Below are 136,847 nucleotides of genomic sequence, written 5' to 3'. Positions count from 1 at the left end.
CTATTGTGGTGAAGATCATGATTTTGATAATTGCCCTGGAAATCCAGCCTCAGTAAATTATGTGGGTAACTTCAATCGACAACCTCAGAACAACCCATATTCAAATACTTACAACCCAGGCTGGAAACAACACCCAAATTTCTCATGGAGCAATCAGAATCGAAATGCTCTAGCATTGAATGGACTAAGTAAAAACACACAACCACAACCACCTGGTTTTCATCAACAAAGTCAAGGGCAAAAGCATATCAATCAGGATCCAATCACTTCATTGGAAGTATTAATCAAGGAGTACATTGCAATGAATGAAGCAATTGTGCAGAGTCAAGCTGTGTCCTTGAGAAACCTTGAGAACCAAATGGGACAATTAGCTACAGCAATGAGCAGCAGAACTCAAGGAAGCTTACCTACCAACACAGAAGATCATAGGAGAGAGAGCAAAGAACACTGTAAAGTGATTAGTCTGAAATCTGGAAAGCATGTTGATATCCCAGTTGAGGTGACCAAAAATGGGATGGAAGGCATTTCAGCTCAAAAACCAACTCAAAAGGAAAGCATGTTACAGCAAACTCCCCATCAAGACACTGATGCAAGGGACCCAGTTACAGTAACTACAAAAGAAAATCAACCAGATCTTGCTGAAAAAGAAGTTACAACACCAGTAGCCATAACCTGCACCAACTTAAACAAACAGAGTTTGGAATCTCCTGAATCTAACCAGCAGTTTAGACATCCACCACCCTTCCCTCAAAGGTTCCAGAAACAAAAACACAAGACAAGCAGTTCAGCAAATTCCTGGAAGTGTTGAAGTAATTGCACATAAACATACCTTTTGTGGAAGCTTTGGAGCAAATGCCAAATTATGTAAAATTTCTAAAAGATATCTTGGCACGAAAAAGAAGGCTGGGAGAGTTTGAAACTGTTGCTCTAACACAGGAAAGCAACCATATGCTTCAGAGTAAAATTCCAACAAAATTGAAAGATCCAGGGAGTTTTACAATATCGTGCTCTATAGGGAATAGGTATGCTGGCAGAGCACTTTGTGATTTGGGAGCTAGTATCAACTTGATGCCATTATCTGTATTTAAGCAGCTTGGAGTAGGGGAGTGCAGACCAACAACTGACACTTTGCAATTAGATGACAGATCCCATGCATATCCTGAAGGAAAGATTGAGGATGTACTGGTGAAGGTTGACAAATTCATTTTTCCAGTGGATTTCATTGTGCTGGACTTTGAAGCTGACAAAGAAGTACCCATTATACTTGGCAGACATTTTCTAGCAACTGGAAAGACTTTGATAGATGTGCAGAAAGGAGAGCTGACCATGAGAGTGAATGATCAGCAAGTCACATTCAATGTACTAGAGGCTATGAGAAACCCTGATGAAATAGAAGATTACAATTTCCTAAGTGTAGTGGATCTTGTTGTAGCAGACAGACTGGACAGATGCTGCAGTAATATACTTAACAAAGTCACCACCTTTGAGGAGGTTGAAGAGGAAGATGTTGCAGCAAATCAAATAGATTGGATGGACAAACAGCAATCTAATGGGAACAACAGGGTTATTGAACACCTGAATCTTTCAGACAGGGAAGTAAAAATAACTTTACCATCTATTGAATCACCCCCTAGTTTTGAATTAAAATTGTTACCTTCACATTTAAAGTATGCTTATCTTGGTCAAAACAACACACTCCTTGTAATCATTTCTTCTACTTTGGATGCAGGTCAAGAACAAAGCCTAGTAGATTTGCTGGGAAAATGCAGAAGAGCAATTGGATGGACCATGGCAGATATAAAGGGTATCAGCCCATCAATATGTATGCATAAGATCCTTTTAGAAGACTGTTCCAGTAATTCGGTGGAGCACCAGAGAAGGCTGAATCCTATTATGAAAGAAGTGGTGAAGAAGGAAATCATCAAATGGTTAGATGCTGGAATCATATACCCAATATAAGACAGTTCATGGGTAAGCCCAGTTTAGTGTGTTCCAAAGAAATGAGGGATAACAGTAATGGCTAATGAGAAAAATGAACTTATTCCTACAAGGACAGTGACTGGATGGAGAGTGTGTATGGATTACAGGAAGCTCAACAAAGCAACAAGGAAAGACCATTTCCCACTTCCATTCATAGATCAGATGCTGGACAGACTTGCTGGAAAACAATACTACTGTTTCTTAGATGGGTATTCAGGCTACAACCATATTGCTATAGCACTAGAGGATCAAGAGAATACTACATTTACTTGTCCTTATGGAACATTTGCCTTCAGAAGAATGTCATTTGGGTTATGCAATGCTCCAGCAACTTTTCAGAGATGCATGATGTCTATATTTTCTGATATGGTATAGCAGACCTTGGAAATTTTCATGGATGATTTTTCAGTTTTTGGAGAGATATGGTAATTGTTTACACAACTTGGAAGAAGTTCTTAAAAGATGTGAGATGACCAACTTAGTACTTAATTGGGAGAAGTGTCATTTCATGGTGCAAGAAGGAATAGTGCTGGGTCACAAGATATTCAAGGATGATATTGAGGTAGATAAAGCCAAGATAGAGGTAATAGATAAATTGCCACCCCCAACCTCAGTAAAGGGTATTAGGAGTTTTCTGGGTCATGCTGGATTATACAGAAGATTCATCAAGTATTTTTCCAGAGTAACCAAGCCTCTATGTTCATTGCTGGAGCATGATAAACCATTTCACTTTGACAAAGAATGCCTTCAAGCATTTAGAGAATTAAAGAAAGCCTTGATCACTGCTCCAGTAGTTATATCTCCAGATTGGAATTTACCATTTAAATTGATGTGTGATGCTAGTGATCATTTTTGAAATGCAAGTTATGCAACCCAAGAGGGGGGGTGAATTGTGATATAAAAAATTTATGCAATACAATTCGCACAACAATTTAATCTATTGCCTTAATCAAATCAAAACAATAAATTCATTCAAGCACAATATTAAAAGAGTAAGGGAAGAGAAAACAAACACAAGGATTTTTACGTGGTTCGGCTATCCCCGCCTATGTCCACGCCTCCAAGCCAACCGAGCTCGAGGATTTCACTATCCAAGCCTCCCAAGGCTTCAAATGTTTATAATTGACTTTCAAGGTGTCAATGAACCTTTACAACAAGAGATTATATCCCCAATCTCTTCACCCCAAGTGTTTCCCACACTTACACACTCACAAATTGATAAGAGATGAAAATTACAACAAAAACTCTCTATAAGAGTGGATATGCAATTAATAGCTCAACAATGATTCAATCAATGATGATTTACGTTTTGGAAGCTCAATATATGTTGTATGATCTTATATTTTCGTGCAAGGGTCCTTAGAAAGAAGTTTGAGTTGAGTTTTTATAGTGAAAGCCCAAAAACTAGCCGTTATAGCCAAAAACCCGTGCTCAAGCGGTTAGCCAATTGATTAACCGGCTAGCCGCTCAGGAACAGTAATGTTACCGTTATTTTTGAATTTTGCTACAGTAATACTGTTCACTAAAATTACAGTTTGATCCAAAACTTTCTATAATTATTCTATGGCCCAAACCGTCAGAAAATTTTACAAATAGGTCCAATTTCAGAACTTCCTACGAATAGTTGTCTTTTTTAAACTTTCTGAAATTATGATATGACCCCAAAGATTTTATTGTTTCGCACAAAGGTCCTTTTCAACATAATACCTATATTTTTCAAAGTTCTCAAAACCTTTCACTTTAGTCCAAAATATTCATAAATTATAGTATGGCCCAAAACATTTAAAATATTTGTAAATACATCCAACTCTGAAATTTAATACTTATTAAAATCAAATATTTCAAATCTTAGCATTTAAATCCAAATTACTTAAATTCACAAAATACTTTTCTTTATAAAAACAAAAACTTTTAGTTTATGAAAAGTATTTAATTAAATTAATTTCTTGAGCTTCTTAAATGCTAAATCAAACATCAATTAAATCATACCGGCTTTACAAGAATTTATTGCACTAATTTGTTCGTTGAACTCTAGACTGTTCTTGATGTCGCCGTTGTCCGTTGAGTGTCTTCAATCTTGATTTCACTTGATTCACTTGCATAAATATTATCCTTAAAAAACTAGTGAAAATGTGAAATACAATATTTATTAAATCACTCAATACATATGTTTGTTATCATCAAAATTACATTATGTATAGCCTTTTAGGCTAACAATCTCCCCCTTTTTGATGATGACAAACATCTCATGTATTTTGACATTTGTACTCCCCCTTAATACATGGCATATATAATTAAACATATAAATCAAATTCAAAACAAAAACTCCCCCTGAATATTTGATTTATGATAATTTGTAAGCTCCCCCTTAATATTTCAAAACCATGCATAAATACTTGAAATACAAAATATGTATTACATGTCTTCATATTCAAAATACATGACTTCTCCTCCTTCATCATCAAAATTACTAGAAATTCATGCTGAGACCGATAATATGTCAATGGTTAATCAAGAAACATATAATTACCAAACATCCAATTAACCATTAAATGATCATGAACCATCATGCCATCAAAAGAATGCCAAAATGCATATTATCCAAAAACATATTATATGCTCCCCCTAAATATATGGCCAATTAAAAAATTTAACCAAAATGATATTATCCAAAAACATATCATATTTATCTCCCCCTAAATAAGAAAATAGATAGATGTAATCGAAACAAGAGCATAAAAAATAATTTGATAAGGATATTACCAATTTTGTGCGAGGAAAAATTTTCAGCAGAGTCTCTCCTTAAAATGCACAAATCCTTAAATACACAATGTGATTAATAACACTTCCATATAAGCTTAAACAATTATAACAAACCAACAACTCCATTAATTTTTCAAGCGACACATATCAAATTCAATATGAATCCATGTTTATACCAAAAAGAACATCTCAATGATTAATCAAGAACCATATAAAAATAAAGCACGCAATTAATCCAAAGAGTCATATTCATTCTAAGAATTCAAAAAATATCATCCAAAAATAAATTATCCAGATATTAAACAACCATCATCCGTAATCCACAATTAAAACAATTATGCATATGAAAATATAGGTGCATAATATAATAAGGAACCATGGTAATTTAAAATACCCAAAATACACAAATTTGGTTTTGTAAAATAATGAGTGAAATGGATTATTTTAAACTGATTATATTTATCCAAGAGATGATTTAAGATAATGGATGGTGTTGATATGAACTCCGTATTATCTCCATACTTGTCCTTACATCTCTTGGCAACTTGTTTGCTCATGATTTATTACCATCCACCATTGTTGGAACAAAAACAAGCTTAAAGATCCAATTTCGGGTTTACAAAAATTGAGTGAAATGGATTTGTTTGAGCCAAGAAAATTGATCTTAGAGATGAATGAAGCTAATAGATGATGTAGATTGGATAAAAAATGGGCTAAAGAAGCTTGAAAATGTAGAGAGAGAAACGGGTAGAGTTAGGTTTTTGATTTTGGGTTTTATGTGGAGAGTTGATGAAATGAAGTTTTGAGAACGAAAATTGAAGGAGTAATGGATGAATAATGATTTGGATGATTGATTTTAACAAGAAAATGAGTGAAAGATGAAGAATTTTGAGAGAGAAATGGAGAGGTACTGTTCACACGTGAGAGATGATGATGAAATGATGAAAAATAAGTGAAGAAATCATGATGGAGAAGTGTTTAATGAAGATGAAATGCATGGGTATTAGTTTGAATGGTTGATTTGGGCATGAAAATGGATGAAAAAGGAAGAAAATGGAGGTGAAAATGGAGAGGATGTTCACGGTTTTGGTGAGAGAAGAGAAACATGTGCAGAAAAATCACGAAGAAAGAAGAACAAGCAAAAAAAAATTTCCCAACCAGTGACCAAGCGGCTAGCCGCTTGCTCTCGGGTTTGGGACAGTTTTCCAAGCGGCTAGCCGCCTGGTTGCTGTCCACCTGCACTCTACTTGCTTTTCGGCTTGTTTCGATCAATTCCGTGATCATTTTGTGATCCCGAAACATCTCAAAAGCCAATTTAATGCATGATTCATGATTTTAAACATCCAAAAGATAATTAATTCAAACAAATAATCCATCCAACAAGCATACAATCATGAAGCATCTAAGCATTCAAAACTTAAGAAAATACAGAAAGGTCAACTTCGAAATAAAAACTGTATTGATTGAGCCAGAATTAACATTCAAGCTATATACCGTTGGAAAGATAATTAAGTTAGCTTTCCAATAAATTTACAGAGCTGGATTTTGAGTTCTCTAGAAGGAGTTATGACCAATTCATTACAGCTTGTGCAAACTTGGGATTTTCACAATAATTAAACATATAAGCATTCAAAAGTTAATAAATCAAACACACCACTTAACTATCATGCTTAAACACTTCATAAGCATTAACATCAAACGAATCCATCATGATGAGTTGATAAACTATCATCATTTATATATAACCTTGCATCATGATAAAACACTCAATGTTAAACATAATGATAATTCAATCATGTAAACATACAAGCATATTTTCGCAAATTCATTTATCATAATTCATTCAACAAAATTAATATGGCAAGAATTATTACCAAAACAATTAAATCATCTTGCCTCATCTTTTTCTCCTAGATCATGCTCAAATGATTATCCTCACAAGCTTTCATCAAGGAACTTCTCCACAATTCCTTGATTGTGGTACCTACAAAAAATTGTTCAAGTTGTGTATTTTGGTACCCAAATATTCTTGGGTCATTGAGTGTTAGCAATGGTTCCTTTTGGAACCCAAATACATTTTGCTCCATAATATGCATTTCTTTTCACTGAACATCTAAAACTCATATGACCATTTTGATTGCAATAATGACAAACAATTTTATGATCACTTGTGGAGGTAGCCTTAACAAAATAATTCTTATAATATTTTTGTTTCAAATAAGGCTTATACCCAAGTCCTCCTTTATCAAATACACATTTTTGAGTGCTTAGTAATTTTTTTAAGTTCTTTTAACCATTTGTGAATTTTAACACAATTTCATTGAGCTCATTACTCTTTTTCTTAAGCACTTCATTTTCTTTCATCAACTTATCAACATGTGATTTTTCATGCTCATATGAAATACTTTGTTTACCTTTAAATGATACAATTCTATCATGCAACATTTTATTATCTAATTCTAGTCCTTTAATCTTTTCATTTAATGAATCATTGCATTTTTGCAAAGCATCCTTTTCATTTTTCAAGTCTTCTACATATGATTCTAGATGCTCATGTGAAGTGCTAGGTTTCTCATTCGATAATGCAACTTTATCATGCAATGTTTTATTCTCTAATTCTAGGCATGTAATCTTTGCACTTAGAGATTCATTCTCATTTGTGAGCTTTACCATTTTCTTTTTAAGACATGCATTCTTTCTACCAATTTTTATCCAATTATCATGCAATTCTTTAAAAGCATCATATAATTCATTATAAGTAGAAATATCATTTACCTCATCAAGTTCATCATTCGATTCATCTCCAATTGTCATGAGAGCTAGATTTGTCATTTCTTGATGTTCTTCGCCATCACTTGTTTCCTCATCGCTATCATCCCATGTGGCTACCATTGCTCTCTTCTTGAGCTTATTGAGAAGAGGGCATTCCGTTCTTATATGACCGGGCTTCTTGCACTCATAACATTTGATTACTTCCTTCTTCTCCTTTCGGTTCTTGAGGTCTTTAGATTTTCTTCGCTCACCGGATTTCTTAAAAAGTTTTCTAAGCCTCCTAGCCAGCATATCCATCTCCTCCTCATCCAGCTCGCTTTCCTCATCACTTTCATGTTTCATGGGTTTAAGAGCAATGCTTTTCTTCTTCTCCTCATTGCCTCTTTCGGCTGCCAAATCTTCCTCATAAGAAATAAGAGAACCAATTAAATCGTCAATAGATAAAATATTTAAATATTTGGCTTCCTCAATGGCAGTCCTTTTTGGTCTCCATTCCTTAGGTAACGACCTAATGATTTTCTTAACTTTCTCACTATTTGAAAAGGTCTTTCCTAGGGCTCCTAGAGTGTTCACTATGTCCGTAAATCTAGTATACATAGAATACACACTCTCATTTTGTTCCATTTGAAACAATTCATTTTGTCGAGTGTACCTACTAATTTTAGACTCTTTCACTTGATTCGTGCCTTCATAAACAACTTCAAGTTTGTGCCAAATTTCATTAGCACTTTCACAACTAGATACTCTATGAAACTCTTTCTTATCTAGTGAACAAAACAAGGCATTCATAGCTTTGGAGTTTAGAGAAGCTTTTCTCTTTTCCAATTCATTCCATTCCCTTGAAGGTTTTGAAATATCTTCCCCAACTTCGTTTTTAGTCAAAGGCATAAATGGACCATCACAAACAATTTCCCAAATTTCATAATCTAAAGCTTGCAAATAAATTCTCATCCTAGTTTTCCAATATGGGTTGTCATTACCGTCAAAGAACGGTGGTCTAATTGTAGATTGTCCTTCCCTAAAGGTTGAGTCACTATGGGTTGCCATGGATGTTTAACTCTAGATGATTAAGTCTACACAAGAGCACCTTGCTCTGATACCAAATGAAATGCAAGTTATGCAACCCAAGAGGGGGGGTGAATTGGGGTATAAAAAATTTATGCAATACAATTCACACAACAATTTAATCTATTGCCTTAATCAAATCAAAACAATAAATTCATTCAAGCACAATATTAAAAGAGTAAGGGAAGAGAAAACAAACACAACGATTTTTACGTGGTTCGGCTATCCCCGCCTACGTCCACGCCTCCAAGCCAACCGAGCTCGAGGATTTCACTATCCAAGCCTCCCAAGGCTTCAAATATTTATAATTGACTTTCAAGGTGTCAATGAACCTTTACAACAAGAGATTATATCCCCAATCTCTTCACCCCAAGTGTTTCCCACACTTACACACTCACAAATTGATAAGAGATGAAAATTACAACAAAAACTCTCTATAAGAGTGGATATGCAATTAATAGCTCAACAATGATTCAATCAATGATGATTTGCATTTTAGAAGCTCAATATCTGTTGTATGATCTTATATTTTCGTGCAAGGGTCCTTAGAAAGAAGTTTGAGTTGAGTTTTTATAGTGAAAGCCCAAAAACTAGCTGTTATAGCCAAAAATCCGTGCTCAAGTGGTTAGCAGCTTGATTAACCGGCTAGCCGCTCAGGAACAGTAATGTTACCGTTATTTTTGAATTTTGCTACAGTAACACTGTTCACTAAAATTACAGTTTGACCCAAAACTTTCTATAATTATTCTATGGCCCAAACTGTCAGAAAATTTTGCAAATAGGTCTAATTTCAGAACTTCCTACGAATAGTTGTCTTTTTCAAACTTTCTGAAATTATGATGTGACCCCAAAGATTTTATTGTTTCGCACAAAGGTCCTTTTCAACATAATACCTATATTTTTCAAAGTTCTCAAAACCTTTCACTTTAGTCCAAAATATTCATAAATTATAGTATGGCCCAAAACATTTAAAATATTTGTAAATACATCCAACTCTGAAATTTAATACTTATTAAAATCAAATATTTCAAATCTTGGCATTTAAATCCAAATTACTTAAATTCACAAAATACTTTTCTTTATAAAAACAAAAACTTTTAGTTTATGAAAAGTATTTAATTAAATTAATTTCTTGAGCTTCTCAAATGCTAAATCAAATATCAATTAAATCATACCGGCTTTACAAGAATTTATTGCACTAATTTGTTCGTTGAACTCTAGACTATTCTTGATGTCTCCGTTGTCCATTGAGTGTCTTCAATCTTGATTTCACTTGATTCACTTGCATAAATATTATCCTTCAAAAACTAGTGAAAATGTGAAATACAATATTTATTAAATCACTCAATACATATATTTGTTATCATCAAAATTACATTATGTATAGCCCTTTAGGCTAACAATTTTGTGGGAGCAGTATTAGGGCAAAGAAAAGATAAATTTTTTCATTCCATGTATTATGCAAGCAAAACTCTTACTCCAACTCAAATCAATTACATCACTACAGAGAAGGAGTTGCTGGCAGTAGTTTTTGCTTTTGACAAATTCAGAGCTTACCTGGTAGGTACTAAAGTAACTGTTTATACAGACCATGCAGCCATCAAATATTTAATTTCATAGAAGGATGCCAAATTAAGACTAATCAGATGGATCTTATTACTTCAAGAATTTGATCTGAAAATTAAAGATAGAAATGGGACTGAGAATCAAGTGGCAGACCACTTGTCACGGTTGGAAGCAGACACTAGTACATTGACAAGGAAGGGCATCACTGAAACTTTTCCTAATGAACAGTTGTTGGCAGTACAGCAAGCACAGATGCTGCAGCAGTCAGAATCTCCATGGTATGCAGACTTTGCTAACTATCTAGTAAGTGGGTTACTACCACCTGAGCTGAAGTTTCAAGAGAAAAAGAAATTTCTTCATGATGTTAGAAGCTACCAGTGGGATGACCCACATTTATATAAGCTATGCTCAGATAAAGTAATAAGACGATGTGTTGCAGCAAAAGAAATACCTCATATATTAGAGTCATGTTATGCTGCAGCATATGGAGGACATTTTGGTGGTCACAGAACAGTTGCCAAAGTTATGCAATCAGGTTATTATTGGCCCATTATTTTTAAAGATGCTTATGAATTTGTTAAATGTTATTGCCCCCATCCTTTGGAAACTTATATATCCTTGTTGCTGTAGACTATGTCTCCAAGTGGGTGGAAGCTACAGCATTACCTACCAATGATGCTAAAACCGCGGTGACTTTTCTTCAAAAAAATGTTTTCTCTAGGTTTGGTACTCCTAGACTAATTATTAGTGATGAAGGCGCACATTTTTGCAACAAAATCTTTACTGCAGCAAAGATTAAATATGGAGTCAGACACAAGATAGCAACAACATATCACCCACAATCCAATGGTCAGACTAAAGTGTCCAACAGAGAGATTAAAAAGATCTTAGAAAAAGTAGTGAACCCAACAAGGAAGGACAGGTCTTTACATTTGCATGACTCTTTATGGGCCTACAGAACAGCATACAAAACCCCACTCGGCATGTCTCCTTACCGAATTATTTATGACAAGGCTTGTCATTTGCCCCTAGAGCTAGAGCATAAAGCACACTGGGCACTGAATAAACTAAATTGGGACATGCATGCTTCAGCAGAACAAAGGAAGCTTTAACTTTGTGAGCTTGATGAATTAGGGCTGTTTTCATATGAAAATGCAAAAATTTATAAAGAGAGAACCAAACATTGGCATGACAAGCATATTCAACACAGGAAGTTCATCCCTGGTCAATTAGTGTTGCTCCACAATACAAGACTAAGGTTGTTTCTGGGAAAGCTCAAGTCACGATGGTCTGGCTCGTTTATGCTATTAAAATCTTACCCTCATGGAGCTATTGATCTTTTAGATGAACAAACGGGTCACGAATTCAAGGTTAATGGGCACATGGTTAAGCATTACATACACCCAGCAGCAGAAGGGTCAAAGGAGGTGTTATCCCTTCAAGAACCCCACTATTGAGCAAAGACAGAAGGTCAGGCTGAAAGACCTTAAATCAAGTGCTTTATGGGAGGCAACCCATTGAGGAAACAACCACATCAAACCAATTTCGATGCCCTTTGGTTTTATGGACATCTATTCCTCTTTACCATTTTATTTAATCTTGTTTTGCCATGTTAACCATTTATTGTTATCTTTTTACATTATTGCATTCCTTCTTTTAGATTTACTTTACTCCACCTTATTTTAATAATTTTAAACTTAATTTTAGTTTGAAATAAATGTGACAATTGAATTTCATATTGACAAGTGCAAGTATCTGGTGGCAGAATTCAGAGGACAATAACCACGTGTCAGACGCTTTAGTATGGATTCTGTACCCGTTGTTGGAATGAGCAAATGGGGGCTGTAGCAATAAATTTTCCCGTTACAGTAATTTAGAGGCTGGAGCCTTCACTTGCCGTTGGAGATGAAATCGTGATAGATGGACGCTCGGATATGGATAGAAATTATGGAAACAAATCTCCGAAATCACAGCTTTAATTTCAATGACCGATAATTTTGGGATATGCACATTTAATTCAAATATTTTATTCCCTCAATTATCTCTAATTACTGTAGTTATCTTCAAATTACAGTCCACTATAAAAAGGAGTCACTGTGCTTAATGTCCAAGCCTCTATTCCTCATCTCCTTCGTAAGTCCAACTCTCCTAATTTTTTAACACTTCTTCTCTTTTGGCTCTCAGGAACAGTAGCCTAACTTTGTTACTGCTACAGCAATGCCGCAATATAAGAAAACAGTGAGCCGCCTCAAAGATCCATCACGATTCCAGAGTTACCATGCCAAAGAAAAATACGAAGAATTCATAGAGCCACACAGGACTCTGGAAGAAAAAGGGTTTCAATTTCCAGACCAACTCACTGGAATTGTGAAGACAATTCATATTCCGAATGCATGTGTGTTATGTATGTGTTTATGTTTGTGTTGTGTGAAGCTCTATTATTTGTTATTTGTGTATGGATTTGAAAACCTAATGAAGATAAATTGAGTGCTATTAAGTATTTATGAGAATGCCAAGTAGAGATAGTTATAGATAGAAGTGAAATTTTGTCCCAACACTTAGCCCGTGATTGAGTTGTATGAGACTGCTAAAGCAAAACCAAAAGAATAGAAAATGTCTTAAGATTTGAAGGGAGAAGCATGTTGATTGACTGTGATATTTATGAAATAAAACTCTGCTCCAATGGCTTAAGTTGCTGAGTAACCAGATCTGAGTATGCATCCCATATGCAGAAATGTGTAAAAAAGTAATGAGAGTTATGAGCAGTGCTGTAGCATATATAAAAAAAAAGAAGAAAAAGTCTTCTGTCTAAGGCATTGAGTAGTCAGGTCTGTTCATGACCACTATGTTCAGCCTTGAGTCAAAGATACCTCGAGATAAGATTATACTACAGATATTGCTGCAGCAACTCTGATTTGGGCATGACTTGAGTAATTGGGTATCATCATAACAAGTGATTAACATTCACATAAAAAATAAATGTTACAGTGAAGAGGTTGATTATCCCCCAGGTTATCAATATTAAAGCTGTCACAGTTTAAATATGTGAAATTTATGTTACCCCTTGTAAGAATGAAGTATATCACTGCAGAAATTTCTGCAGCCCTTTGGTAATGTTATAACATATCTGGAATTCAATCACAAAGGCATCACACACACAATATGGATAGAAAGAAGCTTAAGTCTAGAACTGATTTGCTATGGGCATTGTGTATGATTGGGATTATGATCTGAAGGTAGAAGAATCTTTGCAAATTTGAAAAAAGAGCTGAAGTTGTGTGCATGTTTGTTTGCGGGAAATGTTAGTGTGCATCATTGCTTGAGGACAAGCAATAGTTTAAGTTTGAGGGTGTGATAACTCTAGGAAATGAGAGTTATTACATCTATTCTATACGTGAATAAAGGCCATTTAGAAAGCAAATAATGTATTTTGATTACATTTTGGTGAACTTTTGCATAAACATTCAATTTAGTAGAGTCTTAACAAGTTTTGCTTGAAGCATAGTAATTTGTGCTAAAAACGGGTTTTAATTTGTAGGTTTTAAATTCATAAAAGGATACGGAGACATTAGATGAGAAAGAGGAGGAAAGATGATGATCACAAAAGAAGGAAAGCACAATCGGAAATGACACAAGTGCTGTTGCAGATGTTAGAGCAACCAATGATGCAACAATCTGGGAGAAACGCGGGAGAAAATATAAGCGCAGGTCAGCAATTAAATTACAATCTGCATGTTTTCTAATTAAAACACAGGCACGCGCATGGGCGTTGGGTTGGAAAACCTAATTTGCAAATATATAAAGAAGGCATGCACCACATAGAAGCGGCGGTGGAATTAACATTCAAAAACAATTAAAAAGGCAAGAAGAAGATCAAGGTTAAGGAGGGCTATTCGGCATCATTGAAGCACCGATGAGGATCCTTAGACTTTCATCGTGCTCAACTCATATTATCTTTCTTCCTTTGATTGATTGGATGTATTGTACGATCAGTATATTTATGTTTATTTTTTTCTCATTCAGAATATGAACTGAATTTACTTGTAGTTGAGTGACAAATAACCCAATGGGTTCTTGACTGTTCTTATATGATGTTATGATAATGCTGTAGCATTATACTCTAATAATTTTTATGATATAATTGTTATTTCGGTTGACCACTCATTTAATAGTTTCAGTTAAGATAGAGCAGCAAAAAGGCATGTCTTAGCAGACATTATTAGAGTATTACTTGTTCTTAAATTAAGTTTCGTGGATTAGGTTATCTTAAATCCCATAAGGGCAATGCTTGAAATTAAGATTTGTGATATCCTAGACATAGGTGTTCACCTTGTAGGGTAGAGAGATTAAAGATCATAAAGCCATACATTAAATTTATTAGCAACTGGTCATTGTTAGTAGATTTAAAGGTATGAGATTTCCAACATGCGATAGCTGCGGATGCAGATTTGTTCTATCCAGTACTGCAGCACTTATCATAACAACCAGTGCTAATTCGGTAATCAACAGTCACCCCATTAGGAGAGTTTGATCATTCAACTACTATATTCTCAATTGAACCTTGGACACATTTAATTAAGTTTATTTTATTTCGATATTGCTTTAATTCCCATTTCTCACAATTATTATTTACGATAGAATTATTCGGCAATTGTTTGTTTCGGTCTTTAGTGAACGTGCATTATTGTGATTGCTTTAGCATTTTGAGTAACATCAATCCCTGTGGAGACGATCTTGAACACTCATCACTTTATTACTTGTTGTGTATACTTGCACATTGGCATTGATAATAATTGATTATATAAATCAACCAACAGTAGTCATCCCCAAGGGTATCATCACATTGACCGTTACTGATTGACAGTAAAAAATATACATTTAATAAGGATAAAATTATTAATTTTTCACTTACAGTGTTGATTTATATGCTCACAACTCATAAATTATCTTAACGCTCCCCAAATATATTTTTATGTTAAATTAATTTTTAGTGTGTTAATTTTATTTTAATTTTATATTATAGATATATTTTAAGAATAAAGAGGAGTTGGAACTGGAAGCGAGAAACAAAGAAAAAGTGAGCAAAAATGCTCGTGATGGTCAGGTGGCCATTTTGCCAATTGACCATCACACTTCTTTATGTACATAGATAATAAAATAAATAAATATTAAAAAAATAAAGAAGATGTGTTCCTTGCCTTGAGGAAGAATGGAGGGGGGAGGAGTGCAGAGAAGGGAGGAAGCTGAGATTGAGGCTTAGGGAAATTTCTTATTTTGTTCAATTCATTCTCTTGTAATATATTTAAAAAGTTTGTTAAATAAAATGAGTGTTTTATTTTTCAATATAAGTGGCTAATTTTATAAGCTGAGGTGAAATGTGAAGCTCAAAGATTTAAATTATTGATTAATTACTCTCTCAACTAAGTCTTAAATTTTATTTTATTTGTTGTGTTTTCTATTTTCCAATTTCTTTTGTCATATTAATTTATAGATCTATATCTCTTTAGATTTATATAGTATTTTGACTTAATGTCAACACTTTAATATAGTTGTGGCACATTAGGAACTTGGTCGATATTTATTGCACTAATGGTTAGTTAAGAATTAAATGGCATAATAATTAACTAGAAAAATAAATGCAAAATACAAATATGAAAGAGTGTTATAACCATAATTTGAAATCGGAGAGTGGATCACATAACCTTAGTATATTTTTAGATTGATTCCTATTAATTTCTTTTCCCAAATTTTATTTTCTTTGTTTAATAAATTGAATACTAGATTTAATTTTCTTTGTTCTATTATAAGTAGACACTCTTTTGAGAAAGCCATTCCTGGTGTCAACTAAAGCGGCGATATCCATGCATTACCTCGCCATGAAGATTCCAACCGCTAGGGAAGTGATGACCACCAAGGGGGATTAACAGTCAGCCTGAGGATGTTATTTTGTTGCCTTTAAGTTGAGTTATCAAATTGGTTCTCATACTTTGCTGCAGGGTTATCACACTAGCATGAGGCCATTAGTTCACTTAACTAGACGGGCACTTGTTAATGACAAAATGCTGTGCACAGGAGAACTTTATGAACAATCGGTGGATCAAAAGAACATGTAACCTCACCGATAGAGGTGAATGCAGTGACGCAAAGTGCACATGGGATACCCCATGACACTAGGACAGAATCAAACGAGGAAATAGGGGTACCCTTGGATCCCTGGGTACCGATAGAATAAAAATGAGGCACTCCAGGTGAAGATCTCATTTTTGTTTCAATCTGCAATGATGACCTGACTAAGATGATCAAAGTCGGTTCCAACCTCTTCATACAACACCGGAGCAGCCTGTCAACTTTTTAAAGGAAAATCACGATGTACTCGCCTAGTCTTATGCAGATATGCGAAGTATCCCATCATCTACTTCCTGCCATAAGCTCAATGTTAATCCACATAACAAGCCTATCAAGCAAAAGCACCAAACTTTCATCCAAGAATGGTATGATGTAATTGAGTAAAAGGTGGATCGCTTAATGGCAACCAGATTCATTAGGGAGGCAGTGTACTCTGACTAGGTGTCGAATAATGTCCTAGTCAATAAATCCAATAGGAAGTGGCATATGTGTATGGACTTCACAAACTTGAACAATAATTACCCTAAGGATAACTTCCCCTTTATTTGGTAGACCAGCTAGTTGATGACAATGTGAGATATGTGTTAGCCTATATGGCTATAGATATTGATTTTGATGATAACAAACCACATGTGTTGATTAAATAAAGATTTATGTGTTATTCTTTTTAATAAGAAAATGATTTTATGGAATTAAGTTGTTGTGGACGAAAATGAAAGAATTTTATAATCTTTGATATTGTTTAAATTTCGGATTTGGACCTATTTAAAAATATTTAAATATTTTGGGTCATTCTATAATTTCACATATTTTGGGTCATATCATAATTTCATAAAGTTTTGGGATTGATAAAGTATTATTTAGAAATTCTGAAATTGGACTTATTTGAAAACTTTTATAACGTTTTGGGACATACTATAGTTTTTTAAAGTTTTGGGGTAAAACTATAATTTTAGAAAATAGTTCACTGTAGCAGTTACTGTAGCAAGCAACTATTCGGATCCTGACAAATGGCAGACCGCATTTGGGCAGAAAGCTTCTGGAACATAAACGGCTATCCGAATTTCACAAGCGGCATACCAGATGTTCAGAAATTCAAATTTTGGCTGTAACGGTAACATTAAGCGGCTAACCGGATGTCCAAAAATGGTAAGCCGGTTATCACCAAAACGTGTATAATGGCTAGGTTTTGAGTGCAAACTATATAAACTCAAATCCAATTCATTTTCACTCTCTCTTGCAAGCAAAATAAAAAAGCACACAACATTCATTGAGCTCTCATTTCGCAAATCATAAAACTTTGAATCATCTTTTGTTCTTCAATTTGTATATCTACTCTTTAAGAGAGTTTTTATTGTAATCTTCAATTCCTCATCTTAATTGTGAGTGTTTGAGTGTGTGAGACACTTGAGTGAAGAGATTGAGAAATAATCTCTTTGTTGTAAAGGTTCATTGACACCTTGAAGTCAATTGTAACCATTTGAAGCCTTGGAAGGCTTGCATAGTGAAAACCTCAAGCTTGGATTGCTTGGAGGCGTGGACGTAGGCGGGGATTGCCGAACCACGTAAAAATTGGTGTGTTTGTTTCTCTTCTCTCTTACTTATTTGTTATTGTGCTTTTATTGAACTTATTGCTTTTGAATTTATTAAGGCGTTAGATTGGATTGTTGTATGGTTTTGTTACGATAATTTTTAAAAATACCAATTCACCCCCCTCTTGGGTTGCACACTTGTATTTCATTTGGTATTAAAGCCAGGTGCTCTTGTTTAGACTTAACCATCTAGAGCTAAAGATCAATGGCAACTCAAAATGATTCCACATTTAGGAAAGGACAGTCCACCACTAGACCGCCATATTTTGATGGAAACGATTACTCGTATTGGAAAACTAGGATGAGAATTTACTTGCAAGCTTTAGATTACGAAATTTGGAAAATCGTTAATGATGGTCATTTCATGCCTTTGACTAAAAATGAAGTCGGGGAAGATATTCTAAAACCTTCACGAGAATGGAATGAATTGGAAAAGAGAAAAGCTTCTCTAAATTCCAAAGCTATGAATGCTTTGTTTTGTGCACTAGATAAGAAAGAGTTTCATAGAGTGTCTAGTTGCGAAAGTGCTAATGAAATTTGACACAAACTTGAAGCTGTTTGTGAAGGCACGAATCAAGTGAAAGAATGTAAAATAAGCAGGTACACTCAACAATATGAATTGTTCCAAATGGAACAAAATGAGAGTGTATATTCTATGTATACTAGATTTACGGACATAGTAAACACTCTAGGAGCCCTAGGAAAAACTTTTCTAATAGCGAGAAAGTTAAGAAAATCATTAGGTCGCTACCTAAGGAATAGAGACAAAAAAAGACTGCCATTGAGGAAGCCAAAGATTTAAATGTATTACATATTGATGATTTAATTGGTTCTCTTATTTCATATGAAAAAGTTTTGACAGTAGAAAAAGGGCATGAGGAAAAGAAGAAAAGCATTGCTCTCAAAGCCACAAAACATGAGAGTGACGAGGAAAGCGAGATGGATAATGAAGAGTTGGCTATGTTGGCTAGAAAATTCAGAAAATTTTACAAGAAGAATAACGAGCAGAGAAAGTTTAGAAGTCACAAAAATAAAAAGGAGAAGAAAGAGCCAATCACTTGCTATAAATGCAAGAACCCCGGACACATACGACCGGAGTGTCCTCTCCTCAACAAATTCAAGAAGAAAGCTATGGTGGTCAAGTAGGATGGCAGTGATGAGGAAACAAGCAATGATGAAGAGCAACAAGAGATGACTAATTTAGCTCTCATGACCTTTGGGGAAGAATCATGTAATGAACTTGATGAGGTAAATGTTCTTCCTACATATGATGAATTACATGATGCCTTTAAGGATTTGCATGATGAATTGATGAAGATTGTTAAAAAGAATCTATGTCTTAAAAAGAAAATGATAGAGCTTAAAAATGAAAATGAATCATATAGTGCAAAGATTACATGCCTAGAATTAGAGAATAAAACATTGTATGATAGAGTTGCATTATTTGAGAATTCTAGTACTTCACATGAGCACTTAGAGTCACACGTGAATGACTTGAAAAATAAAAATGAAATATTTAGAAAGAAGAGCAATGAACTAAATGAGATTGTGCTAAAATTCACAAATGGGCAAAAGATGTTGGATAACTTGCTAAACTCACAAAAATGTGTATTTGACAAAGAAGGCATTGGTTATAAGCCAAATTTGAAACAAAAGTATTACAAGAGTTATTTTGTGAAGAATACATCTATTAACAATTAAATTGTATGTCATTATTGTAATCAAGATGGTCATATGAAAAATAGATGTCCAGTGAAGAGAAATGCATATTATGGTGTGAAATGTATTTGGGTTCCGAAAGGAACCATTGCTAACTCTCAAGGACCTAAAAAGGTTTGAGTACCTAAAACTTGAGATTTTCTCTACAGGGCTTGAAGAAGAAGAATAATAAGTGGTACTTGGACAGTGGTTGTTCAAGACACATGACAGAGAATTATTCTTGGTTTTCAAGTTTTACCAACATCGAAAATGGTGGAGATTTATCGTTTGGAGATAATTCAAAAGGAAAAATCATTGGCATTGGCAATGTCAGTAATGTATCATCAACTCTCATTGAAAATGTGTGTTTGGTTGAAAACTTAAAACACAATTTGCTTAGTATTAGTCAATTATGTGATAAAGGATATAGAGTTATCTTTGATGAATCAAAATGTGTTATTGAGAATGCATGTGATGGGAAAGTTTTGTTTGTAGGAAATAGATGTGTTAATGTCTATACCATTAATATAGATTGTGCACCTACAAATGGTAAATGTTTCTCTGCATTGCATGATGATGGTTGGTTGTGGCATAGAAGATTAGGTCATACAAGTATGGATTTGATTTCAAAAATCATGAAAAATAATTTGGTTAAAGGTTTTTCAAAAATCAGTTTTCAAATAGATAGAATTTGTAAAGCTTGCTAATTTGGAAAACAAATCAAAACTTCTTTCAAAAGCAAGAAAAACATTTCTACTTCAAACCCACTTCAACTACTTCACATAGACTTGTTTGGACCTTCTAGATATGCTAGTTTGAATAGAAAATATTATGCGTTTGTAATTGTGGATGATTATTCTAGATACACATGGGCATTATTCTTAGCTAATAAGGTGATGCCTTTGATGCTTTTAAAGTTTTCTACAAAAAGGTTCAAAATGAAAAGGGATGTAGTATTTCTTGTATTAGAAGTGATCATGGTGGAGAATTTGAAAATTATGCTTTTGAGAACTTTTGTAATGATTTTGGCATTGATCATTAATTTTCATCACCTAAGACTCCTCAACAAAATGGAGTTATATAGAAAAAGAATAGGTCTATTCAAGAAATGGCTAGGACCATGTTGAATGAAAATTCTTTGCCTAAGTATTTTTGGGCCGAAGCCGTCAACACCGCTTGTTATGTTTTGAATCGTGTGTTGATTAGACATAATCTTAATAAAACTCCATATGAGTTTTGGAAAGATAGAAAACCCAATATTGGCTATTTTAAGGTCTTTGGATGCAAATGTTTTGTTTTGAACACAAAAGATAATCTTAGTAAATTTTATCCAAAATCTGATGTTGGTATTTTTCTTAGTTATTCAAACTCAAGCAAAACTTATAGAGTTTATAATAAAAGAACTTTGGTTGTGGAAGAATCTATACATGTTACATTTGATGAGTCTAACCCCTCCTCTATGGAGAAAGTTGTTGTTGATGATGATGCAGAAGAAGAACAACAGGAAGAAGCATCAAATGACAACTAAAAAGATGCAACACATGGAATTCAAGAGGAACATCATGAAGAAACAAATGCAGAGCAAAATGAAGGTACTTCTCAAACATTCCCCAAGTAGTGGATGTATATTTCTTCTCACCCCAAGGATGTAATTTTAGGAGATCCCTCACGAGGTGTTACAACTAGATAATCTCTTAGGAACACATGTGAGCATGCTGCATTTATTTCTCAAATTAAACCAAAATCATTTGCGGATGCGGAAAATGATGAATCTTGGATTATGGCAATGCAAGAGGAATTGAATCAATTTAAGAGAAATAATGTATGGAAATTAGTTCCTAATCCGGAACATCAATCCATCATAGGTACTAAATGGGTATTTAGAAACAAAATGAATGAATCTGGTGTGGTTGTAAGAAATAAAGCTAGATTAGTGGCTTAAGGTTACAACCAAAAAGAGGGAATTGATTTTGATGAAACATTTGCACATGTAGCTAGACTAGAATCCATTAGAATGCTCTTAGCTTTTGCATGTCATAAAGATTTTATTTTATATCAAATGGATGTCAAGAGTGCTTTATTAAATGGTTATATTATGGAGGAAGTGTATGTGAACAACCCCCTAGTTTTGAAAATGAAAAATTTCTAGATCATGTGTATAAGTTATCTAAGGTGTTGTATGGACTAAAACAAGCACCTAGAGCATGGTATGATAGGCTTAAAAACTTCTTGTTAGATAGCGATTTTTCGATCGGAAAAGCGAACACAACTCTATTTGTTAAGCATAAGAACCAAGATATATTTATTGTTCAAATTTATGTTGATGACATTATTTTCTGTTCTACTAATGAATTGTTGTATAAAGAATTTGAGATGATTATGATGGGAGAGTTGAAGTACTTCCTTGGACTCCAAATCAAACAAAATGAGGAAGGAATTTTCATAAATCAAGCCAAGTACGTGAAAGATCTACTCAAAAGATTTGACTATGATAATGGAACGGCAAAAAGCACTCCAATGAGTACTACCATCAAGCTAGACAAAGATGAGAAAGGTAAGGAAGTTGATATCAAGACTTATCGAGGTATGATCGGATCCTTACTCTATTTGACTGCTAGTAGACCTGATATTATGTTTAGTGTATGCTTGTGTGCTAGATTTCAATCTTGTCCTAAAGAGTCACACATGCTTGCTGTCAAACGAATTTTTCGATATTTGATTGGCTCCATTAATCTTGGCCTTTGGTATCCTAGGGGAACTCATATTGACTTAACTTGTTATTCAGATGCTGAATTTGCCGGATATAAAGTTGATAGAAAAGTACTAGTAGAACATGTCACTTCCTAGGCCATTCACTTGTCTCTTGGTTTAGTAAGAAACAAAACTCGGTTGCTCTTTTAACTACAGAGGCCGAATATATAGCCGCTGGTAGTTGTTGTGCACAAATTCTTTGGATGAAACAAACTCTTAGGGACTATGGTATTAATCTTAATCAAATACCTATCTTGTGTGACAATACTAGTGCTATTAATTTATCCAAGAATCCAATTCAACATTCTAGGACTAAGCATATAAAAATTTGGCATCACTTCCTTAGAGATCATGCTCAAAAAGGAGATGTTGTAATTAAATTTGTTTCTGCTGAAAATCAACTTGCGGATATCTTTAGAAAACCTCTTAGTGAAGAGCATTTTATAAAGATAAGACATGAGCTTGGAATTATGAATGTTGCATCTTGAATCTTGATTTGTTGATTAAGTTGATATTTTATAAAAGTCGGGACTATTAACAAGATTATCAAGGGTATGTTAAAAAGGAAGCTGAAGAAAAAAAAGGGAGCTTGAGGTAAATAAGCTATCTAGTGTCTTTCGGGCTTATCATACAACCTAGAATATCTCCACTAGGGAAATGCCCTCTTTTCTCGCATTCGGAGCTAATGTTTTGATAGCAGCAAGGATTAGGATACCTTCCCATAGAACATAACACTTCGATGAAGTGGAAAACACCTCTTTGATTGTAACTAGTCCCGACTTTGTAGCCGAAAAAAGAGCTAGAGCATAATTTAGAATAGAAGCATACAAGCATCATAGTTCAGGTCTATATGATAAGATCGTATGCAAAGTACATTATTATTGTAGTTAACTACTTTAGTAATTGGGCAGAAGTTGAACACTTAATGAGTATTAAGAGATGAAAACCACTAAATTTATTTGAAAAAAACCTCATCTAAAGTTGCGGCATCGCCAATGCCATAGTTAGCGACAATACAAAGCAGTTCGACAATGAAAGATTTTATAGCTTCTGTTTAAAACTCGGGATAACCATCCGTTTTGTCTCTTATTCTCATCTACAATCCAACGAGAAGGTCAAAGCTATTAACAAGTTATCAAGGGTATGTTAAAAAGGAAGCTGAAGAAAAAAAAAGGGAGCTTGAGGTAAATAAGCTATCTAGTGTCTTTTGTGCTTATCAGACAACCTAGAATATCTCCACTAGGGAAATGGCCACTTTTCGCATTCGGAACTGATGTTTTGATAGTAGCAAGAATCAGGATACCTTCCCATATCACATAACACTTCGATGAAGTGGAAAACACCTCTTTGATTGTAACTAGCCCTGACCATGTAGCCGAAAAAAGAGCTAGAGCATAATTGAGAATAGTTGCACACCAGCATCATAGTTCAGGTCTATATGACAAGATAGTACGCAAAATACGTAATTATTGTAGTCAACTACTTTAGTAAGTGGGCAGAAGTTGAACTCTTAATGAGTATTAAGAGAGGAAAATCACTAAATTTATTTGAAAAAAACTCATCTACAGTTGCGGCATAGCCAATGTCATAGTTAGCGACAATACAAAGCAGTTCGACAATTAAAGATTTTATAGCTTATGTTCAGAACTCAGGATAACCATCCGTTTTGCCTCTCATTCTCATCCATAATCCAACGAGCAGGTCGAAGTTATTAACAAGATTATCAAGGGTATGTTAAAAAGGAAGCAAAAGAAAAAAAAAAGGGAGCGTGGGGTAAATAAGCTAGCTAGTGTCTTTTGGGCTTATCAGACAACCTAGAATATCTCCACTAGGGAAATGCCCTCTTTTCTCGCTTTTGGAGTTGATGTTTTGATAACGGCAAGGATCAGGATAACTTCCTATAGGACATAACACTTCGATGAAGGGGAAAACACCTCTTTGATTGTAATTAGTCCCGACTTTGTAGCCGAAAAAAGAGCTAGAGCAAAATTAAGAATAGAAGCATACCAGCACCATAGTTCAGGTCTATATGATAAGATCGTACGCAAAATACGTTATTATTGTAGTCAAGTACTTTTGTAAGTGGGCAGAAGTTGAACTCTTAATGAGTATTACAGAAAGCAAAACCACTAAATTTATTTGAAAAAACCCTCATCTACAGTTGCGGCATCGCCAATGCCATAGTTAGAGACAATACAAAGCAGTTCAACAATGAAAGATTTTATAGCTTCTGTTTAGAACTCGGGATAACCATTTGTTTTGCCTCTCCTTCTTATCCACAACCCAACGAGCAGGTCGAAGCTATTAACACGATTATCAAGGGTATGTTAAAAAGGAAGCTGAAAAAAAAAGGGAGCTTGGGGTAAATAAGGTATCTAGTGTCTTTCGGGCTTATCAGTCAACCTAGAATATCTCCACTAAGGAAATGCCCTCTTTTCTCGCATTCAGAGCTGATGTTGTGATAGCAGCAAGGATCAGGATACCTTCCCATGGGACATAATACTTCGATGAAGTGGAAAACACCTCTTTGATTGTAACTAGTCCCGACCTTGTAGCCGAAAAAAGAGCTGGAGCATAATTGAGAATAATTGCACATCATCATCATAGTTTAGGTCTACATGACAAGATCGTACGCAAAATACGTTATTATTGTAGTCAACTACTTTAGTAAGTGGGCAAAAGTTGAACTCTTAATGAGTATTAAGAAAGAAAACCACTAAATTTATTTGAAAATAACCTCATCTACAGTTACGGCATCGCCAATCCTTCTCATCCACAATCCAACGAGTAGGTCGAAGCTATTAACATGATTATCAAGGGTATGTTACAAAGGAAGCTGAAGAAAAAAAAGGGAGCTTGGGGTAAATAAGGTATCTAGTGTCTTTCGGGCTTATCAGACAACCTAGAATATCTCCACTCAGGAAATGCCTTCTTTTCTCGCATTCGGAGCTGATGTTGTGATAGCAGCAAGGATCAGGATACCTTCCTATAGGACATAACATTTTGATGAAGTGGAAAACACCTCTTTGATTGTAACTAGTCCTGACTTTGTAGCCGAAAAAAGAGCTAGAGCATAATTGAGAATAGTTGCATACCAGTTTCAGGTCTATATGATAAGATCGTACGCAAAATACGTTATTATTGTAGTCAACTACTTTAGTATGTGGGCAGAAGTTGAACTCTTAATGAGTATTAAGAGAGGAAAACCACTAAATTTATTTTTAAAAAACCTCATCTACAGTTGCGGCATCGCCAATTCTATAGTAAGCGACAATACAAAACAGTTTTACAATGAAAGATTTTATAGCTTCTATTTAGAACTCGGGATAACTTTCCGTTTTGCCTCTCTTTCTCATCCACAATCCAACGAGCGGGTCGAAGCTATTACCAAGATTATCAAGGGTATGTTAAAAAGGAAGCTGAAGGAAAAAAAAGGGAGCTTGGGGTAAATAAGGTATCTAGTGTCTTTCGGGCTTATCAGACAACCTAGAATATCTCCACTAAGGAAATGCCCTCTTTTCTCGCATTCGGAGCTGATGTTGTGATAGCAGCAAGGATCAGGATACCTTCCCATGGGACATAATACTTCGATGAAGTGGAAAACACCTCTTTGATTGTAACTAGTCCCGACCTTGTAGCCGAAAAAAGAGCTAGAGCATAATTGAGAATAGAAGCATACCAGCATCGTAATTCAGGTCTATATGATAAGATCGTACCCAACATACGTTATTATTGTAGTCAACTACATTAGTAAGTGCGCAGAAGTTAAACTCTTAATGAGTATTACAGAGAGGAAAACCATTAAATTTATTTGAAAAAAACCTTACCTACAGTTACGGCATCGCCAATGCCATAGTTAGCGACAATACAAAGTTGTTCGACAATGAAAGATTTTATAGCTTCTGTTTAGAACTCGGGATAACCCTCTATTTTGCCTCTCCTTCTCATCCACAATCCAACGAGCAGGTCGAAGCTATTAACAAGATCATCAATGGTATTTTAGAAAGGAAGCTCGAGAAAAATAAGGGAGCTTGGGGTAAATAAGGTATCTAGTGTCTTTCGGGCTTATCAGATAACCTAGAATATCTCCACTAAGGAAATGCCCTCTTTTCTCGTATTCAGAGCTGATGTTGTGATAGCAGCAAGGATCAGGATACCTTCCCATGGGACATAATACTTCGATGAAGTGGAAAACACCTCTTTGATTATAATTAGTCCCGACTTTGTGGCCGAAAAAAGAGCTAGAGCATAATTGAGAATAGTTGCATACTAGTATCATAGTTCAGGTCTATATGATAAGATCGTACGCAAAATACGTTATTATTATAGTCAACTACTTTAGTAAGTGGACAGAAATTGAACTCTTAATGAGTATTAAGAGAGGAAAACTGCCAAATTTATTTGAAATAAACCTCATCTACAGTTACGGCATCGCCAATGCCATAGTTAGTGAAAATACAAATAGTTCGACAATTAAATATTTTATAGCTTCTGTTGAGAACTCGGGATAACTATCCGTTTTGCCTCTCCTTCTCATCCACAATCCAACGAGCAGGTCGAAGCTATTAAAAAGATTATCAAGGGTATGTTACAAAGGAATATGAAGAAAAAAAATGGGAGCTTGGGGTAAATAAGCTATCTAGTGTCTTTTGGGCTTATCAGACAACCTAGAATATCTCCACTAGGGAAATGCCCTATTTTCTCACATTAAGAGCTGATGTTTTGACAGCAGCAAGGATCAGGATGCCTTCTTATATCACATAACACTTGGATGAAGTGGAAAACACCTCTTTGATTGTAACTAGTCCCAACCTTGTAGCCGAAAAAAGAGCTAGAGCATAATTTAGAATAGAAGCATACCAGCATCATAGTTCAGGTCTATATGATAAGATCGTACACAAAATACGTTATTATTGTAGTCAATTACTTTAGTAAGTGGGCAGAAGTTAAACTCTTAATGAGTATTACAGAGAGGAAAACAACTACATTTATTTGAAAAAAACCTCATCTACAGTTGCGGCATCGCCAATGCCATAGTTAGCGACAATACAAACCAGTTCGACATTGAAAGATTTTATAGCTTTTGTTTAGAACTCGGGTTAACCATCTGTTTTGCCTCTCCTTCTCATCCACAATCCAACGAGCAGGTTGAAGCTGTTAACAAGATTATCAAGGGTATGTTAAAAAGGAAACTGAAGAAAAAAAAGGGAGCTTGGGGTAAATAAGGTATCTAGTGTCTTTCGGGCTTATCAGACAACCTAAAATATCTCCACTAAGGAAATGCCTTCTTTTCTCGTATTCGGAGCTGATGTTGTGATAGCAGCAAGGATCAGGATACCTTCCTATAGGACATAACACTTCGATGAAGTGGAAAACACCACTTTGATTGTAACTAGTCCCGACTTTGTAGTCGAAAAAAGAGCTAGAGCATAATTGAGAATAATTGCATACCAGCATCATAGTTCAGGTCTATATGATAAGATCGTACGCAAAATATGTTATTATTATAGTCAACTACTTTAGTAAGTGGGCTGAAGTTGAACTCTTAAGAAGTATTAAGAGAGGAAAACCACTAAATTTATTTTTAAAAAACTTCATCTATAGTTGCAGCATCGCCAATGCCATAGTTAGCGACAATACAAAACAATTTGACAATGAAAGATTTTATAGCTTCTGTTTAGAACTCGGGATAACCATCCGTTTTGCCTCTCCTTCTCATCCACAATCCAACGAGCAGGTCGAAGCTATTAACAAGATTATCAATGGTATGTTAGAAAGGAAGCTGGAGAAAAAAAAGGGAGCTTGGGGTAAATAAGGTATCTAGTGTCTTTCGGGCTTATCAGACAACCTAGAATATCTCCACTAAGGAAATGCCCTCTTTTCTCGCATTCGGAGCTGATGTTGTGATAGCAGCAAGGATCAGGATACCTTCCCATGGGACATAATACTTCGATGAAGTGGAAAACACCTCTTTGATTGTAACTAGTCCCGACCTTGTAGCCGAAAAAAGAGCTAGAGCATAATTGAGAATAGTTGTATACCAGCATCATAGTTCAGGTCTATATGACAAGATCGTACGCAAAATACGTTATTATTGTAGTCAACTACTTTAGTAAGTAGGCAGAAGTTGAACTCTTAATGAGTATTATGGAGTGGAAAACCACTGAATTTATTGGAAAAAAACCTCATCTACAATTGTGACATCGCTAATGCCATAGTTAGCGACAATAGAAAGCAGTTCACCAATGAAAGATTCTGTAGCTTCTGTTTAGAACTCGGGATAACCATTCATTTTGCATCTCACGCTCATCCACGATCGAACGAGCCGGTTGAAGCTATTAACAAGATTATCAAGGGTATGTTAAAAAGGAAGCTGAAGAAAAAAAATGGAGCTTGGGTAAATAAGATATCTAGTGTCTTTCGCGCTTATCAGACATCTTAGAATATCTCCACTAGGGAAATGCCCTCTTTTCTCGCATTTGGAGCTGATGTTGTGATAGCAGCAAGGATTAGGATTCCTTCCCATAGGACATAACACTTCGATGAAGTGGAAAACACTTTTTTTATTATAACTAGTCCCGGCCTTGTAGCTGAAAAAAGAGCTAGAGTAGAATTGAGAATAGTTGCATGCCAGCATCATAGTTCAGGTCTATATGACAAGATCGTACGCCCTACATCATTCAAGAAACGAGATTAAGTCTTGTGAAGGGTAAACTAGGGTCCCCTATGACAATTCTTTCGGAGCAAACTATAAAGGGTCATATATGTAGACAAGCGAGTAAGATCCATTGCATACAGGCTATTTTACATTGTTGAAATCATTATGAATCATCCTTGGAATGTTATAATGTTGAAAAAGTATTACTAACAAGAAGACAATGCCTTAACCTTTTTCTCTTTACTTTATCTACTGCCTTTAACGATTTATGTGTTTGTAATGAGTGGTAGGCCATAAAGGTTACCTAGGGTACCATAAAATAGTCAATAGAAATTTTCAATTCCCTAAGTCTTAATCGACCAAAGTGGGTGTTTTTGTGATTACCCATTCTCATTGGGATAACAAAATAGTGTCATGTAATGATCTGTGCTTCTGTTATTTATGACTATATTTTGTTTCCAGAATTTGTTGATATGCATTCCTCTTCTTATTATTCGCCTTTTCAGTTATGGAAAGTGGTGTTGTTGTTTAATTTTTTCCATTTATATAACTCCATATTTATTATTGTGCGATGTTTTATATGTGCCTTTCAGTTATAATCGCCTTATTGCAGAATGAGCTGAGGTAACTGACATGTCGTGATCATGATGATCTACTCGAGATTAGAGCCAATGGAAAGAACACAGGGGAATTATAAAAGTAATTTTTCAGAATGATTATAAACATACAGTTGCCTTAATAAAGGGATGGAGGGTCGAAAAAGGCTCGGGGGTAGAGTAAACTAGCATACCCTAACATTATAATGCTTCGTTAAAGTATACATATGCCTACACCTCTATGTTTTTACTTAAGTGAAGTAAAAAATAAGCAATCCAAAAATTACTGGCAATCACAAGTATTGAATGCCTAAAAGAAAAGAGGTAGGCAAGCAATCACTTTTGTTGTTATTATCTTACTAAATGTTGGCTTTTTGACTATTTTGTAAAAAAAAAAAGCAGCTAAGAAGGTCCCCCAAATAAAACAACATGACCGGATTAATCACCATTCGAATAAAAATATTAAATTAGCAGATACGTAGGGTACCCCATGCCAAAGAAGCATTCCTCATATGCATCGAGGGTTTCCTGAAGGATCTCTAAAACACATGTGTAATTAGTTGTCTAGATATAAAGTTACAGACAGCAAAGCCAATGGCACATCAAATCGAACTTATCATAAAAGTTTAGTACAATCAACAATAAGATTACCGGATCAACCTTATGAGAGATATATGTCCAAATACATTAGAATGGGATATCATAACACATAAATAAAAAGGAAAAAAAGAGAAAGATACAAAGATATCATCTCAAAAAGTTTCAAAAGGTTACACAAAATGAAGTCATGTAGTACAATGGTCATCATCTCCTCTACTCTTCTGAATAAGGGGTCAATGAAGGCTCCTTGAAGTTTAGAAGCATGCCCCTCATAGGTAGGAACATCTGATAGGAGCTCTAGTAGGGACATGAGGTTACCCAGATGACCGATGTGGGCTGCTAGATTAAGAAGTATGGGTTCCCTTCCTAATCTTGATTGCCTTTAAAATGGCTTATTTGTCTACTCGTTTCTCTACAATGGGCACCAAAAACCCTAGATCCACGCTCTAAACTTCCATCATACTTCTTTTTGGTGAGATAATAACTCATCATGTCAAGCCTCTACTTATTCAACATCCTTAGATATGTGGATGTTTTCTTAAGAAAGGTCGTCAACGCGCGTCTTCAAGGCCTTGACCTTTTGAACAAGCTTCTCTTCACGAGATCAGTTGTATTTGAGCTCCCTCCTCAATTTTTCAGCCTTTACTTATCCGCTTAAGGTACTACTGAAATCTCGAAGGTTGTGGCTGAAGTAGAAAGCCGCTTGGGATAAATAAAGAATACTAGGCAGTTAAAAAAGATGGGAAGAATGAGAAAAAAGAAGTATGAGAAAGAGAGGAAGAGAGAGAAGATATACTCACATCGTGCTAGGCCTTGAGCGCTCGACTATAACAATTGTTCAAATCCAATTTGTCTACTTCGGCTGCCATATTTGAAGAGACGCTCTCAGAGCTATTAAGGAACAGTCAACCAATACGACATTCTCATTTGCCACTAGATCAAGTTAAGTAAGGTCTCTAGCCAGAGTAAAGAAGGAACTAAACTTTCTCTTTCGGTAGCTAAGGTAACTTTGGAACTGGCAAGAAAAGAAACTTTTGGCTTGGTCCTAGTGCCTGGAACAATGAGAGGACGGGTACCATTTGAGAAAGGATTAGTACCCGAGGTTCTTGAAGAATTGTCCTTCATCTGATTGAAGAAAACGTCAAAGCCTTCATTAAACGGATTTATATCTGCCAATTATCAAGCATGAAAATAGAAAAAGTCACCAGACAAGCACTAAAGTACCATACGCAAATAGCAAAATAAAAAGCATAAAATATAAAAGTTGAAAATGAGTGCAAATGATACATAAGTCACCACCAAAGTTAGTCAGAAAGTTTTATTAATTAGACGGGCTCTCACTACAAATTCATACTCAACGCATCATTGTCTCTCTGTAAAGCCCGGAACATCTCTACAAAATCACTCTTCTTTCCACTTCATGAAGGACGAATGTGCTTTGGTCTAAGTGATATCTACAAGGTCCTAAGGAGGCCCAAATGAGAGAAAAGATCATATGGGAAACTAGGATGATAAAATGAAAAGAGAAGAAATACATATTATCTTCATTGAAAGAATTTCGAACTTGCACATCGTCGTCATCAGTCGAGATACCCCTTCTTCACTCACCATAAACTACTAACCAACCATACATGTAACCTTTTTTTAGTACAGGGTCCGTGTTCACCAGGTTACCATAAACTCCCCAAGTGATAAAGTAAGCAATGGCTAGACCAGTGGGTTTTTTCAATTGATTAAGTCCCCTCAAATCCCTATAAGAAATGTCATGCCTGAATGTTGTGCAAATTTTAATGTACTCGCAAGCGCACGAATCTATTGTAGTATAGATCTATGGTGATGAGTGTCGATCCCACGAGGAGGTGGATTTTAATTTTGTATAGAATTAATTTTGTAAATGGGTTGTTGGATTTATGGTGGAAATGATTTGGTATATGCTAAAACTTAAATTAAAATGGCGAGAATAAATTCTAAAATTGGAATTGCAATGGCGAGAATAAATTGAAGATAATTCTATTGAAATGACGTACTTGGGTATCTGGATCCGTATCAACATGCATCATGGGCTAAATAATCCGTATTAATGCCAATTAAATCATGAGGGGGGAATCCACACCTCATGAACCACGCTCTAATCAATATGGTGCTAAGGGCTTATCGTGCCAAATAATAATAACCTTATACTAGAGAGCCGGTGTAACCAAGGCGGTATCTAGACAAGACTATTATTATTTGTCGACGAGAAGTCAAAACATCCACAAAAATTAGAGGGGAAGAGAAAATAAATTTACCAAATTAAGCCCATGACACATGTTGAGACTTCACCTTCAACCCAAGCTTGAAAGAAAATTAGCCACTCATAGTTAAACTAGGGGCAAAATAGGAATTTATTAAAATACGAAGAAAATACAAGATGGAGAGGGAATTACAGAAAATGGATCCCAAAAATGGATTCAGAGATATCAAATTAGGGGGGGGAGGCCCCCTTTTTATAGATACATGGAGTAAATCATGGCCATCGGATTAAAAATAGTTTGGACGCTCAGGATTGCGCCACGTCATCAGTCAACAGTCCACGGTTTGACCACGCGGATGAACAGTAACACGGTTTGACCCGACTTTGAACAGTAACGCGGTTTGACCCGGATGAACAGTAACGCGGTTTAGTTGAAAATAATCCTGTGTGATGCATGCACCGTACGCGAGATTTTTCGTCCACTGATATGCTGCCACGTCACCATCAACAGTACATAAGAATTTTAGTCCAACAGGATCGTGACACCTCATCAGTCAATGCCACATCATCGGTCAATGCCACGTCATCATCCGTCTATGTGAACAGTGTCGTGAACAGTAACGTATACAGTATCGTACACGTGAATAGTACCGTACATGTGAATAGTGCCATTTTTCCTTTTATGCTCCTCCTAAGGTTTTCGACCGTCCTGAGTTCAAAAGTGATGTCCGTTTTGCCGTCTGATCTCTCCTTTATTGTGAAATGACTATAATGCCCCTAAAATACATAAATTACTTAATTAAAATAAAACACACGTAATTAAATCATAAGAATGTTAAATACATAAAAGTAAGGGTTGTTAGTAAGACTTGAAATGTAAAATGACGGTTTTCTCCTTTATAAATATGCATTTTCTAACACTCAACACACCCCCCAACCAGCTTATTGCTAGTCCCTAGCAAATAAAGCGAAAACAAAATTCAAATTCAAAATAATTTTTTTTTTGTTTTAATAGAAACACTCGTATTTATTCCATCAGATTAATGATAGCAATCAAATAAAAGTATAAGCATTATCTCCAGTCTAAAGCAACATCACACCCACATCAACCATCCACATGAATTAGCCCAGTAGACTTTGTTTTAGCTACTCTCAAGAATGACATGTCAAACCCCAAAATCTCACTGGAAGTAGTGACACTCTCACAAATAAATTAATCCCAATAAAAATAGTCACTCCAATGAATGGTAATTGAGAGAGAAAATAATAAAGAAGTGATATCACATGCTCTCACCAAGATGAAATAAATATGCCCTCAGCTTAGAAATAATACGATCTCAAGTCAAATAAAATGTTAGTCAACCCACTTTATTTATCTTTTTTTTTTTTTTTAATTATGCATCACTACATCTTTTTAGCCCATATAACTAGCTTCTACTTCAAACTATAGTTCCCTAAAATCAAGAAGGACTTTTATTAGGACGAAACGTAGGCTAGGGACATGGCTAACAAAGAAGGAAAATAAGGAAAACAAAGTGTATGTTTGAGAAAAATGCAGAGAATTTTTTTTTTTTTTTTTTGGAAGTTGCAAGGTGGATTTCACCTATTTTTATTCTTTTGAAACAACAACTTTTGTTTTTGTTTTTGTTTTTTTTGTTTTTTTGTTTTTTTTTGCTTTTATTTGGCATAACTTCACTGAACAAAATAATTATTTACATTTTCTCAAACATACATAGGTGATGGAACTTATAAGATATCAGGTAATACTCCAAATCGGAGTGGGTCAAGATGATAAGTTGACAAAGAAAATGTTTTTTTTTTTTTTTTTTTTTTTTAAAGGCTCAAAAGGGTTAACTATGGATATTAAATAAAAGGGATGGCTTGAAAGGCTCAAACGGATCAAAGATGGCCTCTCCATCGTCTTTTAGGGCTCTAAATAATTTTCCATATCTACTAGTTAGATGGGCCTCCAAATGTAGCAACACACTCTTTTTTTTTACCATTTTTTTTAAAGGGTTAACTCAAAAGAAATGTAGAGATCGTGTATAAAATAATAAACTGCTAAGCTGTATAGAGAATGGGCAAAAGGGTTACTCTCCAAGAAAATGATAGGCTCAACAACTCACTTGGCACTTATTTATGACATGTTCATTCCTTCAAGCAACTCATATTTGTCTCCGACATCAACATGTAAAGTAGCAAACATAGCGTAACATCACTTAAGACCAAAGATAATACAAATAATAAAATTTGAAATTAATCATGTCATCCAATGTTAAAACAAATAACACAAATTTTTTTTTTTTTAACAACATTCTACCCCCCAACCTATTCTAAACATGAAAGAAAAATATGCATGCAGGAATGTGAAAATGATGTAGAAAAATTTATTAGAAAATTTTTTTTTTTTTTTTTTAACTAAGAAGATGCGTTTCTAGAGGCACTACACTCCATATTCAGCCATCTTTGACTCAAAAGTTGGAAAATGTATATTTATAGAGGAGAAATTAAAGAAGAAAAATAAACATAAACACATAATAAAGAAAAAGAAAATGTCTGAAATAAATTTTTTTTTTTTTTTTGAATTTTTTTTTTTTGAATTTGTTTTTAAACAATGAAGATGCGTTTCTAGAGTAACTACACTCCATATTCAGCCATCTTCAACACAAAAAGTTAGCAACATTTAGTTTCTACAACAAAAAATTAGTAAAAACTTAACCAAAATTCCACAATTGTCGACTATTCCCTCCCCCCAACCAGAACGAAACATTGTCCTCAATGTTTGAAATGAAAGAAGTAGAGTTTAGAAGACATCACCTGGGTGGTGCAACACAGAAGAAAATATTTACAGGCGGAGAGTTAAATCTAATTTGTACTTCTTACTGCGGCTACTGTTACCATCATTATTTGGACGCTCCAACACAAAGGTCCAGGGGTCTGGCTCCGGTCGATAAGCTTGTAACATATCAAGTAGCTCATTAGCAGTGTGAGCACAAATAAAGAGTTTTTTCGCATTAGAGGGAATGAAATAGTTTTTTATTGCATGGTTAAGAAATGCGATAAAGCCATCATAAAAGTTATTGACATTTAACAAACCGATGGGTTTCTGGTGGATGTGCAGATGGGCCCAAGATGCTAGTGTCATAAGTGCCTCTAGTGTTGCAAGATCTCCTGGAAGGAAAACAAAAGCATCAGCATGATTAAGCATTTCAGTTATTCTTTCTTGCATACCTGAGACGACTAACTCTTCTCCAGTTGATGAGTCAGACGAACTGCCCAATGGTTTTAGGACTCTTGGGATGATGCCTAACACTTGACTTCCTCTGATAAAAGCTGTTTCGGAGACCATTTTTGATAACCCTCGGTTACCTCCTCCATACACCAAATGTAAATTTCTCGCTGCTATGCTTCGACCAAGATCTATGGCTGCCTCAACGAACTCTTTATGTTTGCCATAGGTAAATCCAGAAAGCACACAAATGTTCTTGAATTGTCTATTGGGAGTAGCTGCCATTGGAATATTTCTCAAAAATAATTTGTGAGTGTTTGACAAAAGAAATCACATTTAAGAGTCTTGGTGATAGTGGGTCACAGCTGTGAATGAGGTAACATGTTAGTGTCAAATAACGCATGAAGCACATGGCTCACGAGTCAAAAAGAAAACAGTAGAAAGGAAAAAGCAAACAGTAATAAAATTATTAAAGACAATAATGCAAACAATAAAACAACAGTGAAATGAAATAAAATAACAGTAAAGTAAAAGGATATTTACATGTAGTTGCGACTGTGGCTCACATCTTCCTCTGGTTTTACGTCCAGAAACGGCTTGAACGCCCTCTATGGGTCGAGGATAGGCTTCCCATCCAGTTTTCTTATAAACAGGCAAACAGGGTCGTTTATAGTCAGATTCCCGAGACTATATCGTGCATGCTCTTTCTGGAATAATGGCCATAACTGGAGAATCGCTCCTTGCACATATCCACTGGGATGCGTTTCAAGAGACAAAAGGATATCATCCATTGACTCCTTATTCAAGCCATCCCTAATGAATTGAATCTTATCTTCCCTGTTATCAGACATCATTCCTAAAGAACATGGGTTTTTATTGCAACTCATTCTGGCACACTTATGACAAGCAACAGAAATTCTTCGAGCTCGTCGTTTTCTTGCATAATTTCCTTTACCACAACCAGGCATGTATGCAATAAATTTTGGAGGTAACTCACCTGCCGATCGTACTTTAGCCTCGATTAACCAACGGATGTCAGCAGGTATGTTATTTCTCATGAGTAATCGCATGCGTTCGGACCGAGCTTTATAGATCGTAAGGAGGGCATTCTGAGGAAGTGAAGGGAATCGCTTGTGAAGCTTCGTTAGAATCTCGTTTCTGTCCATACCTTCGCCTCAGAATATCAGTTATTATGGGAAACTGAAGTAACCGACTTGATTGTCACGGAGTACCGTTATCCGCCACTTCACCGGGGTAACAAACTAAAGCACACAAACAGAAAAACAAATTAAAACACACAAAGAAAATTAAAATCGTCCTCTTATTGAATTTACCTCAAGCTCCAACTGGATGTCGTAAACACTTCTCTCAATGTCTCTGAGTTGGCTTTCTAAACCCTCAACATAGGCTACTAACTCTGGTGGTTGTAGAGCCCAAATGCGTTGTGTTTTACAAAATTGAATCTGCCTTTTGAGATGAGTTTTGACACGTTGAAGTGGTTTAAGAATGTTCAGGAGGAACGGCCTAAGTATGAGACTCATGATTAACAATGATAAGAGAAAACTTAATGGTAAAATAAACACACTTATGCAAAAACAATTTCAATTAGCAAAAGAATAATATAAAGAAAGAAAACAAAATCAAATCAACGAAAAGAAAGAAAAAAAAAATCAATTCAAATCTGGTGGGTCACTCAAATTTATTTCGGTGTCTTCTCCATGTGGTTGGTATTCTAGATATGGCTTTAATCTTTGACCATTAACTTTAAACGTGACACCGTTCTTTGGGTCCTTAATTTCAATTGCCCCATGTGGAAAAACAGTATGAACAATAAAGGGACCAGACCAACGAGAGCGTAACTTACCTGGGAATAGGTGCAAGCGAGAATTGAATAAAAGCACTTTCTGACCTGGAGTGAACGATTTTCTCATAACGTGCTTGTCATGGAAGACTTTCATTCGTTGCTTGTAAATCTTGGCATTTTCGTATGCATCATTGCGAATTTCTTCAAGTTCTGCCAGTTGTAATCTTCTTTCTGAGTTGGCTTGCTGCATGTCAAAATTGAATTTCTTGATGGCCCAATATGCACGATGCTCGAGTTCCACAGGTAGGTGGCAAGCTTTTCCATACACTAGCCTGTAGGGTGACATCCCAATCGGGGTCTTGAAAGCCGTTCTATATGCCCATAAGGCATCATCAAGTCTTAATGACCAATCTTTTCTGTCCGGCCTCACCGTTTTTTCTAATATGTGCTTTATTTCTCGATTGGAGATCTCAACTTGGCCACTGGTTTGCGGATGATACGGGGTCGCCACTTTGTGTGTGATTGAATACTTTGTCAAAAGTGCTTTGAATGCTTTGTTACAAAAGTGGGCACCACCATCACTGATTATTGCTCGAGGGAATCCAAAGCGTGAAACAATGTTGCTTTTCAAAAATGCTATCACCACCTTGTGATCATTGGTCCTACATGGAATAGCTTCTACCCATTTTGATACATAGTCAACAGCAACCAATATGTATTGATGACCAAAAGACGGGGGAAAAGGTCCCATGAAGTCGATACCCCATACGTCAAAAATCTCAACCACTAAAATTGGATTTAGTGGCATCATGTTCCTTCGCGTAATGCTCCCCATTCGTTGACACCTATCACATGAAGAACAAAAAGTGTAAGCGTCTCGAAATAGTGTTGGCCAATAGAAACCACATTGTAAAACTTTAGTCGCTGTTTTCTTAGCACTGAAATGGCCTCCACAAGCTTGTTCATGGCAGAATGAAAGGATATTCTGAATTTCATTTTCTGGGACACATCGTCTAACAATTTGGTCTGCACAATACTTGAACAAATACGGGTCATCCCAAAAGAAATTCTTTATTTCCGCAAAGAATTTGATCTTATCTTGCTTGGTCCAATGCTCTGGAAGTTTACCTGTAACAAGATAATTAACTATATCAGCATACCAAGGTAATACTTCCACACTCATTAATTGTTCATCTGGAAATGACTCATTTAATGGTAATGATTCTGTAATTGTGTCAAAATGGAGACGAGAGAGGTGGTCCGCCACAACATTTTCTGTCCCTTTTTTATCTTTGAATTCCAAGTCAAATTCCTGCAAAAGTAACACCCAACGAATTAGTCTAGCTTTTGCATCTTTCTTTGTGAGAAGATATTTAAGAGCAGCATGATCCGTGAATATAATTATTTTACAACCAATAAGATATGATCGAAATTTTTCCAATGCAAACACTACTGCTAGCATTTCTTTTTCAGTAGTTGAATAGTTCAACTGTGCATCATTTAATGTCATACTAGCATAGTAAATAACATGGGGAATTCGATCAACTCTTTGTCCTAATACTGCTCCTACTGCATAATCAGATGCATCACACATGAGCTCAAATGGTAAGTTCCAGTTTGGGGCCTGAATGATGGGTGATGATGTCAACAACTGTTTTAATTTTTCAAACGCCATAAGACATGAATCATTAAAGATAAAAGGTACATCCTTAGCAAGTAAATTGCATAAGGGTCTAGAAACTTTGCTAAAATCTTTAATGAAACGTCTATAGAAACCAGCATGCCCAAGGAAAGATCTTACTTCTCTGACTGTTTTGGGTGGAGGAAGATTAGAAATGAGATCCACCTTGGCTTTGTCAACCTCAATACCTTTGCTCGAAATGATGTGACCGAGAACAATACCTTGTTTTACCATAAAATGGCATTTCTCCCAATTTAAGACCAAGTTCTTCTCGATACATCTCTGCAGAACTAGTGTTAGATGATGTAAACATTGATCAAACGAGTCACCAAAGACAGAAAAATCATCCATAAAGACTTCAAGGAATCGTTCCACCATATCAGAAAAAATGCTCAACATGCATCGTTGAAATGTAGCAGGTGCATTACATAATCCAAATGGCATTCTCCTATATGCAAATGTGCCAAAAGGGCAAGTGAAAGTAGTTTTCTCTTGATCTTTTGGTGCTATGGGAATCTGATTATATCCTGAGTAACCATCTAGAAAGCAGTAAAATTCATGGCCTGCTAATCTATCAAGCATTTGATCAATAAATGGTAAAGGAAAATGGTCTTTACGTGTGACAGAATTCAATTTTCTATAATCAATGCATACACGCCATCCTGTAGTCACTCTAGTGGGTATCAATTCATTATCAGCATTGGTAACTACTGTAACTCCTGACTTTTTAGGGACAACTTGTACAGGACTGACCCATGAACTATCAGAAATGGGGTAAATGATACCTGCATCTAATAGCTTAAGGACCTCAGTTCTAACAACTTCTTTCATGTTAGGATTTAACCGACGTTGCATCTCCCTAGTAGTTTTAGCATTTTCATCAAGGTGAATGTAATGCATGCAATCTACTGGGTTTATACCTTTAATATCTGCTATGGTCCATCCTAATGCTTCTTTGTGCTCTTTTAAAACATCCAACAACTTACCTTTTTGTTCGTCATTTAGGGATGATGAGATGATTACCGGCAGAGTACTTTCTTCTCCCAAAAACGCATATTCCAAAGTGTTGGGCAATGGTTTGAGCTCGAGTTTCGGTGGTGATTCTGATGATGGAATGAGTTGCTTCTCTGATGGTGCTAGTTGCTCAACTCTTGACTTCCATTTATTAGTGTCCATAGATGGTGCTGAGTCAAGCAGGGCATTGACCTCATCAACCAATCTGTCAATATCAAAATCAAAACCAAAGTGAGTTAAACATGTTTGTAAAGGATCATCACTAAGGTTTGAAAGAAAAGTGTCATCAACTAATGCTTCGATTAAATCCACATCAACAATTCCATCATCTGCACTGTGAGGTTGTTTGGCAATGTTGAAGATGTTCAGCTCCATAGTCATGTTGCCGAAAGACAACTGCATATTTCCAGTTCTACATTGAATGTGAGCATCCGCAGTTGCCAAGAAAGGTCGGCCTAGAATAATGGGGATGTGCTTCCTTGAATCCTGTATTGGTTGAGTGTCAATTACAATGAAGTCAACAGGAAAATAAAATTTGTCTACCTGGATAAGCACGTCCTCCACAATACCACGAGGTATTTTTGTGGACCGATCTGCAAGTTGTAACACCACTGGAGTTGGGTGTAATTCTCCCAGTCCAAGTTTCACAAACACTGAATAAGGTAACAGATTTACACTAGCTCCTAAATCCAACAAAGCATTCTCAATTGTGTGGTTCCCTATACTACATGAGATAGTGGGGGAGCCAGGGTCTTTGCATTTTAAAGGAATTTTATGTTGGAGTATAGAACTAACATTTTCTGTTAAAAATGCCTTCTTTTGAACATGCATGTTTCTCTTTTTAGTACACAAATCTTTAAGAAACTTGGCATAAGATGGAACTTGCTTTATAGCATCAAGTAAAGGGATGTTAACACTTACCTGTTTGAAGATTTCGAAAATCTCACCTGTAGATTTTCCCTTTTTTCCTTTCGCTAACCTCTGAGGAAATGGAGCTTTGGGAACGTATTCTCGTGGGTTGGCTTCTTCTCTCTCCTCCGGTGGTGAGTCCTCAACGTTCACAGGTACAATTTGATTTTCCTTTGTCACCGGCATCTCCACTTTGTTGTCGACTTCCTTTCCTTTTTGCAAGGTCATTACTGCTTTGACCTCTCCATGCTGCTGTGGTGAACTGGTACTTGCTTCATGTACTCCTTTAGGATTAGGTACTGGTTGACTTGGAAATTTGCCTTTCTCAACGGTCATTGCCAAGGTCTGAACTGAAGAAGCAAGTTGTCCCACCATCTTCTCGAGGCTTGAAACCGATTGAGCTTGTGAGTTGAAGCCTGCTCTCAACTCATTTCGTAGTCCATCAATGGTGCGGTTCTGTTGCTCAATCGTAGAGTGAGTAAGATTCTTGAGATTTTGGAATGAATCCTCCCATGGTCTGGGTTGAGAGTAGTTCTGGTTCTGATTGTATGGTCTAAATGGTGGTTGAGAGGCTTGAGAAATTTGAGGAATTGGTTGCATTGGTGGAGCTGGAGCTGCTGGTCCATTCTGTTGGAGTCCTTGAGACCATGAAAAATTGGGGTGGTCTCTCCATCCAGGGTTATATGTGTTGGAGTATGGGTTGTAATTTGATGGCTTTCTCATTACACCTATGGCATTGGCTTGATCTGAGTATGAGTCATGGTCATGTGGTTCTGTTGATTTAGCAGTCGATAACGATGCTATTTGTCGAGCAAGACCTTCAACCATCTCCTTGACTTCTTTGATTCCCGAAGTTGACTCGCCAATTTGAACCTCATTTACTCCTTTAATTCTTCTAGTATTCCTGAGTGATCGACTCCGTTGTTGGGAATTATCCGCTTGTCGCTGGAAGAATTCCCAAATCTCTGATGCACTTTTTGACATTAGCTCTCCTCCACTTGTTGCCATTAGCCATTCTTGCACATTTGGTAGTAATCCCTCCAAAAAGTATTGGCATTGGTGCCATTTCTCGTACCCATGATGTGGACACTTCAAGAGTAGCCCATTGAATCGCTCCCATGTTTCGAAAAACTGCTCGTCCTCTCTTTGGGTAAACTCCGAGATTTCCCTGCGAATAGCATTGGTTTTATGCACTGGGAAATATTTATTTAAAAATTTTGTAACCATTTGTTCCCATGATGCAATGCTATTAGCAGGCAATGTATTAAGCCATGAACGAGCTCTATCTTTTAAAGAAAATGGGAATAGTCTAAGTTTAACATCATCATCTGAAAAATTCTCATATTTGAATGTTTGACAAATGGCATGAAAATCATTCAAATGATTATATGGATCCTCATTTTCTAGGCCATAAAATGTAGGGAGACAATTTAACACACTAGGTTTTAATTCAAAACTCCTAGCAGCTACATTTGGGTATCTTATGCATGACGTGCTCAAATTAGCTAAGGGACTAAAATAGTCCTTAAATGGCCTCTCCTGTGGTGCTTGTAAATCCATTTTATTTTTAACGTGTTTGTGTGTGCGAAGTGTTTTTTCTAATTCAAGGTCTATAGGTTCAAGATTAGGTAATAATGACCTACGACCATGCATGCAAAATAAATAAAATAAAAATAAAGATGCAAACAAAACAAAAAATAAAGATGGGAACAAAACAAATAAAAATAAAGAAGAGTGAGAAATTACGATACTAACCTTATTGCGCTATTACAACCTTTCTATAAAAATACACAAAAATAAATACGTGAAAGAAATTAACTAAAAATTAAATTAATAAGATAAACAAAAAAATTACAAAGAAAAATAAATGGAAAATTAAATTACAAAATTTTAAAGAAGAGAAAAAGAAAAGAAATACTAACCTTTAAATGTAGATTCACTTTTTTTTTCTTTTTTTTTTAATAATAAAAAAAAAATACAAGAAAACAAATAAAAGAAATTATTCACAAAAATTAATTCTATGAATTAAAATTACTTACCTCCCCGGCAACGGCGCCAAAAACTTGTTGTGCAAATTTTAATGTACTCGCAAGCGCACGAATCTATTGTAGTATAGATCTATGGTGATGAGTGTCGATCCCACGAGGAGGTGGATTTTAATTTTGTATAGAATTAATTTTGTAAATGGGTTGTTGGATTTATGGTGGAAATGATTTGGTATATGCTAAAACTTAAATTAAAATGGCGAGAATAAATTCTAAAATTGGAATTGCAATGGCGAGAATAAATTGAAGATAATTCTATTGAAATGACGTACTTGGGTATCTGGATCCGTATCAACATGCATCATGGGCTAAATAATCCGTATTAATGCCAATTAAATCATGAGGGGGGAATCCACACCTCATGAACCACGCTCTAATCAATATGGTGCTAAGGGCTTATCGTGCCAAATAATAATAACCTTATACTAGAGAGCCGGTGTAACCAAGGCGGTATCTAGACAAGACTATTATTATTTGTCGACGAGAAGTCAAAACATCCACAAAAATTAGAGGGGAAGAGAAAATAAATTTACCAAATTAAGCCCATGACACATGTTGAGACTTCACCTTCAACCCAAGCTTGAAAGAAAATTAGCCACTCATAGTTAAACTAGGGGCAAAATAGGAATTTATTAAAATACGAAGAAAATACAAGATGGAGAGGGAATTACAGAAAATGGATCCCAAAAATGGATTCAGAGATATCAAATTAGAGGGGGGAGGCCCCCTTTTTATAGATACATGGAGTAAATCATGGCCATCGGATTAAAAATAGTTTGGACGCTCAGGATTGCGCCACGTCATCAGTCAACAGTCCACGGTTTGACCACGCGGATGAACAGTAACACGGTTTGACCCGACTTTGAACAGTAACGCGGTTTGACCCGGATGAACAGTAACGCGGTTTAGTTGAAAATAATCCTGTGTGATGCATGCACCGTACGCGAGATTTTTCGTCCACTGATATGCTGCCACGTCACCATCAACAGTACATAAGAATTTTAGTCCAACAGGATCGTGACACCTCATCAGTCAATGCCACATCATCGGTCAATGCCACGTCATCATCCGTCTATGTGAACAGTGTCGTGAACAGTAACGTATACAGTATCGTACACGTGAATAGTACCGTACATGTGAATAGTGCCATTTTTCCTTTTATGCTCCTCCTAAGGTTTTCGACCGTCCTGAGTTCAAAAGTGATGTCCGTTTTGCCGTCTGATCTCTCCTTTATTGTGAAATGACTATAATGCCCCTAAAATACATAAATTACTTAATTAAAATAAAACACACGTAATTAAATCATAAGAATGTTAAATACATAAAAGTAAGGGTTGTTAGTAAGACTTGAAATGTAAAATGACGGTTTTCTCCTTTATAAATATGCATTTTCTAACACTCAACACTGAACACCTCCAACCATAGTACTTCAAGACCCGTAAGTATCCTCCTACACAGTAAGGACAACTTCCCCCGAGCCGTTTTCATATCGCTAACATCTTCTTAAAAAACGGTTAAAGGGGTTATATCATCAAATTTAAAATACTGGGATGCTCATCTTGAAATACAAGTTATGCAACCCAAGAGGGGGGGGTGAATTGGGATATTAAAAATTTATGCAATACAATTCGCACAACAATTTAATCTATTGCCTTAATCAAATCAAAACAATAAATTCATTCAAGCACAATATTAAAAGAGTAAGGGAAGAGAAAACGAACACAAGGATTTTTACGTGGTTCGGCTATCCCACCTACGTCTATGCCTCCAAGCCAACCGAGTTCGAGGATTTCACTACCCAAGCCTCCCAAGGCTTCAAATGTTTACAATTGACTTCCAAGGTGTCAATGAACCTTTACAACAAGAGATTATATTCCCAATCTCTTCACCCCAAGTGTTTCCCACACTTGTACACTCACAAATTTATGATAAATGAAATTCACAACAATGAAACTCTCTTTAAGAGTGGATAACAAATTATAGCTCAATAATGATTCAATAAATGATGATTTGCGAAATGGAAGCTCAATATATGTTATATGATCTTATATTTGCTTGTGTTAGTCCTTAGAATGAAGTTTGAGTTGAGTTTTTATAGTGAAAGCCCAAAAACTAGCCGTTATAGCCAAAAAACCCGTGCTCAAGCGATTAGCCGCTTGATTATCCGGCTAGCCGCTTAGGAACAGTAATGTTACCGTTATTTTTGAATTTTGCTACAGTAATACTGTTCACTGAAATTACACTTTGACCTAAAACTTTCTATAATTATACTATGGCCCAAAACGTCAGAAAACTTTACAAAGAGGTCCAATTTCAGAACTTCCTAAAAGTAGATTTCTTTCTCAAACTTTTTGAAATTATGATATGACCCCAAAAATTTTATTATTTCGCACAAAGGTCTTTTTCAACATAATACCTATATTTTTCAAAGTTCTCAAAACCTTTCACTTTAGTCCAAAATATTCATAAATTATAGTATGGCCCAAAACATTTAAAATGTTTGTAAATACGCCCAACTCTGAAATTTAATACTTATTAAAATCAAAGATTTCAAATCTTAGCATTTAAGTCTAATTTAATCAAATCCATAAAATACTTTACTTTATAAAATAAAACCTTTTAGTTTATGAAAAGTATTTAATTAAATTAATCTCTTGAGCTTCTCAAATGCTAAATCATGTATCAATTAAATCATACCGGCTTTACAAGAATTTATCGCACTAATTTGTTCGTTGAGCTCTAGACTATTCTTAATGTCGCCATTGTCCGTTGAGTGTCTTCAATCTTGGTTTCACTTGATTCACTTGCATAAATATTATCCTTCAAAAACTAGTGAAAATGCGAAATACAATATTTATTAAATCACTCAATACATATGTTTGTTATCATCAAAATTACATTATGTATAGCCCTTTAGGCTAACACATCTTTGTCGGGTACCCTAAGCTGGACGCGGGAAGGAAAGTTGTACGTAGCTTTAATTCTCTTTAAGTCGTTAAGGGTAGCGCACTTAGCCCTAACAAGTGAGGCTTATGGGACTTAAAAGCGGAGGTAGGATGAGACCTAGGGAATCTAATAGGAGAGTGTGATTTGGTTTTGGGATTTTTAGCTTTAGTCTGCTTCTGGGCCTATTGGACCAGTTGTTTCTTTTTAAACTGAAATTTGTAACCAGTAGAGTCAGTTTGGGATAAGCTAGGGCTACTACAGCTAATGGGAACACAGGAGAAGGATATTAGAATATGGTTATTGTCATGCAAATTTTATTGAACTCGCAAGCACACGAATCTATTGTAGAATAGACTAATGGTGACGAGTGTCGATCCCACGAGGAGGTGGATTTTAATTGTGTAGAATTAATTTTGTAAATGGGTGGTTGGATTTGTGGTGAAAATGATTTGGATTATCCTAAAATTGAAATTGAAATGGCGAGAATAAATTGAAGAGAAATCTATTGAGATGACGTACTTGGGTATCTGGATCCGTATCAACATGCATCATGGGCTAAATAATCCTTATTAATGCCAATTAAATCATGAGGGGGGAATCCACACCTCATGAACCACGCTCTAAACACCTATCACATGAAGAACAGAAAGTGTAAGCGTCTCGAAATATAGTTGGCCAATAGAAACCACATTGTAAAACTTAGTAGCTGTTTTCTTAGCACTGAAATGGCCTCCACAAGCTTGTTCATGACAGAATGAAAGGATATTCTGAATTTCACTTTCTGGGACACATCGCCTAACAATTTGATCTGCACAATACTTGAACAAATACGGGTCATCCCAAAAGAAATTCTTTATTTCCGCAAAGAATTTAGCCTTGTCTTGCTTGGTCCAATGCTCTGAAAGTTGACCTGTAACAAGATAATTCACGATGTCAGCATACCATGGTAATACTTCCACACTCATTAATTGTTCATCTGGGAATGACTCATTCAATGGTAATGATTCCATAATTGTGTCAAAGTCGAGACGAGAGAGATGGTCAGCTACAACATTCTCTGTGCCTTTCTTATCTTTAAATTCCAAGTCGAACTCCTGCAAAAGTAACACCCAACGAATTAGTCTAGCTTTTGCATCTTTTTTCGTGAGAAGATATTTAAGAGCAGCATGATCTGTGAATACAATTATTTTACAACCAATGAGATAAGATCAAAATTTCTCGAATGCAAACACTACTGCTAGCATTTCTTTTTCAGTAGTTGAATAGTTCAACTGTGCATCATTCAATGTCATACTAGCATAGTAAATAACATGGGGAATTCGATCAACTCTTTGTCCTAACACTGCTCCTACTGCATAATCAGATGCATCACACATGAGTTCAAATGGTAAGCTCTAGTTTGGGGGCTGAATAATGGGTGATGATGTTAGTAACTGCTTTAATTTTTTGAATGCCACAAGACATGAATCATTAAAGATAAAAGGTACATCCTTAGCAAGTAAATTGCATAAGGTTCTAGAAACTTTGCTAAAATCTTTAATGAAACGTCTATAGAAACCGCATGCCCAAGGAAATATCTTACTTCTCTGACTGTTTTAGGCGGAGAAAGATTAGAAATGAGATCCACCTTGGCTTTGTCAACCTCAATACCTTTGCTTGAAATGATGTGACCGAGAACAATACCTTGTTTTACCATAAAATGACACTTCTCCCAATTTAAGACCAAGTTCTTCTCGATACATCTCTGCAGAACTAGCGTTAGATGATGTAAACATTTATTAAATGAATCACCAAAGACAGAAAAGTCATCCATAAAGACTTCAAGGAATCGTTCAACTATATTAGAAAAAATGCTTAACATGCATCGTTGAAATGTAGTAGGTGCATTACATAATCCAAATAGCATCCTCCTATATGCAAAAGTGTCAAAAGGGCAAGTGAAAGTGGTTTTCTCTTGATCTTTTGGTGCTATGGGAATCTGATTATATCCTGAGTAGCCATCTAGAAAGCAGTAAAATTCATGGCCTGCTAATCTATCAAGCATTTGATCAATAAATGGTAAAGGAAAATGGTCTTTACGTGTGACCGAATTCAACTTTCTATAATCAATGCATACACGCCATCATGTAGTTACTCTAGTGGGTATCAATTCATTATCTGCATTCGTAACTACTGTGACTTCTGACTTTTTGGGGACAACTTGTACATGACTGACCCATGAACTATCAAAAATTGGGTAAATGATACATGCGTCTAATAGCTTAAGGACTTCAGTTCTAACAACTTCTTTCATATTATGATTTAACCGACGTTGTATTTCCCTAGTAGATTTCGCATTTTCAGCAATGTGAATGTAATGCATGCAGTCTACTGGGTTTATACCTTTAATGTCTACTATGGTCCATCATAATGCTCTTTTGTGCTCTTTTAAAACATCCAACAACTTACCTTTTTGTTCGTCATTCAGGGATGATGAGATGATTACCGGTAGAGTACTTTCTTCTCCTAAAAATACATATTCCAAAGTGTTGGGCAATGGTTTGAGCTCGAGTTTCGGTGGTGATTCTGATGATGGGATGAGTTTCTTCTCTAATGGTGCTAGTTGTTCAACTCTTGACTTCCATTTATTAGTGTCCATGGATGGTGCTGAGTCAAGTAGGGCGTTGACCTCATCGACCGATCTGTCAATATCAAAATCCAAACCAAAGTGAGTTAAACATGTTTGTAAAGGATCATCACTAAGGTTTGAACGAAAAGTATTATCAACTATTGTTTCTATTAAATCCATATCAACAATTCTATCATCTGCATTGTGAGATTGTTTGGCAATGTTGAAGATGTTCAGCTCCATAGTCATGTTGCCGAAGGACAACTGCATATTTCTAGTCCTGCATTGAATGTGAGCATCCGCAGTTGCCAAGAAAGGTCGGCCTAGAATAATGGGGATGTGCTTCATTGAATCTTGTATTGGTTGAGTGTCAATTACAATGAAATCAACAGGAAAATAAAACTTGTCTACCTGGATAAGCACGTCCTCCACAATACCACGAGGTATTTTCCTGGACCGATCTGCAAGCTGTAACACCACTGGAGTTGGGTGTAATTCTCCAAGTCCAAGTTTCAAAAATATTGAATAAGGCAACAGATTTACACTAGCTCTTAAATCCAACAAAGCATTTTCAATTGTGTGGTTTCCTATGCTACATGAGATAGTAGGGGAGCCTAGGTCTTTGTATTTTAGAGAAATTTTATGTTGGAGTATAGAACTAACATTTTTTGTTAAAAATGCCTTCTTTTGAACATGAATGTTTCTCTTTTTAGTACAAAGGTCTTTAAGAAACTTGGCATAAAATGGAACTTGCTTTATAGTATCAAGTAAAGGGATGTTAACACTTACCTGTTTGAAGATTTCGAGAATCTCACTTGTGGATTTTCCCTTCTTTCCTTTAGCTAACCTCTAAGGAAATGGAGCTTTGGGAACGTATTCTCGTGGTTTGGTTTCTTCTCTCTCCTCCGGTGATGAGTCCTCAACACTCATTGGTACAATTTGATTTTTTTTTGTCACCGGCATCTCCACTTTGTTGTCGACTTCTTTTCCTTTTCGCAAGGTCATGACTGCTTTGACCTCTCCATGCTGTTGTGGTGAACTGGTACTTGTTTCATGTACTCCTTTAGGATTAGGGACTGGTTGACTTGGAAACTTGCCTTTCTCAACAGTCATTGTCAAGGTCTGAACTGAAGAAGCAAGTTGTCACACCATCTTCTCCAGGCTTGAAACTGATTGGGCTTGCGAGTTAAAGCCTGCTCTCAACTCATTTCGTAGTCCATCAATGGTGCAGTTCTGTTGCTCAATCGTGGAGTGAGTACTATTCTTGAAATTCTGGAATGCATCCTCCCATGGTTTGGGTTGAGAGTAGTTCTGGTTTTGATTGTATAGTCTAAATGGTGGCTGAGAGGCTTGAGGAACTTGAGGAATTTGTTGCACTGGTGGAGCTGGAGCTGCTGGTCCATTCTGTTGGAATCCTTGAGACCATGAAAACTTGGGATGGTCTCTCCATCCAGGGTTATATGTGTTGGAGTATGGGTTGTAATTAGATGGTTTTCTCATTACACCTATGACATTGGCTTGATCTAAGTATGAGTCATAGTCATATGGTTCTGTTGATTTAGCAGTCAATAACGATGCTATTTGTCGAGCAAGCCCTTCAACCATCTCTTTGACTTCTTTGATTCCCGAAGTTGACTCGCCAATTTGAACCTCATTTACTCCCTTAATTCTTCTTGTATTTCTGAGTGATCGACTTCGTTGTTGGGAATTATCTGCTTATCGCTGGAAGAATTCCCAAATCTCTGATGCACTTTTTGACATTAACTCTCCTCCACTTGTTGCCATTAGCCATTCTTACACATTCGGCAATAATCCTTCTAAAAAGTATTGGCATTGGTGCCATTTCTCGTACCCATGAAGTGGACACTTCAAGAGTAGCCCATTGAATCGCTCCCATGGTTCGAAAAACTACTCATCTTCTCTCTGTGTAAACTCTGAAATTTCCCTGCGAATAGCATTGGTTTTATGCACTGGGAAATATTTATTCAAAAATTTAGTTATCATTTGTTCCCATGATGTAATGCTATTAGCAGGCAAAGTATTTAACCATGAACGAGCTCTATCCTTTAAAGAAAATGGGAATAATCTGAGTTTAACATCATCGTCTGAAAAATTCTCATATTTAAAAGTTTGACAAATAGCATGAAAATCATTCAGATGATTATATGGGTCCTCATTTTCTAGGCCATAGAATGTGGGGAGACAATTTAGCACACTAGGTTTTAGTTCAAAACTCCTAGCAGCTACATTTGGGTATCTTATACATGATGTGCTCAAATTAGCTAAGGGACTAAAATAGTTCTTAAATGGTCTCTCCTGTGGTTGCAAATCCATTTTATTTTTAACTTGTTTGTGTGTGCGAAGTGTTTTCTCAAGTTCAAGGTCTATAGGTTCAAGATTAGGTAATGATCTACGACCATGCATGCAAAACAAATAAAATAAAAATAAAGATGGGAATAAAAAAAATAAAGAAGAGGGAGAAATTACGATACTAACCTTATTGTGCTATTACAACCTTATTATAAAAATACACAAAAACAAATACGTGAAATAAATTAACTAAAAATAAATTAATAAGATAAACAAAAAAAATTTACAAAGAAAAATAAATTGAAAATTAAATTACAGAATTTTAAAGAAGAGAAAAAGAAAAGAAATACTAACCTTTAAATGTAGATTCACCTTTTTTTTTCTTTTTTTTTAGAGAAAAAAATACAAGCAAACAATTAAATGGAACTATTCAAAAATTAATTCTATGAATTAAAATTACTTACCTCCCCGGCAACGGCGCCAAAAACTTGTTGTGCAAATTTTATTGAACTCGCAAGCACACGAATCTATTGTAGAATATACTAATGGTGACGAGTGTCGATCCCACGAGGAGGTGGATTTTAATTGTGTGCAGAATTAATTTTGTAAATGGGTGATTCGATTTGTGGTGAAAATGATTTGGATTATCCTAAAATTGGAATTGAAATGGCGAGAATAAATTGAAGAGAAATCTATTGAGATGACGTACTTGGGTATCTGGATCCGTATCAACATGCATCATGGGCTAAATAATCCTTATTAATGCCAATTAAATCATGAGGGGGGAATCCACACCTCATGAACCACGCTCTAATCAATATGGTGCTAAGGGCTTATTGTGCCAAATAATAATAACCTTGTACTAGGGGGCCGGTGAAACCAAGGTGGTACTAGACAAGATTAGTATTATTTGTCGACGAGAAGTCAAAACATCCGCAAAAATTAGAGGGGAAGAGAAAGTAAAATTACCAAATAAAGCCCATGACACATGTTGAGACTTCACCTTCAACCCAAGCTTGAAAGAAAATTAGCCACTCATAATTGAACTAGGGGCAAAATGAGAATTTATTAAAATACGTAGAAAATACAAGATGGAGAAGGAATTACAGAAAATGGAGTCTAAAAATGGATTCAGAGCTCTCAAATTAGGGGGAGGGGCCCTTTTTTTATAGATACATGGAGTAAATCATGGCCATCGGATTAAAAACAGTTTGGACGCTCATGATTGCACCACGTCATCAGTCAACAGTACGCGGTTTGACCACGCGGATGAACAGTAACACGGTTTGACCCGACTTGAACAGTAACGCGGTTTGGTTGAAAATAATCCTGTGTAATGCATGTACCGTACGCGAGATTTATGGTCCACTGATATGCTGCCACGTCATCGATCAACAGTGCATAAAAATTTTAGTCCAACAGGATCGTGACACCTCATCAGTTAATGCCACATCATCGGTCAATACCACGTCATCGATCCGTCTATATGAACAGTGTCTTGAACAGTAACGTAGACAGTACCGTACATGTGAACAGTGCCATTTTTCCTTTTATACTCCTCCTAAGGTTTTCGACTGTCCTGAGTTCAAAATTGATGTCCGTTTTGCCGTCTGATCTCTCCTTCATTGTGAAATGACTATGATGCCCCTAAAATACATAAAATACTTAATTAAAATAAAACACACATAATTAAATCAAAAGAATGTTAAATACATAAAAGTAAGGGTGTTAGTAAAACTTGAAGTGTAAAATGACGATTTTTTCTTTTATAAATATACATTTTCTAACACTCAACAGCTATCACTCATAGAACTACCTGGAGGGGACTCTTCATCATCACTAATTGACATGTGGGGGGTTGACTCAAAAAAGAGGTTGTCCCCGCCATAACCTTCAGTCACATTATGTTTTTTTTAACCCAACCCTTTTCTTTCTCATTTCGTTTTCTAAAATACAACACACAAATAAATAACAGAACCTACAAATCAAAGTCTACAAACCACTTGGCCCTATACGAAATTTGTAATTAAATCAAACATACACCAAAAGTCTGAAATTCAACATAAAAGGAGGGAAAATGGGAAATTTTGTATGAAGCCCAAAAAGGGGAATTAACACAGCCATGCATATGCCAAGAAAAGGGAAATGAATAGGAAAAAAGATACATAAGATTCACTAAATCAACAAATCTGAGTCATCACGAAATCGAATTTAAAAATAATAGAGCCGCAATGATCAATGTCACGAGAGAAAAATAAGATGGTAGAAAATGCCAAAACAGAACTTAAAAAGAAAAAAAAGGACAAGAACAATTATACTTAGAGGACATGGGGAAGGTCGAAATCACCACAGACAAGCACCAAAGAGTGGTAACTAGAGGTCATTGTTGTCACATATATAAAAAATATATTCATATGAACTTTTGGCAAAAAGAGAAGAAAAAAAAGAAAAAATGAGAGAAATTGAAAAGTACACCTTGCAACGTCGCCAAAATATAGCATCAAACACCGCTGCAACGAACAAATAAAAAAGGAGAAAAAAAAGGAATTTTTTGGGATTTTCATTAAAAGCCATTACAACGCCACCGGAACATTTTGTCAAACACCGCCGAAGAAGGTGGAAAAGAATACATAAAAAAAAGGGAAAAAGAGAGAAGAAAGCAAAAGAAAAGAAGGAACAAAGGTAAAGGAAGAGGCGGTATGGCGTGAGTGAGTGGCTTTGGGCACACCCAGTTATACTGTGAGAGAAAGATAGAGTAGAAGACGATTCTAGGGATTTAAAAAATGGGAGAGGAAAAAAATATCGAAGAGAAAGAAAACAATAAGGGATCTATGTAAGAGAGAAGAAAACGTATGACAGGAAACATGTTCTAGATGGGAAAACACGAAGCCAGCAGGTGAAAGGACTTGATCCTTTTCAAAATTCAAAGACGAGGGAAAAATATAACATGAATAAGGGAACAGTTAAGCCTCACTCCATTACTTTTGTCAACTAAGTTCCTGAATGCCACGTGTGTGTGTGTGTGTGTGTATAAAAAAAGAGAAAGATGGAAGAAAGAAAGAAAGCAAAGCGATCTTGATTTAGAAATTCATAAAGTCAGCAAAAAGGGAAGAAGGCGAGGTATCTCTTTTTTATTTTACCCTTTAGAAATGAGGGACGAAGATCACCAGCATTCATATACTTTATTTGTGAGTTTCTTTTGCCTCAACCATTTTTGCTATAAAGAAACTAGGGGGATGTTGTTTGAGAAAAAAGTGAAAGATCAAGTAATAAAGTGCCACGTGTTGATACAAATTTTGATAACGGAAGAAAAGTCATAAAAAAGATATTGACTCATGCCAGATACCCTAGTTGCTTTGACCTTAAACTGCAAGGGTAGAAAGGTCAGGAAAATATTTTAAAAAGTACTGGGTGACAAAGAAGGTATTATCCCAAAAAGATTGGTTGATTCTCTAGTAAAAATAAGAAATCAATGAGAGAATATCGTGCTGAAAAAAAGAGGGATAACGGTTTGTCACACCTACAAGTAAACTAAAAAAGGTAGTTACCAGGAAAGTTGGGACCACCTGTCCTCACCTACTATCCCTAAAAATCCCCAACAGCCTCAGCAAAGGTACGTGGGACCATCCCCCTACACCCAATACGTGTATGTGCCCCAAACTTGTTCTCCATGCATATTTTAAAATACCTAAAGGTTGCATATAGAAAAAAAAATATCATTCCGATGACAGCAAAGAACGCCAATAAAATATGCTAGACAGTAGGGCAGTCGGGGTATTCCTTATAAGGATACTCAAGTTTTATTTTTATGATTACAACCTACACACACACCACAAGGGTTGAGGTTTTCTTCAACCTCTAGCCACCATTACCAAGTGCTTGCAAGCTCTCGAATTTGAGATAACCCAACTCTAACTTGAGTGTCAGAGTGTGATCGCTAGCCATCCTAAACGCCACGTCTGACCTCTTTTTTGTTGTTTTGCAGGCCTAAGGTCTCTTTTAGAGCTCTCTGAGTCGAGATTAGAACCTCTCACCATTTTCGCCATCCTCCCACTCTTCCTTCATCCCCATAAAGACCAAAACAACCTGCATACCCTGACTAAACGAGGCACCCTACATCCCAACAAAAATAAATTCATTGTTCTTTGTTAAGTTTTGCATCTTCCACTTACACGTCCAAAATCCACTAAAAACAAAAAGATAAAGAAAAATTGGGTACATTGATGAATTTTTTTTTATCTTCTTAAGAAAATGAGAGTAAATTGATATTTAGAGTAATTAAGGATATTTCAAAGATTACCATTTCATAAGAGGTGTTATATTATAAAATGAGTTTTAAAAAAATTTGTATTTAGTAGTTTTTATCTTTAAAATATTGTAACATTAATTACGTCTTATAAGGTAGTAGACACAAGTTTAAATTGTGCACCAATTCTCTTTGTTTTTTAGTTTTTTAATTAATACTCAAAACTGCACAATATATATATATATATACACTTCGCTAAAATTTCAAAAAGTTTACCAGTTTATTTATGCTTCCCAAACTAGGCTAATATTGCTGGATCATTTGGGTTAATTGATTTCTTGCTCAAGCATTAAAGAGTTAAATGTTCAATGATTCTCTAAATCGAGATTTTTGAATTTTAGGTATCGCTAGGTGACCTTAATTTGTAATATGGTCATGTAACTAAAGACAACCTAATAATAGAAATAAACTCACATTTATTGTGCTATACAACTATTCTAAACAAAAACAAAGTAAATATTTTTTTTCTTCCTTCTATAGTACTTTTTTCTTTGAAAAAAGTGCAAAGAATAGAAGGACACGGAAGCCTTTATGGCTTCGTTTAATCACCTATTAACTGGGTGCTTCTTTTCCATTTTTCTTTTTTGTTTTATTGATTTAATCGTCACAACTATCTTTCTAGAGTCTGTTTAATTATAGTTGCAGAACGGTTGGTGGAGGTTTTATTGCTGGGAGCAAAAGTCTAATGAAGAATGGATACTGAAGAATTAGTTAGGAAGTGTCAAGCTATTGTCTTAAAGGAAGAAGAGGAAGATACAGTAACGTTCAAGGGCAAGATAAGGAAAGCGGGAAAGGAAATTGCAGCAAATTGTCTAGTAGAGAAGATCTTACTAACAAGAGGGGTAAATAGGGAGTGATTGAGAGCGGCAATGCAGCAAGCTTGAAGAACAGTCAAGGAGGTAAAGATCAAAAGCGTAGGGGACAACATTTTTTTTTCAAATTTGCATCGAAAGGAGAAAAGAAAAGAGTTCTCATATGGAGCCATGGCATTTTGATAGAGCCTTGTTAGTGCTATCAGAGCTCATTGGCATAGGGGACAAAAAAGAGCAGTCTTTCACGCATACATCCTTCTGGGTACAAATCCATAATATACCTATAATGTGTATGGTGAGAGAGGTCATCCAAAATCTAAGAGAGAAAATCAGAGAGGTGGAAGACATTGAAATAGATACAACAGGGGAATGTATAAGTCAATATGCTCGAATAAGAATCTCCATTAACATAACACAACCTCTAAAAAAAGTGGTATTCTTGTAAGAGGAGGGAACCAAAATACCAATTCCTATCCTGTATCAAAAACTTCCAGAATTTTGTTTCTGTTGTTCAAAGATAGGCCATCAATATAGAGAATGTCTTAAGTATAAAAGCTAGCTAAAGGAGAACCTATCATATAGGGGATGGATGAGAGCAATAACACCAACAAAGAGGGTGAAACTAGCTCAAACAAGAGAAAAATGAAATAGGGAACACCTTCAATCGAAGACAAGTGAAGCAGCTACCAATATAGGCTAAGCTCAATACAGCCCAACAGACCTAAACGGGTTAAACAAAAGCAAAACGGGGAAAGAGTTGGGTGACGAGATCCAACCAATGGTCACAAGTCAGGAGACAGAGGCTGGAAATGCAGCATTAATTTTGAATACACCAAAGCCGAAAAATCAGCAATCAGAAAATAAAAATACAAGCAGAAATATCATGAAGCAGTAGGCTAGGGTGGCTGACAATGACAGCCAGTCAAAAAATAAAAACATGAGCACATGAAAGAAAATTTTAAAGGAAACGAAAGTTCCGGGAACAAACACAAAAAATTGGGATGATGAATATGCGGACATATGAGGAAAAGGTAGACAATAGGCCAAACAATGCAAAAGCGAAGCCTAAAATCAGAAAATGGAAATTACAAGCTAGAAGCTCAAGGATAGAAAGGGGGAATAACAATGGGCCAATCAATTCCAAAAGGCCCAATAGTGAGCTTGCTTGGCCGAGCCCCGAAAACAAAAAGAAGAGAGTTTTTAGCCTATCAAAGGCACCATTCAACTATACTTATTTTAGCCCCTCTCAAGCAAAACTTCAACTGAAGTTAACAGATACATAGCAAGATGAAATTGTGGGTGCAATAGCAATGGTGAAAGATGTATTGGCGGGAGTTGGCAGCCGGCCCTGCCGGCGGCAATGAAGATCCTAAGTTGGAATATTCGAGGTCTGGGGAAGCCTCGAACGTGCCTAGCCATGAAAAAAATTCTCTACCTACATCGGCCTCAAATCTTCTTCTGTTGTGAAACAAAGATGACAGCCCAGCAGGATCATTCGATATACAATAAATTCAATTTTGAGAATCGTTTTGTGGTAGATAGAATGAGTTTGGGGGGGTGGTTTAGCTCTGTTTTGGAGTTCGGGTGTTAATGTCAGCATAAAGTCTTACAGCTTTCATCATATATATGTGGTTGTACAAAATCCAGGTGGTAAAGTGTGGAGATGTACATGGATTTATGGTCATTCAGAAGCTAGTCAGAAACAACACACTTGGTCTTTATTGAAAAGGTTAGCAAGCCTATTTTCTTATCCTTGGTGTTGCTTTGGTGACTTCAATGAAATTCTTTATCTACATGAGAAATCGAGGGGCAATGATAGAACCCTAAACATGGTAGCTGGTTTTAGAGAGACTGTTCAAGCATGTAATTTGGTAGACATGGGTTATAAGGGTTACCAATTCACATAGTCGAATAAGAAGTTCAGGACACACCATGTAGAAGAAAAACTGGATAGATTTCTTTGTAGTAAAAATTAGAGCAAATTTTTTCAGGACCTACCAACAACACATTTAGTGAATTGGGTCTCAGATCTCTGACCAATCATTCTGGAAGTTAAAGAGAGAGGCAAAGAGACAAATTACAAGAAAATATCTTTTCTAAATTACGAAGACATGTGGAGTCCATACGAGAAATGTCAAAATATAGTGCAGGAAGAATGGTCAACTTATGGTGAAAGAAGTTGGGAGAATCCAATGAATCATTTTCAGATGGCAGCTAAAATTTCTCTATCTCAACTCAAGTTATGGAGAAATGAAGAGTTTGATGGCAGAAAAAAGAAGCAAGAGGTTTTGATTGAGAAATTGTAGAATACAAAGCAGAATAGTGGTCAGTATGTAAATGGGGGAGAGATCGGGAAACTTGAAAATCAAATTAACAACATGCTGATTGATGAAGAAATGTATTGGCGTCAAAGATCGAGAGCATATTGACTCAGGGAAAGGGACAAAAATACAAAGTTTTTTCATTCTAAAGCTTCTGCTAGGAAAAGAAAAACCAAAATATAGGGAGTTGAAGACACCCAGGCGAATCGGACAGATGATAAAGAAGAAGTAAAGAGGGAATTTTGTAATTATTTCCAGCAGTTGTTCACTTCTTCCAGGCCAATTCAAAGTCAGATTCAGAAAGCCCTTAAATGAATGCCACTAAAGATAACTTCGGAGATGAATACTCACTTGAAGGAACCCTTCACAGCAGAAGAAATTGCAAATGCGCTCTCTCAAATGTGCCTTATAAAAGCTCTGGGACCGGATGGATTACCTATTATTTTTTTCCAAAAACATTAGCAGACAGTAGGCAGAGGTATAGTCACAAATGCCTACACATTCTTAATGAGCTAGGTGATTTAGCTTCACTCAACCATACTTACATTGCCCTAATCCCTAAGACTGGGAAACCTAGGAAAGTTATTGATTTTAGACCTATTAGTCTTTGCAATGTGATTTATAGAATCATAGCTAAGGCAATTGCAAATAGGCTTAAACCAATTCTTTCTAAAATCATATCCCCAACTCAGAGCGCATTCATCCCAAATAGACTCATTACAGATAAAGTGATTATTGGCTATGAATGCCTCCACAAGATTAGACATAGTAAAGGGAGAAGAAACAGGTTAGTGGCTCTAAAATTATACATTAGTAAGGAGTATGACAGAATTGAGTGGAGCTTTCTAAATCAAGCCATGGAAAAATTTGGTTTCTCCGGTAAATGGATGAGTCTGATTATGAGGTGCATAACTACTGCCCATTTTCAGTTATTATCAATGGGACCCCAAAAGGCTTAATCCTCCCAGAAAGGGGCTAAGACAAGGCTACCCCCTCTCTTCATACCTCTTCATCATGTGCAGAAGCCTTCTTGGATTTACTAAATCTAGGCTGAGAGGAAGCAACAGATTAGAGGCTTGAGATTCGCAAAATAAGTTACCATATCCCATCTGCTTTTCGCCGATGACAGCTTAGTCTTTACCAGAGCTTCAGATTTAGATTGTAAGAATCTGAAGGGGATTTTCGATTGCTATGCTAGGGCATCAGGGCAGATTTTTAATTACGAGAAATCTTTCATATTTTTCAATGGTAAGATTACAAGTGGTCAAATTGCAGCAATTAAAAACATCTTCAAGCTTAAAGTGGTGTCGAAATATGAAAGATACTTAGGCCTTCCATCTATGATGGGCAGAAGAAAAAAGAGGTTTTTTAATGAGTGAAGCTAAAGGTGATAAGCAAGATATCAAGTTGGTGTCACAAGATGTTTTCCAGTAAAAGGAAAGAAATACTCATCAAAGCAGTAGCACAGGCAGTACCGGCGTACGCTATGAATGTTTTTAGACTTCCAAATGGACTATGTGATGATATTCAAAAAGCCATCGCGAAATTTTGGTAGGGATCAATGGATGATGCCACTGCAGGATCCAATCCATCTTACATATGAAGGAGCATTCTATGGGGAAGACAAGTGATTGACAAAGGCGTAAAATGGACGGTAGGAAATGGAAGGAAAATCTAAACTTACAAGGATAATTAGTTATCTAGGCCAGACACCTTCAAACCTTGCCAGCTGAAACTATGGTGGCTGAACTGATTGATGTAGGAAATAAGTGGAATGTAAACAAGTTGAAACAACATTTTCTAACCCAAGATATTGAAGTAATACTACATATTCCCCTTCCTAAAAGCCAAAAAGAGAATGAAGTGATGTAGCATTATGAAAAAAGATGAGAGTATTCAATGAAAAGAGGATATCAGCTAGCATTCAGACTCTCAAGTTCTAAGATATGCCAAGTAGTTCAAAAAGTTGTTATAGGCAATGGAATGTTCTTTAGGCCTTCGAGCTACCTAAAAAGATTAAGATTTTCATGTGGACGGCTATAAAAAACATTTTGCCAACGGTTGAAAATTTATGTAAAAGGAAATGTTTACCAGAGCCTATCTGTCAAAGATGCAACAAGAGTATGGAAACTATAAGTCATGCATTGTTTGATTATAAAATAGCAAGGAAGATTTGGAACTTACCTCCATCCACATTTGAACATTAGAATATCTTATACCAAGATATCTTCAGCTATGTCCAGAATATGTGTAACAATTCAACGAAAACTGCAACTGAGCTTATGATCATGTATTGTTGGGCTATTTGATATGCTAGAAACAAGTTGATATAACCAATAATTTCAGCAGTAAAGGCAGAATCAGTTCTAAAAGCTTACCAAAGAGTGAGAAAAACAGGGACACTTCATATTGGCAATACTATAAAGAAAAGCCAGCATAGACGGTCAGCCCCCCCCTCCAAATGTGCTTAAGCTCAATGTAGATGCAGTTACTAACAGCAAAGATCAAAGGGTTGGTTTGGGAGTAGTTTTACGGGACTCAAATGGCAGGGTAGTAGCAGCAGGCATCAAACAAGCCCTCTACAGGAAGGATGTAAGTTTTACAAAAGTATAAGCTATCCAATGAGGTTTACAGATTGCAAAGGAGGCAGCTGCAGCAAATTTGATTGTAGAGACAGATTGCAAAGTAGTAACTAAGTTAGTCAACAACACAAAGGGTAATGATGAGCATAATTTATATACATATTTTACCCTTAATAATATAATTGCTAGTTATGTTTATTTATTATTTTTAATTAATTGAATTATTTTATTGCATAGGGAATTAATTGAAGATTAAGGACAAAAAGGGCATGAGAAAGTTCAAATTTGGAAGTCAATAATACTAAAATTGGAAGTCAATCCCATCAAAAGATGAACGGTGGGCATGCATTTGGAAAGCAAAGATTTGGCAATTTGGAGTGCATGTGCTGGGTATTAAAAGAAGAAGTCATTAATTGGTCTTTTGCTTTTGTGGTCTAACGTGTGCTTTGCTTTCAAAGTTTAGCAAGGAAATAATTTAAAAAGGGCTTGGTGTGTGGGTTTTATAAGTCGGTGGAGAAGAATTAATGCAATTAGAATCCAATAAGGATTAAGCAAGTTAGTAACATTATATAAGGGCAAGGGACGGAAACGAAAGGGAGGAGAACTGCAGACGCAAGGATTCAAGACAGAGAAGAAAATCTGCAGCAATTCGACTTCCCCATGGCTGAATTTATTTATTTTGTTGCTCCCAATTCAAGTATGTCTAGCTAATTTTCTTACACTGAGGTTAAGGATGAAACCCTATTCAATAAAATAATTATCTTTTTATTTAATTAATTCCCTATATATGTTCTTTGATGATTATAGTTTTTATTTCACATGATTAATTGGATGTTAATAAAATCTTTTCATCAATTCTGTTATGCATTATTGATTGTTAGGATTAATATTCGATTAATTCTATGCTTGGATCTATAAAGTTTACATATGATTATCTTTGATTTTATGTCTTTCATTAAGTTGTTTACATGGAGTGCTTAGGAAACTTTGACTCTTTGTTATTCAATATGCTTACATGAGATTCTTAGATGTCATATTATTAAGCAGAAAAAGAACCTACATTAGATTTAATTACTTGGGCTTACTTGGGAACATGATTCAACAAATCGTTTGGTTAAAAGAGAGTCGAAAATTGATAGTAGTCAAACTAGTTCTGTAGAAGTGATGGATGACCTAAATAGACTATTGCCAATACTTCCACCAGTGCAAGCAGAGAAAACCCTTAGAGAATATTTTTCCCCACTTGCAGCAAACCAACCATCTTGTATTGTGTTGCCATAAACTACAGCAACACACTTTGAGCTTAAGCCCTCTGTCATTCAACTTTTACCATCTTTCCATGGGTTAGAGAGAGAGAGGATCCATATTTGCATATTAAGGAATTTCTTGACATATGCTCTACATTCCGTTTTTAAAATTTTAATGATGAGTCAATTAAGCTTCGTATGTTCCCTTTCTCATTAAAAGACAAATCAAAAGCTTGGTTGAATGCACTTCCTGCTGGATCTATTAGTACATGGGATGAATTGAGTAATAAGTTTCTCACCAAGTTTTTCCCTATGTCTAAAACAAATGCCCTTAGGAGAGAGATAAGTGATTTTTATCAAAGAGAGGGTGAACAATTTTACGAGTGTTGGGAAAGATTCAATGATTTACTCCTCAAGTGTCCCTACCATGGTTTTGAAAAATGGAGACTTATACAATGCTTTTATAACGGTTTAACCATGTCAAATTGTCATATGGTAGAGTCTATGAATGGTGGGAGATTTTTAAACTTACATGAAGGGACTGCATGGGATTTCTTTAATTCACTTTCTGAGAATTCTCAACAGTGGGATTTTTCAAATCAAAGGGGAAAATCATCTCAAGTTTCTAGAAAGGGGTTATATGAAGTTAAGGATGATTTTGATGTGAAATCCACTCTAGCTACACTTTCTAGGAAAGTAGATGCCTTAGCTCTGAACCAATCAATGAATCATCATCCTAGTGTAGCTAATGAGGTTTGTGCTCTTTGTTCTAACTTGTCTCATACAGCACAGAATTGTCCATCATTACCAGCCTATCAAGAGGCTTATTCTGAGCAGGTACATGTCTTACAATCATATGAGAAAACTCCCAATAATCCATATTCACCCACATATAATCCTAATTGGAGGAATCACCCAAATTTTTCTTGGAAACAAAATCAACCTTTGTCAAACCAAGGAGGACAACAGTTGAACATGCCCAATCAACAATTTGTCCCTCCTAACCAAGTACATCCTCCTGCCCAACAACCTATGTCTCAATTTGTTGCACCCCAACAAAGAAAGCCTTCTTTAGAGGATACACTTCAAAGTTTCATTCAGTCAACCCAACAAGCTTTTCAGTCAAACACTCAAGCTATTCTAAAGCTTGAACATCAATTGGGTCAATTAGCAACTACTGTAGCTGAGAGAGAAAAAGGAAAATTTCCAAGTCAACCAATTCCTAATCCCAAAGGAGTGCACGAAGTTGGATCGAGTTCAAGCCATCAACATGAAGAAGCAAAATCTGCTATGACCTTGAGAAGAGGAAAATTATTTGACAACAAAGTAGAGGTTCAAACAAGGAAGACATCTGAGCCTACTTCTTCAGATCCAGTTCTATCACAAGACTCATCACCAAATGATCTAGAAGAGAGTGGCCCACCAGCTTACATTCCTAAGGCTTCTTTTCCTCAAAGGTTAAAAAAGGTAAAGAAAGGGACTTCAACAGGTGAGATTATGGAAATCTTCAAACAGGTAAGTATAAACATCCCTTTACTCGATGCCATTAAGCAAGTTCCTTTCTATGCCAAGTTTTTGAAAGATTTATGCACTAAAAAGAGAAATTTACATGTCACTAAAAAGGCGTTTTTAACTGAACAAACTAGCAATTTACTTCAATGTAAAATGCCACCAAAATTTAAGGATCATGGTTCTCCTACTATCTCATGTGTTATAGGGAACTAATGTTTTGATAAAGCATTATTGGATTTGGGTGCTAGTGTTAATCTCTTGCCTTATTCTGTTTACATGCAGCTTGGACTAGGTGAGTTAAAATCAACTCCTATTATTTTGTAACTTGCTGATAGATCAATGAAAATACCTCGTGGTATTATAGAGGATGTGTTGATACAGATTGATAACTTTTATTATCCTGTTGATTTTATCATTATTGATACTCAGCATGCACATGATCCTAAGAAACACACTCCAGTTATTCTAGGTCGTCCTTTCTTAGCTACAGCTGATGCTCTTATTAATTGCAGGAATGGAAACATGCAGCTATCTTTTGGTAATATGACCATGGAATTGAATATTTTTAATGTTACCAAGCAGCCACAAGAAGAAGATGAATTTGTTGAAGCGAATATGATAGAGGAATTAGTAGAAGATTCTTTCATTTCTAATCATAATGATGATCCATTAGAGGCATGTCTAACTCATTCTGATTTATCTTTTAATGATGACAGTGCAATTGCAGAAATCAGCGCTTTACTTGATGCACCTCTAATTACGGACACAACTAAATGGAAGACAAAGTCAGAACTACTGCCTCATTCTGAGAAGAAAATTGGCCCATCTGCGGAGGCACCACCAAAATTGGAACTCAAAGCACTGCTTGACACTCTGGAATATGCATTCTTGGGAGAATCTGACACTCTACCTGTTATTATTTCTTCTTCCCTCGATCTTGAGCAAAAAGGTAAGTTGTTAGGTATTCTAAAAGAGCATAAAGAGGCAATAGGATGGACCATCGCTGATATTAAAGGTATTAATCCAGTAGACTGCATGCATCGTATTCATCTTGAAGAAAATGCTAAACCTATTAGGGAGATGCAACGTAGGCTAAATCCTAACATGAAAGAAGTGGTAAGAGCTGAAGTAATCAAATTATTAGATGCAGGAATTATTTATCCTATTTCAGATAGCTCTTGGGTTAGCCCTGTGCAAGTTGTTCCTAAGAAATCTGGTGTTACAGTAGTTACTAATGCTAATAATGAATTAATTCCCACTAGAGTAACTACAGGTTGGCGTGTTTGCATTGATTATAGAAAATTGAATTCATTCACAAGAAAAGATCATTTTCCTCTTTCATTTATTGATCAAATGCTTGATAGACTTGCAGGTCATGATTTTTATTATTTTCTAGATGGATACTCAGGTTATAATCAGATCCCTATAGCTCCAGAGGACCAGGAGAAAACTACTTTTACTTGTCCATTTGGAACTTTTGCATATAGGAGAATGCCATTTGGTTTATGCAATGCACCTGCTACATTTCAAAGATGCATGCTTAGTATTTTTTCTGATATGGTTGAGAGATTTCTTGAAGTATTCATGGATGATTTTTCTGTTTATGGAGATTTTTTTTATGAATGTTTGCAGCACCTAACATTAGTTTTGCAGAGATGTAAAGAAAAGAACTTGGTTCTAAATTGGGAAAAGTGTCACTTCATAGTAAAACAAGGTATTGTCCTTGGTCATATAATTTCCAGCAAAGGTATAGAAGTCGACAAAGCTAAGGTGGATTTAATTTCTAATCTTCCACATCCCAAATCTGTAAAAGAAGTAAGATCTTTCCTTGGACATGCTGGCTTTTATAGAAGATCATTAAAGATTTTAGTAAAATTTCTAGACCCTTATGCAATTTACTTGTTAAGGATGTACCTTTTATCTTTGATGAATCTTGTCTTGATGCTTTTGCAAAGCTTAAGAAATTGTTGACTTCTTCACCTATCATTTAGCCACCTAATTGGGATTTGCCTTTTGAAATTATATGTGATGCATCTGATTATGCTGTAGGAGCAGTTTTAGGACAAAGATTAGATCGTGTGCCTTATGTGATTTATTATGCTAGTATGACACTCAATGATGCACAGTTGAACTATTCAACTACAGAAAAAGAAATGCTAGCTGTGGTATTTACACTTGATAAATTCATATCTTATCTTATAGGTTGTAAAGTGATTATTTTTACTGATCATGCTGCTTTAAAATATTTGTTTACTAAGAAAGATGCTAAGGCAAGATTGATTCGTTGGGTGTTGCTGTTACAAAAATTTGACATTGAATTTAGAAATAAAAAAGGTTCTGAAAATGTTGTGGCAGATCATTTATCTCGCCTTGATCTTAAATTTATTCTAGAATCTTTACCTTTGAATGAGTCTTTCCCAGATGAGCAACTTATGAGTGTAAATGTTGTACCATGGTTTGCTGATATAGTTAATTACCTTGCTACAGGTCAAATCCCAGAGCACTGGACTAAGCAAGATAGAACAAAGTTCTTATCTAAAATGAAAGACTTCTTTTGGGATGATCCCTATTTATTTAAATATTGTGCTGATCAGATTATTAGGCGATGTGTTCCCGATAATGAAATTCAAAGTGTTATCTCATTTTGCCATGAACAAGCTTGTGGAGGCCACTTTAGTGCTAAAAAGACAGCAACAAAAATTTTACAGTGTGGTTTTTATTGGCCTACTCTTTTTCATGACGCTTATATTTTCTGTTCTTTGTGTGATAGGTGCCAACGTATGGGTAGCATTTCAAAGAGGAACATGATGCCACTCAATCATATTCTTGTGTTTGAGATCTTCGATGTATGGGGTATTGATTTCATGGGACCTTTCCCTCCATCTTTTGGTTATCAGTATATATTGGTTGCAGTGGATTATGTGTCGAAGTGGGTTGAAGTTATTCCATGCAAAACCAATGATCATAGGGTTGTACTGAAATTCTTGAAGAGTAATATTCTGTCTCGTTTTGGTTTCCCTAGAACAATCATTAGTGATGGTGGTACCTATTTTTGTAATAAACCTTTCAAAACTCTTTTGAACAAATATTCCATTACACATAAGGTTGCCACCCCATACCATCCTCAAACCAGTGGCCAAGTAGAGATTTCTAATAGAGAGATCAAGCAGATTCTAGAGAAAACAGTTAGGCCAGATAGAAAGGATTGGTCTTTAAGACTTGATAATGCATTGTGGGCATATAGGACTGCTTTTAAAACACCAATTGGGATGTCACCTTATCGACTTGTGTATGGAAAAGCATGTCATCTGCCAGTAGAGTTGGAGCATCGTGCATATTGGCTGATCAAGAAATTCAATTTTGACATGCAGCAGGCTAGATCCAAGAGAAGATTACAACTAGCAGAACTTGAAGAGATCAGGAATGATGCATATGAGAATGCCAAGATTTATAAACAGCGAATGAAAGTCTTTCATGACAAACACATTTTGAGAAAAGCCTTTACACCAGGTCAGAAAGTATTTTTATATAATTCCCGATTGCATCTCTTTCCAGGTAAATTACGTTCTCGATGGTCTGGTCCTTTTATAGTTCGTACTGTCTTCCCTTATGGAGCAATTGAAATTGAAAACCCTAAAAATTGTGATTTATTTTGAGGTCAATGGGCAAAGATTAAAACCATTTTTAGAGTTAAGAACACCAGAAGTTGAGGAGATACTTTTAGATGATCCTGTTTATCAGGATTAATTAAGTCCATCTTTGCACTCTTGTTTTATTTTAATAGTAGGTTTTCTTTTCTTTGTTTGTTTTTCTTTTCTAGTATTTTTCTTTTCTAATGTTTTCTTTTTAGTTGTCATTTTTTTTAAGATTTCACAGCCCATCCAGGTGTGTTCTCTCCAACTTTCTTTTTATTATTTATTATTATTATTATTATTTCTTTCATTTGTTTGCATGCATATCTTTTATTTATGAAACATTGAGGACAATGTTCCGAATAAGTTTGGGGGTGGGAATAGTGTTGCTTTGTTTGTTAAAAAAAACAAAAAAAAATCAAAAATTCAAAAAACAAATTGTGTTTTTTTGTTTTTACGTGAAAAGCCAATGATAAGAACTTGATTGACAATGAATATAGTTTTTAGAAAGGGTTGAATATTGTCTTAGTTTATACTTGATTCTTGTGTTAGCTCCTCTTGATTGAGATTCTTTAGACCATGAGCACTAATATCAATTCTTTCGTAATTTTGACTTGAAATTTGATATTGACGCAGCCTGAGTTGAGAATTTTAGATAGAGTAAATGACTGTTTGTCTTAATTCTTATCTCCACAATACAAAATAGTATACATGGGCACCAAAGTCAGAAATAGCTACCTATAACCCTTAAGAGTGAAGCTATCCTTAAGTAATTTGGGCCTATGTACCACAAGTATGTAGAGGATAATCTACCATGAGAAGAAGGCTACCTTAAGGAGTAGAGTGAAAGCTCCTGACTATGGTTGAAAAAAAAAACTTTTATTTGTCTTTAAATTCATTATTTAGTTGTTTAACTTCTTTTATTTTTAAATTTCGTTTATTCTCATTATTGTTTGTTTATTTAATTTTATTTTTCTTTATTTCCTTGTCTAGTTAGTTTATGAGTGTTTGGGAATGTGATTCAACAAATCGTTTGGTTAAAAGAGAGTCGAAAATTGATAGTAGTCAAACTAGTTCTGTAGAAGTGATGGATGACCCAAATAGACTATTGCCAATACTTCCACCAGTGCAAGCAGAGAAAACCCTTAGAGAATATTTTTCACCACTTGCAGCAAACCAACCATCTTGTATTGTGTTGCCACAAACTACAGCAACACACTTTGAGCTTAAGCCCTCTGTCATTCAACTTTTACCATCTTTCCATGGGTTAGAGAGAGAGGATCCATATTTGCATATTAAGGAATTTCTTGACATATGCTCTACATTCCGTTTTTAAAATTTTAATGATGAGTCAATTAAGCTTCGTATATTCCCTTTCTCATTAAAAGACAAATCAAAAGCTTGGTTGAATGCACTTCCTGCTGGATCTATTAGTACATGGGATGAATTGAGTAATAAGTTTCTCACCAAGTTTTTCCCTATGTCTAAAACAAATGCCCTTAAGAGAGAGATAAGTGATTTTTATCAAAGAGAATGTGAACAATTTTACGAGTGTTGGGAAAGATTCAATGATTTACTCCTCAAGTGTCCCCACCATGGTTTTGAAAAATGGAGACTTATACAATGCTTTTATAACGGTTTAACCATGTCAAATCGTCATATGCTAGAGTCTATGAATGGTGGGAGATTTTTGAACTTACATGAAGGGGCTGCATGGGATTTCTTTAATTCACTTTCTGAGAATTCTCAACAGTGGGATTTTTCAAATCAAAGAGAAAAATCATCTCAAGTTTCTAGAAAGGGGTTATATGAAGTTAAGGATGATTTTGATGTGAAATCCACTCTAGCTACACTTTCTAGGAAAGTGGATGCCTTAGCTCTGAACCAATCAATGAATCATCATCCTAGTATAGCTAATGAGGTTTGTGCTCTTTGTTCTAACTTGTCTCATACAGCACAGAATTGTCCATCATTACCAGCCTATCCAGAGGCTTATTCTGAGCAGGTACATGCCTTACAATCATATGAGAAAACCCCCAATAATCCATATTCACCCACATATAATCCTAATTGGAGGAATCACCCGAATTTTTCTTGGAAACAAAATCAACCTTTGTCAAACCAAGGAGGACAACAGTTGAACATGCCCAATCAACAATTTGTCCCTCCTAACCAAGTACATCCTCCTGCCCAACAACCTATGTCCCAATTTGTTGCACCCCAACAAAGAAAGTCTTCTTTAGATGATACACTTCAAAGTTTCATTCAGTCAACCCAACAAGCTTTTCAGTCAAACACTCAAGCTATTCTAAAGATTGAACATCAATTGAGTCAATTAGCAACTACTGTAGCTGAGAGAGAAAAAGGAAAATTTCCAAGTCAACCAATTCCTAATCCCAAAGGAGTGCACGAAGTTGGATCGAGTTCAAGCCATCAACATGAAGAAGCAAAATCTGTTATGACCTTGAGAAGAGGAAAATTATTTGACAACAAAGTAGAGGTTCAAACAAGGAAGACATCTGAGCCTACTTCTTCAGATCCAGTTCCATCACAAGACTCATCACCAAATGATCTAGAAGAGAGTGGCCCACCAGCTTACATTCCTAAGGCTCCTTTTCCTTAAAGGTTAACAAAGGTAAAGAAAGGGACTTCAACAGGTGAGATTATGAAAATCTTCAAACAGGTAAGTATAAACATCCCTTTACTCGATGCCATTAAGCAAGTTCCTTCCTATGCCAAGTTTTTGAAAGATTTATGCACTAAAAAGAGAAATTTACATGTCACTAGAAAGGCGTTTTTAACTGAACAAACTAACCGAATGGATTACCTGTTATTTTTTTCCAAAAACATTAGCAGACAGTAGGCAGAGGTATAGTCACAAATGCCTACACATTCTTAATGAGCTAGGTGATTTAGCTTCACTCAACCATACTTACATTGCCCTAATCCCTAAGACTGGGAAACCTAAGAAAGTTATTGATTTTAGACCTATTAGTCTTTGCAATGTGATTTATAGAATCATAGCTAAGGTAATTGCAAATAGGCTGAAACCAATTCTTTCTAAAATCATATCCCCAACTCAAAGCGCATTCATCCCCAATAGACTCATTACAGATAAAGTGATTATTGGCTATGAATGCCTCCACAAGATTAGACATAGTAAAGGGAGAAGAAACAGGTTAGTGGCTCTAAAATTATACATTAGTAAGGAGTATGATAGAATTGAGTGGAGCTTTCTAAATCAAGCCATGGAAAAATTTGGTTTCTCAGGTAATGGATGAGTCTGATTATGAGGTGCATAACTACTGCCCATTTTCAGTTATTATCAATGGGACCCCAAAAGGCTTAATCCTCCCAGAAAGGGGCTAAGACAAGGCTACCCCCTCTCTTCATACCTCTTCATCATGTGCAGAAGCCTTCTTGGATTTACTAAATCTAGGCTGAGAGGAAGCAACAGATTAGAGGCTTGAGATTCGCAAAATAAGTTACCATATCCCATCTGCTTTTCGCCGATGACAACTTAGTCTTTACCAGAGCTTCAGATTTAGATTGTAAGAATCTGAAGGGGATTTTCGATTGCTATGCTAGGGCATCATGGCAGATTTTTAATTACGAGAAATCTTTCATATTTTTCAATGGTAAGATTACAAGTGGTCAAATTGCAGCAATTAAAAACATCTTCAAGCTTAAAGTGGTGTCGAAATATGAAAGATATTTAGGCCTTCCATCTATGATGGGCAGAAGAAAAACGAGGTTTTTTAATGAGTGAAACTAAAGGTGATAAGCAAGATATCAAGTTGGTGTCACAAGATGTTTTCCAGTAGAAGGAAAGAAATACTCATCAAAGTCGTAGCACAGGCAGTACCGGCGTACGCTATGAATGTTTTTAGACTTCTAAATGGACTATGTGATGATATTCAAAAAGCCATCGCGAAATTTTGGTAGGGATCAATGGATGATGCCACTGCAGGATCCAATCCATCTTACATATGAAGGAGCATTCTATGGGGAAGACAAGTGATTGACAAAGGCGTAAAATGGAGGGTATGAAATGGAAGGAAAATCTGAACTTACAAGGATAATTAGTTATCTAGGCCAGACACCTTCAAACCTTGCCAGCTGAAACTATGGTGGCTGAACTGATTGATGTAGGAAATAAGTGGAATGTAAACAAGTTGAAACAACATTTTCTACCCCAAGATACTACATATTCCCCTTCCTAGAAGCCAAAAAGAGAATGAAGTGATGTAGCATTATGAAAAAAGATGAGAGTATTCAATGAAAAGAGGATATCAGCTAGCATTCAGACTCTCAAGTTCTAAGATATGCCAGGTAGTTCAAAAAGTTGTTATAGGCAATGGAATGTTCTTTAGGCCTTCGAGCTACCTGAAAAGATTAAGATTTTCATGTGGACGGCTATAAAAAACATTTTGCCAACAGTTGAAAATTTATGGAAAAGGAAATGTTTACCAGAGCCTATCTGTCAAAGATGCAACAAGAGTATGGAAACTATAAGTCATGCATTGTTTGATTATAAAATAGCAAGGAAGATTTGGAACTTACCTCCATCCACATTTGAACATCAGAATATCTCGTACCAAGATATCTTTAGCTATGTCCAGAATATGTGTAACAAATCAACGAAAACTGCAGCTGAGCTTATGATCATGTATTGTTGGGCTATCTGATATGCTAGAAACAAGTTGATATTTAAAAGAAAGAAGATATAACTAATAATTTCAGCAGTAAAGGCAGAATCAGTTCTAGAAGCTTACCAAAGAGTGAGAAAAATAGGGACACTTCATATTGGCAATACTATAAAGAAAAGCCAGCATAGACGGTCACCTCCCCCCCCCCCCAAATGTGCTTAAGCTCAATGTAGATGCAGCTACTAACAGCAAAGATCAGAGGGTTGGTTTGGGAGTAGTTTTACGGGACTCAAATGGCAGGGTAGTAGCAGCAGGCATCAAACAAGCCCTCTACAGGAAGGATGTAAGTTTTACAAAAGTAGAAGCTATCCAATGAGGTTTACAGATTGCAAAGGAGGCAGCTGCAGCAAATTTGATTGTAGAGACAGATTGCAAAGTAGTAACTAAGTTAGTCAACAACACAAAGGGTAATGATGAGCATAATTTATATACATATTTTACCCTTAATAATATAATTGCTAGTTATGTTTATTTATTATTTTTAATTAATTGAATTATTTTATTGCATAGGGAATTAATTGAAGATTAAGGATAAAAAGGGCATGAGAAAGTTCAAATTTGGAAGTCAATAATACTAAAATTGGAAGTCAATCCCATCAAAAGATGAACGGTGGGCATGCATTTGGAAAGCAAAGATTTGGCAATTTGGAGTGCATGTGCTGGGCATTAAAAGAAGAAGTCATTAATTGGTCTTTTGCTTTTGTGGTCTAACGTGTGCTTTGCTTTCAAAGTTTAGTAAGGAAATAATTTAAAAAGGGCTTGGTGTGTGGGTTTTATAAGTCGGTGGAGAAGAATTAATGCAATTAGAATCCAATAAGGATTAAGCAAGTCAGTAACATTATATAAAGGCAAGGGACGGAAACGAAAGGGAGGAGAACTGCAGACGCAAGGATTCAAGACAGAGAAGAAAATCTGCAGCAATTCGGCTTCCCCATGGCTAAATTTATTTATTTTGTTGCTCCCAATTCAAGTATGTCTAGCTAATTTTCTTACACTGAGGTTAAGGATGAAACCCTATTCAATAAAATAATTATCTTTTTATTTAATTAATTCCCTATATATGTTCTTTGATGATTATGGTTTTTATTTCACATGATTAATTGGATGTTAATAAAATCTTTTCATCAATTCTGTCATGCATTATTGATTGTTAGGATTAATATTCGATTAATTCTATGCTTGGATCTATAAAGTTTATACATGATTATCTTTGATTTTATGTCTTTCATTAAATTGTTTACATGGAGTGCTTAGGAAACTTTGACTCTTTGTTATTCAATATGTTTACATGAGATTCTTAGATGTCATATTATTAAGCAGAAAAAGAACCTACATTAGATTTAATTACTTGTGCTTAATTGTTATATCCATGAGATGACATAGATTGATTTCGAGTTGTCACTCTAAAATTGGGGATTAATTAATAATTAGATAATTATTAGTTGAATAGTGGTGGATTCCGAAACCTTGGTAATTTTTATCTCATTGAATTCTCATTTGCTTTAATTGTTTTCTTAGTTTAATTAGTTTAATTTCTCTTAAAACTCAATTTGGTCAATTAGGTTAGAATTAATATTAATTTTAGATTTAAATTAGACTTTTCAATTTATAACAATCCATGTGGGATCGACCTCGCTACCACTACTCTATTTCTAGATTTGTGCGCTTGCGAGTACATTAAAATTTTCACAACAGGTAACAGGACTGAGATTTTCTGGATAATTTCATAAGTCCAAAACCAAAAAAGAGAGTTCCAAAAGATCCATGTTAATTTTGTGCAAGATTTTGTAATGCTCACACCCATTCCTTAGCTAAATTTACTCTAAAGAAAGATACAACTGCTGTCTGGTTAGATATATTACCAATAGAAGTGTAGAATGTATTTGACAGTGTTGTTTAGTAAGTAATGAAAGGCTTGCTTTCTCTTCAAAAAAAAAAAAAAAGACAACCTAATGATAAGATGTGGCCACATAAATAAAGACTAACTTAATGATAATTAAAGAGGCCAAGAAATCCCAAGGCTGATAATTATCGAGCAACTACTTTATGAAAAGTCCTCGAAAAAGGCAAAAATAGAATAAGTCCGCAAGAATTTTGAAAAAATGGTCTGTTAAGGTAAAATGCCTTTGTTGGTCTGTTTAAGGTAAAATGCCTTTGTCAACCATACTTTTTTCTTGTGGTTGCCACTTCCTTATTCATTTTTAAAGCCAAGTGTCATCTTTCATGAGAGCAAATCAGATCTTCAGACTGATTTTATTAACAATGCATTTGTATTGCATTGTTGGAAAAAAAAAAGTTAAAATGTGGCTAAAAAACTAAAGACAAATGTTTCAACGAACTTTTGGCAGGTTAAAACATTAGAAAGAATTGTCTTTAAAACAATTGGAAAGGCCTATGATGTTGAGCTTCAAAGCATGAAGGTGAAGAATGCACATAGGGAGCTCTTAATGGATGGTATTTATGGATTTTTTTTTAAAAAAAAAGATCGTTAAAAGGCAATGTTGGTAGCAGCCGGCGATGACATTTAGGAACTCAAGTCAGGCTAGTAAAGGGAGAGAAAGTAATAAGATAGAGGGAGCAAAATCCAAGAAGATAAATATACCTCCTTTAATCTTGACCTTGACCTTTTATACAGAGTGCAATGAGGGCATCATAGGGTCCACGAGGACACATAGAAGAGAGCCACTGGCCTGACCCCTTCTCATGTGCCTTGTATTCAAATATCGAAGCCAAGGAGATATTTTCCACGATTGGCCATTAGTATCCTTGATTGGTGGTTTCCTTTGAGTTGGCGGGCATTGGAATCACTTTACTAGTGATACCTCTTCAGTAAGTGCTTAAGAACTTCAAAGAAGTCAGCGGCTTCCTGATCCTTTTAGACTATTTATATCCAACAGTTTCTTTGACACCACTTGCCAAGCTGATGTCCTTTTCACCAGTAGGTGATTGTTGGAGTAGGACAAGCTGATGAAAATGTGATAGAGGTCTTGTCACTTGAGCACTGAAAGACAAAGCAAAATATTTTGCATTCTTAGGGTTAGCATATGAGAGAAGAAACAAAATTAAAATTGGGCAAATAATTAAGGATCTGCTTGGTAAAAAAATGCGCGTACTGTATTTATTTATTTATGTTAAGACCATTATTTATAGAGTTGACATCTTATGACAAGTCTAGTTAAATTGGAAGTTTATTTATTGTATATCTTGTAATAGGGATTAATTTATTAATTCCCTAATTTAGTGAGATTTCAATTTTTTACGAATATTTGTTTCCTAATTTAATTAGATGTCTAATTTAGCAAGTCAATTAATGATGGGATTCTATAATTGGTACATGAGATCTATTTAGAGCAAGAAGTTGGTTCAAACAGGAAGTTTATTAAATGCTCCTGATATTTCTTAGGAGACAAGTAAGACAAAAAGATCAGATTTATTCCTATTCAGATTCATAGGAATTATAAGAGGAAAAAAACTCTTATTTGGAAAATATCTAAGTCTTTTAAGACTTGTTATTTTGGTGAAACCCTAGTGCCTATATAAATAGAGGTATTTCACAATTGAAGGCACGCACAACACAGAGCATAAAGAAGAGAAGCAAAATTCGGCCTCCTCCCTAGAGAATCTGGATTTGGCGCATAATGTTGTGTTGATTTGTTTTCTTATCTTCTTTTCATCTCTGTGCAGAGTCTATATGGATCATGGATCACTAGACGTTGAAGAATTGAAGAATTGCTATTAATCACTTTGCGAAGTGCCTTGAGGATCGTGGATCAAGAGGGTAGGAATTATTCAAGAGAAGCAGAATCAGTCTAAGATTGAGCAAATTATATGGTGATAAACTGTAAGTGAGAGTCTTAAGTTTGGTAAATCCATAGGTTGTAACATCTCAACTTAGTGAATTATTTTTCATCTGGGCGTGGCCTCGTAGATGTAGGATTGATTAATCCGAACCACAAAAATATATGTATCATTTATTTTCTTCATTTTATTATGTTTTTGAAAAACTAATATTTTTTATGCGGATGAACAATAGTCATGAATAGTATCTATGAACAGTTGCGGTGAACAGTAACAGTGAGCAGTATTTCTGAAAAATTAATGAAGTTGTTAATTTTTTATTTTTAATTGCTTGCATCTATTTGTGATAGATCTAAATTCCTTTCAATTTACTGTGCTTTACACATAAAACAAAATTATACGTACATTTTTTAAATTTAATTAATAAATTTTCTTCATACCATCAACGTTCGTGTGTCTATATTTGTGTGTGTGTGTATTTATATATCAATTGTGCTTTACGCTTAGGTAAATAGGGATTTTAATTTTTGGATATGACAACGTTTTGATAAGTTTGAAACAATATTTTTGGCTTTTTTTTAATTAATTAAACGGAGATTAATTTTTTATTATTTTAAACATCTATTTTGTTTAAATATATATATATTCAAAACATACATTTTCATTCAAATTTCAATGTAGGTGAAATTCAAACTCATGTTATTTTGGTGTCTTGCGTCACTCAAAAGAGGTTATTTTGGCTCCTTTTTTATAGATGTACTTTTTATGTGATTTAATTATTTTTAGAGTAGAACCTACCATGTTTTCTAGATTAATCATCTTATTTTAAAGGAAAATACGACATGTTAAAATTAGAATAGGAGATGATGAAATTTGATAGATGAGTGTGATTTAAGGCGTGTATTAATAGGGATGATAAAATCCAGGTCTGGGTCTGGGTCTGGGTTTGACTTTTCAGCTCTGGACACGGGTAACAATTTATCTTACCAAATCGGATATAAACCCAAATTATTTAACTCCAGGTCCGGTTCGGGTTCAACCCAAATAAATTCGGGTTTCCATATTGCGTGTTTTAAACCCAGTAGTTGGATGAAGATAGACTCAATGCTTGCCACTTTTGGCTCTTTGGAATTGCAGAAGTAGAAAATAGTAGGATATCTCAACTAAATTTTCTTACTTTAATAATAAAATTTACAATTATATGGATATTATGTACTAAAATGCTACATTTGGCTATTCACAACAAGAAAAAAAAATTTCATAATTACCGAAATTATGCAAAAGCAAAAAAATAAAAAAGAAATATAGAAAAATGAAAGAAAATTACTTTCATTGATCAGATCAGCTCACAGCTAAGGCCTTGATAGGTGGTTAAGTCTAGTGAAAAATGTGATCGCCGGCGAGAAGGGGTTAGCACCTTGCAAAGCTTGCTTTTTGGAGAGAGATGAGATCAAATTTGACGGTGGCGGAGCTAGGTTGTTGTTCATTGTTCTTGATGATAATAGATGATGAACTGAAGATGATTTAAATTGATGATGTATTGATGAACTTGGCCATTGGGGATGAAGATTGAGGTGGCGGCCAGTGGGGATGAGGAAGATGAAGAACAGTGGTAGTAATAAAAATTAATTAGTAAATAAATTATAATAACAAATTAATTAATAAAAATTAAATATTTTCCTCCCTAACTTATTTCTTTTATATTTTTAGTTAGTAATAAAAATTAATTAATAAATAAATTATAAGAACAGTGGTAGTCTGAGTCCAGGTTCTAGAAATTCAGGTTCACCTAAACATGGAATCGGACCCGGACAAGTCCGAGTTTGAAAAATCACAACTAAATCCACATTATTAATGCATCTGGTGCGGGTTGAACCCAGCCGAGATGGTGCAGGTTGAACCCAGCCTAGATGGTGCGGGTTTGTCTGGGTCTGGAAAAATTTGCCACCCCTATGTATTGACATTTGTCGAAATTTATGATTAATCCATTGGCCTCAAGGATATTTTCGATTGTTTTTTCTTTTAATTTGTAAAGAATAGGGAAGCTTTCAATATTGTTAACTAACTTATAGAATTGTCTTATTGCTTTTCCTTAATGCAGACCAATTAATTAATCAAGTTCATTTAATTATGAGTTGGACTAGTGGCACGCCTCTAATCTCCTCATAAAACCCCCATTTTAGTTATATTCATTTTATTTCCGAAAATGCCCTTTTTTTTAGATACACTTTTCTAAGTTCTCAATTTTCATTTGATTTGTTTTATTGTTAAAACTCATTATTGTGCTATTTTTTTAATTGTGTTCAATTTTATTATTACCCTACACACAAATTAAAAAGTTATATGAGTGATAATTTTTTTAGTGTTAATTATTGGCTAAAATAACACATATTTCAAATTATAATTTCAAAGCAATTTTAAGTTTAAACATATTTAATCAATAAGAAATCAAAAGTGTTGTACAATTTATTTTAATTAGATAAGAAGTAATAAATAGAAAGTTTTTTTTGGGGGGGGGGGGGGGGGAGGATTGATTATGAATTAAGTAATTTGCTCGGAAAAAATCTATAAGTGTTTACTTTTCAATTGTCCTTAATTGTAATTTTATTTAAAGTGGAGTTTTGTAAGAATAATGTAGGGGTGCCAATAGCTTAACTCTTTAATTATTTAATAAGAATTAAGCTTCACATGGCATTGACCTCAATTACAAACTCCATTTAATTTTATCAACTAAAAGACAAGTAAAGCCGACGATTAGCACAAGACAATCATATAATGTAGAATCAATATTTTTTATTTTATACTTGCACATAAAAATTATAAATAAGTAGTAGTAGTATTGGCCACGTGACAGTAATTTATTTTTTCATTTCGAAAGGTCTACTAAATTGATACTGCTTCTCTTAAAAAATTTCATCAAAATCAAACTTCAAGCAGCTGTTACATCTGTCAGAGGGAATTAGAGCTTGAGAAAATAATGGCTATGTCCAAGTTCAATTGAATTGGAGCCAATTGTTGCGAGGTGTTTTTGTTGGAATTATGAGTTAACATTGCCTCTTAAAACTCCAAGATATGAATAGTAGTTGTATGAGATAGGAGTGGTGGTAGAGGTTTTTTTTTCTCTTGAAGGCTTTTTATGTCTCATTTGTATAGAGAAACTCCTTTTACTAATTTAATTTGAATTAGTTACTTGTTTTCTTTATTTAATTTGAATTAGTCATCCATGAGTTTCATAATTCAATTCGCTTTTAAAAAATCCAAATCACATCTATATTTAACTTATTTAAATCTAATTTGTAATTAAATCAAACACAAAACTTTTTTGATCAAATATGAAGGTGATTACTCTCACTTCCTTTAAATGTGAGAAATTAGTACGTATTTCGAAATACCAATGAAACTCCAATAATCTCCGACATATTTCAAAATACTGCAATTTCATCATAAAGTTTAATGCATATGAACCGTTGTCTTTTTGGCTATGAACCAGTCATAGAATAACTTATTGTGTCTCACAGGAACTTGATAAAACTTATAGCTTCTATGAACTAATATTAATTTTGTGTAAGGTAGAGGACTAGAAGCTCAAATTAAACTCCTTTAATGTTTTACCGTTCTGCGATTTGGCATTTTATTGACCCTATGCTCCTTAGAATTTATAAGTGCTCTAGAGATACATGTTTTGCTCTTACAGGAACTAACCCAATTCAACACTCACATAGGCGAACCTCTATCAAGTGTGCTATATAGTTTTGACACACCACTATACATGAAATATAGGCTATAGAGTTCACTAAAAGCTCAATTGCTCAAGTTAAATCCTTGCAATAAACAACTATCTCGTCGTACAGAGGACTTAAATAAATAGATTGATAGTGGCACAAAACAACAAGTGACTTATTATTACCCTTATGAACCAACTTCATAGATCTCCAATTATATAGGCAGGGTTATCATCACTCTTGTCTTTTACTATAGACAAAAGTCTCATCCCCCTTAACGTAATTACCACTAACCTCATGTTTAGTAGTTTGATCAAAGAATTGACCATATTTGACTCTAGCATCACAATCCATCTCACAAACCCATATTCTAGCAACTGCACAATAATATTATATCTCAGATAAATTTATCAAATTTTTCTCATTATATATCTTTACTATTTGTCGATGGCAATAGTAGTGTGGCAATCACAATATAATCACATAGAAATAGAATGATAAACATCAATGAAAGATATGTTAAGAGGTTTCTTCGCTACTTAGCCTCAATACATGCATTCTCTAAAACAATTAGCTCAGACTCCATGGTAGAATGAGCTATACATGTTTCACTAGAAGATTTCCAAGACGCAACTCCTCTATCAAGGGTAAATATATAACCACTAGTGGGGTTTGATTTCATCTTATCCTAAAATTGGATTTGCAATGCTATACCCTTATAGCATAGATGGAGAGCTATTATAGTTAATTCCAGCAGCAATTTTGCCTCTTAAATATTTTACAAGTCTTTCTATGGCAATCAAATGATCCTTCCTAAAATTTTGAGTATAATTACTCAATCTGCCTATAGTACATGCAATGTTAGGCTTATACTATTGATTATGTATATTAGGCTACAAATGATTTGGACATATCTTAATATATTAAAACTAGGTTATAGATTTTTCTCAAGGCAGGGCGGGAATTTATAGTGTCTGGTTTCTCATGATAATACCCAAACCTTCTCAACATAGTGTTCTTTTGAACAACATAAGACCATCACTAGTCTTAATGATTTTGATGCCTAATATAATATCAACTTCTCTTATATTTTTCATATCAAAGTTAGAACTAAGTATTCTCTTAGTTCACTTGCATATCCATTTGACACTATTACTTTATCAAACTTCTCATGCAACAATTTTTGTGCTTTTTTTAAGCCATATGATGACTTAGCCAATTTATATATCTTTTTGCTCGAATTACACAACTTGGCTTATGTAGATTTCCTCATCTAAGTATATTTTCATATAAGTAGTTTTGACATAGTTTTGACATCCATCTAATAAACATGTAAGTTATGAATTACAATTAATGTAATCAAAACTCTAATGGGTGCAATCCGCTTCAAAGGAACATAGATATTAAAATTATATATGTCTTTCTTTTATGAAAACTTTGGCAACTAATCTTTACTTATATTTGTCCATTGATCCATCAACTTTTAATTTTTTTTTTAAATCCATTTCCACCCAATAAGTTTTGTATCAAAAGGAAAATAAACTAATTCTCATATATAATTGCTCATGATAGAATCTAACTCACAGTTGATTGCCTCTCTCTACAGAGGTGCATCTCAAGAAGCTATAGTTTTTTGAAAATTCTAAAGATTATTCTCAGTAAAAAAAAAAAGAAGGAAGAAGAAGAAGAAGCCTCCACCAATATTAATGGATGTTCTCATCCTTTTACTTCTCCTATGTTCAACATCTGAATTCTCAAGAGAATCACTAACTGACTTTATCTAAGATAAGTAACTAATATCAACTTTCTTAAGGAACGGAATCAAAGAATTCAGCATTCTTAGACTTAATGATAGTATCCACCTTAAAGAAATGTCCTTCATTTTGAAGTACTGAGTACATATAAGTAGCACTGTTCTAGGTACACTCTATAATAAATAGTCTACAGTTTTAGGTATTAACCTAGACCTTTTATGGTTAGGTTTTAAGAACCTTTACCCTACATTTTGAGGCATGATAAGTAAGGGTTACAACCTCTCCATAACTTATAGGGTCTCTTTTCAGTTTTCTTATAGAATATGACAAACTAACAACATGGCTTACCCCCATAAATTCAGCAGTGCTCTATAATTTATTACCATGGCATTTACCATGTTCCTCAATTTTCTATTTTCCTTTCATCCACATCAATTGATTTAGGGGAATAGGGAGGTCGCGCATCATGGATATGATACTATAATTTTCACAATAAGTATTAAACATGCTTGAATCATATTCACTTTCTCTATCAGTTGCTTATTTAAGTTGATTTTCAGCTTCACTCTTATACATTAAAAACTTTTCACATGCCTCATCTTTATTTCTTAATACATCATTGTGAACTAAACTGAGAAAATTCAATTTCTTTAATCAAAACTAGTTTGAATGTCTCCTTTGTAAATTTTGATTGCGCACATAAATCACATTTGTCATTTGACAAGCTCATACTAGACAGCATATCAAGTTCTCACATTTTCTCAATATTAGAAAAATTCACATGACCATGTGCCCCATGCTATAAAGTCAATAACACAAGTGAAGATGATTCATCTTTCATCTTTAACTTAAGAATTATATACTTGAAGAGTTCATCAAAATAATATCTTTTCCCCTGTAAATATCCCTCTATTTGACAATATTATTTTGTCACTCTCGAAACAACACTTTTTAATATATGTCTTGCTTAATACAAAGACATAATTTAAATAGTATTATATTCTATAAACATGGCGTGCATTGCTTAATGATAGAATTTTCTCAAAAGTAAGTCTAAGAAAAAATTTTCCTTTCTCAAGGCTGGTGTCGATCAGAAATCATCAAGCAAACAAATTCTTCTTCCCTCACTAGAGCATAATCAACAATGTTTACCGCGGTACAACCACGATAATAAAGCCATCTCCTTTAGCGAAAATGGCTTGTGGAGAAGTGTGTTGTCTCCATTCCTTTAAGCTCAAATGCTATATTGGCTAACATAGTGCCAAATTTTGCTAACTACAATACAATTTCTTTTCCTTTAATAATAAAATTGAAATAACAATTACGATTTTTGTTGTGCTTCTTGTTATGAGAAGTATAATTCTCAAATAAATTTACCGTTTTAATTCCTTAGTTCTTCTATTCTCAATATGATATTTTCCTCTTTAATTTTATCAATCAAATTATATCTTCAAGACTCAAATAATATCACTAATATTTCCTTAATTAGAATATTCTAAAATTTAACATAGAGCATGTTGACATATAGGGTTCTTAATAATAAAGTTTTCATAACTTGATTCCATCTAAAACAATTGAAAACCATTTTCATTTTAGATCTCAAGAAACTTGTCAAAAAGTTTTCTGCTATGAGCTCACTGAATTCAAAAATTCAAAACAATTCATCCTTTAATCATAACAATTTCCAAAAGTATACTAGACATATATAGGAAATGACTCTCCAAATTTCATAATTTTTTAAGAAGTCTAGGTATGGTATAATAGTTTCATAACTCATGCATTGTGATAAAATTAGAAATTTTCAGTTAACAAACTGGAGCTCAAAAAAATCGTTACAAAGTGAATTTTATCCAATTTTTCTAAAACAAGTTTCAAAAGATTCCTTTAAATGTCTAGTATAACATAAAAAATTTTCAAATACAAATGCAATTTGTATTAGCGATTACAAATTTTGTAATAACCCTCTATCATAATAAATCCATGGAAGATCTCGGTAATAAAAGATCCTAAGTATAAATTTGCGTACTTTATTTGAAATAATAATCAAAACTCACAAATTTGGTCAATCAATATTGTTTTTGAAAGTCCAAAGCATGAATAGTAGTTTTGATACTATTCACATCATAGTTCACTGGTACTATTCATCCATTATTGTTCACGACACTATTCATCTATTACTACTTATCGTTACTATTCATAACACAGTCCATCTGACGACAACTCTAAAATTTATTAAGGGTGGGCGAAGCACTATCCTTAAGACCAATTTTCGCTTCTCTAATAAGATTTTCTTATGCAAAATGGACAAAAAAAAAGACAGATTGACCTCTAGGATTTAATGATGCCACTGTTGTGAGATTGCACTCTAAGCACAACAATTTAAAATAGCAAAATAAAATTTTATGAAGAAAATATGAGTTAGAAGGGATGGTTTTTTTTGCCTTGAAGGCTTTTTATTAGGGGTGTTTAGAATCCAATCTGATCTGCTCAATCCGTCTGATCCGTATAAATCTGATCCGTAGATTGGTGGATTGGATATGGATTGAAAATTTAAAAATCCGCAGTCGATGGATTGGATATGGATTTACTTCTGTAAATCCGCAAAAATCCGTGAATCTGCAATATATATATATATATATATATATATATATATATATATATATATATATATATATATATATATATATATATATATATATATATATATAATTAAAAAATTATTATAAATTTAATAAAAAAATTATAAATGTGACATTACATAGTTACATAAGCACTATAACATATCTTAGCCATTACCCAATAATAATATAAAATGAAAAATAATTAAATAATCAAATATACAAATATAACTTGTAAAAATTGTAAAACAAAATAAAAGCAAAGTCACACGCACTAGCAAAACCAAAGTAACATAACGCCAAGTCACCAACAATTTGCAAAGTCACCCAAAAGCAAAGTAACATGACACCAAGTCACCAACAATTTGCAAACAAAAAACCCTAAGCTTCCCCGCTGTCACACACACTAGCAACACTCAATACTGGTTGGATACATTCTCGACACGGATTTGAAGGACATCAGCCACGCGATTCTGGCGAGAGCAAGCCATCTTCTTTCCCAAGTCCATCGAGCCACTTCACATTCACTGGTTCCATCTGAACAATTTCACTATCGCAACCTTCAAGATCACCACCCGTACGACTTCTCCTGGTTCCCATCGTGGCGGCTCCGTAATCACCACTTTTCGACAAGCGCAACAGCCCTGGTGAAGGATCATATTGTGTTTGGTTTCCGAAACTTCATCATTTCAATTAATTGTGGCTTTATTTGAACAATTAATTTCGGTGTTATATTAACGTACTATTGTAACTTTATTTGAACAATTAAGCTTGGTGTGTTATATTTTGAAACTTTGAACGTATTATTGTAGCTTTATTTGAATAATTAGTCTCAATGTGTTATATTTTGAAACTTTAAATGTATTATTTTAGCTTTATTTAAATTATTTATTTATTTAAATTTTATTCAATTTTAAATTTAATTGGTAGCAAAATTATTTTTATATTAGATTTTTTTTTATTTCATTAGTTGGAGAGAAATAAAAAATTTTAATTCGAAAACTAATGCGCAAAATGGTGGATTGGATATGGATTGAGTCAAATCCGCATCCGATCCGCAGATGTATGGATTGGATTGGGATTGAATTTTATCAATCCGTGGATTGGATTAAAAAATTATAATCCACAAAATCATGGATCGGATATGGATTGATGTCCAATCCGTAAAATCCGATCCGCGAACACCCCTACTTTTTATGTCCCTTTATATAGAGAGAAACCCTCTATAATCTTTTTCCTAATTCACCCCCTTTCTTTAATTAATTTGAATCAGTCATCCATGTGTCTCATAATTTAATTCATTTATGAATAAATTTAGATTTGACTTATTCAAACCTAATTTGTCATTAAATCAAAAATATGACTAATTTCAAATAAAATATAAAAGTTATTACTCTCACTTCCATTGAATGTGAGAAATTAGTATTTTGAAATACTAATAAAACTCCAACAACTTTGGCTTGCATTTGCTTGATAGCAGATGGTTTATGTTCTGTACTATCTTTTTAATCATTAATCATGTCCATAAGGGGCGCATCTTGCATGTTTGGTCTACACTCTAACGACATAAAATCATCATTAGGCTATGATCAAACCGCACTCAATTTGATAAGCTTCTTCAAGAACTTGGGTGGCAATGTTGGAGTCCTGATAGGGCTGACCTACGAGGATGCGCCGCCATGGACTGCTATATTATCCGGTTCGATCATGAACTTTTTTTGGCTTTTTTATTATCTGGTTGAGTGTTTCTGATCACTTAGGCGCCAAGCCCCATGTGTGGCAAATGTGTTTGTACGTGTTGATTGGTGCAAATTCATAGTCATTTCCAAACACTGGAGCTTAGTCACGTGTTAAGAATTTTCCAGAAAGCAGAGGCACTATCATAGGCCTTTTGAAGGGTCTTATCGGTCTTAGTTGTGCAATCATGACACAAATCTACCATGCTGTAAAAGGAGATAACACAAAGGCTCTCTTATCTTACTACATGCTTGTCTTCCTACTGTCGTTCCCATTGTTTTTCTTCTAACAATCCGGATTATTAAGATCGTTTGGCAAGAAAATGATCAGCTTAAAGTTTTCTACAATTTTCTCTATATTTTACTGGTATTGGCTAGATTTATAATGGCGACAATCATCATTCAGAAGAGGCTCAGGTTTACAAGAAGCGAATATATTACCCCGGCGTCAGTTGTGGTTGTTCTTCTACTCTTCATCCCACTTGCTGGGATCGTAAAACAAGAATGAAATACCTAGAAGAGCAACAAACAAGCCCTGGATGCTCACTACGATCAAGCGATTAATTCCAGCATCGAAAGTGAAAACAAATTTCTTGACACCTTTTAGCTGCTATAAGCATATGGAATTTCCTGGACGAATTGTATCCGGTTTTGCTTCCGAAATCTTCTCAGCCAAGCATAAGTCCCTCGTCCTCTATTACTCACTCTTGTTATTCTGCCATCTTGTGTTGGCCATCTTTCGATTACCTTGGCTGTTCATAATTCTCTCTACTTTGCTTCAATAATTATAGGCTTTTGCTTTGGAGCACAATTGTCATTATTAGTCACGATCATATCAAAGATATTTGGCCTTCAAGCATTATTCAACATTTTACAATGTAGGATCCGTTTCGAGTCCTGTTGGGTCATATATTTTCAGTGTGAGCGTGGCTGGTCGTTTATATGACAGAGAGGCTTTGAAGCAAGTAAAAAGCAACTTGAATTGCATTGGCCTGCTGTGTTACAGAATGGCCGTTCTTATAATCTCAGCAGCAGCATTTTTTGCTTGTATTGTTCCAATTATTTTGGTGCTAAGGACCAAAAACTTTAACCAAGATGATATCTATACAAGTTCAAAGATGAAGCCGAACATATAGAGAATGATGTATCCTTGACCGAAAATTCTGCGGCCACAATGAAAGAAACGGTGGCAAAGCCAACATTAGCCATGCCGCCATTATCGACGTCGCCACTGAGGACGGGCCCACCTCCAACGCCACCGTCGATGGACGCTGATATTTCTTTAGTTGACAGGGCATATGGAAGAAATGAGAGTGTGAATTTAATTAATTTACCTAGATCTATTGGTACTTGTTGTGTCTGAGTGTGAGAACAAAACCAGGGAATATGCAATGTGATGATTTTGGAATTCACTATTTTACTCACTCATGCAGTCTCTTACTTTGGTCAATGTCATTGTATCATATAAATGAATTTGAGGCAGTTTGAAATAGGTTTTGCAAAAGTATTGCAAGATGGACTTAATTAAATGAAAACTAAATAAGTTGTAAATCGAAGAATTCTGCCTATGATATACGACGTGTGGATGTATGCCATTCATATTCATACAAATATTTGATTTAATACTATGTTTACGAACTTGAAATATATAGCTTGTGTCTCTATTAATGTGACGATTGCTATGCATCCGGATTAAGATCTTCTATTTCTTAGGTACGTTATTTGTACATAGAGGTGTGGTCAAGTTGCTCTCTGCATCTTTATTTTGCTAGACTTTGCCACCCTTCAATTTAAAAAAAAAACACACACACACACAAATTTTCGCCCTCTTCACAATATTTAACCATAGTAATTTCTCAAAGGGTAAATTTGACTGCATGGCAATTGACATTGATGATTCCACTCTAGATTCAGAATTTTGAAAAGTCATTGCCTCCTTTACGTTAGTTTGCCTGCTAATTTATTGTTTGTTTATAAAATGAAAATCGGAATGGATCTAAATCAAAATGAACTAAAATCAGAATGAGCTAAAATTGAAATGAGAGATTAAAATCAGAATAAATTGTTTATTTAATTAAACTATAAGAATCACAATTAAAATGAACTTCATTCACATTGATACGTTTACTTTATTTTGAAAGCTGAATAAATTGTTATAAGTTATTAAAATACTTTTTGTTAATTGTTGCTTCTTTTGTATCTATTACGATATTAATAATAATAAGAATAAAAATAATACTAAAATTGAAAAGAATAAAAATAAAGGCAGTAATAATTAAAATCATAAAATAAATAAATTTTTATAATAATGATTAACAGTAACAACAAATGAAGGATGGTAATAATAATAATAATAATTTACGAATTTTATTATTATTACTATTAAATAATAAACGAACTATATGTAGATATTTCAAAACCCATGGGTAATTTTATAAAATCTGTACTGAACAAAATTAAAAAATGGCAAAACACACAACTAGCATGTTGGCATTCTATTCTAAGTAATAGAGAGATTTCGAGTAGATATCCGGATTTTATTAGAGAAAGAAAGAGTACACACATTTCAAATCAACCTACAACACGGCATTACAACAGTTCAACATGAAAAAAGAGAAAATAGGATCCAGATAAGACATAAGTATCCAAAAAACAATCCTTATTAATTTTGTTCAGCTAGGAAAAAGCTAGTAAGCACCAAATCTTGCTTCCAAACAGCATCGGCTATTTGTTATACCCCAAAAGAAATTGTTGTAAGCTCATGAATACCCAGAAAAACGGAAATAGACATTGCACTACAACTTAGGATCATAACAGAAATTATGGAAATGGTTCCCTCGGGAAGTTCATCATATGTTGTAACCAGATTATAAATTGCAAATCATCACTATCAACATTACAGCAAAAGCACTGCTGGCCACTTACCAAAGCAGGGCAACATCTATGAATATAACAAAGACCCACAGTCACTCACTGCCCCCCCCAAAAGCCAAAAGAAAAAGTTGGAAAACACCAAATTCCAGCACCAGCTCAAAGTAATATTATGTCATATTCTAAACATGATTTGAATTGAAATACGGAATCTATGTACCAAAAAGGTGTGCATTTAAGCTTCCTCATATGAGTTGACACAAGCTTTAGAAACGATCTTTGATACTGTCAAATAAATGAAGGCTCCCCACTAGGCCATCTTTCAATACACACAAATTTCCAGTTTTTGGATCTAGAAAATAAAACCCTAAACATCTGAAAGAAAACTTGTCATCACCTTAAAATAACAACGATTACAGGGACAACAGATAGCAGATCGAAATAGTTGATAAACTAATGGACTACATATTTATGAATTAATAAAAAATTAGTAGTATTTCAGCTAATAATATACAACACTTATCATCAAATAAAAGAAATGAAACTTTCTGGCCCAAAAAAAAAAAAAAAGAAAAGGAAAAAATCTCCTAACAGAACAATAGCTCAGCATAAACAAACTTCCTTGTCCTAAATCTATCTATAGCAACAACATGAAATCTAAACAAATGATGCAGTAATTATTAAAAAAATAACTAAAATTAAACAACCTTGAAAAAAGCCTATACTAGACTAAACGTGAAGCCAATTAACAGTAATACAAGCTTAATAACTTCTGTCACCTTGATTTAGTTTCGATTATCGAAAAATTAAGCGACGATCCACGAAATAGTTTTGCAAATTCAGTGACACTGACGCTGAGAAAAGCGAAACTTCAAGAAATGGATTAACAGCTTATACACACACACACACATATACATCGATCAAAGAATGTGGAAACAAACTATTAATAAATCAAAGAGATAAAACATGTGCAATCTTCTCTAATGCTTACTGAAATTGGAAATTCTTTTGCTAATTCAAAAGAAAAAAAAAGTGAGTGATGATGAAGGGTTCACAACCGAACGCAAAATTGTTCTTCGGTACCAAAATGTGCAGATCGTAGGAATCAATAATGTTATGATCTCACTGTTTGAATCTAAACTTGAATCTCAATATTATGTATCACTCATTTATTGGACGATGGATTTCATATTTAGTAAAATTATTTAACTATTATCTAATAGATGAATTACAGGTTAATTGAGACTCAAATTAAGTCTTAAATATTAGAATACCTAACATTATTCCTTTAGTAAAACTTCTTTTTCTCGAGAGAGAGGTAAGCAATTAATCAAAAGATCATGTTCCTAAAAAAATAAAAAAGTAAAAATAAAAGACAGCCAAAATGCAGTCAAAGCTCTGAAGTGTCTCAGAAGTAGTTAAATACAATTTAATTAATGTTGCTGACTTCTAAAATTTAAAGGAAGTTCCTTTCACATACTTCAAAACTGTTTTAGTCAAATTATTAATTATACATCCCGATTGACGTTTTTATGCTAGCTCCAAATGTAGCTAAATTCAAAATCAAGTTGGTAATTTGTCTCATTTGCTTGGGCTAATTTGCTCGCAAAATTCAGCTCAATATAGGGTTATAGACTATAGAGAGTGGCTCACAAGGGCTCGACACACAGACACAGTGATTCTTAGGAGTGGTAAAATGTTCAACTCGAGTCGAATTTGGCAAAATTCAACTTTGGGACTATCATGTCTTTTAATGCGTCGGATTTTTTTTTTTTTTTGGGGACTTGGTCAAAAAGTCCAAATTTTACATTCTACATTTTTTTCTTGAATTTTTTCATTGTGTTTTATAAATTTATAATAAAATTTTATTTCTTTTGTTGGATTAGACTTTAAAAATTGGGCTTATATAATTAAAAACAATAAATATATGTTATGAATGGATTAAATATATGTAAAAAAAAAGTGTATTTTAATTTAAATAGTATATATTTTTTAATTTTTTAAATATTTCTTAGACTTTTGGGCTGGACTTAGGCTTTTCAAGTCAAGCACGAGTCCATCTCGTCTATTCTGAAGTTAACTAAGTGTTTTTATAACTGTACATTTATGTATATAATTAGGATCTTCTCTTGATCTGAGTTTTTTTTAAGTAAAAACTCACGTATTGATTAGTGGTCAATAAACTTAAAATATAAAGAAGTTAAATCATATCCATACACTATTACTACATCACACATGGTATAAAATTATTAAAAATTCAGAAGTGCTCAAATCGAGAGAGTATTCTAATCATTATGCATATAGTCCTATCACATAAGGATCCCGATTCTTTAATTCTACTATACCCTCTCGAATTCCTCCATCAACGCTAATTACAGCTTACATATCCACAAGATAGTAAATTTTGTGTACTCTTCTTGATTTATACAAAACCGTTCATAGAATGCTTATGAATCTACCGTGAAGAGTTAATTTAATTTAAATTGGAACGCCATTGTTAATAATAGTATAATTTGATAATTGCAAAGATACCTAATATGAGTGGTGTTCAAATGCGGACATTCAGATGAATTTAAAATGCAGACGGAGCTAAAATATAAGAATAAATATGGATTTCAAATGTACTTTTTTTTATCTTTCAGAGTATTATAGTTCATAATATTATTTTTTAATTTTTGTTTTAATTATGTCTAAATGAATTTTTCATATAAACATCCAACCTAAACATTACTGTACCTAATACATATTTTTATTGTCTTCCTTTGTTTTTAGGGATGGCAAATTGATGGGTTGGGCTGGGCTTTTTCAAGCATATGCCCAAGCCCACATTAGGAGAAATAGGCCTAGGTCCCCAATTGCCCATCCAAATTTGGAGAGTTAGGGTTGAGTCGGTCTCATCGCAGGCCTAGACTTCAATAAATTTTAAAATTGTTATAAATTTGTAATTGGGTAATAATCAATAATGAATTAAGAAAAATGATTGTCTCAAAATAAATTAATAAATAAAGGAAATAATAGATTATAAATTTAATTTTTTTAGTACTGAATTCTAATTAAAATAGCCTCTTAATTAACTAATATTACCTCCTATAAAAAAGAACAAATACAAAATAAGGCTACCTGAAGCCCCAAGGTCCTATATTAAATGACTTTTGAATAATTAAACTTAATAAGGAAATATGAAATGTTAGAGATTGATTTATAATTTTAATTTATAATTTAAATCCAATTATTTAAATCATATAGAGAACCATCTAACCCGGATTGTTTTCCTTAAACTCTTATTCAGACCTTCTCACCGTGGGCCTCTGATATTTGACCCATGTGAGGGTTGGGCCTAAGCTGACATGGCCCTTTGAAGGTGGGTCAATCCGAACTTTTTTGCTTAGCCTACTTTCTTTATATTAAAATTGGTAATATATTGTTGCCTCCCTATATTGAAATTGATACAGCAATATGACAAACTAATATTAATGCAGGGTAATGGAGAGGTTCGTATATTTTCAATATTTTGTTTCGTAAGAATGTTGGTAGGGGTGTTCAAAATCTAATATGATCTGTTCAATCTATTTGATCCGTAAAATTTTAATCTATAAAAATTCAATTTGTGGATTGGTGGATTGAATTGAATTGAAAATTTAAAAATCCATTATCGATGGATTAGATATGAATTTACTTCTATAAATACGCAAAAATCCGTGAATCTACAAAAAAATAAAAAAAATATTTATTTAAATAAAAAATAGAACTTATAAATGTAGCACTGTTGCTTACTTATAAATAAATAAATTAAAATATAGTTAAATTAACACCATGTTGTATCTTATTCGATAACTATATAAAATAAAAAATAATTCAATATTTGAATAATTAAATAAGCAAATATAGTTATATAAACATTAAAAATTCTAAAGCAAAACAAAGACCCTAAGCCAAACAAAATATTTTAACACATAACACCAAATCTCTACCCCACCGCACGCACAAGTCATCACTGTTTCACTTCACCACTTAATGTACTTATAATTTTTTACTTTCTTTTCAAACTCTTCAAGTTTCTTAATTTTTTTTCCCGTTACATCTAAGGTCTCAAGTTTCAACTTTTGTATATATTTAACTTCTTAATTTTAGTTAATTTTTATTGATTTAAACAAATGAGATTTTTTCTTTTCGATGTGTTATATTTTAAAATTTTGAATGTATTATTCCAACTTTATTTAAACGATTTATTTCTTTAAAATTTATTCAATTCAAATTTAATCGGTATTAAAAAAATTTATATTAATTTTTTTAATTTAATTACTTCGTAAATTGGACAAAATTAAAAAGTTTTAAATTTACAAATCAATCTATAAAATGATAGATTAGATATGAATTGAGTCAAATCCGTAGACATATGAATTCGATTTGAATTGAGTGTCACCAATCCGTGAATTGAATTGGATTGAAAATTTATAATAAGCAAAATCATGGATCACATATGGATTGATGTCCAATCCGTAAAATTCGATCCAAGAACACCCCTAAATGTTGGGAATATAAAAACAAAAACTAAACTCACATTATTTATGAGAATAAATAGAAAAATAAAAACTAAACTCACATTGTTTATGAGAATACTTATTTATACTAATCTAAAGGTAAGACTCATGTTTACCTTAGAACTACAACTCGAATAAAAATAACTATGTAAATAAACTGAACTAATAGGCTCTACTTCCTGTCAAGAGGTAAATAACAATAACTTTCAACAACTCAATACTCATTACATACCCAGAAGCATAAGGACCATTTTACACTATATCTCTAATTCGAGTTGCTGATGGCAATGTACTTATTTAAACTTTTAAAAAAGTTAATAATCTCATATCAAAGATTTATGTCATCTAAGGATTCGGAAAACACTGAAACTGGACCAATTAATAGATGTTAGAAGAAAGCATAAAAATGAAGTCAGAGAGTGGGGAGGTAAAAAAAAAAAGTTGGTCTATTGGAGTTGCACATTTCCTCACATCAGTTCTAGAAACAATATACAGGGTGGTACAAAAAAATATTAGAAAGAGAACTGAAACAGTTTTCGGTGTCTATTTTTTGTACAAACAAGGTGACTCTTTGATCAGAGAATTCTTCCGCACAAAATGAAGACTCCTCTTGCCTTCACACCCCCACTGTGTGCACCCTTCAAGTCAGCTAAACTAGGACATGATTATTGCTACATGAAACTGACAATAAAGTTACCTTTGCAATCGGAAAATCCAATTTATTGGTAGAGATCTCAACCCTGACTGCCAATTTTAAAATCCGAAAAAGAGGCAGTTTCTCCAGCTTCAACTGTTGGTGTCGGTTCTTTCTTGTCCAACCCAAAGAATGAGCAATTTTGAAATGCATCAAGACTACTGGCAATAAGACGGTTCAGACCTCCAAGGCTATCACTAAGAATTATATCTTCACCACGATATTTAGAGGATGGTATGTCCAAATCTAATGGTCCTAAAGAGTCGGGCTGCATAAGGAGAGAACATGAGAAAAGGTCAACTTTCAATAAAGTGCTGCTCAAAAGATACAAAACTCTTATCAATTATGGCACAGTGTTTAAGCTTTCCCTATTTCCTATTACCTAGCATTGTTAAAGCTATGTCTCCTAGGAGAAATTTGAAATTACAAGGTTTCAAAACCTAAAAAAATGAAAAATAAAAATAATGTGACATAATTGGAAAATGCAACACAAGGTATGATAGAGGAAAAAAACATACCCAATATATATCTGTTAGCCCATTGAAGTCATTTACAGAATTATCCAAAGTGTGGGGATTGCGGAGACAATCATCCATAGGGTCTTCATGCGCAGGGTAGTCAGTAGGGCCCTCAGCATCAAGTAACTCCTGCAAGAAAAGTTGCAAATTTAAAAATTATTACTCTTGCTATGTTGTTGTTTCATCTCCTATGCCATAAACTTGCCATCCTAGAACTTCTTACAAATGATACCTCGAAAAAGCCACCAGAACCCACCGAATTTGTTCTTGCAATCTGCTCACAGTCTGCTGCTGGAGGAGCAATGTCAGGCAATCTGGAAACCCCATTACAAAGAACTGGATTTTTTTGAAATGAGAATGCATCACATGTTTCTTCAGCATCCCAGATGGAAGAAGCATGGGATGCCAAGGTTGATAAGGCTCCCATCTTGTTTTGATGTCTAGATATATGAGCAGCGATGGCAGCATCAAATGAATCACAGCTGAACGGGATTTGCTGAAGACATTGAGAACTTTCAGCAACAGGTGCAGCATCCAAATCATGAGGCACCTCAGCGAGCAGATCTCCAACACTTATGTTGGTGAGACTATCTGCCCACTCCCCTGCTGACAGTGCAGTACCACTGCTTAACCTCTCGTCACCCTAAAACATACACAGTTAAAATTATGAATTCAGGAAATAGTGGAAAGTGTAGAATAAAGCTAACTGATCGCCAATAAACCAGTCTTCGCCCTTCTGGTATGGAATTAAGCTAATTCTTGACAAGTAAGATAAGCGGCCAAACAGGTGCAAACATCCATTATTAAGAAAGAAGAGGTTGAAACATCCAAAGAGTAAATCCCTTCCTTTAACAGACAATTCACTTGTTTACTTGTATCGAGCAGCTAAAGAAAGTAAGCTACACTAGCAAGTCTAAAATAAGATCCTTAATTGTAGCATTTATGGTAGAGATATAAGGTCCTGAGTGTCCATGAATGGGAACCTGAAATCAGGACCAGTGTTCCAAAAGTATCTAATAGATTTAAAAATATAGTACGATCATTAGTTCATTACCATATCTTCCGCTTGTCCGGTAATAATCTCATTACCAGTCTCCTTCCTGGGCCATGATACATTTGCTGCAGGATCAGATGTGTCTGCAATATCACATTTGGAAGTGCTGATGTAACTACTCGTCTCCTTAGGCATACTACTTGAAGAAGTTGCAAATGTGTCGTTTTCTTTAACTGATGTTAGTTTTTTATAGGGATCCACAAAATTCTCAGACTGATCACTGGTAGATGGCACACGTCCGGGCACTGAATCAACAATCTGCTCCTTCTTATTTTCCACATTTATATTATGGAAGCTAGGAACACAGCCGGATGCTGAAGGAGCATGTGGTGCTACATACCCAAGTTCAGTATCAGAAAACCAACCATACCTTCAAAGGTAGTAGACAAATCAGTTAAGGTAATCACATGGGAAGCATTGTAATAAAGTTAAAGAAAAATGAGGTAGGAACCTCAAGCGGAACATTGGAGGGCTTCCGATCATTGCATATACATCTGCTGCACTAAAAACGGAGTCCTGGGTCCATCTCTGATAACCCACCAGATTTTCCCTTTGAGCACCATAAGGAAAAAGCATTAGCTCTCCAGATGCGACACTTGCATTGCCCCATTTGCGATTTAAATGTTCAAGTACTGATGATATCTTTTTCCTTGTACTAAGAGTGAGCTCCAGGTGTGGATTATGGTTATCCTGTGAACATATAAAGATCAAATTACTTCATGACCACTGTTCAGCTGCTAAAAACTTCAGTCTCATCAAAATAATTTCCTTTTTAGCTCACCATTTCTAGGGCTTTTCGAGTACCATCATCAATTGGATACAGCTGGAGCTTAAGTTTCACAGGAGTTTGTACATTGCCCTCAGCAAAAAGAGTTGGTGAAATAGTGGGCAAAGGGGGAAGAACTTTATCAGCAGTTTCAAGAGCTGTGTGCTCTGTACAGTAAAAAGTAAAGATTCATGTTTAAGAAATTTGAGTTTTCATAATAAATTTAGTAGACATTATGAACGCATAATGAAGATATTCAACCTCACCAAGCTCACCTTGCTGACGTTCAACTTCTTTATCAGTGGATGTTCGTTCTAAATGCTCAGCAGCATCAGCAACCAAAGAAACCCCAGCAATAGCAGCCTTTTCCCATTTTTTATATGCAGCTGATGAGATGCTATCTGCTAAATTCAAATAACAATCAAACAGAGAAAAATCCTAAATCAGCACACAACAACATGGACATGCAAACAAAAGAATAATGAGAAATCTATTTTCTATTTGCCACAGCCTATACACCACCTCTCTCTCCAAAAGTTTAAAACAAGCAAACAAAGAAAAACAAATTACCTGGTTTCCGTCGTTGCCTAGGTTTCAGAGTAGCAGAGTCTGCCTTATTGTTGCTACGATTAATACCTATGTTAACATTGCGCTTCAAAGATCCTTTTGCAGGCCCTAATTTTTGTATGTTTTGACTATCAACAAGAACTAATTTTACTGTGCAAGTATCCTGTCCTGATGTTCTACTCTGATTTGGAATGGGGGTTGGAGCTGTAGGTGAATAGCTGTCCCTTTGAGAAGGTCGCTTTCTAACACTTCTCTTCCTATCTTTCAGGAGTTGATGCTCCTTCATGGGAAAGATATAATCATTGTCAGTTTCAGCACACACACAAGATGGCCAAGTTTTAAACATGTGAAAACATCCAAGGATAAACAATTGACAATCTTGACTAACCAAGGCTTCTACAAATATCTTGAACCTTCGGGGCTTCAGGTGAAGCTTTGAGGCTTTGCAGCTATACTTTTCCAGTAAAGACCACCTGCAAGACAAGTCCTAGGATTATTCTTTCAAAATCATAAAAGCATCTACAGTCATCTATCAGTCCAGATGAAGAATTCCCATAAAATAAATTACTTCTAACAACCCTTCAATAATTGTCATTAATAGAAAAATAATTTTTCCACATCAGGCACTTAAGTTGATTACCTAAAGAATATTTGCAATGCATCTAAATTGGCTTCAAAAATTACCATGTATAATATGATTCTCCCATACATATGACATCTAGTTTCAATATATTCCTTCTCAAAGTGTTTTACGTGCATACAGTGAATGAAACTTAAGATAAAAGGTCAATCCAGTTGTATTAGCATTACCATCGAAGCATTGCAGCATTGGTATCTTTAGAGTTTTTTGCATCCAGACATAATCCTGGACCCAGCAGCTTGTTCATCCGCCTCACCAGACGATAATAATAATGTCGGACCTGAAACAACAGAAACAGAAACACTCAACAACAAGCCACCATCAATTGAGGGCACTCATGAAAAATCACCTGATCCTTGTTTTTGCTTCGGACTCGATGAGTGATCTTCTCAAAATTCTACAATCAAGGGGTAACAAAGTTAGGGAAAATCATAAAAGAACGGAAAATATGACACCAAAACAGTTGTCAGCCATAACATGCCTTGCCAACTTGTCGCAATGCAGTGAAAAAGCTTTCCTCCTCTTCCCGTGTCCAAGCAGCCCATTGCCGTGTAGGCCTTTTAGCTGCATTTGATATTCAGAAGAATAGAATCACTAAAACACTCAAGAGTAAGAAAACTAAAAAGTTACAAGCAGAATAACAGACCAGACTGCTGCAGAATAACATTATCGAGGGTAGATGAGGCTACTACACGAGGGTCTTCATCCTGAACTGGAGTATTCCTAGGATGAAGATGCACCTCGGAGTTCATGGACAACTGTGATTCCATCTGCATTTCGAAGACATCACAATCACAAGAACAGTAAACACATGATCCTGAGCTTCTCACATGCGAAAAATTTCTCCTTTTGCCCTTCAACTTGGATTTAAAGCTGAAATCCCACAACCTGCTAGTGAAAAAAATTCAATCTAGTCATTATGTGCGTAAGCTCAAATCATAAATCTCAAATCCTAAAACTTATTTCCATCACAGCTGATCTTAAACCTGTAAGAAGAGACTATAAATGAGGCCCAATCTAAATGTCCCTAAAAAACCCTTATTACGAACAATCAAGTCAACCGAAAAAAAAAGTAGGCACCACATGAAGTTTATAACGAATAAATTTCAAATAAAAGAATTAATTTTCGTAATTCACAATGCTGTAAGCGAGCGATCTCTAAAACAAACTTCAAACCTGACTTTACCTAATAAAATTACGTCAACTCGGTTGAATTTAATTCAATTCTTCATTTTTCTGACAAATCAACAAAGAAAGCACCCAAAAAAATCTCTCTTTTTTTTTTTTTTTACATTCTTCGACCAGTTTTCTCATCAACTAAACGGGAGCTAGGGATTCGAAACATACAATTCCGATCAGCTGAGCATTTATATTAATTTAAAATTAAATTAAGATACCAATTAAATCTGCAAAAACAAAAAAGTTAAAATTAGAAATAAAAAAAAAAACTGAAAGACAGCGAACCAAGGAATTGCACGAACAAAAAGCAAATCGAAACCGGACGGAATCTTCCGACAGACGACTCTACGGTTAGGAGAAGAAGAGAAAAGAAGGAATTTTCTTTGTTATTATTATTATTATTATTTCTCTTTTAAAATTTTTCACTTTTGCTGAAAAGAAAAGAAAAAACTCGAAAAAAAAGGTCGTTATTAGTTAATTTGATAGATTAAAAATAATCTGGTAATAGGATATGGCTCTTTTTATTTGTATTTATATTTTTTTGCTTTTGTCTTACTATTTTGGTCATAAAGAAAAGAAGAAGTATTTAAAAATGAACAAATTGTAAAAGTGATGGTGGTAATTTCAACAATTAAATAATGTAATTTTTTTTTTGCCGTTTCAAATATGCATTAGTAGTGTAATTATTATCGACACATGTCGTGTTGGTGGTGGTTTAATCATCAATGTCGTGATTTTTGAATTGTGTGTGATTCAGTAGTTATTGCATATCGTGAGGCTTTTGTTCATGTGAGGCCGTGTTGATTTATTCCTTTATCTTTCACTTGGTTCTGATTTACTGTTACATCTTTTCAGGCTTTGAGGCGGTTGTGGGCAACAACACCTGACCTTTCAACCATTTTTCTATTTTCTTTTCGACAATTGCTTTTATTATTATTATTATTTTTCCTTCGGATAAGGTTCATCCTCCACACGGTGGTCATCAAATACATACAAATAAATAAAATAAAAAATTAATTAATTAATTAATCAACCCTGTGGTTTAGTCAAAAGATGCACGTAGTTTTAGCAACTATGCCAAGCCATGCTCTTTTTCTCAAGAAAAACATGAAACAAACAGGCATAACTTGAAGGAAAACAGAATTCTGAAGCAAGCAGAAACTATGAAACAAAGAACCATTTTAGTGTTTTTATTATATCAACAGCCAAAAATTACTTATTGTCGACGCCTGTTGTAACCTTATATCCACCTGCATCTTCTCTCCGAGTATTGCTGTAGTGACTACCTGTGGTGGTTCATTTCAGCAATGTCTTCCAATTGTCGAAGCATTGATCGTTCACTGAGTTTGGGTCTGATTGCTTGTTCTATCCAATGCATGGCACCAGCAATCCTCCAGAAAGATAGCAGTATCTGCCGAGTTGAACTGTCGACAAAAATTCCTTTATTATTTATCTGCAAGGCACAATCTGTATTTTCTAATGTGGAAGGTAATAATATGAAAATTTATAATTTATGATTACAAGGAAATAGAGTTAAGGCTTGCCGCTAAGACAGGCTATAACTTTGAGATTTTCGCACCACTCACAGTGAACTGCTGCTGTGCCTCTGCGATTGACATTAAGAAGATATAAATAGCAAAGCTGCTTTTTGTGGGTATATGACATAGCCGGTGTTCACACAAGAATAACTCCTCTATCCTTCATTTGACACAGCTTGGTTTAGATAGCATTAATCTGTACATTGGGGCTCCACGGTCTATAACATGTTGCTCCCAATCTGATTGAACTCCAAATGGGTTCTCCCCGAGCCATCCTCCTTGATTAGTTTTTGTATCACATTCATCTTGCACAAGAACAAGTTTACCCTTTCCATATTCTAAAAATTGTTGCTTCATTCTCAACATGACTTCTTCTATGTCAGACTGCAGAAACACCTGTAGAATGGGAAATATTAGTAAATAACCTCATCATGCCTGTGATCTGACCTGTCAGAATTGCGTACTTCAAGATGAAATTGAAGGGCTATGATCGAAACACGAGAGTTACCACTAATTCATTAGAAAGAAGAAGAAGAAGGAAAAAAAAAAAAAAAACAGAATCATCATGTACCTTCCCATCATGAACGAGGAGATCTGACACGGCTTCAACTAATGACCGCTGCACCATTCTCCATCTATGCTCGGGTCTGTTGAAATCAGGGTTCGGACACTGCAAATAAATCGAAAAATGTAAAAGAAATGGAATCTTCAGTTATTATTAGGTTCCTTTTTTTTTTTTTTTTTTTGGGGGGAGAAGCAATTATTATTAGGTTAGTTTCAATAGTTGATGCAGAAGAGGGCAAGACACAACAATAAGAAAGAAGCCAATGCCATTTAGTTTATAAAATCTACTAACCAAGTTTCAGCACCATTTTGAATGGAAATCATACAAGGTGTACCAGAAAGCAACTAATGCATTTTCTATTCTTCAATCAAATTTGAGAACTTGCATAAACTATTTCAACCACAAGCATAACTAAAAAACAGAAGCATATTCCATTTCATAAAATGATGGCGACGGTAGAGGTGGTGGCGGCAGTACGAAGACTGTCATGGATCTCAGGAAGCGGCATAGTGGCAGTCATTATAATGATCCTTCAGCAGTGTATGTAAGTGATAGTGTTGTTCATAAAGATAATGTAGCCTCAAAGGCAAAGGAATTGATATTGGATTTGGGGTGAGGTAGGCAACATTGTTTGTGAGGTAAAGCAATTTATATCTATAACATGCAGTTAACAGACACAAAAGAAGGAAATTTTCTTATGGTTTGTCTAATATGTGGATCAAAATAATAACAAAAACTTAATGGAAGCGAATAATACAGATTGAAGATAATCTTGACCTGTATAGAAACAAGAATCAACTTTCCCGGGTAACTGGCAACTATTGAACGGAATGTTGATGTAGCATTTGTTGCAATGAAGTACCTAAAACAGACATTAACAACAACATTAAGATGATGGAACAAAATACCGAGACCGTGTGTCCAAAAAAAACTTTAAAATTCACATCCTAGTATTGAAAATGTCAAATTAGAAAGAGATACCGACTAGCTTCAGTCAGATTAATTTAATATAAAGTCTAACTAATTAAAAAATTTCTTTCTTTCTTTCCCTGGATGCTTAAGTTAGTACAGTGTCATCCAGCTTATACCCATTTGTTATGCCAGATAGTTGAAGAGAATCTCGGCAATGCGTCACAAGCTGAAAAGGTTGTGGAGATGTTAAAATTAGTTAAGTTTGAAACTTCAGTAAGCAGGAAACGTCAAATATTCTAAAAGAGGGTAGAAAACCTTTCCATTAACCTCCAAGCCAAGAAAATTCAAATCTTTCCTTTTCCTAGCCATTCCCAGTAGAAACAATCCATTGCCTGTCATTTATGATCCCACATAAGGAAGTAAACAATAATTGCGGAGTTTGTTGTCCCTTTCATTTCTGAAAAATTAGTTTCACTACAATGGAATTCACATGATTATCTTATAATACACAAAGAAGAACATATGCAAAAGGGATACGGGCATTCCCCTTATTTAGCATTCCCTTATTTAGTCATGTGGCATTTATGCAGTGTAAATATACTAATTTATGTCATTAGCTCTACAGTTTTGAAAACTCTCTTTCAAATATTCATATGCATCTCAAACAACTTATTAAAAAAATACTAGATAGAAAGGAGAAATAACAGATTTAATACCACTTCCAATATCAACTACCAGAGGTTGGGCTGGATCATGGTAGGCAGCACTCCAATCGATATCAAAAGGAAATGCCTACAAAACAAATTAAGCTGGAGTAAATAGAGTTTACTTGATAAGTCAAATTCCATTGCTCCTTCAATCAAACAAGTCAAATCATCAGTTTGGGGAGGATCCCAAATCTAGTGCGGCTATAAGGAGAATTGACTTACCACACTATTAAAAAGCACAAGTCTTATTAATTTGTTTCATCGTTCGATATAGAAGTTCAAAATTTTGGGTAAATTTGTCCAAAGTTTTCCATTTGTGGTAAATAGATAAATGCTCTCAGTGTGAAATTATCTGCGGACATGTCAAGCTGTCAACATATCTGATGATCGCAACGTCCATATCTCTACAGAATTGAATTTCAACAATATATAACATATATCAAGTGGCAAGGATCATTGACGTATTTTGACCTTTCTTGAGAACCTGAAGGAAAGTGAATAAAATGAAAAGACAAATGGGGCAAAAAAAAAAAAAAAATTAAGTCTTAGGGTAGCAGAAGGACATATCCCCAAAGGATTGCCCAGTTGGCTGACCTCTTGCAGTAGAAGCAAGAGGTCAAAAGTTCAAATCCAAGGCGCTGCGTTTAATTTGAAGGTGGTGGGGGTTGGGTGTTAGTTAACTTAAAAAAAAAAATGTATTAGCAGAATGACAAATTCATTCTGTTCTACTGTCATAAGAAAATTCTAATAAGCATGACAAATTTATTCCATTGTACCATCATGAGAAAAATCTAATCCTCTCAAGAATCCTATATCAATATAAAAAAATTAAACAGAGATGAAGTTCAGAAAATTACTCTGTCTAAGGCAGAGACTCCTGGAAGCATTCTTCCTTTAAGAAACTCCCAGACAGCTGAACCACTCTCAACCATGTTCAAACCGAATATGGAACTTGACACTTTCGCTATGGCCTTGCATGCCATGCTTCCAATGACAGTTATGTTGCAAGTGCCTTGACTTACTTTACAGAGCATTCCAGTTAATTTACTTGCTCCATATGAATACTGACTAGAGAATCTAAATTTAACCGGACCAACCCATATGACCTTCTGCGACATAATGAGAAAATACATCATTGCATCTGAGCACGGAAAGCAGTAAAAAGAATTGGTTATACAAAAAATAATAAAAATTTAAAATAAGAACGAAAGTGCAACAAACAAGTCCTACAAATAAAATGCCATCATTAACTATGCACTTCTCCTGCATTTTATACTTAAGTGGCACACTGAAAATATTAACAAAATTACATCATCTCCAGAGAAAATCATAGTTCACTAAATATCATTTTCCAAAGTTGACAACAAGATTCCAGAATACATTTAAGTCTCATAAAACCATGGCAAGCTTTTTTTTGTCTTGTTTTCAAATTACCTTACATTTTGTAATTGTAGAAGTAATCTCTTCCACGGACCTTGGCCCAATATCGACAGGTTCCCAACCTAAAAGAGAAAAATGCTGCTGATAAATAATTTCAACGGAAGCAATTTTATCAGTTACGTAAACTTCACTATATAGCTGCAAGTGACAACAGAAGAAACAAGAAGGAGATACAAAGCAGTGATATCCCAAATGATAATTCAACTTAGTCAACCAAACATGGTTTGTTTCATATTATTGTTATCTGATACAACTCATAGTAGTAGTCCTAAAACTAATTCTCAAAAATTGGCCAACTACTAGTTTGAGACAATTGGAGAACGTATCTTATCAAGACCATTTTCTCACTACCAATAAGAAGGGGAAGTAGATCCCATATTATCACATGCTTATAATTTGAAGGCTGCCAAATGACCATTGAGAAAAATTGAAAGTTATCTGGATAGATGATAACTAAAAGATACAGAGTACAGTTAAGCAAATGCATATGTGATTGCAACGACATTTTATTTATTTATTTTAAGGAAAATGAAATGTAAATTCAATTTAAACTAACCATCTGGAATACCATGAGAAGGAAATATCTCCACTTGATTTGGATGATGAATTTTGGTGCACCAAAAGTCTTTTGGATACAGAATGGTTATGTGTTTATCCCTTGCAAACTGAATTAGATCTGATGCTGCATCATTAGCCCCTTTTTCTACCAATTCTGGAGGAACTGGCAACCCTAAAGCATGCATTATTTGAAATGACATCAATCCAACAAAGATTAACCCATCACATCTAGAAGCTAAAAAATGCAAAGCAGCTGCTTTGTTGCAGAGATTGCCCCCTCCAATCTGCATCACATGTATACAAGGATATTGGAAAAATGAAGAGCTGAAATTGGAAGGCAAAACTGTCCCCAGATTGACTAGAATGTCCAGAAACTTTATAAACTAAAAGAAATCAATTAACTTAAAATGGCAGCAGAAACATACAATGGCAGCATATGGTTTCTCATCAAGTTTTGCCATCTTCCTTAGTTGAAATAGGCTTTCTTCAAAATGAAAACCAGCCACACATGCATAGCAAAAGCGAGCAACCCCAACAGTTGATGCAAGAATTTTATGAGACAGAGAAAAAGAATCATTAACAAAAATATCCACTCCTGATGACAATAATTGAGCAAACTTTGAACAGTTGGCAACTTCCTCTTTGAACTCAGAAAGATTTTCAAGAAGAAGAATATCAGTTTTCTTGAAAGCTCCCACGTCCAATGAAATCTTATAAGAAAGGCTCTTTGCGGTAACAACTTGGTATTTTAGAGCAGACGAAAATACATCTGAAATATTGAAATTATCAGGCATTAACAACAGGTCAACAACCATAAGCTTTAACTTTCAAATGATACATCTTTTTCATATACATTGATACCTGCGACATATTCTGCTGAAAGAACATTTGAATTAATTTTATTGCTCCAGTCACTCGCAAGAATTACCTTGGCCCCAAATTCAAGTAAATACTTGATGGTGAAAAGTGCATTGAAAACTGATCGAGATCTCGGGTCTAGTTCTTGGTTAAGCAAAATGGTAGAATCAAACCTGACAAGAGCAACTTTTCCAGCAAGTTCCACCTTAGGAAATCTTCTGAGAGTTTGTATATGCGGCAAGACGTCTGATTCTATTCCATCCCAAATATGATCCTAAAGATATCATTCATCCATTGTTAAAATCACAACAGCCGCAAGGTGTCACATTAAACAGAATAAAATCTAAAATAGCATCCTAATGAAATTTTATAGTTAAACATAGCAATAATACTAGGTATCTCAACTATGAGCAATGATCTAATGGACGACGCGACCATGCCACGTGGTGCTATCTGGTTTATCCACAACTTCAACTCTATTCACTAAGAGTCACAGAATTATACCAAATGTCCAGATGCTCACCATATCGTGGGCGCCAGTGCTCACTAGATCATCACTAGATCATACAAGCATTAGCTTATATGTAATTGCCACATCATCTAAGTCATTAATGTTTATTAATTTTTCATCAATTACAATTTCAACCATCCCAGATAAATATTAATAACTAATCTGATGTTGCAGTTACAACGATAATTAAGAATAAATACCAGTAACTAACAACTAATTATTGAACACTAGAATTCCGTACAAGAATTCAATACACGTATATTTGTAAATCGTTTGCTTCTGCTTAATTTCGGAAGCACAGCCGCTAAAAGTGTTCATTAAATATCCAATTTTTACTTTGAAAGCTAATAATGCAGTACCTCAGTATCATTTGAGCTTTTTTTAACATCATCTGCAACTGCTACCTTCAAAGCAACTGCAAAAATTATAAGTTAAGAGGAACATCAGAAGTACATTTAACATTTTTTTCTCTTATTTTTGCCGTATTACAATTTCAGAAGTAATAACCTGGCGAGGACGATTGAACGCGACGGTGATCCGGCAATACGGCATCGTTTCTGGTAAACGAACACGATCTTTTGCGTTGAAGCAACTTGCTTGGGAAATTGCAGAAGCTGAATTTGTTTAATAACAGAACTTCGCTGTGCGAATGTACTTGAGCCATGATTTTGAACTAAATTTAAACTGTAAACTGAAAAATAAACAAAGCGACATAGGTTATAATTTAAATTTGTGTATATGAATTAAAGAATTTCTACTGATAAATAGATAATAATTTATTCACATTTAAGGGTGGTGATATTTTTACTCCACAAATTTTATAAATTTATTTATTTTTTAAAAAATAATTATAAAAATTTTTCATTATTTTTAAAAATTTCAAATAAAAAAGAATTTGAAAGAATTAATCAATTAAATCTATCCTAATTTATTTCGTTGTGACTTAAATTTTTTTTATTATATTTGACTAATAAGTTTGTTTTAACCTAAATTTAAATTAACTATTTTACCCTTAATGGGTAAAAATACCAAAAATTTAATATAACTTCAACAATTTTTTAATTTTATACAAAATTCATTGTTTCTAAATAGTTTATTCTACTTTATTAGTATAATTAATAATTTTTAATTAAAATAACATAATGATTTTATGAGAAAATACTCATTAAATTATTAGGCTATCAAATTTATGTCATTTACATGTGAAATATTGAAAATTATTAAACTTTATTTAAGAAGTTAGATTATAAGTTACAAAATTAAGTTTCTAAAGTATTAGATACAAGAACACATATTTTTTGGGGCAAGCAGGTCATTTTATGTCATAAAGCAAAATAATTAAATAAAACTTATATTAAAGCTGCTTTAATAGTAAAAAAACTAAGTAAGAAAAAAAATGATTTAATTGATTAATTACATCATTTGTTTGTTGATTTGTATTTATTAGATATATATTTATATTTATTGTAACTATTTTTTAGAACTGGGGTGGATTGCAAATAATGGAGTGAAACTAGAGGTGGACAATAGGCTAGATAGCACGAGGCACGACACGTGTCCGTACAGCACAGCACGACACGAGCACGTTTTATTAGAGCACGCGGGATGGCACGGTACGCACGTGGGTTGAGCCGGATTTAGATTTTAGGCACGTGGGCCTTAAAAGCACTGCACGATTAGAGATGGGTCAAAACACGGAACACGGAAAAACACGCAATAAGCACGTTTTATTTTTTAATAAAAATAAACTTAAAATTTTATGATTTTATAAATAACTTGAAATTGAATCTTTTAATATATTTTATTAGCTCAAGTTTTTTAAATTTATTTAATTCTTAGTTTCAAGAAAAAATTGATTTATGTTTATAATTTATTAAATAAATAATTGATATCATGATTTTATAAATGTGTATTAATATTATTGTAAATTATGATATATGACTCTACGTAATTCCAAGTTAACAATTAAGTTAACCCTTAAAAAAATTTAATTATTGTTGTTGTTGTTAAGTACTAAAAAAGAATTCTAATATAGAGTCAAACTTAGTAATTAATATTACATTCTCTTATTATTATTGACTATGAATTTGAGTTTTGAATTCTTTATTCTATTAAATTTCAATAAAGGCACATGAATCTAAAAAGGTATATAGGCTTGAAAAAAATAAGACAACAACTTGGCATGCGCTCTTAAAAAAATAAAAAAAAAAGAAAAAAGTTTAGTGGGCTTTTTTTCTTAAGCACGGAACGGCATGTGTGGTGGGCCGGACCTAAGAAAAAAAATTAAGCACGGCATGGTACGACACGAGCACGAGCACGCGCGGGCTTGCTTTGATGGGCCTAGGTTGGCACGGCATGGCCTGTTGGCCACCTCTAAGTGAAAATATCCCCACCTTCTAAACTAACTTATATTTAAGGGTTTATTTCACCTAGGTGCCACAATTTTTTACATTCATCAAGTTGGTGCCAATATGTTAAATGCTGCCGTCGAAGTTAGCAGAAGTCTCACTAACTTAAAAATTAACGGTTCTGCCCCCTTTAACTCTTATTTCACTTATCCAGATCTTTTATTTTTGTCGGCTACAGTTCATTACTTAAAATTGGTCAATTTGGTCAGCTTAAATTTGGTTCCATTGTCCTTAAGAAATTAATTATTAATTACTAATTTCTTGATGTTAACGGCCTATGGTGATTAAATAACTAGATTTTGATCAAAACTTAATCTATTATATGATCTATTTTATGGGTATTCTTGTTCTTCAGATATGGAATGGATAATGACATGTACGGAGAGTTGCTAAAAAAAAAAATTTTTTTGTTACCTAGAAAGGATTAAGAATATACAACACTTAGGATAAAGTATATAGATTAAATGAATGCTTAATTCAAAATATAAGGATTAAACGAGTATTTATCCGTAATTATATTATCATATAATAGATTATGTAACTTTTATTATCATCAACGAATAATATGTCAACTTGAAGTTTTTTCCAATTTTTATTTTCCTTATTGAATTTCTTGGTTGATGTATAGCCATGGGGATCATGGACTCAGCTAACAAATCAAAGAGCAAAGCAAAACTTGTTGTAGCTAGTCTTATCCTGAGAGTATATAGTTTGACTAAAATTGAGGTTTAAATGGACAATTTTTCTTTTGAAGTATAGGAGAAACTTGTACGTGGTTTGTTTATACCAGCAGTGCAAACTAATCTAGTCCCTATTTGGGTTGACCATAAGAATATACGTCGTTGGTTTCCCACTTATATATAAAGTATTCCCAAAAAAAGTTTTATGAAAATTGCAGAAGATGCTTTGCCAAAAACTATTCTCTCAAATTTTATTTAACTACATCTGAAAACATGCATGTTAAAAACACTTGCTTCTAATATACTATCTAAATGATATCTAGTGTCATTAATCTTTCTAATGGTTCGTGTCATGACTTCACAATGATTGCAAAATTGTATGGATGATGATGATCTTGCTACTAAAGCACTGTCTAAAGGATTATTTGACTGTCTAGATGAAGTTGTTGATGCATTATTTAAAGGATTTATTAAATGATTAACATGATAATTTGGTCTTATTTCCTTTCTAGCAAATTCTATAGCTTCATGAAATGTATAAAAACCTCTATAATATGGATCAGGATAATTGATTATTAAATCAACTACCTCTCTTCACTGGCTATAAATTCCTGGTTGTCTACCTCTAACTAATACAAAAAATGCAAAGTGATTACTGTCTACATGTTCATTAACTTGTTTAAAATAATGCATGAGTGCATTGGCTACCTTTAATTTATCTTGTGGGTTATTAACACACCACAAATTGTCTAAAATGCATTGTTGACTGTCTAATAACTGAAATTTACTCTTAAAATTTAAATTTGTTCTTGATGGGAACTGTCTAAGTTTAATTGGACCGAAATTCATAAATCACTCCATTCTTGCAAAATAATTATTTATTTATTAGTCTTGAAAGAATATTTGTTAATGTATTATCTTTACCAACTATATGTTCAAAGTTTGCTTTGTATCCCCTACCAGTTGTTACTTCTAAAAAAATATATCCATCTCATACTAATAAAATAATTTTTCGTTTCAAAGTTTTTCTTTTGTACTTTTTTATAAAATTCTATAATATTATTACAATCAGTTCTAATTGTAAATGTGTCGTTGTGTATATACAAATGAAATGAATTTAAAGAATTTATTATTTCTGAAATTTTTAATTCTGTGCTAGATTTTCTACCATCTGTTTCTGTAAATTTACCGCTAGTATACATTGATATTTATTCTTTATCTTTAGAACTATCTTTATTGGGCTTTTGGATTAATATTCCTGCCCTTCCTAAACTACTAGCATCTGTTTGTATAATTTTATAATAATTGTCTATTGGTAATGCTAAGGGTTTGAGATTTTTAACTATTCCTTTAAGTTTTTGGATTAATTTTATATCTTCATATTTTTGTCCATTTTTACTTAATTTATTATATAAAGGTCTTATTAATGTTCTAAGATTTGGTATAAATTTTCTACTATAATTTAATAGTCCTAAAAAATTTTGTAATTCTTTTGTATCTTCTATTTTGTTTGGAAATTCTAATATTTTGTTAACTATATGTGGTTGTAATTCTATTGTTCCTCTATCTATTATTAATCCTAAAAAGTCTATTTTTGTTTTAATAATGATATTTTCTTTTTAGAGATAACTATATTATTATTTTTAAAGCAATCTAAAATTTTATGTAAATGGGTAATATGCATAAATTTATTCTGGCTAAAGACTAAAGTATCATCTATATAAACTATACAAAATTTTGAATAAGGTTTTAATATCATATCCATTCTAGCTTGAAATACTTGTGGGTCGTTTTTAAGTTCAAATGGCATAACTAACCACTCAAAATGTCCTTATGAACAACTAAAAGTTGTCCATTGAACAGATTCTTCGTGGAGTCGTACTTGCCAAAATCCACTTTTACAATCAAATTTAGAAAAAAAAACTAGCATTTTGTATACAATTTATTAGATTACTTCTCTTCTTGCTAGCGCTATAAGCAAGCTCGGGTAAACAGATGAGCCGGCAGACGGAGCTAGGGCCGTTAGGGGATGTCTGTGAAACTCTAGTAAATTGTATACAAAATGCTAATTTTTTTTCTAAATTTGATTGTAAAAGTGGATTTTGGCAAGTACGACTCCACGAAGAATCTGTTCAATGGACAACTTTTAGTTGTTTAGAAGGACATTTTGAGTGGTTAGTTATGCCATTTGAACTTAAAAACGCACCACAAGTATTTCAAGCTAAAATGGATAGGATATTAAAACTTTATTCAAAATTTTGTATAGTTTATATAGATGATACTTTAGTCTTTAGCCAGAATAAAATTTTAGATTGTTTTAAAAATAATAATATAGTTATCTCTATAAAGAAAATAGAATTATTAAAACAAAAAATAGACTTTTACAATCAAATTTAGAAAAATATTTAGCATTCTGTATACAATTCTGATACCAAAGAGAAGGAAAGATAAAAACGGACGCTAGGTTTCGATTAGAAGAAACCTATACGTGGCTTGTTATACTAACAGTACAAACTGATCTAGTCCCCATTCGGGTTGACCATCAGAATATACGTTGCTGGTTTCTCGCCTATAGACAGAGTATTCCCAAAAAAGCTTTATGGAAATTGCAGGAGATGCTTTGCCAAAAACTGACTTTTCAAAGTTTATTTATCTAATTCTGAAAACATGCATGTTAAAAACACTTTTAACTCCTAACTCACGCCCAAAAATGTCTTCTCAACACATTAACGGCTAAACAGGCCAACGAAGACTGTGTTTGAAAATAAGCTTTCAAAAAATCAGCAGAAACTTTTACTAAGTTCTTATTGTTTTTGTAAAAAAAAAAAAACCTTAATTTTCAAAAACTTTCCCTCCAAAATTTGTTTGCTCTTAAATGATAAAAAGGACCACCTTTTGTTAATGCTTTAAATATAATTTATATTTTCATTAACTCGGCTAGACTTCTGAACCCGGAAGCTAAATAAAAGTAAAGAGTAAAACTACTTACTTGATAATTGCTTGCTAGTTGCTGTCTATGTAAATTGTTAAGTGTTTATGGAAAAAGAAACTTTTATTGATTTTGATTTTGAGTACAAGTTGAGTTGCTATAATTAAACATATTAAAGCTATTAAGAATTTAGAACAATTAAAAATTTGTGATCTAAGATATTTTGATGAGTATGCTAATTATTTTTGGTTTTATTGATTACTTGAGGCCTAGGTGGTATATAATTAAAATTGATATAAATCTTTTGCGGAGAAGTTAAGCTTGTCATGATAAAATCTTCTTCTGTACTTCTTTGCTCCTTCGCAAATAAAAATGACATGATAGGTCGGTAATATGACACCAGTTTTGGTTTTATTGATTACTTAAGGCTTAGGTGGTATAGAATTAAAATTAATTACTAATGGTGCTTGTCTTATAATGGATAAGGCTCTGTTTAGGGTTGGTGGAAAGAATTTAAATCTATCTTGGCTAAAAATATAAATGGCCCATATCATTCCAAAACTAAGGGCTTTGTACAGAATGTCTTCATTGTCTATAGTTTTGGTTAGGGAGTAATCTAAAGAAATAGTAGGAAAATTATGTTTAAGTGAAGTAATGTTGTTTAATTCTGACTAACTGGGCCTAAATTCAAGTAAGAAGTTTAACTGGCTATCAAACAATTGGTTTGCTAAAGAAACAAAATATGTGTATAGATTTTCAACAATTTTTTCTTTTACCATGTCTATAGCGTCACCAAGAAAAGATGAAAGTTATTGTATTTTAGTTAGCTGTCTGGCTGGGGTATGGTCAAAAAATTTGTTTAATGAGTGTTTTGGTATAAGGGCTTTTTTTGGGTTTTTTTGGATATTTTGGGTTTTTTGGTGGTCCAATAACAGAATTTGATATTTGTTTTGTAATATAATATTCTGTCTAATTAATTCTTTTTTAGTACTTTCTAATGCACTTATTCTCTGGCTACATGAATTTACTTCATTGTCTAAATGACATATAGTCTCATTGAGCTCTCTAATAGTTCGTGTCATGACTTTACAATGATTGCAAAATTGTATGGATGATGATGATGATGTTGCTGAAGCACTGTTTAAAGGATTATTTGACTGTCTAGATGAAGCTGCTGATGCATTATTTAAAGGATTTATTAAATGACTAACATGATAATTTGGTTCTATTTATTTTCTAGAAAATTCTATAGCTTCATAAAATGTATAAAAACCTCTATAATATGGATCAGGATAATTGATTATTAAATCAACTACCTCTCTCCATTAACTATAAATTTTTGGTTGTCTACTGTTGAGTGTTAGAATATGTATATTTTATAAAGAAGAAAATTGTCATTTTACACTTCAAGTTCCACTAACATTCCTACTTTTATGTATTTAAATTTCTCGTCATTTAATTATGTGTGTTGTATTATAATTAAGTATTTTATGTATTTTAGGGGCATCATAGTCATTTCACAATGAACGAGAGATCAGACGGCAAAACGGACATCACTTTTGAACTTAGGACGGTCGAAAACCTTAGGAGGAACATAAAAGGAAAATGACACTGTTCACATGTACGGTACTGTCTACGTTACTGTTCACGACACTGTTCACATTGACGGATCGATGATGTGGCATTGACCGATGATGTGGCATTGACCGATGATGTGGCATTGACTGATGAGGTGTCACGATCCTGTTGGACTAAAATTCTTATATACTGTTGATGGTGACGTGGTAGCATATCAGTGGACCAAAAATCTCGCGTATGGTACATGCATTACACAGGATTATTTTCAACCAAATCACGTCACTGTTCAAGCCGGGTCAAACCGTGTTACTGTTCCAACCGCGTACTGTTGACTGATGACGTGGTGCAATCCTGAGCGTCTAAACTGTTTTTAATCCGATGGTCATGATTTACTCAATGTATCTATAAAAAGGGGGCCTCCCCCCTAATTTAATATCTCTGAATCTATTTTTGGGCTCCATTTTCTGTAATTCTTTCTCCATCTTGTATTTTCTAAGTATTTTAATAAATTTCTATTTTGCCCCTAGTTCAATTATGAGTAGCTAATTTTCTTTCAAGCTTGGGTTGAAGGTGAAGTCTCAACATGTATCATGCGCTTTATTTGGTAAATTTATTTTCTCTTCCCCTTTAGTTTTTGTGGATGTTTTGACTTCTCATCGACAAATAATAATAATCTTGAGATACCGCCTTCGTTTCACCGGCTCTCTAGTACAAAATCATTATTATTTGGCACGATAAGCCCTTAGCACCATATTGATTAGAGTATGGTTCATGAGGTGTGGATTCCCCCCTCATGATTTAATTGGTATTAATAAGGAATATTTAGCCCATGGTGCATGTTGATACGGATCCAGATACCCAAATACGTCAATTTAATAGATTTTCACTTCAATTTATTATTGCCATCTTAATTCGAATTTTAGGATAATCCAAATAATTTTCACCACAAATCCAACCACCCATTTAGAAAATTAATTATACACAATTAAAATCCGCCTCCTCGTGGGATCGACACTCGTCACTATTGATCTATACTACAACAGATTCGTGCACTTGCGAGTTCAATAAAATTTGCACAATAAGTTTTTAGCGCCGTTGCCGGGGAGGTAAGTTTTTTTAATTCGTAGAATTAATTTTTGTGAATAATTTCTTTTATTTGTTTTCTTGTATTTTTTTAATTAAAAAAAAAAGTGAATCTGCATTTAAAGGTTAGTATTTCTTTTCTTTTCCTTCTCTAGTCTTTACAATTCTGCAATTTAATTTTTAAGTTATTTTTCTTTGTAATTTTTGTTTATCTTATTAATTTAATTTTTAGTTAATTTATTTCACGAATTTTTTAGTGTGTTTTTATAGAGAGGTTTTAACAGCGCAATAATGTTAATACCGTAATTTTTCCTTCTTGTTTATTTTTATTAATTTTGTCCTCATTTTTTTTGTATTCGTTGCATGCATGGTCGAAGGTCGTTATTACCTAATTTTGAGCCTATAGATCTTGAACTTGAAAAAACACTTCGCACACACAAACACGTTGTAATTAAAGATAAAAGTGAAATGGATTTGCAACAACAACAAATACCACCAGAGAGGCCATTTAAGGACTACTTTAGTCCCTTAGCTAATTTGAGCACATCATGTATAAGATACCCAAATGTAGCAGCTATGAGTTTTGAACTAAAACCTAGTGTGCTAAATTGTCTCCCAACATTATATGGCCTAGAAAATGAGGACCCATATAATTATTTGAATGATTTTCATGCTGTTTGTCAAACATTTAGATATGAGAATTTTTCAGATGATGATGATAAACTTAGACTATTCCCATTTTCTTTAAAGGATAGAGCTCGTTCATGACTCAATACATTGCCTGCTAATAGCATTACATCATGGGAACAAATGGTAACTAAATTTTTGAATAAATATTTCCCAGTGCATAAAACCAATGCTATTCGCAGGGAAATTTCAGAGTTTACCCAGAGAGAAGACGAGCAGTTTTTCGAAACATGGGAGCGATTCAATGGGCTACTCTTGAAGTGTCCACATCATGGGTACGAGAAATGGCACCAATGCCAATACTTTTTGGAGGGATTATTGCCGAATGTACAAGAATGACTAATGGCAACAAGTGGAAGAGAGCTAATGTCAAAAAGTGCATCAAAGATTTGGGAATTCTTCCAGCGACAAGCTGATAATTCTCAACAACAGAGTCGATCACTCAGGAATACTAAAAGAATTAAAAGAGTGAATGAAGTTCACATTGGCGAGTCAATTTCGGGAATCAAAGAAGTCAAGGAGATGGTTGAAAGTCTCTCTCGACAAATAGCATCGTTATCGACTGCTAAATCAACAGAACCACATGACCCTGACTCATATTCAGATCAAGCCAATGCCATAGGTGTAATGAGAAAGCCATCAAATTACAACCCATACTCCAACACATATAACCCTGGATGGAGAGACCACCCTAATTTTTTATGATCTCAAGGATTCCAACAGAATGGACCAGCAGCTCTAGCTCCACCAGTGCAACAAATTCCTCAAGTTCCTCAAGCCTCTCAGCCACCATTTAGACTATACAATCAAAACCAGAACTACTCTTAACCCAAACCATGGGAGGATGCATTCCAGAATTTCAAGAATATTACTCACTCCACGATTGAGCAACAGAACCGCACCATTGATGGACTACGAAATGAGTTGAGAGCAGGCTTCAACTCGCAAGCCCAATCAGTTTCAAGCCTGGAGAAGATGGTGGGACAACTTGCTTCTTCAGTTCAGACCTTGACAATGACTGTTGAGAAAGGCAAGTTTCCAAGTCAACCAGTGCCTAATCCTAAAGGAGTACATGAAGCAAGTACCAGTTCACCACAACAGCATGGAGAGGTCAAAGCAGTCATGACCTTACGAAAAAGAAAAGAAGTCGACAACAAATGGGAGATGCCGGTGATAAAAGAAAATCAAATTGTACCAGTGAGTGTTGAAGACTCATCACCGGAGGAGAGAGAAGAAACCAAACCATGAGAATACGTTCTCAAAGCTCCATTTCCTTAGAGGTTAGCTAAAGGAAAGAAATGAAAATCCACAGGTGAGATTCTTGAAATCTTCAAACAGGTAAGTGTTAACATCTCTTTACTTGATGCTATAAAGCAAGTTCCATCTTATGCCAATTTTCTTAAAGACCTTTGTACTAAAAAGAGAAACATTCATATTCAAAAGAAGGCATTTTTAACAGAAAACGTTAGTTTTATACTCCAACAGAAAATTCCTCTAAAATGCAAAGACCCAGATGTTGAGTGTTAGAAAATGCATATTTATAAAGGAGAAAATCGTCATTTTACATTTCAAGTCTTACTAACAACCCTTACTTTTATGTATTTAACCTTCTTGTGATTTAATTACATGTGTTTTATTTTAATTAAGTATTTTATGTATTTTAGGGGCATTATAGTCATTTCACAATAAAGGAGAAATCAGACGGCAAAACGGACATCACTTTTGAACTCAGGACGGTCAAAAACCTTAGGAGGAGCATAAAAGGAAAAATGGCACTATTCACATGTACGGTACTATTCACGTGTACGGTACTGTATACGTTACTGTTCACGACACTATTCACATAGGCGGATGATGACGTGGCATTGACCGATGATGTGGCATTGACTGATGAGGTGTCACGATCCTGTTGGACTAAAATTCTTATGTACTGTTGATGGTGACGTGGCAGCATATCAGTGGACGAAAAATCTCGCGTACGGTGCATGCATCACACAGGATTATTTTCAACCAAACCGCGTTACTGTTCATCCGGGTCAAACCGCGTTACTGTTCAAAGTCGGGTCAAACCGTGTTACTGTTCATCCGCGTGGTCAAACCGTGGACTGTTGACTGATGACGTGGCGCAATCCTGAGCGTCCAAACTGTTTTTAATCCGATGGCCATGATTTACTCCATGTATCTATAAAAAGGGGGCCTCTCCCCCCTAATTTGATATCTCTGAATCCATTTTTGGGATCCATTTTCTGTAATTCCCTCTCCATCTTGTATTTTCTTCGTATTTTAATAAATTCTCATTTTGCCCCTAGTTCAATTATGAGTGGCTAATTTTCTTTCAAGCTTGGGTTGAAGGTGAAGTCTCAACATGTGTCATGGGCTTAATTTGGTAAATTTATTTTCTCTTCCCCTCTAGTTTTTGTGGATGTTTTGACTTCTCGTCGACAAATAATACTAATCTTGTCTAGTACCGCCTTGGTTACACCGGCTCTCTAGTATAAGGTTATTATTATTTGGCACGATAAGCCCTTAGCATCATATTGATTAGAGCGTGGTTCATGAGGTGTGGATTCCCCCCTCATGATTTAATTGGCATTAATACGGATTATTTAGCCCATGATGCATGTTGATACGGATCCAGATACCCAAGTACATCAATTTAATAGATTTTCTCTTCAATTTATTCTCTCCATTGCAATTCCAATTTTAGAATTTATTCTCGCCATTTTAATTTAAGTTTTAGCATATCCCAAATCATTTCCACCACAAATCCAATCACCCATTTACAAAATTAATTCTACACAATTAAAATCCACCTCCTCGTGGGATCGACACTCGTCACCATTAGTCTATACTACAATAGATTCGTGCGCTTGCGAGTACATTAAAATTTGCACAACAAGTTTTTGGCGCCGTTGCCGGGGAGGTAAGTAATTTTAATTAATAGAATTAATTTTTGTGAATAATTTCTTTTATTTGTTTTCTTGTATTTTTTTTATTATAAAAAAAAGAAAAAAAAAGAGTGAATCTACATTTAAAAGTTAGTATTTCTTTTCTTTTTCTCTTCTTTAAAATTCTGTAATTTAATTTTCAATTTATTTTTCTTTGTAATTTTTTTTATCTTATTAATTTATTTTTAGTTAATTTATTTCACGTATTCGTTTTTGTGTATTTTTATAGAAAGGTTTTAATAGCGCAATAAAGTTAGTATCGTAATTTCTCCCTCTTCTTTATTTTTACTTGTTTTGTTCCCATCTTTATTTTCATTTTATTTGTTTTGCATGCATGGTCGTAGGTCATTATTACCTAATCTTGAACCTATAGACCTTGAATTAGAAAAAACACTTCGCACACAAAAGCACATTAAAAATAAATTTGAAATGGATTTGCAACCACAAGAGAGGCCATTTAAGGACTACTTCAGTCCCTTAGCTAATTTGAGCACATCATGCATAAGATACCCAAATGTAGCTGCTAGGAGCTTTGAACTAAAACCTAGTGTGCTAAATTGTCTCCCCACATTTTATGGCCTAGAAAATGAGGATCCATATAATCATCTGAATGATTTTCATGCCATTTGTCAAACTTTTAAATATGAAAATTTTTCAGACGATGATGTTAAACTCAGATTATTCCCATTTTCTTTAAAGGATAGAGCTCGTTCATGGCTTAATACATTGCCTGCTAATAGCATTGCATCATGGGAACAAATGGTTACAAAATTTTTGAATAAATATTTTCCAGTGCATAAAACCAATGCTATTCGCAGGGAAATCTCGGAGTTTACCCAGAGAGAGGACGAGCAATTTTTCGAAACATGGGATCGATTCAATGGGCTACTCGTGAAGTGTCCACATCATGGGTACGAAAAATGGCACCAATGCCAATACTTTTTGGAGGGATTATTGCCGAATGTGCAAGAATGGCTAATGGCAACAAGTGGAGGAGAGCTAATGTCAAAAAGTGCATCAGAGATTTGGAAATTCTTCCAGCGACAAGCGGATAATTCCCAACAACGGAGTCGATCACTCAGGAATACAAGAAGAATTAAGGGAGTAAATGAGGTTCACATTGGCGAGTCAAGTTCAGAAATTAAAGAAGTCAAAGCGATAATTGAAGGTCTCTCTCGACAAATAGCATCGTTATCGACTGCTAAATCAACAGAGCCACATGACCATGACTCATACTCAGATCAAGCCAATGTCATAAGTGTAATGAGAAAGCCATCAAATTACAACCCATACTCCAACACATATAACCCTGGATGGAGAGACCACCCCAATTTTTCATGGTCTCAAGGATTCCAACAGAATGGACCAGCAGCTCCAGCTCCACCAATGCAACAAATTCCTCAAGTTCCTCAAGCCTCTCAGCCCCCATTCAGACCATACAATCAGAACCAAAACTACTCTCAACCTAGACCATGGGAGGATTCATTCCAGAATCTCAAGAATCTTACTCACTCTACGATTGAGCAACAGAACCGCACCATTGATGGACTACAAAATGAGTTGAGAGCGGGCTTCAACTCACAAGCCCAATCAGTTTCAAGCCTCGAGAAGATGGTGGGACAACTTGCTTCTTCAGTTCAGACCTTGGCAATGACCGTTGAGAAAGGTAAGTTTCCAAGTCAACCAGTGCCTAACCCTAAAGGAGTGCATGAAGCAAGTACTAGTTCACCACAGCAGCATGGAGAAGTCAAAGCAGTAATGACCTTGCGAAAAGGAAAAGAAGTCGACAACAAAATGGAGATGCCGGTGACAAAAGAAAATCAAATTGTACCTGTGAATGTTGAGGAATCATCACCGGAGGAGAAAGAAGAAACCAACCCACGAGAATACGTTCCGAAAGCTCCATTTCCTCAGAGGTTAGCGAAAGGCAAGAAGGGAAAATCCACAGGTGAGATTCTCGAAATCTTCAAACAGGTAAGTGTTAACATCCCTTTGCTTGATGCTATTAAACAAGTTCCATCCTATGCCAAGTTTCTTAAAGACCTTTGTACTAAAAAGAGAAATATGCATGTTCAAAAGAAGGCATTTTTAACAGAAAACGTTAGTTCTATACTCCAACATAAAATTCCTTTAAAATGCAAAGACCCAGGCTCCCCCACTATCTCATGTAGTATAGGGAACCACACAATTGAGAATGCTTTGTTGGATTTAGGAGCTAGTGTAAATCTTTTGCCTTACTCTGTATTCGTGAAACTTGGACTGGGAGAATTACACCCAACTCCAGTGGTGTTACAGCTTGCAGATCGGTCCACGAAAATACCTCGTGGTATTGTGGAGGACGTGCTTATCCAGGTAGACAAATTTTATTTTCCTGTTGACTTCATTGTAATTGACACTCAACCAATACAGGATTCAAGGAAGCACATCCCTATTATTCTAGGCCGACCTTTCTTGGCAACTGCGGATGCTCACATTCAATGCAGGACTGGAAATATGCAGTTGTCTTTCGGCAACATGACTATGGAGCTGAACATCTTCAACATTGCCAAACAACCTCACAGTGCAGATGATGGAATTGTTGATGTGGATTTAATTGAAGCATTAGTTGATGATACTTTTGTTTCAAACCTTAGTGATGATCCTTTACAAACATGTTTAACTCACTTTGGTTTTGATTTTGATATTGACAGATCGGTTGATGAGGTCAACGCCCTGCTTGACTCAGCACCATCTATGGATACTAATAAATGGAAGTCAAGAGTTGAACAACTAGCACCATCAGAGAAGCAACTCATTCCATCATCAGAATCACCACCGAAACTCGAGCTCAAACCATTGCCCAACACTTTGGAATATGCATTTTTGGGAAAAGAAAGTACTCTGCCGGTAATCATCTCATCATCCCTCAATGATGAACAAAAAGGTAAGTTGTTGGATGTTTTAAAAGAGTACAAAGGAGCATTAGGATGGACCATAACAGACATTAAAGGTATAAACCCAGTAGATTGCATGCATTACATTCACCTTGATGAAAATGCTAAAACTACTAGGGAGATGCAACGTCGGTTAAATCCTAACATGAAAGAAGTTGTTAGAACTGAGGTCCTTAAGCTATTAGATGCAGGTATCATTTACCCAATTTCTGATAGTTCATGGGTCAGTCCTGTACAAGTTGTCCCTAAAAAGTCAGGAGTCACAGTAGTTACCAATGCTGATAATGAATTGATACCCACTAGAGTGACTACAGGATGGCGTGTATGCATTGATTATAGAAAATTGAATTCTGTCACACGTAAAGACCATTTTCCTTTACCATTTATTGATCAAATGCTTGATAGATTAGCAGGCCATGAATTTTATTGCTTTCTAGATGGTTACTCAGGATATAATCAGATTCCCATAGCACCAAAAGATCAAGAGAAAACTACTTTCACTTGCCCTTTTGGCACATTTGCATATAGGAGAATGCCATTTGGATTATGTAATGCACCTGCTACATTTCAACGATGCATGTTGAGCATTTTTTCTGATATGGTTGAACGATTCCTTGAAGTCTTTATGGATGACTTTTCTGTCTTTGGTGACTCGTTTGATCAATGTTTACATCATCTAACACTAGTTCTGCAGAGATGTGTCGAGAAGAACTTGGTCTTAAATTGGGAGAAATGCCATTTTATGGTAAAACAAGGTATAGTTCTCGGTCACATCATTTCGAGCAAAGGTATTGAGGTTGACAAAACCAAGGTGGATCTCATTTCTAATCTTCCTCCACCCAAAACAGTCAGAGAAGTAAGATCTTTCCTTGGGCATGCTGGTTTCTATAGACGTTTCATTAAAGATTTTAGCAAAATTTCTAGACCCTTATGCAATTTACTTGCTAAGGATGTACCTTTTATCTTTAATGATTCATGTCTTATGGCGTTTGAAAAATTAAAACAGTTGTTGACATCATCACCCATCATTCAGGCCCCAAACTGGAGCTTACCATTTGAGCTAATGTGTGATGCATCTGATTATGCAGTAGGAGCAGTATTAGGACAAAGAGTTGATCGAATTCCCCACGTTATTTACTATGCTAGTATGACATTAAATGATGCACAGTTGAACTATTCAACTACTGAAAAAGAAATGCTAGCAGTAGTGTTTGCATTGGAAAAATTTCGATCATATCTCATTGGTTGTAAAATAATTATATTCAAGGATCATGCTGCTCTTAAATATCTTCTCACAAAGAAAGATGCAAAAGCCAGACTAATTCGTTGGGTGTTACTTTTGCAGGAATTTGACTTGGAATTCAAAGATAAAAAAGGGACAGAAAATGTTGTGGCGGACCACCTCTCTCGTCTCCATTTTGACACAATTACAGAATCATTACCATTGAATGAGTCATTTCCAGATGAACAATTAATGAATGTGGAAGTATTACCTTGGTATGCTGATATAGTTAATTATCTTGTTACAGGTAAACTTCCAGAGCATTGGACCAAGCAAGACAAGGCTAAATTCTTTGCAGAAATAAAGAATTTCTTTTGGGATGACCCATATTTATTCAAGTATTGTGCAGACCAAATTGTTAGACGATGTGTCCCAGAAAGTGAAATTCAGAATATCCTTTCATTCTGCCATGAACAAGCTTGTGGAGGCCATTTCAGTGCTAAGAAAACCGCGACTAAAGTTTTACAATGTGGTTTTTATTGGCCAACTATATTTCGAGATGCTTACACTTTCTGTTCTTCATGTGATAGGTGTCAACGAATGAGAAGCATTACACGAAGGAACATGATGCCACTAAATCCAATTTTAGTGGTTGAGATTTTTGACGTATGGGGTATCGACTTCATGGGACCCTTTCCCCCGTCTTTTGGTCATCAATACATATTGGTTGCTGTTGACTATGTATCAAAATGGGTAGAAGCAATTCCATGTAGGACCAATGATCACAAGGTGGTGATAGCATTTTTGAAAAGCAATATTGTTTCACGCTTTGGATTCCCTCGAGCGATAATCAGTGATGGTGGTGCCCACTTTTGTAACAAAGCATTCAAAGCTCTTTTGACAAAGTATTCAATCACACACAAAGTGGCAACTCCGTATCATCCGCAAACCAGTGGCCAAGTTGAGATATCCAATCGAGAAATAAAGCACATATTAGAAAAAACGGTGAGGCCAGACAGGAAAGATTGGTCATTAAGACTTGATGATGCATTATGGGCATATAGAACGGCTTTCAAGACCCCGATTGGGATGTCACCCTACAGGCTAGTGTATGGAAAAGCTTGCCACCTACCTGTGGAACTCGAGCATCGTGCATATTGGGCCATCAAGAAATTCAATTTTGACATGCAGCAAGCCAGCTCAGAAAGAAGATTACAGCTGGCAGAACTTGAAGAAATTCGCAATGACGCGTACGAAAATGCCAAGATTTACAAGCAACGAATGAAAGTCTTCCATGATAAGCAAATTATGAGAAAATCGTTCACTCCAGGTCAGAAAGTGCTTTTATTCAATTCTCGCTTGCACCTGTTCCCAGGTAAGTTACGCTCTCGTTGGTCTGGCCCATTTATTGTTCATACTGTTTTTCCACATGGGGCAATTGAAATTAAGGACCCAAAGAACGGTGTCACATTTAAAGTTAATGGTCAAAGATTAAAGTCATATCTAGAATACCAACCACATGGAGAAGACATCGAGATAAATTTGAGTGACCCACCAAATTTGAATTGATTTTTTTTTCTTTTCGTTGATTTGATTTTTCTTTCTTTCTTTTTATTATTATTCTTTTGCTAATTGAAATTGTTTTTGCATAAGTGTGTTTATTTTACCATTAAGTTTTCTCTTATCATTTTTAATCATGAGTCTCATACTTAGACCGTTCCTCCTGAACATTCTTAAACCACTTCAACGTGTCAAAACTCATCTCAAAAGGCAGATTCAATTTTGTAAAACACAACGCATTTGGACTCTACAACCACCAGAGTTAGTAGCCTATGTTGAGGGTTTAGAACGCCAACTCAGAGACATTGAGAGAAGTGTTTACGACATCCAGTTGGAGCTTGAGGTAAATTCAATAAGAGGACGATTTTAATTTTCTTTGTGTGTTTTAATTTGTTTTTCTATTTGTGTGCTTTAGTTTGTGACCCCGGTGAAGTGGCGGATAACGGTACTCCGTGACAATCAAGTCGGTTACTTCAGTTTCCCATAATAACTGATATTCTGAGGCGAAAGTATGGACAGAAACGAGATTCTAGCAAAGCTTCACAAGCGATTCCCTTCACTTCCTCAGAATGCCCTCCTTACAATCTATAAAGCTCGGTCCGAACGCATGCGATTACTCATGAGGAATAACATACCTGCTGACATCCGTTGGTTAATCGAGGCTAAAGTACGATCGGCAGGTGAGTTACCTCCAAAATTTATTGCATACATGCCTGGTTGTGGTAAAGGAAATTATGCAAGAAAACGACGAGCTCGAAGAATTTCTGTTGCTTGTCATAAGTGTGCTAGAATGAGTTGCAATAAAAACCCATGTTCTTTAGGAATGGTGTCTGATAACAGGGAAGATAAGATTCAATTCATTAGGGATGGCTTGAATAAGGAGTCATTGGATGATATCCTTTTGTCTCTTGAAACGCATCCCAGTGGATATGTGCAAGGAGCGATTCTCCAGTTATGGCCATTATTCCAGAAAGAGCATGCACGATATAGTCTCGGGAATCTGACTATAAACGACCCTGTTTGCCAGTTTATAAGAAAACTGGATAGGAAGCCTATCCTCGACCCATAGAGGGCGTTCAAGCCGTTTCTGGACGTAAAACCAGAGGAAGATGTGAGCCACAGTCGCAACTACCTGTAAATATCCTTTTACTTTATTGTTATTTTATTTCACTATTGTCTTATTGTTTGCATTATTGTCTTTAATAATTTTATTACTGTTTGCTTTTTCCTTTTTACTGTTTTATTTTTGACTTGCGAGCCACGTGCTTTACGCGTTATTTGACACTGACATATATAACCCTGGATGGAGAGACCACCCTAATTTTTTATGATCTCAAGGATTTCAACAGAATGGACCAGCAGCTCTAGCTCCACCAGTGCAACAAATTCCTCAAGTTCCTCAAGCCTCTCAGCCACCATTTAGACTATACAATCAAAACCAGAACTACTCTTAACCCAAACCATGGGAGGATGCATTCCAGAATTTCAAGAATATTACTCACTCCACGATTGAGCAACAGAACCGCACCATTGATGGACTACGAAATGAGTTGAGAGCAGGCTTCAACTCGCAAGCCCAATCAGTTTCAAGCCTGGAGAAGATGGTGGGACAACTTGCTTCTTCAGTTCAGACCTTGACAATGACTGTTGAGAAAGGCAAGTTTCCAAGTCAACCAGTGCCTAATCCTAAAGGAGTACATGAAGCAAGTACCAGTTCACCACAACAGCATGGAGAGGTCAAAGCAGTCATGACCTTACGAAAAAGAAAAGAAGTCGACAACAAATGGGAGATGCCGGTGATAAAAGAAAATCAAATTGTACCAGTGAGTGTTGAAGACTCATCACCGGAGGAGAGAGAAGAAACCAAACCATGAGAATACGTTCTCAAAGCTCCATTTCCTTAGAGGTTAGCTAAAGGAAAGAAATGAAAATCCACAGGTGAGATTCTTGAAATCTTCAAACAGGTAAGTGTTAACATCTCTTTACTTGATGCTATAAAGCAAGTTCCATCTTATGCCAATTTTCTTAAAGACCTTTGTACTAAAAAGAGAAACATTCATATTCAAAAGAAGGCATTTTTAACAGAAAACGTTAGTTTTATACTCCAACAGAAAATTCCTCTAAAATGCAAAGACCCAGATGTTGAGTGTTAGAAAATGCATATTTATAAAGGAGAAAATCGTCATTTTACATTTCAAGTCTTACTAACAACCCTTACTTTTATGTATTTAACCTTCTTGTGATTTAATTACATGTGTTTTATTTTAATTAAGTATTTTATGTATTTTAGGGGCATTATAGTCATTTCACAATAAAGGAGAAATCAGACGGTAAAACGGACATCACTTTTGAACTCAGGACGGTCAAAAACCTTAGGAGGAGCATAAAAGGAAAAATGGCACTATTCACATGTACGGTACTATTCACGTGTACGGTACTGTATACGTTACTGTTCACGACACTATTCACATAGGCGGATGATGACGTGGCATTGACCGATGATGTGGCATTGACTGATGAGGTGTCACGATCCTGTTGGACTAAAATTCTTATGTACTGTTGATGGTGACGTGGCAGCATATCAGTGGACGAAAAATCTCGCGTACGGTGCATGCATCACACAGGATTATTTTCAACCAAACCGCGTTACTGTTCATCCGGGTCAAACCGCGTTACTGTTCAAAGTCGGGTCAAACCGTGTTACTGTTCATCCGCGTGGTCAAACCGTGGACTGTTGACTGATGACGTGGCGCAATCCTGAGCGTCCAAACTGTTTTTAATCCGATGGCCATGATTTACTCCATGTATCTATAAAAAGGGGGCCTCTCCCCCCTAATTTGATATCTCTGAATCCATTTTTGGGATCCATTTTCTGTAATTCCCTCTCCATCTTGTATTTTCTTCGTATTTTAATAAATTCTCATTTTGCCCCTAGTTCAATTATGAGTGGCTAATTTTCTTTCAAGCTTGGGTTGAAGGTGAAGTCTCAACATGTGTCATGGGCTTAATTTGGTAAATTTATTTTCTCTTCCCCTCTAGTTTTTGTGGATGTTTTGACTTCTCGTCGACAAATAATACTAATCTTGTCTAGTACCGCCTTGGTTACACCGGCTCTCTAGTATAAGGTTATTATTATTTGGCACGATAAGCCCTTAGCATCATATTGATTAGAGCGTGGTTCATGAGGTGTGGATTCCCCCCTCATGATTTAATTGGCATTAATACGGATTATTTAGCCCATGATGCATGTTGATACGGATCCAGATACCCAAGTACGTCAATTTAATAGATTTTCTCTTCAATTTATTCTCTCCATTGCAATTCCAATTTTAGAATTTATTCTCGCCATTTTAATTTAAGTTTTAGCATATCCCAAATCATTTCCACCACAAATCCAATCACCCATTTACAAAATTAATTCTACACAATTAAAATCCACCTCCTCGTGGGATCGACACTCGTCACCATTAGTCTATACTACAATAGATTCGTGCGCTTGCGAGTACATTAAAATTTGCACAACACCAGACTCCCCTACTATCTCATATAGCATAGGGAACCACACAATTGAGAATACTTTGTTGGATTTATGAGCTAGTGTAAATTTGTTGCCTTACTCTGTATTCGTGAAACTTGAACTGGGAGAATTACACCCAACTCCAGTGGTGTTATAGCTTGCAGATCGGTCCACGAAAATACCTCGTGGTATTGTAGATGACGTGCTTATCCAGGTAGACAAGTTTTATTTTCCTGTTGATTTCATTGTAATTGACACTCAACCAATACAGGATTCAAGGAAGCACATCCCCATTATTCTAGGTCGACCGTTCTTGGCAACTGCGGATGCTCACATTCAATGCAGGACTGGAAATATGTAGTTGTCCTTCGACAACATAATTATGGAGCTGAACATCTTCAACATTGCCAAACAACCTCACAATACAGATGATGGAATTGTTGATGTGGATTTAATTGAAGCATTAGTTGATGACACTTTTGTTTCAAACCTTAGTGATGATCCTTTACAAACATGTTTAACTCACTTTGGTTTTGATTTTGATATTAACAGATCGGTAAATGAGGTCAATGCTCTACTTGACTCAGCACCATCCATGGACATTAATAAATGGAAGTCAAGAGTTGAACAACTAGCACCATCAGAGAATAAACTCACCCCATTATCAGAATCACCACCGAAACTCAAGCTTAAACCATTACCCAACACATTGGAATATGCATTTTTAGGAGAAGAAAGCACTCTACCGGTAATCATCTCATCATCCCTAAACGACAAACAAAAAGGTAAGTTGTTGGATGTTTTAAAAGAGCACAAAAGAGCATTAGGATGGACCATAGTGGACATAAAAGGTATAAACCCAGTAGACTGCATGCATTACATTCACCTTGATTAAAATGCTAAACCTATTAGGGAAATGCAACGTCGGTTAAATTCTAACATGAAAGAAGTTGTTAGAACTGAAGTCCTTAAGTTATTAGATACATGTATCATTTACCCCATTTCTGATAGTTCATGGGTCAGTCCTGTACAAGTTGTTCCCAAAAAATCAGGAGTCACAATAGTTACCAATACTGATAATGAATTAATACCCACTAGAGTAACTATAAGATAGTGTGTTTGTATTGATTATAGAAAGTTGAATTCTGTCACACGTAAAGACCATTTTTTCTTTACCATTTATCGACCAAATGCTTGATAGATTAGCAGGCCATGAATTTTATTGCTTTCTAGATGGCTACTCAGGATACAATCAGATTCTCATAGTACAAAAAGATCAAGAGAAGACCACTTTCACTTGCCCTTTTGCCACTTTTGCATATCGGAGGATACCATTTGGATTATGTAATGCACCTGCCACATTTCAACGATGCATGTTAAGTATTTTTTCTGATATGGTTGAACGATTCCTTGAAGTCTTTATGGATGACTTTTCTGTCTTTGGTGACTCGTTTGATTAATGTTTACATCATCTAACACTAGTTTTGCAGAGATGTATCGAGAAGAACTTGGTCTTAAATTGGGAGAAGTGCCATTTATAGTAAAACAAGGTATTGTTCTCGGTCACATCATTTCAAGCAAAGGTATTGAGGTTGACAAAGCCAAGGTGGATCTCATTTCTAATTTTCCTCCACCTAAAACAGTCAGGGAAGTAAGATCTTTTCTTGGGTATGTTGGTTTTTATAGACGTTTCATTAAAGATTTTAGCAAAGTTTCTAGACCCTTATGCAATCTACTTGCTAAGGATGTACCTTTTGTCTTTGATGATTCATGTCTTGTGGCATTTGAAAAATTAAAGTAGTTGTTGACATCATCACCCATCATTCAGCCCCCAAACTAGAGCTTACCATTTGAACTCATGTGTGATGCATCTGATTATGCAGTAAGAGCAGTATTAGGAAAAAGAGTTGATCGAATTCCCCATGTTATTTACTATACTAGTATGACATTGAATGATGCACAGTTGAACTATTCAACTACTGAAAAAGAAATGCTAGCGGTAGTATTTGCATTAGAAAAATTCCGATCTTATCTCATTGGTTGTAAAATAATTATATTCACAGATCATGCTGCTCTTAAATATCTTCTCACAAAGAAATATGCAAAAGCTAGACTAATTCGTTGGGTGTTACTGCTGCAGGAGTTCGAATTGGAATTTAAAAATAAGAAAGGCACAGAGAATGTTGTGTCTGACCATCTCTCTCGCCTCTATTTTGAGACAATTATGGAACCATTACCATTGAATGAGTCATTTCTAGATGAACAATTAATGAATGTGGAAGTATTACCGTGGTATGCTGATATAGTTAATTATCTTGTTACAGGTAAACTTCCAGAGCATTGGACCAAGCAAGACAATGTTAAATTCTTTGCAGAAATAAAGAATTTCTTTTGGGATGACCCATATTTGTTCAAGTATTGTGCAGATCAAATTGTAGACGATGTGTCCTAGAAAGTGAAATTCAAAATATCCTTTCATTCTGCCATTAACAAGCTTGTGGAGGCCATTTCAACGCTAAGAAAACAGCGACTAAAGTTTTATAATGTGGTTTCTATTGGCTAACTATATTTCGAGACGCTTACACTTTCTGTTCTTCATGTGATAGGTGTCAACAAAATAGGGAGCATTACACGAAAGAACATGATGCCACTAAATCCAATTTTAGTGGTTGAGATTTTTTATGTATGGGGTATCGACTTCATGGGACCATTTCCCCCTTCTTTTGGCCATCAATACATATTGGTTGCTGTTGACTACGTATAGAAATTGGTAGAAGCAATTCCATGTAGAACCAATGATCACAAGGTGGTGATAGGATTTTTGAAAAGCAACATTGTTTCACTCTTTGGATTCCCTCGAGCAATAATCAGTGATGGTGGTGCCCACTTTTGTAACAAAGTATTCAAAGTTCCTTTGACAAAGTATTCAATCACTCACAAAGTGGCGACCCCATATCATCCGCAACCAGTGGCCAAGTTGAGATCTTCAATCGAGAAATAAAGAACATATTAGAAAAGACGGTGAGGCCAGACAGAAAAGATTGGTCATTAAGACTTGATGATGCATTATGAGCATATAGAACGGCTTTCAAGACCCCGACTGGGATGTCACCCTACAGGCTAGTGTATGGAAAAGCTTGCCACCTACCTATAGAACTCGAGCATCGTGCATATTGGGCCATCAAGAAATTTAACTTTGACATGCAACAAGCTAGCTCAGAAAGAAGATTACAACTGGCAGAACTTGAAGAAATTTGCAATGACGCATACGAAAATGCCAAGATTTACAAGCAACGAATGAAAGTCTTTCATGACAAGCAAATTATGAGAAAATCTTTCACTCCAGGTCAGAAAGTGCTATTATTCAATTCTCGCTTGCACCTATTCCCAGGTAAGTTATGCTCTCGATGGTTTGGCCCCTTTATTGTTCATACTGTTTTTCCACATGGGGCAATTGAAACTAAGGACCCAAAGAATGGTGTCACGTTTAAAGTTAATGGTCAAAGATTAAAGCCATATCTAGAGTACCAACCACAAGGAGAGGACATCGAAATAAATTTGAGTGACCAACCAGATTTGAATTGAGTTTTTCTTTCTTTTTGGTGATTTGATTTTTTTTCTTTCTTTTTATTATTCTTTTGCTAATTGAAATTATTTTTGCATAAATGTGTTTGTTTAACCATTAAGTTTTCTCTTATCATTGTTAATCATGAGTGTCATAGCTAAACAGTTCCTCCTGAACATTCTTAAACCACTTCAACGTGTAAAATCTCATCTCAAAAGGCAGATTCGATTTTGTAAGACACATCGTATTTGGGCTCTGCAACCACCAGAGTTAGTATCCTATGTTGAGGATTTACAAAGCCAACTCAGAGACATTGAGAGAAGTGTTTACGACATCCAATTGGAAGTTTGTGTGATTTAGTTTGTTACCCCGTTGAAGTGGTGGATAACGATACTCTGTGACAATCAAGTCGGTTACTTCAGTTTTCCCATAATAACTGATATTCTGAGGCGAAGGTATGGACAGAAACGAGATTCTAGCGCAGCTTCACAAGCGATTCCCTTCACTTTCTCAGAATGCCCTCCTTACAATCTATAAAGCCCGATCCGAACGCATGCGATTGCTCATGAGGAATAACATACCTGCTGACATCCGTTGGTTAATCGAGGCTAAAGTACGATTGGCAAGTGAGTTACCTCCAAAATTTATTGCATACATGCCTGGTTGTGGTAAAGGAAATTATGCAAGAAAACGAAGAGCTCAAAGAATTTATGTTGCTTGTCATAAGTGTGCCATAATGAGTTGCGATAAAAAACCATATTATTTAGGAATTGTATCTGATAACAAGGAAGATAAGAATCAATTCATTAGGGATGGCTTGAATAAGGAGTCATTGGATGATATCTTTTTATCTCTTGAAACGCATCCCAGTGGATATATGCAAGTTATGGCCATTATTCCAGAAAGAGCATGCACGATATAGTCTCAGGAATCTGACCATAAACGACCATGTTTGCTAGTTTATAAAAAAACTGGATGGGAAGCATATCATCGACCCATAGAGGGCGTTCAAGACGTTTCTGGACGTAAAACCAGAGGAAGATGTGAGCCACAGTCGCAACTACCTGTAAATATCATTTTACTTCACTGTTATTTTATTTCACTGTTGTTTTATCATTTGCATTATTTTCTTTAATAATTTTATTTTATCATTTTTTTTACTGTTTGCTTTTTGACTCCCGAGCCATGTGCTTTACACGTTATTTGACATTGACATACTACCTCATACACAGCTATGACCCGCTGTAACCAAGATTCTTAAATATAATTTTTTGTCAAGCACTCACAAATTATTTTTGAGAAGTATCCCAATGGCAGCTACTCCCAATAGACAATTCAAGAACATTTGTGTGCTTTCTAGGTTTCACTATGGGAAACATAAAGAGTTCGTTGAGGCAGCTATAGATCTTGGTCGAAGCATAACAGCGAGAAAATTACACTTGGTGTATGGAGGAGGTAACCGAGGGTTATCAAAATTGGTCTCAGAAGCTGCTTTTGTCAGAGGAAGCCAAGTGTTAGGCATCATCCCAAGAACTCTAAAACCTTTGGGCAGTTTGTCTGACTCATCGACTGGAGAAGAGTTAGTCGTCTCAGGTATGCAAGAAAGAATAACTGAAATGCTTAATCATGCTGATGCTTTTATTTTCCTTCTAGGAGATCTTGCAACACTAGAGGCACTTATCACACTAGCATCTTGGGCCCATCTGCACATTCACTAGAAACCCATCGGTTTGTTAAATGTCAATAACTTTATGATGGCTTCATCGCATTTCTTAACCATGCAATAAAAAACTACTTCATTCCTTCCAATGCAAAAAAAAAATTTTTATTTGTGCTCACATTGCTAATGAGCTACTTGATCTGTTACAAGCTTATAGACCGAAGCCAGACCCCTGGACCTTTGTGTTGGAGCGTCCAAATAATGATGGTAACAGTAGTCGCAGTAAGAAGTACAAATTAGATTTAACTCTCCGCTTGTAAATATTTTCTTCTGTGTTGCACCACCCAGGTGATGTCTTCTAAACTCTACTTCTTTCCTTTAAAACATTGAGGACAATGTTTCGTTCTGGTTGGGGGGAGGGAATAGTCGACAATTGTGGAATCTTGGTTAAGTTTTTACTAATTTTTTGCTGTAGAGACTAACCGTGGCTAACTTTTTATGTTGAAGATGACTGAATATGGAGTGTAGTGACTCTAGAAACGCATCTTCTTTGTTTAAAAAAATAAAAAAAAATAAAAAATAAAAAAATTTCCAGACATTTTCTTTTTCTTTATTAACCTTTGACAATTATTTTTTTAACTTCTTCTTTCTAATTTCTCCTTTATAAATATACACTTTCAAATTTTTGAGTCAAAGATGGCTGAATATGGAGTGTAGTAGTGCCTTTAGAAACGCATCTTTTTAAGTTAACTTTTCTAATTAGTTTTTTTTGCATCATTTTCACATTTCTGCATGCATATTTTCCTTTCATGTTTAGAATAGGTTGGGGGGTAGGATGTTGTTTAAAAAAAAAAAATTTGTGTGATTTGTTTTAACATTGGATGACATGATTAATTTCAAATTTTAGTATTTGTATTATCTTTGGTCTTAAGTGATGTTACACTATGTTTGCTACTCTACATGTTGATGTCGGAGACAAATATGAGTTGCTTGAAGGAATGAACATGTCATAATAAGTACCAAGTGAGTTTTTGAGCCTATCATTTTTCTTAGAGAGTAACCATTTTGCCCATTCTTTATACAGCTTAGCAGTTTATTATTGTATACACGATCTCTAGATTTCTTTTGAGTTAACCCTTAAAAAAATTGTAAAATGAAAAAAAAGAAGAAAAAAAATGTGTGTTGCTACATATGGAGGCCCATCTAACTAGTAGATATGGAAGATTATTTAGAGCCCCAAAAGACGATGGAAAGGCCATCTTTGATCCGTTTGAGCCTTTCTAGTCATCCCTTTTATCAAATATCCATAGTTAACCCTTTTGAGCCTTTTAAAAAAAAAACACTTTTCTTTGTCAAACTTATCATCTTGACCCACTCCGATCTGGAATATTATCCAATATCTTACAAGTTCAATCACCTATTTATGTTTGAGAAAAATGTAAATAAATATTTTGTATAGTGAAGCTATGCCCAACAAAAGTAAAAAAAAAAAAAATTGTCGTTTAAAAAAAAAAGAAAAAAATAACAATAATATGTGAAATCCACCTTGCAACTTCCAAAAAAAAAAAAATTTCCTCTGCATTTTTCTCAGACATACACTTTGTTTTCCTTATTTCCCTTTTTTGTTAGCCATGTCCCTAACCTACATTACGTCCTAATAAAAGTCCTTCTTGATTTTAGAAAAACTATAGTCTGAAGTAGAAGCTAGTTATATGGGCTAAAACGATGTAGTGATGCATAATTAAAAAAAGAGAAAAAAAAAAAGATAAATAAAGTGGGTTGACTAGCATTTTTGTTTGACTTGAGATCGTATTATTTCTAAGCTAAGAGCATATTTCTTTCATCTTGGTGAGAGCATTTGATATCATTTCTTTATTATTTTCTCTCAATTACCATTCATTGCAGTGACTATTTTTATTGGGTATAATTTCTTTGTGAGAGTGTCACTATATCCAGTGAGATTTTGAGGTTTAACATGTCATTCTTGAAAGTAACTGTAACAAAGTCTATTGGTCTGATTCATGTGGATGGTTGATGTGGTTGTGATGTTTCTTTAGACTAGAGATAATGCTTATACTTTTATTTGATTACTATCATTAGTCTGATTGAATAAACATGATTGTTAAAAAAAAAAATCATTTTGGATTTTGAATTTTGTTTTCGCTTTATTTGCTAGGGACTAGCAATAAGCTGGTTGGGGGGTGTGTTGAGTGTTAGAAAATGTATATTTATAAAGGAGAAAATTGTCATTTTACACTTCAAGTTCCACTAACATTCCTACTTTTATGTATTTAAATTTCTTGTCATTTAATTATGTGTGTTGTATTATAATTAAGTATTTTATGTATTTTAGGGGCATCATAATCATTTCACAATGAACGAGAGATCAGACGGCAAAACGGACATCACTTTTGAACTCAGGACGGTCGAAAACCTTAGGAGGAACATAAAAAGAAAATGGCACTGTTCACATGTACGGTACTGTCTACGTTACTGTTCACGACACTGTTCACATTGACGGATCGATGACGTGGCATTGACCGATGATGTGGCATTGACTGATGAGGTGTCACGATCCTGTTGGACTAAAATTCTTATGTACTGTTGATGGTGACGTGGCAGCATATCAGTGGACCAAAAATCTCGCGTATGGTACATGCATTACACAGGATTATTTTCAACCAAACCGCGTCACTGTTCCAGTTGGGTCAAACCGTGTTACTGTTCAAACCGCGTGATCAAACCGCGTACTGTTGACTAATGACGTGGCGCAATTCTGAGCGTCCAAACTGTTTTTAATCCGATGGCCATGATTTACTCAATATATCTATAAAAAGGGGGCCTCCCCCCTTAATTTGATATCTCTGAATCCATTTTTGGGCTCTATTTTCTGTAATTCTTTCTTCATCTTGTATTTTCTACATAAATAAATTTCCATTTTGCCCCTAGTTCAATTATGAGTAGCTAATTTTCTTTCAAGCTTGGGTTGAAGGTGAAGTCTCAACATGTGTCATGCGCTTTATTTGGTAAATTTATTTTCTCTTCCGCTCTAGTTTTTATGGATGTTTTGACTTCTCGTCGACAAATAATAATCATCTTGTCTAGATACCGCCTTGGTTTCACTGGTTCTCTAGTACAAGGTTATTATTATTTGGCAGATAAGCCCTTAGCACCATATTGATTAGAGTATGGTTCATTAGGTGTGGATTCCCCCCTCATGATTTAATTGGTATTAATAAGGAATATTTAGCCCATGGTGCATGTTGATACGGATCCAGATACCCAAGTACGTCAATTTAATAGATTTTCACTTCAATTTATTCTTGCCATCTTAATTCAAATTTTAGGATAATCCAAATAATTTTCATCACAAATCCAACCACCCATTTAGAAAATTAATTCTACACACAATTAAAATCCACCTCCTCGTGGGATCGACACTCGTTACCATTGATCTATACTACAATAGATTCGTGTACTTGCGAGTTCAATAAAATTTGCACAACATCTACCTCTAACTAATACAAAAAATGCAAAGTGATTATTGTCTACATGTTCATTAACTTGTCTAAAATAATGCATGAGTGCATTGGCTACCTTTAATTTATCTTTTGGGTTATTAACACACCACAAATTATCTAAAATGTACTGTTGACTGTCTAATAACTAAAATTTACTCTTAAAACTTAAATTTGTTCATGATGGGAATTGTCTAAATTTAATTGGACGGAAATTCATAAATCGCTCCATTCCTGCAAAATAATTATTTATTTATTAGTCTTGAAAGAATATCTGCTAATGTATTATCTTTACCAACTATATGTTCAAATTTTGCTTTGTATCCTCTACCAGTTATTACTTCTAAAAAATATATCCATCTCTTGCTGAGAATTTTTATTTTCAAAGTTTTTCTTTTGTACTTTTTTATAAAATTCTAAAATATTATTACAATCAGTTCTAATTGTAAATGTATCGTGTATATACAAATGAAATGAATTTAAAGAACTAAAATCCACTTTTACAATCAAATTTTAAAAAATATTTAGCATTCCATATACAATTTACTAGTTCATCTTTCTTGGGTATTTACTAGTTCATATTTAGCATTCAGTTTGCACTGTTGGCATAACAAGCCACGTATAGGTTTCTCTTAGTTGAAACCGATTGTCCGTTTCGTCTTTTCTTCTCTTTGGTATCATAGCACCTCTTTTGTTCTTGTTTTAAATATTTTTTATATGAGTAATTACAAGGCAGACTTCATTTATTACATGTCATTTTTCCACGATTGCTAATTTTGACCAAACTTTTGAAAACTTTTATAAAAATCCATTTGCTGTTTTAGAAAAAGATTATGATAGTTGGATAGAAAATAACCCTTACACAGAAATTTTAGAACGTGCTTTAGAAATTGTAGAAACTGAACTAAACAAAATAAATATTGAACAAGCATATTTAGACACTTT

At 34.8% G+C, this 136,847-nt stretch overlaps 3 protein-coding genes, 4 non-coding genes and 2 pseudogenes across 24 annotated transcripts; 4 read left to right on the top strand and 5 right to left on the bottom strand.

Annotated features, from left to right (window-relative positions):
- The first annotated feature begins 50,485 nt into the window (after positions 1-50,485).
- LOC127903603 (small nucleolar RNA R71) lies at positions 50,486-50,589 on the top strand. The gene has a single exon (XR_008056312.1). It is a non-coding gene; the product is annotated as a small nucleolar RNA R71 (small nucleolar RNA).
- Positions 50,590-62,541: 11,952 nt separating this feature from the next.
- LOC112496160 (small nucleolar RNA R71) lies at positions 62,542-62,648 on the bottom strand. The gene has a single exon (XR_003062642.1). It is a non-coding gene; the product is annotated as a small nucleolar RNA R71 (small nucleolar RNA).
- Positions 62,649-62,691: 43 nt separating this feature from the next.
- On the top strand, positions 62,692-67,128 carry LOC127903092 (uncharacterized). Its single transcript, XM_052443753.1, has 6 exons — positions 62,692-63,729; positions 64,156-64,675; positions 65,776-65,829; positions 65,929-66,181; positions 66,497-67,015; positions 67,098-67,128. The coding sequence occupies exons 1-6, from the start codon at positions 62,692-62,694 to the stop codon at positions 67,126-67,128; spliced, it is 2,415 nt and encodes an 804-aa protein (XP_052299713.1).
- A 1,725-nt stretch (positions 67,129-68,853) lies between these two features.
- Positions 68,854-68,960, bottom strand: LOC112496161 (small nucleolar RNA R71). Its single transcript, XR_003062643.2, has one exon. It is a non-coding gene; the product is annotated as a small nucleolar RNA R71 (small nucleolar RNA).
- Positions 68,961-71,256: 2,296 nt separating this feature from the next.
- Positions 71,257-86,203, top strand: LOC112496152 (uncharacterized; annotated as a pseudogene).
- A 31-nt stretch (positions 86,204-86,234) lies between these two features.
- Positions 86,235-87,071, top strand: LOC127903050 (probable transporter MCH1; annotated as a pseudogene).
- A 6,464-nt stretch (positions 87,072-93,535) lies between these two features.
- On the bottom strand, positions 93,536-99,063 carry LOC102628312 (TSL-kinase interacting protein 1). Of its 7 annotated transcripts, none has more exons than XM_006492962.3 (14): positions 98,811-99,063; positions 97,993-98,234; positions 97,828-97,910; positions 97,696-97,743; positions 97,517-97,626; positions 97,095-97,179; positions 96,710-96,986; positions 96,406-96,543; positions 96,155-96,306; positions 95,825-96,063; positions 95,374-95,743; positions 94,576-94,962; positions 94,320-94,448; positions 93,536-94,069 (listed from the first exon to the last, which is right to left on the bottom strand). In XM_006492962.3, the coding sequence occupies exons 2-14, from the start codon at positions 98,120-98,122 to the stop codon at positions 93,842-93,844; spliced, it is 2,376 nt and encodes a 791-aa protein (XP_006493025.1). In that variant the 5' UTR covers positions 98,123-98,234; positions 98,811-99,063; the 3' UTR covers positions 93,536-93,841. The 7 variants fall into 7 exon arrangements, with proteins under 7 accessions (XP_006493025.1, XP_006493022.1, XP_006493020.1 ...); XM_006492959.4 differs by having other exon boundaries at positions 94,552-94,962; positions 98,828-99,059; XM_006492957.3 differs by having other exon boundaries at positions 94,552-94,962; positions 98,811-99,058.
- A 459-nt stretch (positions 99,064-99,522) lies between these two features.
- Positions 99,523-106,345, bottom strand: LOC102626467 (uncharacterized). Of its 12 annotated transcripts, none has more exons than XM_006492955.4 (14): positions 106,122-106,343; positions 105,974-106,029; positions 105,107-105,377; positions 104,671-105,014; positions 104,244-104,529; positions 103,682-103,749; positions 103,105-103,353; positions 102,257-102,332; positions 101,856-101,932; positions 101,717-101,766; positions 101,406-101,490; positions 100,635-100,733; positions 100,112-100,459; positions 99,523-99,949 (listed from the first exon to the last, which is right to left on the bottom strand). In XM_006492955.4, exons 1-13 carry the CDS (start codon positions 106,276-106,278, stop codon positions 100,226-100,228), a joined length of 2,052 nt encoding a protein of 683 aa, XP_006493018.1. In that variant the 5' UTR covers positions 106,279-106,343; the 3' UTR covers positions 99,523-99,949; positions 100,112-100,225. The 12 variants fall into 12 exon arrangements, with proteins under 12 accessions (XP_006493018.1, XP_006493012.1, XP_024949111.1 ...); XM_006492949.4 differs by having other exon boundaries at positions 100,105-100,459; positions 103,105-103,388; positions 103,687-103,749; XM_025093343.2 differs by having other exon boundaries at positions 99,523-99,978; positions 103,105-103,388; positions 103,687-103,749.
- Positions 106,346-115,153: 8,808 nt separating this feature from the next.
- On the bottom strand, positions 115,154-115,257 carry LOC112496163 (small nucleolar RNA R71). The gene has a single exon (XR_003062645.1). It is a non-coding gene; the product is annotated as a small nucleolar RNA R71 (small nucleolar RNA).
- Between the last annotated feature and the right edge of the window lie 21,590 nt (positions 115,258-136,847).

This window comes from Citrus sinensis, chromosome 6 (genome assembly GCF_022201045.2).
Source record: "Citrus sinensis cultivar Valencia sweet orange chromosome 6, DVS_A1.0, whole genome shotgun sequence".
In the NCBI taxonomy this organism is placed as follows: domain Eukaryota; kingdom Viridiplantae; phylum Streptophyta; class Magnoliopsida; order Sapindales; family Rutaceae; genus Citrus; species Citrus sinensis.
The sequence above is the reverse complement of the archived record's forward strand: the minus strand, read 5'-3'. Positions and strand labels throughout refer to the sequence as shown.

Excerpts from the sequence above, each read along its gene's own strand:
- LOC127903092 (XM_052443753.1), top strand. The coding sequence starts at position 62,692 with ATGTCAAATTGTCATATGGTAGAGTCTATGAATGGTGGGAGATTTTTA. Across the intron at positions 65,830-65,928 it reads TTATGTGATTTATTATGCTA|GTTGTAAAGTGATTATTTTT; the intron begins GTATGACACTCA and ends CTTATCTTATAG. Across the intron at positions 67,016-67,097 it reads ATGTCACCTTATCGACTTGT|CAGGCTAGATCCAAGAGAAG; the intron begins GTATGGAAAAGC and ends TTTGACATGCAG.
- LOC102628312 (XM_006492959.4), bottom strand. The coding sequence starts at position 98,122 with ATGCAGATGGAATCACAGTTGTCCATGAACTCCGAGGTGCATCTTCAT. Across the intron at positions 97,911-97,992 it reads TGTTATTCTGCAGCAGTCTG|CTAAAAGGCCTACACGGCAA; the intron begins GTCTGTTATTCT and ends TATCAAATGCAG. Across the intron at positions 97,744-97,827 it reads CATTGCGACAAGTTGGCAAG|AATTTTGAGAAGATCACTCA; the intron begins GCATGTTATGGC and ends CCTTGATTGTAG.
- LOC102626467 (XM_006492949.4), bottom strand. The coding sequence starts at position 106,278 with ATGGCTCAAGTACATTCGCACAGCGAAGTTCTGTTATTAAACAAATTC. Across the intron at positions 102,333-103,104 it reads GAGTCTCTGCCTTAGACAGA|GCATTTCCTTTTGATATCGA; the intron begins GTAATTTTCTGA and ends TTTGTTTTGTAG. Across the intron at positions 100,734-101,405 it reads TGATTCTTGTTTCTATACAG|TGTCCGAACCCTGATTTCAA; the intron begins GTCAAGATTATC and ends ATTTATTTGCAG.